The sequence below is a fragment of the Ipomoea nil genome, unplaced genomic scaffold (genome assembly GCF_001879475.1).
Source record: "Ipomoea nil cultivar Tokyo-kokei standard unplaced genomic scaffold, Asagao_1.1 scaffold0663, whole genome shotgun sequence".
NCBI lineage: Eukaryota > Viridiplantae > Streptophyta > Magnoliopsida > Solanales > Convolvulaceae > Ipomoea > Ipomoea nil.
In genome coordinates this window covers 708,052-837,500 of record NW_017617091.1, presented here as the reverse complement: position 1 = coordinate 837,500, position 129,449 = coordinate 708,052, and the positions used below count along the sequence as shown (strand labels likewise).

Genomic DNA, 129,449 nt, shown 5'->3' with positions numbered 1-129,449 from the left:
GGAGTGCACACATTTAAAACAACTGTTGGAAGATGTGCTTAACTTGGGAAAGCTAGACAAATGTGTGGGGAAAAGAGAAGAGAACAAAAGAGTGGGCGAGAGAAAAGATCAAAGGCGATCTCATCATCGCTCCGATCGCAGAGATCAAGATCGGCGGGATCCCGATCCTCCATCTAGTAGCCGACCGGCGTCCAAACCGACCATCCACGTCATATTCGGAGGTTTGGAAGATGCTTCCTGACCTCGGGAAAGCTGCCCGGTCGCGATCGTCGACTCTCGGGAAACCGGTAAGAGGCAAAAGAGGGAGCCCATCACCTTCACTCTTGAAGACCAGCCAGAAAGCGGTGATCATGGAATGGAAGCCCTAGTTGTCACGATTGACATTATGGGAACCGATGTTCAGAGAGTAATGGTGGACACCGGGAGCAATGTGAACGTCCTTTATTTGGACGTGTTTGAAAAGCTAAAATTGGACAAGCGGGAACTGATTCCGGTCGGTGTTCCGTTGTCAGGATTTACCGGGGCCACCATTCGCCCCGAAGGAAAGATCGTGCTCCCGGTTGAGATCGGCACCCCACCAAAGTTAGTGAAAACAGAGTTGGAGTTCGTTGTGGTCAACCTTCATTGTGTCCACAACGTCATCTTAGGTCGACCTGCCATTATGAGGGTCGGCGGAATCATATCGATGCCTCACTTGTGCATGAAGTTCCCCACCCTTGCTGGGGTCGGAGTTGTGCGAGGCGATGTCCAATCGGCTAGGAAATGCTATACTCGGGCTATCAATCGGCATGATGCCGGTTCTTCCCGAGTGAACACCATTATCAAGGAAGCCGTCGGAGATCGAAAGGAACAACCCGAGCCCTCCGAAGAGATTGAAGAGGTTCCTTTATCTGAGGAACGATCGGATAGGAAGATCAAGATTGGTTGGGCCCTCACCCCCGAGCTACGAGTGGAAGTACTAGCGATCCTCCGGGAATTCGCTGATATATTTGCATGGGGGCCTGAAGACATGCCCGGGATCGATCGCACTATAATTTGCCACAAGCTAGCTGTAGATCCTACGGCGAAACCAGTCGTTCAGAAGACTCGGCATCTATCATCCGATCGCCGCGAGTTTGTCCGAGAGGAGGTGAAAAAGATGGCGGCCATTGGACATATCCGCCCGGTCACCTATCCCGAATGGGTGGCCAATATTGTACTCGTGCCGAAGCCTCCATCCTGGAGAATGTGCATCGATTTCATCGACCTCAACAAAGCATGTCCGCTCGATCCATACCCGCTGCCGAGCATTCATCAGATGGTTGATGAGACGGCCGGGGCCGAGCTCATGAGTTTCATGGATGCATTCAAAGGCTATCATCAGATAATGATGCATCATGAAGATGAAAGCAAGACAGCCTTCGTCACACCAGACGGGTTGTATTGCTACCGAGTGATGCCGTTTGGCCTCCGCAATGCAGGGCAACTTATCAAAGGATGGTCAATATGCTCTTCGAGGACCTGTTAGGCCGAACGATGGAAGCTTACATTGACGACATGCTGGTAAAGAGTCGGGACCGAGCTGACCACACTCGGGATCTCCGACAATGTTTTCATATCATGAGGAAATACAAGCTGCGATTGAATCCCAACAAGTGCACGTTTGCGGTGCAAACGGGAAAGTTCCTCGGCTACATGATGACAAAAAGTGGAATTGAGCCCAACCCCGCCAAGGTTAAGGCTATTCTTGATATGCAACCACCCACGACCGTTCGAGAGGTGCAACAATTGACCGGCAGGTTAGCAGCCTTGAGCCGTTTCCTTTCAAAATTGGCCGAGCGCGCCTTACCATTCTTCAAGGTATTGCGCAAAGTGAAAGGGTTCGTGTGGGATGATGAGTGCCGAGTGGCTTTTGACGAGCTCAAAGAATATTTGATGTCACCAATCGTATTGTCAAAGCCCAAGCTCGGAGAAGAACTGGATGTCTATCTCGCCGTTTCCGATCGAGCTGTAAGTGCGGTTTTATGCCGAACAGATTCGGAGGGAGTGCAACGACCGGTTTACTATGTGAGCCATGCGCTGCATGGTCCTGAGCTCCGTTACTCCCGGATAGAGAAGATAGTCTATGCTTTGTACATAGCGGCAAAGAAGTTGGCCCCCTACTTTCAAGGTCGAGCCATTCATGTGTTAACCGATCAACCGATCGGGGCAGTTCTCCGCACCGCTTCTTCTTCTGGACGCCTAGTCAAGTGGGCGTTGATGCTGACTCAGTATGCAATTAAGTACCGACCGAGGCCAGCTATAAAGGGTCAAGCTTTGGCAGATTTCTTGGTCGAGTGCACCGCTCGGGAGACACGACCCCCAGTGGTCGAGAATCCTGAGGCGGCATGGTGGTCGATGGCCACCGATGGATCGAGCAGCAAGAAAGGAGCAAGTGGGGGGGTCGTGATTACAAGCCCGGAGGGTTTCAAAGTCTACTATGCATTGATGTATCAGTTCCACCCAACCAACAATGAAGCTGAATATGAGGCCTTTGTAAATGGCCTACAGTGCGCTCGAGACTTGGGGGCTGAATACATCCGGGCTCAAACTGACTCCTCAGTAGTGGTCGGACAGGTCTTGGGTGACTACGAAGTCAATGGAGAGCGGTTACAAGCTTACCGAGATCTCGCCATGGAGAAGTTAACCTTGTTTTGAGGGTACACCGTTCATCATGTTTCCCGACTGGACAATGCCGATGCTGACATCGTATCCAAGTGGGCACAAGATGCCCCTGAACACATGTCCAGGATAGCTCGGATCCTGATGATCCCGAGGCAAAGTATACACCGATTGCCGGTCGCACTTATCCAGCAGGCCGAGGAAACTTGGATTTCGGATTTAGTGGAATATCTCCAGCACAGTCGGTTACCAGACGACCCTCAGCGCGCCCAGAAGGCCAAGTTAAGAGCACCAAGGTTTCAAGTTCAGGAAGGCCGATTGTATAGGCAGTCGTACGGAGGTCCATTGATGCGTTGTTTAACTTCATTCGAAGCGGACCTTGTGATGACGGAATTGCACTTGGGCATTTGCTCGGCATATCAAGGAGGTCGGTCACTCGCTCGACGCATTATGGTGATCGGGTACTATTGGCCATCTATTCAGCTTGATTGCGAAAAGCTTGCGAGAGGGTGCGAGACATGCCAGTTATATGCTCGGATGCCTGGACGACCGGCCACGTTCTATCAGTCAGTCACGACCGCAATTCCTTTTGCTCGTTGGGGTGTAGACATTTTGGGACTTTTCCCACAGTTAGCCGGTCGGAGACGTTTCGTCATCGTGGCTATCGATTATTTCTCCAAGTGGATCGAGGCTGAACCCTTAGCCACGATCACATCACAGCAGTGCGCCAGGTTTCTATGGCGGAATGTTATCTCCTGGTTTGGTGTGCTTGTTCATCTGATCAGTGACAACGGCCGGCAGTTCGTAAACCAGTATTTCCAGAATTTCTTAGCAACGATCGGGACAACCTCAATCCAATCGTCAATGGCTTACCCGCAAGGCAATGGACAAGTCGAGAATGCCAACCGGACCATCTTGGAGGTCTTGAAGAAGAAATTGCATTCGACCGGTCGTAGCTGGGCTAATGAGCTCCCGTACGTGCTTTGGACATACCGCACGACCCCGAGAGAAGCAACGCTAGAGACACCGTTTGCTTTAGTTTATGGGGCTGAAGCACGGTTACCGATCGAAGCATGGATCCCGACCGCCAGGGAGCGATCTTACAACGCAGAAGAGAATGAACACTCCATGGTCGTGGACCTAGACGGTGTCGAAGAGAAGAGAGAGATTACAGCTCGGCGTATGGCCGAGTACCAGAAGAGAGTCAAAAGCACGAAGGACGTCCGAGTCAATCCCTGCTATTTTCAAGTTGGAGACTATGTGTTACGACATCGAGAGGCAAGCCAACCATTAGAAGGCGGCAAATTAGCCCAAAATTGGGAAGACCCTTATGTCGTTACGACCGTCGTTCGCCCGGGCACTTACTGGCTAGAGACAACGACAGCGAGAGTACTTGAGGGCACTTGGAACTCGGAAAATCTTGTGCTATTTAGACATTGATGTAATAATGCAGCTATAGATGGAGTGGGGGCTCAACCTGTGAGTGGGCACGTCCATCGCTTTTTGCGCCTTTTTGTAAGAGTTGTAAATATTTTACCGTCTGCGTACGCGAATAAATCATGTAATATCGCTCGGTGATTGCTCGACCATTTGTATATGGCGGCCCGATCGACTTGCGCTTCATTTAAATCTTAAATAGTTTAATAGACTCTACTTCGGAAGTTGGTCTCGCTCGTGCTTCGCCTGACCGGGACTCAGCATCAACAATCGAAGAGGGGCGTAAGCCCCACGACCACAATGTCGCTTAAACTTGTTCGAATATACCGGGGTCTAAGCTCAGTTATAACTGACAAAGGTGCACACCTCTCCCTCGGTCCCGATCGATAGGGGTATAAACCTAAATTGGCTTTGAAAAGTCACTTGCATATCAGCCGGACAATTGACAACGCTCGGCTTATTACGCTCATCTTCGGCAGACACTCGGGTCACGCCATCGCTCGGGGAAATCAGAGCTTCAAAATATATACCCAATCAGCTTTACTTCTTTCCACTGTCGCACTCACTCGTGCCTCGTGAGCACGGCAGTGTGGGGGCTAGGGTGAAGGGAGTAAAGGCCAAGCGATCGGGCAAATGCCTGAACAGAAAGGCCAACAGGGAAGAAGAAGGCCAGTAGGCCAACAGGTCGGGTAAATAGGTTGGCTAAACAAACGACCAAAACCGATCGAGTAGAGTCGCAAAAGGCGCACAAAGCAAAATCAAAGCAAAATTTGATGAAACTTAATATATTTAATAAAGGAAAGTGCTGGTACAAAGCGGGACCGGGCTCCCGACTGAGTGCGCTTCATGAAAACACAAAAATAAAGTTATTACACGGTCAGCAACTACACGACCTTATCTACGCTCTTCGTAGCACCGCTGGGCTCGGCCGTGTCCTTGGGGGCAGACGGGTCGGTGAAAGGCGCCGGGCCGGGATCAGCAACCTCGTCGGGAAGAGTCGAGAGAACGGACTTCAAGTCGTCACCCTCGAAGACCTCCTCCATGATGGATCGAGTCTCCTATCGCATGGTTCGTTGACCGGACTTAAAGGCCTAGTGCCCGAACTGCCAGATTAAGTCCTCCCCGATCTTGGTCTTCATTAGTTCTTTGAAGAACTTTTCACCCGACGCTTCATCGCGGCAAAGAAACTTCGCGAGGCCCTCAAGGTTCCCCAGTCGGGCTTTGAGGTCGGACGCCTCCTTCAGGAATGCCCCAGCAGCTTTCTCGGCAATGGCTATGGGGCACTCTCGGTCGTCTTTAGCTTATCCCGAAGCTCGGTGTTTTCTTTCCCCCGCCGATCAGCGATCTTCTTCAGAGCGTCGGCCTCATTGGCCAGCAGCGCCTGACACTGAAGATGTTGGATCGCTCGGGATAGCTGCAAAAGGAAAGCGCATTAGCCCGACTGACTATAGTTGTGAAATTAAAGAAGTGATGAAGTCATACCTCGACCAAGTCCTGGCCGCTTTTCTCAGCCACCTGCCCGGGCGTGAGCTTGCTGAGATCGTCCCTGACCGGTCTAAGATTGCCGATCCGGGCGAGGATAGAGTCGTTGCCCGTTATAGCTTCGCTCGTGGGGCTGTTTTGTTTCCGCCGGCGCTTGAGTGCCCCCCTCGTCCGTGTCTGCCACGGTCGCGTTTTCCTTCTCTTTATGGCTGACGGTTCGGGCGACCAAGACATCGGTCGTTGTATCCTCGACCACGGCCCCTTCAGCCGTGGTTATTGTGGAAGCGCCCACTGGGCGAGCGGTCGGGATAGGGTTGCCCTCGGTTTCTTTATTGCCGGACGATCCGGCATCGTTATTCTTCTTCCCGAGCGTTATTTTGGCTCAAGGGGCTCAGGGTGCGCTACCCAACTGGAAGCTGCGTGGAGGACCCATCTCTGCAAATAAAACCATACGGTTAAAATAGTAAATCAAAGTTTTAATCGGGAAAAATTCTGGTCGGGAAGGTTAGATTGGTGTTAGACCTTTCTTGGTCGGTTTAGCCCGAGAAGCCGCTACCGCTATCGATACTCCCGTTGGTCGGGGTTTATACTTCTCTTCTAGGTCGTATTGGGGTGGCGGCAGTCGGGCGGCGTCATAGCTCTCCCTCGACCGGAATATCTTGTATTCATGGATCTCACTGGAGATCCGAAAGACTGCATCACGGAGGGCTTGGGTCTCGACCGGCTGGACTTGCTTTGTAAAATGCGTTCCCCACGTCCAGTCAACCGGGAGAATCCAGGGGTCATATTTGACCGAGAATATGCGGTTCTTCCATCCGCGGTTGTTCCCGGGCAGGTTGTCAATCGTACATAGGTCAGCTCGGGACTGGATTACCAAGAAGCCGCCCCCATACTTCGCCGCCAAAGGCTTAACCTGGTAGATGAAGTTGAAGAGCTCCATCAAGTATGCGACATCGTGCCGAGCGCATATCTGGGGGAAGCATGCTAGGATTCGGTGTGCGTTCGGGCATATTTGGGCGGGAAGTACCCGGTAATAGCCCAAGAACGCGGTTAAGAGGGCGGAGAAAGGGAAACTGATCGGGGCCAGCAAGGAGTCATAGTGCATCCCGATCCACTTTCCTTGTTGGCGTTCCTTAACGTTTCCTAAAAACCGTCGGGTGTCGAACTGAACCCGACCACTTAGCCTTTCGGTAATCCTCGCCGCTTCGGCGCTCGTCAGCAAGCACTCTTGCTGCTCGACGCTTTCACTGTTAAGGAAGATGAGCCCTGGTCCGACGGTCGGTGCGGTCGGCTCTTCCTCCATCTGCTCTGGTGTGGCCTCCCGATCGTTGGCAGAAGTAGAAGCCCCAGGATCAGCTCCTTTCGTCCGGGTGGGCGTTTCCCGAGCGTCCTCGACCGGGGTTCTGCGGCCACTTGTCGAGGTACCGCTGCCGCTGCTCGAGCTGTCTGAACCGCTCGACCCCGAGGAGCTCGCCGAGCTAGAGGAGCTTTGGCGCTCGGGGTTCTTGGTCGGTCGTTGAACGACCTCGACGATTTCAGGCACGGATGTCTCGATCATTGCATCATCATAGTCTGCTCCAGAGATGTTTTGGCTGTTGGAGTCTGAAATGTCCCCTTCATAAATGAGACAGTCGTTTCAGCGTTTGGGGTCGTTTATTTCGGTCGGGGTTAGTAAGTTACGGAGGTCGGTTGTTGCAAGAAAAGTGAAAGATGAGTTAAAGAGAAACAAAAGGAGGGACAAGAGGAGCTTATCGATTGACTGATGTTGTTGAGCTCGATCGATGCACAGGTTAATTCGCTCGGGATGCTCCGATTGATTCTCGCAGAGTAGTAAAAGTTCAAATGAACTTCAGAAACGCCTATTTATAGGGAAATTTGGGCGGGAAAATGGCCCACTTGCGCGACCAGACTCCGAGGCGCGCAGAAGCCAACACGTGGCACGACAAGCGACAGTTGTCCGGTTGGGATCGCAGGACGAGTGATTTGACCTTTTCATCCCGTCCCGTTTTTTCCCGAGCGGTCTAAAAGGCCCGGGCTGGGCGGGCTTTTGGTAGGGTATATCCCGACCGACCTAGCTTGGTTTCTCTCGTTCTTTGTGCAGGTTTTACAGGTCAGATATTCGTAAACGAAGACAGTCGGACCCGACCGGGGTCTATTACCCGATTATCGGCTCTTATCTTACGACGAGTCAAGGATCCCGAGAAGAGGCACGTGGCAATGTTACACGTTGACAGAGAGGGCTAGTTGGGTGAAGACGCGTGGATGCTACGTGGGTTACATGCTGGCCGGCCGGAGGTGTGTCTCCGGCCAAGCGGTTATAAATACCCACGTCGGCTACAGTGTGAGGGACTTTTGGACGATCGATAGATTATCTACAGAGCTGCCCGACCGTAGTCAGTCGGCCCTCGAGATAATCATTTGGATTGTATTAGGTCCTTCTTGATCAATAAAAGACTTTATTTGCTTTGATTTGATCGTATTAAGTACCTTGACCGCTTAACATTTGGAATTAGTACTATCATGTGTGTATATATATATATATATATATATATCTACCTATATTGTATTTTAACGTGTTGGAGTGGGTTACCAACAGTATCCGCTAAACAGATATATTTGGCTTTCAGGCACAGAAGAGTAGCTCCGGAGCGCGTTAGAGGACCAAGGCTTAGTTAGCTAGTTTCCCTTTCGGCCTGCGTGTCATGATGATGTATTGACATTGTTTTGAGTATATTTAGATAGTCTAGCCTGTGCATCTGAGTTTTCCAGCTCAGATGTGGCATAGCACCCTAAACTCTTATGTTTAGTATGCTCTGTTTTGAGATTTAAATGATAGTATTACCTTTATTTCATAGGTATTCAAGGTTTTAAATTTTAGGGGTGTTACAGTAAAAAAGGGAGGAAAGTAGCACGGAGTTGTGAAATCCGAATTGTAGTTCTACCGGAGTGTAGAAAGTGGAGGAAAGTAACGCCGAAGTTTTGAAATCCTGTAGCAGTGTTGTAGGCACTGGGTTGGGCGTGATTAGTGCGGACTTGGTGACTAGGCGACAAGTTAAAAAATACATACATACATACATATATATATATATATATATATATATATATATATATATATATATATAACTTTAATAAGAGCCAATATTGTTAGACCCTTAGCGGGAATAAAAAAAATGTCAGTACAAAAATATGCTCTAAAATATTGTACTTTAGGCTCTTCTAATTGTACAACGCCAAATATAAAACCCAATATAACCTCATTAATATTAGTTTTACCAAACTTAGAGGGTTAAACTTAACAGATTCTGTCAGCTAGAATTCGTGGTGGAAAATTTGTAGTTTAAGTGAAGTTGAATGGCATATGGAGAAGCACAAATGTTCGGTTGTCTAAGGATAACAGAGCAAACAACTTAGGGCAGCAACCGTCCGCTTGTCGTAAGGATAATCAGAGCAAAGCAGCAACACAACACAGCAAAAGCATCGTAGGAGAATCACAGCTGAACGGAAATCGTGAAATTCCGAAATTCGAACGGAGGAAATTACAGAAAGGAAAGCGGTTTTGGTCTCTTTGCGTATGGTATGCAATTACGTACAATTATGTTTTCTGTTGAAAATTTCTGGGGGGGTTTGAGTGGTTTTCCTGATGATTTTCTAATTGATATGTGATTTGTTGTGCATATAAAAGCACTTGTTAGACATTTGAATTTCAAATTTTAATTTTTTTTTTGCTGTCTGTTGTAAATTTTTGCAGTCTTATACTGAGGTATAGTAATATTATTATACTTTTTTGCTGCGTTTCATCAATTTTAGCTAATGGGTATGCTGTTATTGTTTTTTTGTTTTGATTTTGATGATTATTGAGTGTTTTCTGTGGACAGTTGTGAACTTTGATCTGTAAGGAGTAAAGTATCTGGCAAAAAATGACTTCAATTCTGATCTTAGTTGTTGTTATCTTTTCCAAATTCAAAATCAAATTGGGATTTCCATTGTGACTTTGACAGTGGTAACTCTACAAACATGAATATTAGTTTTTGCTTATTAAGCTAATGAGATATCCTTACATCTTACCCAATATATACAAAGAATATTTACAAATTCTTCGGAAAGTAACTAGACCTCCACCTATGCAGTGCGAATGGTTAAGAGAGATGAATGAGAAATTTAGTAGTGTTGGAAAGAATGGTTTGCTATTTAAAAGTATTTTCAAACAGCCCCTAGGAATATTATGAACTATTTATTGATCTCCTAACAAGGGAAGGCAACACCAACCGGCATTGGTGGCTTACCCACAATACAGTTTGTGCTAATTACTGGAGGTTATTGCTTTATATGTATGTGTGTTGTGAAGGTTTCTAGATGAAGTCAGTCTATATTTTCTGCTGATATTATTATTATTATTATTATTATTAATTATTACATATGAAAGGTGGTATATTTAATGTCTCACTATATTTACAGTTTGATGCCTTGAAAGTTGTGTAAAAGGGCTCCGAAGTTGCAACTTGGGAAGCTGAAAGTTAGTGTGTATTATGCACACCTATAATTTAATATATAAATTGTTTTTCCGTTTTGGTGTCTTTGTTCATTGTTTTTATGTGAAATCTCTAGGGCTTACAGTCGTGTAGAACTCCTTATATTTATTTGTTAGATTAGTAGAAGTATTTCCATTAATTCATTTATTCTATTGTTTAAGTTTCCAACTTTAATTTTGATAACTTAGAAGGTTTTAGTGTAGCTATTAGAGAAATTTTATTATGAATTTCAGCTTTCTGCCCAGTTTTATTTATGGTGTTTCCCAGCTTTAATTTATTAGTTTGTGTGTGCAGTGGTTCATAGTTTTTGTTGGCCAAGTTACTATGTCCTTAATGTTATTTACTCATGGTTCCTTTTTGGAGATGATGAGTTCAGGTTATATTGTGATGAATTTCTTAACGTTTTTAAATTATGTTGTTCTTACTGCTTAGCTATCCGTTAAATAATACACAGATACTGGAATTCCCCTCTTAACTTAACAGCAAACTTTATGACACTGCTATATGTACTCCCCCCTCCCCCCCCCCCCCCCCCCCCCCCCCAAATGCACATCAGAAAAGAAAAAATAATCAAGGTATTTTTATCTAATAGTTGAACGCTTACAATTGCAGCTTCATCGACCAGTGAGCATTGAGGATCTGGAATCCGCACAAATTGATTGAGATGAGACCTTGAATAACAAGTTGATTGACAAATGCTAAAGGACTCGGTCTTATGTCTTGTATGCTTAATCCATTTTAATGAAGCAAAAAGTTTCATTTGGTATCATGATTCCCAATCATGAGTAGCTACACACACCCTATTTCAGGGATATGATTGTATATAATCCCATTGTAATTCTATGGTTTAAGCGGATTCATGTCTTTAGTTTTCCATTGTTCATTTTCTTTTTTTTTTTTAATTGAAGAAATTTATAAGAGAACATATCCTTTTTCTCAAAAGAATGGAGAAATTTTCCACATAATTTACATACCATTAAATTAGTTTTTTCTCTAACTATTATAATCTGGTATTTTTTTCTTCTCTTATGCTTGTAACTGGAAGTTAAATTTAATGTTTAATTATTTAGAAGTTGAAATTTAAATTTTGTTGTAATTTCCAAATGGAGAGCTCAAGTGCTAAACGTGAAAATTAGTAATTAATTTTGTTTGAAATGATAAAACAATTTAATTGTATGCATTGTGGTGAAATGAATGCAGTGGAAACACCAGTTAGTAACAATGTTTACATACATTTATGTTTTCATTTATTTATTAGGAGGTAAGTATCAATTTAATCATTACACAAACATAATACAATAATGTTAATCTAAAAACACATAATAGGTGTATACTAGACGTGGAAATTACTGATGGAAGTGAATGCCTTGTTGCATCCATGTTTGGAAAATGTGCTGAACAACTATTACTCTTAACCAGCAAACAAGTTATGCAATTGGAACAACAGGTACTGCTCCTCTTCCAACTACAACCACTCATGTTTTATACTAAATTATTAACCTATGACTAACAACACAAGCATCTTGTAGGGTCAACAGCTACGAATTTAACATATCAATAATCGCTTACAAGATGAAGAATATATCATACAATTGAGGTCTCAATCCTATACACAACAAGGCAAAAACATGGTATCATATACCATAACATCATCGCACATGAAGCAATACAGACACAACCAGCAAAAAGGAAACTCAACTTCACTAAAGATGGAAAAGATGATGAAGACATTTCCGAGCCTAAACAAACGCGCACTAAGAAAAATTAATTTACTATGCCGAAATTACTCTTTTCATGATAGATAGTTAGCTTTAGTTAGTGGTTTCTTTGTTTTTACTTTAGTTATAATTTAGTTATTTCGAATTTCTTTATGTTTTTATTCAAATATAAGCACAAAGACTATTTCTTTATCTTTTATTAATTTCATATTCATCTCTCCCATTATTATATGAATACTTTAACCAATTAAACAACACTAATTTATAAATACACATTGGGCATTGGTATAATCTCACAAAGCGCGTGTCGTAACTAGTATATATATATATATATATATATATATATATATATATATATATATATATATATATATATGTGTGTGTGTGTGTGTGTGTGTGTGTGTGTGTGTGTGTGTGTGTGTGTGTGTGTGTGTGTATATATATATATATATATATATATATATATATATATATATATATATATATATATATGTATGTATATGTATATATATGTATATATATGTATATGTATATATATGTATATAGAATCCAGATCAGGTGAGGACCTAATCTTAGGTGAGGACGTGAGGACTAATCTTGTGCGTTTGTTTTTTTTTTATTTGGATGGTCCAGATTTGAGTTCTTGAGATGACACGGATTGATCTTTTTTGTTAAAGTGGGATAATAGTGTCTTTTTCTATTTTTTTTAAGTGTGAACGCATGTATAATCCTTGGCCAAATTGGTTTTCTATTTTCTTGGATCATCACCGTTGCAATTTGGAGCCGCGATTTCTTCATCATTGATTGAGTGTTCACCCATGCAAACTAATCAGTATTTTTTATTTTTTTTCGCTTGTTCTTTTGAGTATAATATTGTCTATATTTGGATTGTCGTGTATATGTATAAATGCCTGGGTAGTACGATTGTGCATTCGTGTGTGTTGATTGTGCAACCTAGTGTTGTAAGTTGCGCACTATAGGCTAGGGAGTTGTGCATTATAGCACATAGTTCAATGCATCGTAGAACATTGGATGTTCACTGTATGATTTTTTGGCGGAGTTTGAATGCACAACAATGAAGTTATTGATGCACAACACTCAGTATATGAATGCACAACATTTTGTATAGGAATGCACATCTTTTAATAAGACTGATTTACCCTAAATTTATATATTTTAATATTTTAAAGGGATTTGTTTTCTTAATCCGTGTGATTTGTTTCTTTTAATCTCAATCATACATCATTCTGATTTAATGGTCTAGATTAGTCCTCACGTCCTCACCTAAGATTAGGTCCTCACTTGATCCGGACCCTATGTATATATATATATATATATGGTGCGAATCCCATGAGACCCCCATATTAAATGAGATCATGAGATCACATCCCATCCATTTATACATTTGTAATGGAAGGATGAGATTGAATGAGAAATATAGTGTAAATAATGCCATATTTTAATCAGAAGGGTTAAAAAGTAATTCTATTAATATGTTAATTTTGGTTATAAATAGATTGGAATCTTTGTCATGATGAAAGATCACAAAATTAATGGAAAGTAGTAGTAATCCATTCTTGTTAGTAGGAGGTGTACCACTCAAACCGTGAACACAATGTGTTGAACCGCAAGAACAATCTAGAGGTTGGTATGTGCTGCTGTTTTGAATTTTAAATTGATTTTGAACGTCGGTTTGTGCATTGTGGACCTACGGCGTGTGCGTACGAACATTTAATGCATTTGTTATTGTGTTTTGTTGATGTATTTTGGACAATTAATATGTAACCGGAACACGAAGCAATTGGGGGGGGGGGGGGGGGTTTGTTTATGTTTTTTATTAAAAAGATGAATGCAAAAGTAGTTGGGTAATGGGTAGACTATTGGTGTGTGCGTGTGTTTAAGTTGGCGTGTGCATGTTGTAGATTAAAGGGGGTTTGAATTTGTTTGTCCTTCATTTTGTATCCAAAATTATTATTATTATAAGAGGTGTGCGTGTAATGATATTGTTAGTTCATTTTGAATGAATTAGACGATATGGGTATTATTTGGTTGGTTTGCTATGAAACGTATTTTTATAGACGCTGATGTGTGCGTGTATGTTGATAGGTTTGTGCAACGTGTTGGGATAAGGCATGAGAAAGTTTATATTGGCCCCGACGGGTTGTCTTGTAGAAAATTATTATTAGACGTGTGCATAATGTATTGTGTTTTCCGTTTTCTTTTTTTTTTTTAAATGGAAAAGAAGGTAATATGGTGCACACACCAACATTCCACTGCGCACAAACCATTGTCAACCCATGCCTGATTAAAAATATTTGCATACTGCGAGTTATAAAAAGCAAAACAGTGGATCCCTGTGATAAAATGAATGTGGAAAACCAAAGCAACCTCGTCATACTATCGCACGACAGCTTCCACTTCTTCCCACCCTTGAGTGGGCTCTTGCTGGTTCAGATCAGGGGTGGACAAAGGAATATGTCTAACTACTTATTGCTGCTGGGCCGCCACCACACAGGCATCAACTGCATTCAAAACCTTCGGGTTGGTCCATATTTCATCATCACTTTGTGTCACGCCCACACCCGCATCCACAGAGGGCCCCTCACCTGAACATCCAGATTGCTCAGGCAACAGAATGACCTTCCGAGCCCCAGCTAACAAACGCACATGAAAAAACCACCCTCCAAAATCCCCAACCAAAAAAGTATGTAGTTACACAGTAAAATGCACACGCCACAAAGCGACCACTCACAGAGTATGCTGAAACGCGACTATACACCTCGGAAATCAGGAAATAAAAAGTTATACAGTAAAGTTCACAAGCGTACATACAACTACACACAAACTAGAGTAAAAAAACACACAGTCGAATATTTTGCATTCCAAAAACAAAGATTTCTAACCAAATACAAGGAAAAATACATTATAATACTATCGTCATGCCAATAACCCCGTTACAGCACTATGCACATACTGAGGGAGGTGTACGCACACACCACGATAACCACACATTTCAGCGACAAACAAACAAACAAAAAATGCACATGTACACTAACAACCTTATGCTCTACCAAAAAACAAGTGCAGAAACCACCCTCCAAAATCCCCAACCAAATAGTATATAGTTACACAGCAAAATGGACAAGCCATAGACCGACCACGCACAGAATATGGTGAAACGTGACTATACAACTCGAACCCTAAATAATCAAAAGTTCAGTAAAATGCACAAGCTAACATACAACTACGCACAAACCATAGTCAAAAAATCACACAGTCAAATATTTTGCATTCCAAAACAAAATGAATATAAATATTTGATCTCGCAACAAAATAAATATAGAAATACGTGAAAAATCCATACTCACTCTGAGAAACAAAGATTTCTAATCAAATACGAGAAAAAAATACATTATAATACCATCGTCAAGCCAATACCCCCCCCCCCCCCATTATAGAACTATGCACATACTGAGGAAAGTGTACGCACACACCATGGAAACCTCACAGCCTCCCACCATCCCAAGCCTGCAACAACCAAAACATGCAACGCACACACTACTAGCCATTGATGCACGCACATTAATAAAAAGTTTCTATGGCAAACTCATATAGAACTGTAGGTGAGCAATCATAAAAACAAAATCATGTAAAGTTCAATAATTTGAACGCACACACTTCCCAACATTGATGCACACACATTAATTAAACAGTAAAATAACCTTGACCGGTATACACTTTACACCATTTATGTCAGATTCCAAGGGGAAAAAACAGGCAAAAAACATGAGTATAATAAAACTTTGCAGATTGGAGCTGATTATATCTATATACAGTTTGATTAAATTTTTCATATTCGTAATAAAGTCTAGTGAAGAGCTCCCATTCAAAAGATCCCTTATCCTCCTGCAAATATCCAGTGCAGTAGACATTAGAATATTCTTAAAAAAAAAAAACAAAAAACAAAAAAAAAAAACAAACTTTGTAACACACATTAAAAAAAAAAGGTAAGGGTTTGAATAAAACTCACAAGTCAACCATCAAGATCAAATTTGAAAGTGTAGATGGAATTGGACCCTGAAATGAATTTCCTTCAAACCTCCTACAGAAATACAAAATTGATGCCAATCATAAACAATGGGAAGTAGAGAAGCAGCAATGAGCATAGATTAAAATGATTTTCCATTGAATCTAGAAATCAAGTGCAATGGACTGTTTGGAATGGATAATAATCCTATTAACAATCTGACAAGGTAGTAAGCTTTGACCACTTCCCAATGAAATCAGGCATCCTCCCTGTAAGCTCAGTGTTTGAAGCCCATCTGAAAGAAACAAAATTCACCACATTGAACGCGATTACAGAATTGACCTGATTTTTTCTTTAAAAAAAATAAATAAAAACCAAGGAACAATGCAAATAAATCCCAAGAACAATGATTTTTTGCACGTGTTGAATGCATAAATTAAGAGTAACAAGAAAAATTAAAAAAAAAATTAAAACAACAGCACAACCGGCTAGCCCACAAACTGCACCTCCATCCCCCCAAGCACCGCCACGCCCACCACCCTGCCGGAAACTCCACCGGCAACCGTCCGCCGTCTCCCACCACCACCCTCGAGGCATACACATTAAATAAAAAGTCAAAATTAACTTACAATACCCTAAAAAAAAAAAAAAAAAACGGCTGCAATGCTACCGGAACTCTAAGTCCAGAAAACCCACCGCCACACCAAAAACCCCCAAAGCTGTACAGTCTACGCCCGTCTACAATTCAATATATATATATATATATATATATATATATATATATATATATATATATATATATATATATATATATATATATATATATATATATATATCACACCACCATGCAGAACCCTAAAGTACCGACCCAAAAAATTCAAAAAACAAAAAAAAAAAAAAAAAACAAAACAAAAAATGAACAAAATCAAACAAATATCGCCGGAACCGCCCCAACAACCCACGCCGGAAAACTCACACATACTTAAAAAAAAAAACGAAGAAAAAGCAAACAAACATAAGGAACCCGGAATACCTTGATGGCCCGTGGAAGCATTCCTAATGGACGAGCCATCCATGGAGTCTCCACCCACGAGAATGCAAACCCGGCACCGGAAAAACAACGTCCAGAAAGGAGATGAGCGGACGGAGGAGATAAGCGGATGGAGGAGACGAGCGGACACAGGAGGTGAGGGGACAAATAGTGAGGAGAGTATTGGATACTAGAATCAAGCAAAGGAAAGAATCCCGATAAAAATTTTGAATATATTATGTAGGTAATTAATGGGTATGACAAAATACTAAAATGCCACCACCTCTTCACATTAAATTAGCGCAGAAGCGCTAGAAAATAAAACAAATCTCATCCGTTCAAAATTAAAAATAAACGAACATGATCTAATCTCACGATCTCACCAAGGGGTCTCATTGGATCCAATATCTATATATAATTATATAATTGTATAATTATATAATTATATAATTATATATATATATATATATATATATATATATATATATATATAACTGGCAGGTAATGAGCACTGCCTTTACCAGTTTGCCCACTGCCCTGCCCCCTCTGCTAATATAAACCAAAAAGAAACAAGTGGGTAAGTGGCTGGTAAACTCTAAAGCCTCAGCCGAAAAAAAAAAAAAAAAAAAAAAAAAAACTCTTAGCACCAAAGAAAGTGGAGAAGCAAGAAGACCGATGAAGATTCATGAGTCACGACGGTGAGAGGGTGACGGCGGTGGGAAGATGACGGCAGTGGGAGGGCAATGGGTTTCTTCTTCTCTGTGAGTCCGAGAGAATTCGACGGCTGGAACTGGATGCAAATCTGAAATGCTTTTCTTTCTTCTCTATTCTTATTAGGTTTTAGACATACCATTTATTTTAAAAAATAAAAAATAAAAATAGATCGGGTATTCCAGTTTTGACGCCAGGTCAGCATCCAAAGGCATCGCCTGGGATGCCTTGGCGATGCCGGAGCTCGCCTCACCATTTCCAAGCGTCCTGTCTCCACCGGCAGGACGCCAAGGCGTCGTCGTCTAGGCGACGCCGTGATAACTATGCCTACAAGAAGAAAAAAACCATGATGGCAACCCCCCATGACACCAATGTTTTTCAGTGGTATAAACTGTATAACTATCTGGGATATATAAGTGGAAAGCTAGAAGATACAACTCACGATGACTTTAAAACCCCTTTTCTTCTGTACCTTTTTAGATCACTGGGAACAATTGATATGGTATCTATACAAAGCCCACCTTTTGAATGTGTGCAATCAATCTGTTTCATTGAAAACCGAACCTCAGTTTAAGGATCTGATTGACCCACAATAAACTCTCCCACCTTATACTCTATCCAGTACCCACATTATACTGCACGCCATCTTCTAGAAACGACTCACTTGATGCATATTGTCCATCTGAAGTAGACATCTCGATTTTCACCAGTTTTATATCCCAACCATGAGTATGTTCAAAACTGCAAACACGTCGTCCCAACCTCTTGGTGAATCCTGAATAATAGGGTATAGATATCTGGAGGAAAAGGAAACTTCAGCACACCACTCACTTCAAACCACCAAATCTGCTGCAAATAGGCCACAACTTCATATTTGACCTAGCATACATGATGTTGACTATTGTATAAGTTCAACTACTACACGTAAGGGTATTTTAGTCATATACCAGTCATGAATCCATTTCTGTATATGCCAGAGGAAAAGAAATTAAAAACTCATTCCTCTTTACTTTTGAAATATACCAAACGTAAAACTGTAAATTAAAAGTCCTATTGTAACATAAAGAATCAATAACGCCTCTACTACTGGAGCTTGAACTTACAACCTTCCAAATGGAAGTCCAACCTGGGTACCATTAGACCACATTGTCTTGGTTAAATTAAAAGTTAATATTACTAATGTTGCTAACATTTTCAATCCTTCATATCAAATGCAATAAAGGGATAAAAATACAAGTCAGGATCTCCTTAGACAATATTAAATGAATTAAGGATAAGTGAAATAATAGGATAACTGCATTGAGTAACAAAAAACTTTATGATGGCTGGGGGCATATTTTACAATTTATGTCCACAAGTCTGACAAGTCTGCCATTTAGGATCTGGTTGTGGCCAAGTATAGAGTAATCTGGCCACTTAACATACAATCACCATGGATGTTGAAATAATGATAGACATAGACTGACTATATGGGCTATATGTTTTGAGAGAGAATTGGGATAATAAAAAAGGGATATCTGAACATTGGACACCCAAGTTTCATAAGGCTCCTAAATCCTAAAGAATTTCAGTCCTTGCCGAAAAGGAAAGAAAACAATTGATGACCAAATAGCTGGTCACGTGTCAAGGGAATATGGGGGTCTACAGTATTAGCATTGCAGTGACCAAACATATAATATCAATAAATTCTTCGGACCAGATAGTCTTCCACGAGCATGCAGGGTGGACTATGAGAAGGAAAGAAACATCTCAAAACTAACTTTTCTCATATGTTGCATAAATAGATAGCTGTTACACATATTACCACTAATGTAATAAGCCATCTACTGCCATACAGAATATCAAATGTAATTTACACAATCATTTTGTGGAAATATTAGAATTGATATCTGAAAATATTAGATTGATATGCATATATTTTTAGGATCTGTAATTAGTGATGTAAATTTGATTCTTTCCTAGTTTAGTGATCCTTTTATTTACTTTCCCTGATTATAGGATTCTCTTCCATATAATCAATCTTCTTCTTTGTATAAATTAGGGCTTGTATTTTTCAAATGAATTAGAAAAACTATTCAGGATTTCTTACATGGTATCAGAGCCTGACTCTAAACCCTAGGTTCTTCTCTATCATCCCTCACCAAATCTCTCCAGCAACTATGGCTTCAACCTCTAAAACATCACCCAATGAAGTCAGTCCTTCCTCACAAATTCAACTTGAGGAGAAGCTTTTTGGGCAGATATCTGTTGCACAACAGTCAATCCCACATTTTGCTAAAGCACATGTTAGTATTATGAGTCATAAAGGTACCACTTCTCACGCATTTGCTGCAAATTCCAATAACACATGTCCTTGGATTGTGGATTCCGGGGCATCCGACCATATGTCAGGTGATTTAAAGGTTTTCCATACATTCAAACCTTGTACCAATCCCACCACGATCAGAATTGCCGATGGATCCCTCTCTAACGTGATAGGAACAGGATCTGTCAAATTAACTGATGAACTCTTTCTTTGATCTGTTCTCTTTGTTCCTAAATTAAGTTGCAACCTTCTTTCCATCAGTAAACTCACTAGAGACATGAATTGTGTAACTAAATTTTATCCTAAGCTTTGTGAATTTCAGGTTGTGGGCTCGGAGAAGGTGATTGGCAGTGCTGAAGTTTGCGGTGGTCTCTATATTCTCAAAAACACTCCTAAAAATAAACAAGTCCCCAGGTCAAATTATGGTTTCAATTCTGTTTCTGTCTCCAATGAGAGTCTAGTCATGTTGTGGCATTTTCGCCTTGGACATCCAAATTTTGTTTATCTTTGATATGAATCTAGTCCAAGATTCAAATAAGATGAGTATTGTCCCAAGAATTGCTCTCAATGTAAAGATAGAGATGGATCAAAATACCTTAAACCTCACGAGAAACCCTTTGTCTCGAATCCTCAAAGACTTGGAAGAATCCCATGTAGCTTCAAGTACCTCGATGTTGCAATCTTCAATCAACTAGAGTCGGATCTAGTTTCCTTCGATTCAAGAACGAGTCCACGAACCTAAATCTAAGGTTGAAGAAAGTAAGATTGATTCGAGTCCACGAATCAATTTGCTAGTCGAGTCCACGACTAGCCACTAATTGAGTCCACAATTAGCCATAAGGTTTCTTACACAAGTGTAAAGAAAAACTTAAGAATTTTATTGAATTAAAGCCTGTCTAAAACTGATATGGATGTGCCCTATTTATAGGTATAGGGCAGCATTGTAATCTAAATACAATGGGAAAAAGAGTCCTAAACCTAATCTAGAAAACAAGTAAATAGAGTTTTATTTAGAATAGGATTTAAGGAATCCTTTCTAAATACAACTAGTGTTTTCTCTTTTATGCCAAACAATTTAAATTAATGATGACCAAAAATAATAGGGCTGATTTGGGCCTAATTTAATCACCAAAATTAGCACTTAAACAATTATAAAAAAGCCTTGAGTTATTCTTCATATTTTGCAAATGGGCTTGACTTGGATTTCCACCATCTTTGAACATCACCAATGAAGAGTTGCCTTAATTGTTTGGACTTGGGCCTTGTGATTGGCCCAATTAGTATTCTTAATGGATCTTCATATGTTGGGCCGCATCATCCTCCCCTTCTTGAAAATGATTCGACCTCGAATCTTGTAAGCATTGTCTTCGATCCATGATATCACTTGAAATTGGCCACTATAATATTTTCCTCTATCGAATGGACTTATTATTGGTCTTTGTTGTTTCTTCCACCAATGATGTTTTAAGGTCGTCGTTATGGGCCTTGTGATGAGCCCACTATTTACCCTTTCTGGATTCCATGTGTACTGGTTCCTATTATTCTCCCATTCTTGAAAAGGATTCGTCCTCGAATCCAAATCTTCAGTGAAAGACAAAGTAGCAAGCTCACTTTCTGTTTTATCACGCTCATGGAACTTTTTCTTGGGATGCTTGACATGAGTCGCTCCAATCATCATCCTACAATCAACAAGTAAGGCAATTAAGTCTAATGACACATCAGGGAATTTAAACATTCTGGATGGTAATAATTCAACAAAATGAGACATATTAAATTTATGCATCTTGTTTGAATTGCCAATAAGCACAAAATCTTTCCGCCTAGAGCTTAAGGCTAAACCAAACATAAAATCCATGAAAATATCAAGTAATGATTTAGATGCATTGTGGTGGTAAGTAGCACAATTATGAACATAAGATTCTACATCTTTTTTCTTCTTTGGCCAATGAAAATATCCATGCAAAACATCATCACTCTTTGGAAAATCAAATTGTCCCTTATGTGAATCAATAATTAAATCATTGCTCAAATCCAAGCAAAAAGTGTCAATCCCATTGACTTTGAACGAAAACCCCTTGAGCAAGTAGTATTTCACATAAGAAGTTTTCAAATGTGCCTTATAACTTCCCAGTGATTCCTTATCTCTATCAAATAAAGTTTTAGTAAAATCAAAATTAAGGAATCTCGGATGTATGGGCGCAAACAAATTTCTAACACATCTAGCAAGGAGCTCATTAATAGAAACATGACAAACAAATCTAGAGAATTTTAATGCATGCTTTTGAAATAAAAATGAGTAAATAGTTACTCCCCTTCTTTTCTCTTGCTTAATATCCTTTGTAGTTACCAAGAGAGGTTGCACTTTGACACCTTGGGCTGGTCCTTTCCACTGTATCACTGATTGTGGTCCCTTTGTTTGGCTACAAACCGAAATAGAATATTGGAGTGGTGATTGCAATTCCAAACATGGAGGTTCCAATTTTCTCTCTTTGATTTCTTCCTTTGATGCTGGTTTGAGAGCTTGCATCAATGTCAATTGAATTTCTTCTACTTGTTTAAGATACAAACGAGGCAAGACATATGTAACTCCATTCATGTGAAACACATAAGTGTTCCTCATTCCATCATAACTTATTTTTCTGTCAAATTGCGATGGTCTACCTAACAATATATGAGTAGCCTGCATTGGGATATTATCACACAAGATTTCATCAGAGTAACTGTTAATAGATAAAGGAATAAGATCTTGTTTGGTTACTCTAGCTTCTCCTGCATCAGTTAACCATTGCAAACAATAAGCATTTGGATGATTAAGCAAAGGTAACTGGAGAAATTTACCCATAACTGCACTAGCCATATTTGTGCAACTTCTAGAATCTATTACCAAAGCAAAAGCATTCTCTCTAATTGACCCTTTAGTACAAAATATATTTTCTCTTTGAGACTCATCTTCTTTTAAAGGGTGAACATTCAAAACCTCCTTAACAACAACAGTATGACTAGACTCACTAGCAACATATTTAGAATCAGAATCTAAAGGTATGAATGGTTCTCCCTCAACATGTTCATTGAGAGTTTCAAAATGGTCACATACCTCATCCTTAGACTTATATTCAAGACAAGAAGCAAAATTTTCAGATTGTTTTGTTATCTTAACTACCCTATTGTTAGGGCAATCACGAGCTATGTGGCCTCTCCCATTACATCTATAACAAATCAATTCTCTATCATGTTGAGGCGTCACTGCCTCACTTACCATTTCCTTACCGTTGTCTCGTGAATCATCTCGTGGAGGAGGATTTTCACCAAAATCAGCACTTAAACAATTACAAAAAGCCTTGAAATCTTCTTCATCTTTTGCAAATGGGCTTGACTTGGATTTCCACCATCTTTGAATATCACCAATGAAGAGTTGTCTTAATCGTTTGGACTTGAGCCTTGTGATTGGCCCAATTGGTACTCTTGATGGATCTTTATTATGTTGGGCCGCATCATCCTCACCTTCTTGAAAATCATTCGACCTCGAATCTTGTAAGCATTGTCTTCGATCCATGATATCACTTGAAATGGGCCACTATAATACTTTCCTCTATCGAATGGAATTATTATTGGACTTTCTTGTTTCTTCCACCAATGATTCTTTAAGGATGTAGTTATGGGCCTTGTGATGAGCCCACTATAGACCCTTATTGGATTCCATGTGTACTGGTTCTTATTATTCTCCCCTTCTTGAAAAGGATTCGTCCTCGAATCCAAATCTTCCATGAAAGACAAAGTAGGAAGCTCACTTTCTGTTTTATCACGCTCATGGAACTCATTGAACTTCTTCTTGGGATGCTTGACACGAGTTGCTCCAATCTTCATCCTACAATAAACAAGTAAGGCGATTAAGTCTAATGACACAGCATGGAATTTAAACGGTCTGAATGGTAATAGTTCAACAAAATTAGACATATTAAATTTAGCCATTTTGTTTGAATTATCAACAAGCACAACATCTTTCCTCCTAGAGCTTAAGGCTAAACCAAACACAAAATCCATGGAAATATCAAGTAATGATTTAGATGCATTGTGGTGGTAAGTAGCACAATTATGAACATAAGATTCTACATCTTTTTTCTTCTTTGGCCAATGAAAATATCCATGCAAAACATCATCATTCTTTGGAAAACCAAATTGTCCCTTATGTGAATCAATAATTAAACCATTGCTCAAATCCAAGCAAAAAGTGTCAATCCCATTGACTTTGAACCAAAACTCCTTGAGCAAGTAGTATTTGTCATAAGAAGTTTTCAAATGTGCCTTATAACTTTCCAGTGATTCCTTATCTCTATCAAATAAAGTTTTAGTAAAATCAAAGTTAAGGAATCTCGGATGTATGGATGCAAACAAATTTCTAACACATCTAGCAAGTAGATCATTAATAGAAACATGGCAAACAAATCTAGAGAATTTTAATGCATGCTTTTGAAATAAAAGTGAGTAAATAGTTACTCCCCTTCTTTTCTCTTGCTTAATATCCTTTGTAGTGACCAAGAGAGGTTGCACTTTGACACCTTGGGCTGGTCCTTTCCACTGTATCACTGATTGTGGTCCCTTTGTTTGGCTACAAACTGAGTTAGAGGATTGGAGTGGTGATTGCAATTCCAAACATGGAGGTTCCACTTTTCTCTCTTTGATTTCTTCCTTTGATGCTGGTTTGAGAGCTTGCATCAATGTCAATTGAATTTCTTCTACTTGTTTAAGATACAAACGAGGCAAGACATATGTAACTCCATTCATGTGAAACACATAAGTGTTCCTCATTCCATCATAACTTATTTTTCTGTCAAATTGTCATGGTCTACCTAACAAGATATGAGCATCCTGCATTGGGATATTATCACACAAGATTTCATCAGAATAACTGTTAATAGATAAAGGAATAAGAGCCTGTTTGGTTACTCTAGCTTCTCCTACATCAGTTAACCATTGCAAACAATAAGGATTTAGATGATTAAGCAAAGGTAACTGAAGAAATTTAACCATAGTTGCACTAGCCACATTTGTGCAACTTCTAGAATCTATTACCATAGCACACACATTCTCTCTAATTGACCCTTTAGCACAAAATATATTTTCTCTTTGAGACTGATCTTCTTTTAAAGGGTGAACATTCAAAACCTCCTTAACAACAACAATATGACTAGACTCACTATCAACATATTTAGAATCAGAATCTAAAGGTATGGATGGTTCTCTCTCAACATGTTCATTGGGGGTTTCAAAATGGTCACAAACCTCATCCTCAGATTTATATTCAAGACAAGAAGTAAAATTTTCAGATTGTGTTGTTATCTTAACTACCCTCTTGTTAGGGCAATCACGAGCTATGTGGCCTCTCCCATTACATCTATAACAAATCAATTCTCTATCATGTTGAGGCCTTACTGCCTCACTTACCTTTTCCTTACCTTTGTCTCGTGAATCATCTCTTGGAGGAGGATGTTCATCACGCCTTTGAGGGGTGGAACAAGTGTTGTTCCATCTTGATGCACCATTTTTGGACTTGTACATTTTCATCTCTTTGATTTTTGCCTCAGATTCACGTGCAGCATACAGGGCATCATAAAGGGTGTCATATCTCTGAATACTCATTCCACACCGAATTTCTAAGTTCAATCCATGTACGAAACGAGCAACAGTTTTTGTCTCTTCTTCATGTATGTCTCCCTGTTTAAGCAAAATACTTATAGTTTGGTAGTACTCATCAACTGACTTATTTCCTTGCACCGTTCCCTGCAATTTTCTTTCAAGATCATTGAAAAAAGATTTAGGACGAAAGGTTAGGCGCATATCTTCCCTCACTTGAACCCAAGATTCATAGGGAATAAAATTAGCAACTCTTTCTATATTTCTTTTTCGCCACCAAGATAATGCATACCCCTTAAAAGATGTAGCAACTATCCTAATTTTTGTAAGATCAGAAAATTGCTTTAAATAAAAAAGAGTTTCAACAGCATTCTCCCATTCTATGTATTCGGTAGGTCCTTTCTCACCGGTGAAGTTAGGAATTTCATGTTTAATGTTTCCTAACTCCGCATTACGCTGCTGGATCCTTTGACATATAGGATCCACTCTTCCTACTGGTGGCAGGTGTCGCTCATCATTGTGTGGTGGTTGCACTTGCTGTGAGCGTTGCTCCAAATTATTCATTCGTTTGAGTAACCTGTCTATCTTTTGTTCTAATGTCTGGGGAAAGTTTGGAACTTGATCAGCCATCTGTTTAGGAAAAAAAAAAGATGTGTGAGTAATCACGTTAGTGAAACCAAAAAGTTGGCTCGCTCCCTCACTATTCTCAGCTCGCAGGTAAGAGGTGGATTATATGGCTCTGGTGGTGTACTACACACTCTTACAAACACACACTCCACTCGTGTATCGCTCAAGGTGGCAGATACTCTCACAAACCTTTTTCCAAAAAGGAAAATTCTAGTCCGGTACTCAAGTTGATATGGATTCAACCTCAAAGTTCAAGAAAACGTACCTTGGAAGACTTCACAAGCCTTTGAGAGTAAGGGTGTATCGTGAGATAGATAATAAAATTGAGAGCAAGAAGCAAAGAAAAAGGACAATACGAGCAAAGAAACTAAATAAGATTTGAAAGAAAAAGGAAACTAAAGAAGGAAGTATGGCAGAAAGATATGCAAGACCAATATCAAAAGATAGAGACAAATAGAATATAAAATGGGTTCACGTGTACCACGACCAATTAGGAATCATTAAAAAACTCCTTCCAACCTTATACTTTTCCCCTTCCTTGTCCCTCCAAAATTCTCCTACCAGCCAAATTCTTTCCCCAACCTTATTCTTCTTCTTTATTGCTTTCTCTTTTTTGCTTTTTTTTTTCAACTTTCTTGATTTTTTTTTGATTTTTTTGATAAATAACCTCCAAATAATTACTTTAAATATCACCAAAAATTTCAGACCAAGTGGTTCCACACAAGCACTTCAAAACAGAATCAAGAATTTCAAGAATCAACCAGAAAAACAGAAACGCTGCCCTTACTTCGAAGATCAATATCTCAATGACCGTAAGGAATTAGAAAGTGTATAATATATCAATAGAACGCCCCAGAAGAGATCTACAACATATCCAAATTTCAGATAAAACTAACCAGTGGATCTCGAGATATAGGTAATTCTTTGAAACTGGTCACAGCTCGCGGAAATCTGGACAGGGTGTGATTGAGACGTGATTGCGCGTAAATGCGCTTTGGATATAGGTAAGGGTAAGATGGGGCTTTTTTCTTGACAGAATATGTGGTAATATGGTGCTTAGGAGGTGTGAGGTCTCTTTGATATTGGACGGTAAAAAGGGAAAACACTTTCGGGATTGTTTTTCAAGAAACTGGAGAACATGTATCAAGATTCAAGAACACAATCAAGAATGCAAAAGAAAATTTTTTTGGGGGTTTTTTTAATGAATAAGACACGAATAAATGTAGTATGTAAGATAAGAACGAGATAAACCTAGGGAACCAAAGAAACCAAATTTCCAATGATAACGAGACAAACCTAGGCTCTGAATACCAAATTGATATGAATCTAGTCCAAGATTCAAATAAGATGAGTATTGTCCCAAGAATTGCTCTCAATGTAAAGATAGAGATGGATCAAAATACCTTAAACCTCACGAGAAACCCTTTGTCTCGAATCCTCAAAGACTTGGAAGAATCCCATGTAGCTTCAAGTACCTCGATGTTGCAATCTTCAATCAACTAGAGTCGGATCTAGTTTCCTTCGATTCAAGAACGAGTCCACGAACCTAAATCTAAGGTTGAAGAAAGTAAGATTGATTCGAGTCCACGAATCAATTTGCTAGTCGAGTCCACGACTAGCCACTAATTGAGTCCACAATTAGCCATAAGGTTTCTTACACAAGTGTAAAGAAAAACTTAAGAATTTTATTGAATTAAAGCCTGTCTAAAACTGATATGGATGTGCCCTATTTATAGGTATAGGGCAGCATTGTAATCTAAATACAATGGGAAAAAGAGTCCTAAACCTAATCTAGAAAACAAGTAAATAGAGTTTTATTTAGAATAGGATTTAAGGAATCCTTTCTAAATACAACTAGTGTTTTCTCTTTTATGCCAAACAATTTAAATTAATGATGACCAAAAATAATAGGGCTGATTTGGGCCTAATTTAATCACCAAAATCAGCACTTAAACAATTATAAAAAAGCCTTGAGTTATTCTTCATATTTTGCAAATGGGCTTGACTTGGATTTCCACCATCTTTGAACATCACCAATGAAGAGTTGCCTTAATTGTTTGGACTTGGGCCTTGTGATTGGCCCAATTAGTATTCTTAATGGATCTTCATATGTTGGGCCGCATCATCTTGAAAAACTGTTTCCTGGTTTATTTATCAATAAAAAAACCCAAGTTTTTTCATTGCGAAGTGTGTCAACTTGCAAAACATACTCGAAGCATTTAATCAAGCAATCCTTGCAAACCTTTTCAACATTTTTCATTGATACATGGTGATATTTGGGGACCTTCAAGGGTGAAAAATGTTTATGGTTCTAGATGGTTCGTATCCTTCATTGATGACCACACTAGGACCACAAGGACTTTCCTCATGAAAGAAAAATCAGAAACTGCATCAATTTTTAAAGCTTTTCATTCCATGATTCAAAATCAGTTCAAACAAAAAGTTAAAGTTTTGAAAACTGATAATGAGACAAAATACTACAACTCAATTCTTGGCCCATACTTGTTAGATCAGGGAATTGTCCATATTAGTTCTTGTGTCAACACCCCTCAGCAAAATGGAGTGGCTGAGAGAAAAAATAAGCACCTCCTTGAAGTCTCTCGATCCATCATGTTTTCAAATCATGTGCCTAAACACTTTCGGGGGGAAGTTGTACTTACTGCCACTTATCTCATAAACCGTATGCCTGCTAGTAGTGTCTTAAAGTTCAAGGCACCACGATCTTTGTTACTATAAGCATTCCCTCATCTCTCAGTTTTTTCCTCAGAATTGCCACTCAAAATCTTTGGTTGTACTACTTTTGTCCATATCTATGATCACAAAAGAACAAAATTAACCCCAAATCACACAGATGCATTTTCATTGGGTATTCTAATAATCAAAAGGGGTACAAATGTTACTCTCCAGTCACAAAAAGAGTTTATCATACTTTGGATGTCACATTTTTTGAACACCAATCATTCTTTCCCAAATCTGGTATTCAGGGGGAGCATTTGAGAAAATATCAACTTTGGGAAACATTTCAGGATAATCAGGCTACATTTCCTTCACATAATGTCCTACCATACCAGCATCAACCTACTCCAACTCAACCTGATTTATCACCTACATCATCCAGTTATCTATTACCTCTTCCATCAAATGTGACTCCAAAAATCATGGACAATCACCCGTCATCCTCTCTTCCTACAATCAATCCATCTTCGCCTCCAATAAACAACCACCCATCCTCAAAAAACACTCCATCAAATTCACATCCTCAAGCACCACTTGAAGAAAGAAACAAAGAACTTCGTGTTTATAGAAGGAGAAAACTTCAAAATATAGAGGCTAACATGCAAAACCAGGACTATTCAAACACACATTCGAGCTTACTTGACCTTGAAAATCATGAAGGTAAGGACTCTATGGCCCATGAGTTGGTATCTACTACTATTGATAATCTTGATTTGCCTATTGCTCATCGAAAGGGTGTTAGAACATGCACTAGTCACCCAATAGAAAGGTATGTTGCTTATGGGAAATTAACCCTATGTATCGAGCCTTTGTTGCTTCTCTTGATCTTGTCCAGATTCCTACAAGTATCTACGAGGCACTAAGAGATCCCAAATGGAAGGTTGCTGTCAATGAGGAAATCAATGCTCTTGAGAAGAATGGTACATGGCGTCTTGTTGAGTTACATCAAGGAAAACATGCAGTTGGATGTAAGTGGATTTTCACTTTCAAGTATAATTCAGATGGGAGTATCAACATATTCAAGTTAATAGGCCATTTAAGGCCATTATGTTGTGGTTTGAAACGGAAGTAACGGTTTCCGTTACTTAACCTATAATGATGGCACGTAGGTTATATATATGTTTGGTCCTCCCACTGCTCCTGTGACGTTGTGACTACACCATCTAGTTGAATAGGAGATAAAGTGGTAGACAAAAAGCAGTTCTTTAGTGTTCTTCAAACAATGCAGTGAAGATATCAACTATGGCTGGAGGTATGCTTGATCCTATGCTTCCGCTATTGAGGTTAGATTATATGAAACATGTCAATTTCATTTGTATATTTCTAACATTTGGTATCAGAGCCTGTTTAATCTCTTCCTAGTTTGTCAAAATTGCATGAAATATATTTTATATAAAATATATATGTTATACGGATACTTGTTGATGGAATTGATGGACTTGGAATTGCTAACTTAGATATGTATATATATACATGAAAAATGCAACAATTCATTCCAAGTGTATACATTTTGTATATGTTTTTTTTTTTTTTTTTTTTGAAAAATTTGTTTCAAAAACTTTTGTAAATTTTTATTTTAATTAATGTTTTTCGAAACATTTTTTTGTAATGAATTTATACTTGCCAGAATTTTCTTTTGTGCATGGTCGAGGTTGCCGCCATTGCTGTCGGTGGAGCACCATTCCCGCTGCCGCCCATTCCGATGGGTGGATAATCTGACAGTGGTGATGCCTCAAGCCGTTGGAGTTATCGTCACCACTCCTGGGTCGTGTTCCAGTAGAGTGAGGCGGGAGGCAATGGCGATGGTGGTTCCATGGCGCTCCGGCGTGAGGGAGGCAGCGACAACGACAATCCTCGTTGTCGCCTTTTTGCTTCCACTATCAAGCGTTGTAGAGACGTTTTCTTCCTGTATAAGGAGCACCGCAGGGCAAAAACGTTTTAGAAGAATGTTTTTTGTTGAGCACCGGATCTGCTTTTGTCCATCATCTAAGCGCTGTTGGAGAAGTTGCGGGCGACGGGCTTCAGGCGGCGTCGCGGTGAGGATGGCGGCGGAAGATGGCGCTGCGAAGATGAGAAACTCCGACGACGAGGCTGGGTTCCCGGCGACGTCCGGCTTCCTCTCCTCTTTCAGGTAACGGATTCTTCGCTGCTTCTTCCCTGCTTCTCTGTCGGCGATGGAGTTGGTTTGCCGGTGAAGCTTTGGATGAAGATGGACGGCGTCCTGGATTGGTACGTTTCCTATTAAGTAAAGCAATTTACCTTTTATTTACCATAATATATATTTATTTGTCTTATTTTATAATCAATATTACTTAATTAATTTTGGTAAATGGTAATAATTTGGTTTAATATTACCATATTTATGTTACCTTAATTAATTTTGTATTTTTTTTTGGCAAATGGTAAATATATGGTAATTGCTTGCTTTGGAATATTGATGCCATTTAGTTTAATTTTGGCATTAAATTCATAATTAAATTATTATTCAATTTTGGGCAAACATTAAGTATTGAATTTGCTATGTGAATTATAATTTAATATTGAGGTTATATTAAATTGCCTGAAGTGTTTGCAATTTATTTAGTATTTATGAGTTAATATTGCAAAATCCAAGCATGCTTTGTATATTAATAATAAAATTATTTTGTTATAATTGTACATTTAGAAAAGCATATTAAGATTGGATATAGCATATTATTAACTCATAGTCTTTATATTCGATTTTATTCTTTTTGGATCCTTAGGCTAATTTTGGATATAATAGCCTATTAAGATAGCTTGTTTGGTTTCACATTTAATTTTGAGCATATTTTAATCCTATTTTCACTTGGGACTTTTAAACCTATTTTGAACAAGCTATTTGGGACCTATCTTGGATCAATAAAGTATGGATCTCATCATTATTGAGTGATATTTTAATGGTAATTAACTTAATGTGGATGGCTAAATGCCTATTGTTATCATATACTGGTATATTATTTGTGATAAAGATAAATTGCTATACTTTGTGACTAATTTCCGTGATTAGATGATATATTGAGATGTTTGGCGATTGTTGCAATCGTTTGCATTTACAGTCATTATTATGGTAATTAGTAAGGTCATAAAGTTTTAGTCAAGAACCACTTTGTATGCCTTTGTATCAGTTTATTAAAGTTGAAAATGTTGGATATTATATTTTTCAACATTAATGTTTTTGGGATTTTAATTTTATTAAGTTTTAAAATTTTCCCGGAAAATGTTTTAAAGGCTTGTGGTGTTAGCAATTGTTTTTTCATATTAAATCTCCTAATTGTTATAATATTATGTGATTATTATGGTTATTCATTGCAAATTCAGAATTTTTCAACTTAGCGATAATTCAATAATAATATTTTTAATTATGGAGTGTGATTTTGAATCACAATTTTGGAAAATGCATATGTTTGTGGCAATTGGATATTGTTTTCCTTTACAGTTTTGCCATGATGATTTCGATAATGATGTTAAGAATTATATTTTGAGATTCTTAATGAATTTGCTTATCCGAAACATTTATGGTAATAATGATGATATAATGTGACATTTAATAATTATTATTATTATTATTATTAAATGGCACTGCTGGAAATCTCGCTGTTTTCGTCCAACATTTCCGTCCAACCGTAAGTTGGTCTGCATTTTAATAAAAATTTTAACTTTCTGTCACTAATGAAGGGTGGACGGAAAGTTGGTCAGAATTTCCGTCCAACGTAAGAGTGTTGGACGGAATTTCCGTCCAACACTCACGCGTTGGACGAAAATTACGATCAACCTGTAGTGTTGGTTGGTAAACTCGAATTGATTGATGGGTAGAAATTAAAAATGTAGGCATTTTAATTTCCACGAAAATTAAAATAGTTTAGCTAAAATATAAAGGAATATTGGAATAGTGGACACTAAATAGAAAAGCGGGAAATATAGAACTTTGGGTGGGAAAAGGGAAGTTTGGCAATCAGCCTCTCTCTTGTAGACGAAGTTTTGCTATAGACCGTCTCTTTTTCAGACTTCCCGCTCCAGCTTCTCACTCTTCTCACTACTCTGCGAATCACTCTGCTCCACTCTGGTCAAATATTCTCGGCGCCATCGCGACAACCGTTCATGCTGCAAATCTCCTTCCCGTCGTCATGGAGACAGTCGCCTCTTCCCGTCAAAGTCGCTCACCGGCGTCTCCGTCTCTATTGAACTACAAGTTAGTTCATTACTCAAATCTTAAACCCTAATCTTTAAATTCTTAATTTCATTTATCCCTAAATCATATTTTGATTAAGCCCTAAATCTGTATGTTTCCTTATTTTATTATAATAAATTTCTGATTTTATTGTTGAATTTGATTAAGCCTTAATTAAATCCGTGTGGTTGCATCCCAAATTATATTGTTTTGAATGTTGTTTTAGACATAGTAGATTTATATAGATTTTGAAGTTGTTAGTTCAAGTTCTTATAATGGGTCATTCTTGGATTTTGAGTATTGGGTTGTTTGTTTTGACAGTGAAGGGAAAAAGAGAAGGAAGTGTGGAGTCAAGATTTAGGAGAAGAATTCATGGGAGAAAAATGAGGGAAAGACAACATTTACATTGGTTGCTTTAGATTTTCATTGAAAGCTTTGAATTTTGAACAATATATTCTTTTAAACATTCTCCTTTTGCGTAGCTTTCTTACTTTCAATATTGGGTGTTTCTTGACATGACAGTATAAGGGTGATGTAGTGGATGGATTTTGTTCCTACATGTAGTCACCATTTTGGTGTGGAGGTATTCATATAAAACTTAGTTACTATCTCGGATGAAGGAAAAGCCTCTGTTCAGGTATGTATCCAAAGACTTCTTCTTCATCTTTTCTTTAGGAAATGGTTTCTTTAGGAAATGGAGTAATAAAAAGGGACTTTTGTATAATAAGCACACACTTCATGTCCCCATAGGTGATACCAAACATAATAACACCAAATAACAAGAAACTATTAAGTATGGCATAATTAAAATGCATGAAGAATTAACAACACAATTGCATGTCTGAGATGAACTCACCGACACGCATAAGAGATGCTCTATTCTGCATAATAGAGACATTTTGAATTAAATTATACTATTTTTTAAAAGTTGCATTTCCTCTCCCTAATGGTTAGATTTGGTACCATTAAAAGTCCCTCTTACTGCTTGCTAGGGTAGTAGGTGCTTTTGAAGGTAAATACTTAGTGTCCTTAACATATTTTGAAAAGGATATTGTGAACCATCTTTGTTTACTTACAATGAAGCCAGTCATATATGTGGCTAATGTTGCAGAGTCAGATGTAGCTCAGCCTGAAAGCAACACTCATGTTAAAGAATTGATGAATACTGCTTACCTGATGAATATGGTATTGGCACCATGGTGTTGCAACTGAACCTGGGAGATTCTTGATGCAGGTTGAATCAGAGCTAGCTGAACTGGCTCTAGATGAAAGGATGGAATATTTAAAATCACTTGGTGTTAATGAAAGTGGCCTTGGAAATCTTATTAGGACAACATATGCCCTACTGGGTTTGAGAACATACTTCACTCCTGGCGAGAAGGTGATGTGAATAACTATGCATTACTATAAATTTTGTAAGTTCATCATATTAACATAATTGTCCTTGTATGTTACAGGAAACAATTTTGTTAGGGGGAGACAGTTTTGGTAAACTTGCATTTATCCTGCAGTGCAGATGGTTTACAATTTTGTTAAACATAAGTGTCTAATCATAATGTTTATGTAGGCATGACTGCACCTCAAGCTGCTGGAGTTATACAGTCTGAAAGGTGGTTGGTTTTGGTCAGAACATGAATATCCCTAACATGTATGGATGGTGGTGCATTTCAAGTATAATTGATGAAATGTTTTATCTCAGGTTGCTTATGATGATTTTGTTGCTGCTGGATCATTTGCAGCTGCAAGAGAGAAAGGACTTGTAAGTTTGTTTTTCCAAGTGCTGTGTATGTTTTTTGTATGATTTTTTGCTTTTTGAAATCTATCACGGTCCATTTTTGGTGAAGGTCTACACTTGATCAAAGTCATTGAAGAAGAAGGCTATGGATGGTGCATTGATCAAAGCCATTGAAGTAGTGCTGCATTTGAAGGCTTATTTGGGTGCAGCAAGCACACTTAAGTAGTATCAATTAAGTAGTATATATATTTTCATACTTAAGTAGTATATATTTTCTTGACTTTTTTTTTTATGAACATGATCATAATTTTTATTGTAAAATTTTAGTCAAGAACACCCGATTTTCATGCCATTTTAAAGCTTAAATACGTAAGATAAGGTAGCTAACATAAATTATAAAACGTAAGCACAGCGGAAGTCTATTATCAAAACAGGGAAAACCAAGGAGTGTTATGTCACATTCACCTCACGTGAATGCACAGGCAAGTCTAAAACCATCAAACTAATCTGTCCAACAACTGTGGCACACAGGCCAAAACGCTAACTACATTGTTCAAGGGAGCTAAACTACCAACGGCTACGCTCTCGCCATGTCTACTCAGGACCTGTAAAGCACATAAAGAAATGGGACGACGCCCGGTCAGCGAATATTGCTGGTAACCCATCAATACGCGTTCAATAGCATATATAGATAGTATAATCAAAATCAATTTTGAAACGGAATATGATATATATATATATATATATATATATATATATATATATATATATATATATATATATATATATATATATATATATATATATATATATATATATATATATATATATATATATATATATACTTGCGTTCAAATGAGGACAAGTATATTATAGAGGACTGTGAGGACAGATGTAGTGTGTGCCATTAGCCTGTATGTTGTGTGCATGGCCGAATGTAGTCGTGTGCCACAGTTTGTATGTCGCGTGCATACATTTGTTAATTAATAGAGCCTAGGTTCGAAACCTGATGCTTACATTTATTCTTGTGTGCCATTATGTATTAAATTGTGTGCCTGATAGTAATTTGTTGTGTGCCCATTATTTGTCCTCACAGTCCTCTATATATTGTTGTCCTCATTTGAACTCGACCCTATATATATATATATATATATATATATATATATATATATATATATCAGTTCAAAGTCAAAGAGAGAAGTCAACCGCAAAGACTCTATTTCACTCTCAAAAGAACAAGGGAAATCAACATCCCGAGACCGCATCAAGACAAGAACATCAACAGTACAACTCAACACAGCTCAAGATGTAATCTACTGATCACAAAGTAGAAAACATCAAGGCAAAGACAACAACAATAAACAAGTACAACTCGAGGCGTATTATATTGATCACAAAGTAGAATACCACCCGACATGCTCATCAGAAAAGGATAGACATACACACATTGGCACTACATGCCACCGTGACACTTCATGTCACATGTTCCAACCTTATGCCCTGTTCCAACCTTATGGCTACCCCCGGCCTTATTACAGTTCGAACCATTACCTCCGAGAACCCCTGTATTTCTGAGTCCAACCTTATGCCTCCAGGAACCGTCGTTCCCCCACCAACAACCACCAACATTTCCACCAACACATAGTACACGAGGGTACCGTTCATTTCAATCACACAACCACCAACAAGTGAGCCTGAAGCCCATGAGCTTGAAGCCCAGATTACAACTCCAATATCATTTCATGGCCACCACGAGGACCACATCTGTACCTTGGTGATTAATGTCTCATACCATTAACCGTGCAATCAAGGTACAGCCAATCCACACACTTTCGTCACAGGAATCAATCAATAGATCACAAAAAAGATATGAAACCATACTCAATAAGGAAGGATTACCATCCGACATCAACGATGATCAACACAAGTTGCCATCCACAATAGGAGAGAACAAACCACACACGCTAGCATTTCAACATCAAACTAGCATGCTTATCAAACGGGCAAACCAAACATAGTTCCGAAGGACATACAAGACTCATCATGGTTCAACGAATCACAAGGTTGAACACTTAGCACGATTCAAGACACCAAATCTTACATGGATTCCTAACATATCATTCTAGACATACGAAACATCAAGAAGACACTCAAATAGTCCAACAAAACAACATCGGGAAGTCAAAACATCAATTACCGAGTCAAAAGAATCACGGGGAACAAATTCCCGAACAACCCCAAAAGTGTACCTCATGGGTGGGGCCACGGGTGGACCTCCACCCGTGGTTCCACCTGCGGGAACCAAAGCCACAACCACTCGTACCCCGCGAGTGGGGCGGCGGGTGGTGCACTACCCGCCGTTCCGCCCGCTGGTACACTGCTGTACCAAAAATAATCCCTTCGGGAATTTTCAACACCAAGTCCAAATTCAAGTCCAAAACACCCAAAATCTCACAAAATACAACAATATGACTTGAATCCAAGAAATAGCCAAGCAATGGCATACAAGAACCCTAATACCAAGCTCTAGATATGCATTCTCACAAGACAATGCATCAAAACTCACATTTCATAGCAAAATCACATGTAGAAGTCAAGAAATCATCATATAGGTAAGAAAATAGATTTTGTAGAGCATGGGTTACCTCTTGTAGCCTAAACCTTCACTTTTCACACCCTTAAAACTTCTCCTAAAGCTCTCCTTCAACTTCAACTTTAAGAACACACCAAAAGACAACAAAGATTCTATCTTTTAGAAAAGACACCTAAAAAGGTATTAAAAACACTAAGGGACCATGGATCTTACCCTCCCTTATGCTCAAGGTTAAGAAAGTTTGAATCTTGGAGACCAACTTGAAGAATCTTGGATTGCCCAAACTTGGCTTAAAGAAGAAGCTAACAATTTTCTAGAGAGAAGGAGGAGCTTTGTGTTTAGGGTGTAAGGGAAATGAAATGAAGTATGACTCTAGGTTAGCTTGTGACACAAACATAAGGTGAAAAGTCTTCTTTACCCTTACTAAAATGAGAAGTGTAAAGATACAAGGGAACAATTCTTTAAGCCTAGAGTACAACTCTTTGACTTGGATTGACTAGTCAATTTCTAGTCCCCGACTAATGAATTTTCAGGATTTTACGAATAAATTATCAATTAAGCTAGGATTAATTATCTAATTAATCCTTAAATAGAATTTGGATTTACGGGGTGTCACATGTTCGGTTACAATTAAGAAAATTGATTGTTCCGTTATTACCGTTATGTAATAATTATAGTAATAACGATTATCAGTTTTGAACTGAGGAATCAATATATCGTAACATTGTTATCATTATTATTATTTTTGGATTGTGATGCCCACTTTGATTGAGTATGAATATTTGATTTTATATTCATATTTTGAGTTTGTTTTATGCATATAATTAAATTAAGTGCATAATATTATGGTTTAAATTATGCAATTTAGTTTTGTTAGAATTTAATTTGTAAATGTCAACATATCGTATGATTTTGATATGGTTAGAATTTACAATTTTAAGCTAGTTCTCATAAAGTTTACTATATGCATTGAATCATTTTTATATTGGGCCTACAAGTTAAAACTTTTCAATAATTGAAAAGTATATGGTTATAAATTATTATTCAAATTTCACAACCCTTCAAGTTTTGGATTTATGTTGTTATTTGAATAATAATTTTATAGCTTATTTAAAATTGCTATTATATGGTGTACAATTTATTTGGATATGAGCATATTGAATTTCACATTTAATCGTTCACTAGCATATAACATTATATTTTCTAGTTATGTGTATTTAATTATGCCTTTAGAATTGCATAAGATAGGAATTATAATAATTCCTTGTTAAGGTGAACTTTGTGTGTGGAATAATAAACGGTAGTGCATTATGTTTAAGCACCTTTAGACCGTTTAGAATGTTCACTTGAGATTAAAAGTCTTTCCATAGGTGAACTATTAAACATTTGGAAAGATTGCTCGTCAATTATGTCTTTAGTGTGAGAAAACATGAACCGGTGAAAAGTTTCTCGGGAAGGGATCAATGTGCCACTAGTTCCCTTGAAACATTGCTCTGTCTAAGGAGTTGGTTATTTTTAATGAGGCTCTGTCCCAACCAACTTTCCTAGGAGTACACTTGGAATTGTTTATCACATTGCTGCATAATTGTTTTTTAGGCTTTAAAGTTGATGCCTAAGATATTAAGAAAATAGTCTAGTGATCTTATAATTTTGATTAATTAACTAGTAGTCACGGTGTCTTTTGATTAATTGAAATTTTGTGAGATCACATACAGTCATAGATGTATTGATAGTGATTAATTATATGATATAATAAAATTTAGCCCACAGGCAATTTTGTTATGTTTATATAATTAATTAGGGTAAAAACACCAAACTATGATCATAATTTAGCCCACAGGCAATTATGCATCGGAATATAGTTTTGGTGAGTTTTATCATTACAGATAGGATGGTCAATTTATTTAACATATGGTTTTAATATAAATAAATTGGGGTCTTCTATCATAAAGTTATGATATATGTATGTATTCAAAAGTATTTTTATGTGTACATTTTGTGGTATTAGTCTAGTTTCTTTTATGTGTATTTATTATCTATGGAAGAAATTTGGATTAATAGCTTGGTACATTAATATTCTTTTGTGTACAAATATCAAGTGATCAATACAATTTCATAACTGAAATTATTAAGTTATTTTGATCACTTTGTGACTAATTACATAAAGTATAATAAAATCTACACACAGGAATTTTATTATATTAATGTAAATAGTCAAGATAAAATATTAAATCATATTTCTTAATTTACCCACAGGGATTAAGAAAAGGAACATAGTTTGATAGTTTTATCATAAAGTTGTAGATGGGTCTAATTGAATAAAACTTTAGCCCACATGCAAATTTTATGTCACTAGATTCTTCTATCCCCTTTGATAATAATTTTATCATAAAATTTTAGTTGAGTCTAATTGAACAAAACTTTAGCCCACAGGCAAGTTTTGTGTCACTAGATTCTTCTATTTGATTATCATAGAGTCTCAGTTGAGTCTAATTGAATAAATCTTTAACCTACAGGTAAATTTTATGTCACTGGATTCTCCTGTTTAAATTGATGATCAAGATAAAATTTTACCATACCAATTTTAGAATTTATAACTTTAAGGCCAGTTATAATTCTATATTATGTCACAGGGTTGCATTGGCAACACATGTATTTTGTTAACCTCCAAAACTTTAGTAACTTGAAATTGTTACTTTATGTGGCTTACTTGGTTTTTCAGCCCAACCACAGTAGAGATTTTGAATTTAGACATGATATACTTTTGGATCCTTATATTGGAATTGTACATATCTAGCCAAATTTCAACTAAAGCAATTTAATTTGTTTAAGTAGTTGGAAATTATGTCTGTTACATGTACATATTTAACATGTCCAACTATGGTGAGGAATTATAATCCTTGTTAAATGAGTTGGACTTGAGGATCATTAGTGTGTATATCATTTATGCTCAAGAATAACTTTATTAGTGGGAGTAATGGTTTGAACAGTGGGAGTGATCATTTGAAAAAGATCCAATAAAGATACCCCGTTTGATCAGTGGAGTGATCATTTGGAAAGATCATTAAAGATGTCCCACCTCAAGATTGCTCCACTTCAAGGATAAGACACCTTACCTTGTTATTATAAAATCAATAGTTCAAATTGTTGAACTACAAGTTGTGCAACATATTTCTGAAAATGTTGTAACAACATTAATAGTTTTTATTATAACAATGACATTAAGTTTATGGTGAACTATCACGAGTTAGATTCTTTAGCATATATTGGAGTCTTTCATCTCATCAAATTGATCCTGCGCCATTAAGATTTAAAAGGTTCAAGATTCAATGTTGAGAGACATAAAGCATGCAAAGACTCATGATGTTGGTTCATATAGATGAATCTTGAGGATTTTTTGTTTTTATGATGATACAATATTTTTGTTGTTTCATAAAGTTACATTAATAAATCCTCGTTATTGCTCTATAACATGAAAGTTGGGCTTCTTTCTTTTTTTTGGAGATCATTTATAAGGTGTATGTTTAAAGTTCCATTTGTGGGCTTAGACTCATGAATTTGTTATCTAAATCGTTGGAATATGGACTACTCAATTATTATCTTTGGCTAAGATTATTGAGAGTAGGAGTGACAGACGTGTCAACTCTGAAAACTTAGCTGTCAGCGATAATATTAAAGATAATGAGTTAGTCGTGCGATATATTAGCATTTTTGCTAATAGTTTCAAATCCCTACTTAAGGCATGCTTATAAGAATTTTAGGGATCATACAGGGTACATGGAACTTATTATGTGACTGATAGTACTAATTCCACGTGTTAAGCGGTCAAGGTACTTAAATTAGATCAATTAATAACAAATAAAAGTCTTTATTGATCAATGAAGGACCTAATACAATCTAAGTGATTATCCCGAGAGTCGACTGACTGCGGTCGGGCAGCTCTGTAGACAATCTATCGATCGTTCAAAAGTCCCTCACACTGTAGCCGCCGTGGGTACTTATAGCCGCTAGGCCGGAGACACAGCTCCGGCCGGCATGTAACCCACGTAGCATCCACGCGTCACCATCCCGCGAACCCTTTCTGTCAACGTGTAGTATCGCCATGTGCCTCTTCTCGAGATCCTTGATAAGGGTAACTAAACGGGTGACAAAGGCGATCGATCGGGAAGTCTACCAGTCGGGTCCGACCGTCTTCTTTAAGAATATCCGACCTGTAAAACTTGCACAAAGAACAAAAGAAACCGAGCTGTGTCGGTCGGGATATATCCTACCAGTGACTATATTGTACGTACATTTATGTTGTCACCTCTATGTAATTTGGATGGTTTCTCCTATGGTTATGTGCATATTTATTTGAGAAACATCCATAAGGTTGGACCAAGAGTAAACGTAAGGTTTATTCATAAAGGACCTGAGTTGGGAATCAAAATGCATGTGATGCATAGATGGTATTACCCACCCTTTAATTTAGAGGACATACCACTATGATCCATGTTTTTTGATCTTCAACAAAGGTTTTGTCAATACTTGCACCAAGTGGAAAATTGTAACATTTTCCATTAATATTGTACAAATGAAGTTATGCAAGTTATTAGGCCAAATTTAGCCATTGCGGCAATAATTAGTTTTTGATAACTAATTATAATCAAGAATGAACATAAAGGTTATTCATTAAGTTTTATACCACATAAGGTACTTAGAGAGGAAGTTACATTGTAATGATTAGTGGATACTACTCTAAATTAAGAGGAACTATCTCTATGGTTCATGTTTTTTGCTTCTTTGAGTTAATACTTCACCAAGTGGGAGAATGTAACATTTTCCATTATGTCACCATTAAGTGATTAGGCCACCGTTAATAGGCCATTTATGGCCATTATGTTGTGGTTTGAAACGGAAGTAACGGTTTCCGTTACTTAACCTATAATGATGGCACGTAGGTTATATATATGTTTGGTCCTCCCACTGCTCCTGTGACGTTGTGACTACACCATCTAGTTGAATAGGAGATAAAGTGGTAGACAAAAAGCAGTTCTTTAGTGTTCTTCACACAATGCAGTGAAGGTATCAACTATGGCTGGAGGTATGCTTGATCCTATGCTTCCGCTATTGAGGTTAGATTATATGAAACATGTCAATTTCATTTGTATATTTCTAACATGACTTCCCAGACGGCACCAGAGGATGCGGCGCCACGGAAGGCGCGGTTGAGGCGAGCCAAGTTACAGATTTCCGGGGGTGTCAGGTAGGTGAACACACACGCCACGCAGCTGTCCCCTAACCCCGGCCGGCCATTGTCGGAGCCGTTCTCCGTCAGGGTGGATGACGCCGCACCCATTCCCTTAACTCTTCTAAAACCGGATCAAATCATGGTGGTGGAGATGCCGTGGCGAGGTGGTGACTGGCGACTGAGTACGTCGGGAAGGTTGTACTTGGCGGTTTTTCTAAATTTCATCCTAAACGAATTTGGTGACATAATTTAGTTCAGTTTTTTTTTTTTTATCTTTTTTCAATTTAGTTATCTGTTTGTTGTTTTAGTAATCTCAATATTGACCTTCTTTTACTCTCAGTCTGTTAAATGCGAAATTCATCTTTTTTTTACGGATTACTCTCAGAATTACTTTTAGACCTGCGAATTAAATATTATATCCACAAGTTTTGGAGTAATTTGTAAAAGAAATAGAGATTTTACACTTCGCATGTCTAGGAGTAAAGAGATGTCGATATTGAAATTATTGAATAGTGCCTCTATTTAACACCAAATTGACGAAATAACAAATGGAAGACTAAATTGAGCAAAAACACAAAAGTTTGAGACCACAATAGGTCGCCAAAGTCGTCTATGATGAAATTGAGAAAAATCATCATAGTCGATGACCATTTTGAGTATTAGCTCAATTAAAATAGGACATATTGAGTAGTTTATTTTAAAAAAAAAAAAAAACATTTGTTATATGTAATATATAAATTATAAATATTTATAATAATTTATGTAAAAATTAATTACAATTAAATTTGATATATTTAATTTAGAATATTATTTAAATTAAATAAAATTATTAAATGAAAATAAAATAAAAGATGTTTGAAATGATAGGGTATTTTACACGGTTCTTTAGGTTGAGTTGTTTGGGAGGAAGAGAGAGAAGAAATGGGTGTGGTGCAAGAAGACTTGGGATTTTGCAGAAATTGTGGGTCCCACCAATTTTAAAAGCTTCTCCGCATGTGCAAGTCAAAGATGCGCCCAGTTGGGCGCGTTTCGCGTTCTTTTTTTTTTTTTTTTTTCTTTTTTCCTTTTGCTGGCATTTTTTTTTACCTCCTCTTCCATTTTCTCTTTTCCAATCACACTTACAAAAACTCCTCAAAAATCATACCAAAATTCCCACTATTGAGGATATCCTTAGTGCGTTAACAAATATTTAGTGAAAGAAAAATCATTGGGAAGAAAGGAAAATGATAAGTGTGTGAAAATAAAATTTCATTTTTTAACTATCAACTATGATAGCATACTTCATTGTAACAAAGTCAAGAATACTAAAAAAAAAACTATGATAGCATTGTTACATTAAGTCTTTTTTCATCTTTAATTTTTATTTACTTGTCACAACTATCTTTCATTTAAAATTTAATTTAACCATCCAACTTCTTGTACTAAGATGTAACTTTTCTTCCTCTCAACTCTTCTAATTAGAAAACGAAATTACATATTATATTATTTAACACTTGTAACAAATAAATAAAAGTCAAAAATAGATAAATAAATAAATAAATAAAAAGACTAACAGCGCGTTTGGTTGGAATGAAAAAATTATGAAAGAAATGAATTATAATTTGATAGGAAAAGAATAAAGTAGAAATTCAAATTACATTGTTTGGCAGAAAAGAATAGAATTATTTGAATTGAGAAAGAAATAAATGATATAAAGACTACAATACCTTTGTATAATAATAATTGTAATAATAACAAAGGGTAATAGTGTCATTTAATCAATTTTTTTCTTTTCCACAACCATTGAATTGTTAATTCATGAAAGTACCACATGAATTGCAATTCAACAAAAAGAGGGAATTACAATTCTACAATTCAACAAAAAAAAAAAAAAATGAATTACAATTTCACAAAATTACAATTCTAATTCCGTAAAATTGCAATTCCCTCCAAATAAATATTGTAATTAGAGTGTCCAAAGAATTATGGTGAAATTGCAATGCATATCATGTCTCTACCAAACAACTCATAAATGTGACAATATCATTATAGTCAATGACTAAAATTAAAATTTTCTTTAGAAAAAAAATAATAATATCTCTCATGTTAGGGCAAAAGTAAAAATAAAAAATAAAAATGAGTAAATCGAAAGCAGCTACTTCTTCCCAAAGTTCCCACTACAACTTTATTGAGCATTCATTCTGTTTTTACACAAAAAGATTGTATCCATATTCTCCATAAGATGCACATTTCGCATTCCATATTCAAAATTTAAAAAGAACAATATTAATACAAAACCCTGCCCAATGAAACATGGTCTAACGGATGCCATAAAATCGGGTTTTAATCAACAATTTTATCTAGTCCACAGTATGTAGTATAAACCAAAACCTAAATTAAATCCTCACAGTGAAGGCTTTGGTAGTCCACCTTTGCACTCAAAAATCTGTGGGATGTAACGCCCAGTGTGGCAGCCTTAGTCTTCGAGTTCAATAATCTTAACCACAGAAGCGTCTCCAACTTTTTGGCATACCACAACTCGGTCATGTGACTTTATAACCCCTGAAGCCTTGCCGTGATCGAGGGCAACTTTAAGCACAGACTCATTTGTGGCGTTTGTAGACTCGGCCTATAAAACAGAGCAAACATCAGATGTACTTTTCTGGTGTTCAACTCAAATGGCTATTTGATAACAAAGAAGATTGTGCGAAATACCAAAGTCTAAGCAACAAGATGTAGGAGTATGAAGTGTTCTCTGAGGAAAAGCAAGAATTTTTGAACAATATGTGGCATAAGCTTCAAGGTTTCTATTGTCCAATGAATGTTTACATGCAACAGAATTTTGAAGAAAAGAAATCCAGTGATAATATGAAGGGAAAACTCACAGGATGTCGAGGATCAGCAAGCATGGGGAAAAGACCACGAACAATCAGGGATTGCCTTGCCTGGGCAAGAAGTAATAATTAGATAATTAATTAATAGAAGTTCCAGAATCCAAATGGGGTGTGTGCGTGTGGGGGAAGGGGGGAGGGGAGTTGGGGCGTCTATAATCAAATGCAATTATGTAACATTGTGACACACACCTCAAATGCACCGCTAAAACTCCACTTTAGTTGATTTGTCTTGAGGCGAGGAATGACAACTGATATTACTGGCATTGTTGGGCGATATTTTGCTATTAATCTGCATTTTAATAAGCACAGATACAAAAAAAAATCATGTACAGAACAACAAAAACAGTTGAACACTCTACAAATTATGGAGATTACTAAGCACCTTGCTGCCCTTCCAGATGAAGTGAAGCAAATAATCACAGAAGCCTTCACCTTAATAGCAGCTCGTACCTACAGGGGATAAGGAAAATAAATTTATTTAGTCATTTTTTCCTTTTCCACTTTATTAGGAGCGGGGAAAAGAATCAATTTAAAAATAAAAATTACCGCAGAGGAAGCAATTGATTCCAAGTGTGTCATAGGCTCCCCGACAAATTTGACAGTCTTCTTGAAGTACATATCTTGATTAAAGACCTTCTCTGACTGCAGAGAAAGTAGGAGACTAGGAGTTGATCAACTAGGGCACATACGACTAGAACATAATAGAGGATGAACAAATAATTATTCCCAGTTATGCAGTCATAATCTTACCTCAGCACAAATTTTACCCACAATGGAAATACACTCAACAGGGTATAATCCACGCAAAGTCTCGGCACCAAGAAGGATGGCATCCGTGCCTACAAAATGTCATGATGGAAAATTGTAAGTATTGGCAAATTCAGAATGCTAAAAAAATATAATAATTGTAAGTTTTTTCCTTTTTAATAAAAATGAAATTTATTTCTAAGATTCTAGAATTACCATCCAAGACAGCATTTGCAACATCAGTTGCCTCAGCACGTGTAGGTCTAAGATTGTCAGTCATACTATCCACAACACGTGTTATAACTGCTGGTTTTCCAGCCATGTTACACTTATTCACAGCAGCCTTCTGAAACAGGAAGACCTGCAAATCCCACAACATATTTCTAATGAGCATTATAATCTACCAAGAAATAATGGGCCTTGATGTCATGGCGGCACAAGTTTGTTTCACCAGCGAAACTATAAACATTCTTTTCCATATTTAAAAAACTGGATTAAATGTATTAATTTCCAAAATGCTCAAGATAATTACAACACAAGTAATAATCCAAATGAACTATTGAGGTCCAAGAATGGTGAACAGCAATGTTTGCTAAATTGGGGTAATAATTATGAAAGTTCTTGACTTAACAGTTAGTTTCCTCTGAAATAAAGAATATGTGAAAGAAAAAAAAAAAAAAAGATAATCTAACCCTGCCTGCTTAAAATACTAGGAAATATTTGGAACTCATAACATTTAATGTTTCTTAAACTGCAGCGAGAGTGAATAAAAATTAAAATTGAAAACATACATCAGTATAAAGGAAACTCATTTCCCTGTTAATATAAATATAAGGTTCTATGGTACTTTCTTTAAATTAAAATAAATAAATAAATAAAAAGAAGAAGAAAGTTGTTGACCAACTTCATCATATATACATGAAGTAGCCAATAAAAGATGATGTCCAGTTTCAAAAGATGAGATAAACTAACCTTTTCAGGTGGGAGATCTATGCCAAGGTTTCCACGAGAAAGAATGATGCCATCAGCCTCTTGCAGGATCTCATCAAAATGAGTTAAACCCTGTGGACAATGGTATTAGGAAAAGTAAATTGTCAAGTTATTAAAATAGCAATAACATTTCTAGCAGGCAACTTACCTCTACATTTTCAATCTTAGCAAAGATATGAGTCTGACTAAGGTCGCCCAGCTTAGATAGAAATTCACGAGCCTGAATTTAAGTACAAACAGCCATGAAGACAATTGAAATTGAACACTGAACTGTCTAGAACGACTATAATTTTCTCAAAAAAAAAAATTTGACTATAATAGCCCAAAATACTTAATCATTAAGTCAAAAAACAAAAGTATCAAACAGTAAGCTCACCTCCCGAACATCCTCAGCATGCCTTGTATAAGATAGTGAAAGGAAATCAATTTTGTTTTTTACTCCCCACGTGCTTATAACCTAAAACAAAGTTAATGATGGCTCAAAAAGCGTTGGTACAGAAAAGAAGCACCAAAAAGGAGAAACAAAATAGTCAAATGTAGTTACTTGATTGCCAATTACAATAAGTAAGCTAATAATATTAGTTACCGACAACTCAGAAGGCATAAAAGTTATCAGAAAAGAAGAGAATGAAAAAATGAGTTGATGTCTATAGATACAATGTGGGCACATGAAACAGTTAAACAGAAATGCATCCACATTACATCACATACATGTAACATGTTAAATAACAGATTACAAGAAAACTTTGGCAAAACTACATTATGTTACTTGCACCTGATCAGTGAAAACTAGACAAAATTGTCTGTGGTGCTTAGAGGTTCTCGTAATTACCTCTTTATCTTTGTCGGATAGCGTAGGCAAGTCAATATGAATTTGGGAAGCATGCAGAGTGAACAATGATCCAGCCAAAGTTGCAGAGTTCTTAATCACACAGACCACATCCTGATCCTTCACTTCGTTTACCTGCACAACCCATTCAGAGACTTAAGTGTAAACTCTCAAATTAAAATTAACCAACCTTTTGCTATGGAAGATAAACCCATGGAAATCTTTGCTTCCCAATTAAATCAACTCCAAAAGAAATGGATAATTCCTAAAGAAGCAGTGCATCCACTTGACAACAGTCACAACTATGACAATCCCATCTCTTCACCAAACTAAATGCCATGTGCTGATGTGCAGAAGTAATTTTATCATACCTCTAGCCAAACAGAAGTAGTCTCACTTCCTGTGAAGAGGTATTGGCCAATAAAAATGGTGTCTCCCTTCTTCACAGACTGCAAAGCAAATAAAGTGTCAATTTTTAGAAGAAGCACAACTTTATAGAAGCTACGTGTAACAAAAATTACAGACAGTTGTGAATACATGGAAAAAGACAAGCATATATAACAACAAAGATGACATGTAGATAAGTTAACCTTAGACAACCCAGCGAAATTGATAGGCAACACTTCAGAAGATGCTTCTTGGCCTTGATCAGAGGTCAGAGTAACAATGCCATCTGCCTTTAGTGAAATAGCCTTCTCACTTTTGTTAACAACCTGCAACTCCGGACCCACTGTATCTAACATAACCTGAAAGGGTCAAATACAGCACACTTGATACTGTCTTCAATATATGAAATGGTACCTCAAAGCCTCAACTTGGCTAATGCAATCCACAAATGACACTAGTATTGATGCACCAAACCAAAAAAATAAATAAATAAATGGCTTTACGCCTTTACTTGAAGGGAAACACAAGAGGTCTTAGATGCCTAAATTTAAAACTAGCATGTAGAGACCTATCTACACCAACAGAGGTCTGAAGATCCCTACAACAAGCAGAATTTTTTTATTTTACTTTAAACCCAATGGGAGAAAACAACTTACCTGATGCTTACTTTTATATCGTGCTTAAATAGTTAACTATTAGTACTAAGCATGGTTCAAGCAAACCGAAGACTCTGGGTTTTGTTTGACGTCCCTCATAAGACCAGAAGAGAAAATATAATTTTAGTTGCATATTAGTCGGTAAAGAATTTTGACCATAGCCTCAATTCTTGATGTAGTGGTACTGACAAAGAAAATAAAATAAAATCTACCGGAAAAATAAGCATAGTTTTGTATACATACAGCACATAGTTTCTTAGAGCTCTTAATAGCAGTCCTCAAATTCTCCAAAGTCTCCTGGTGATAATCCGCATCTCCCAATGAAAAATCAAATCTTGCAACTGCAAGTCAATACCCAAAACACTAAACATAAAAACCCAACCCGCAAAAAACATAATATAAGCGAAATAAGTTGAAAGTACTATATTACCAGACATCCCAGCATTGAGACAGCCAGAAATAACCTCGACGGATCGAGACTTGGGACCCAGTGTCCCCACGATCTTAGTCATTGCCGGGAAGAAACTCTGGAACAAACACCAAATCAGAAGTTAAAGAAAACACACCCGAACAAAGAAAAAGATCACGGATCTGCAGCTAAACCCGCGATAAGAAAAAAAAAAAAAATCGGGTATTAGAGACTCACGGCTTTGGATGGCTCCAAGATGGAGGCCATCCTGATGGGCTCTTCGAGAAGCAAGTGATTGGAATGCATTCTTGAAGAGAACTAGGAGAGAAAAATTGCTAAGAATAAGGGAAGAATTGAAGAAGGGTATCGTAGCGTGAATCTGACTGCCGAAGGAACGGAGGCTGACGACAACGAATATGGTGTGTTTTGTGGACTGTCCACTTTGAACAGGCGCTCTAGTTGTATATATTTTGGGCGTTGTTAATTATTGTGTGATATTATATTTGTTTATTCTGTATATTTCTTTTTCCAAAAGAAATAGAATATTAGAATAATGTACTCATGCAGTCATGCTTCTCCGCCTTCTCGAATCTCGGCAGCGCTTTACTTTTTTCTCGAGGCAAATGAAAATGAATTTTCTTCCTTTTTTATATTACTAGTATTTTATATGCGCGATGCGCAAAAAATATATATCCAATATTAAACTTAAATATTAAAATCTAAGTTATATTAAGTTTTTAAAAATAATAGTGTGTGTATATAATCTATATCTATATCTATATCTATATATCTATATATATATATAAAAGTAAAATCCTCCTATTTTATTTTCCCGCTCAAACTTTTGTAGTAAAACTTATTTGGTAACTAAATGTAACATAGAAATTAATTAAAATCTATTAATTGATAATATTGTTTCCATATTCACGTATTAACCTAATTGGTAATCTATTAATTGGTAATATTTTTTCCTTATATTTATTTATTCATTCTTTTATATTGAGTAAGTATATATAGAGATATAGATATGTATACTAACATACAACTATTACGGTTCCAACGTTTATTCTTGCCCAGGATATTTCTCCATTGAAGACTTGCAGAGCTATTAGACTGCAATTGGTGCGCACCTATATGAAGTCACATAGAGAAAGGGGAGTGAATCCATAAAATCTAGAGAGTGCATGCTTCACGATCAAGAGGTATTTTTTTTTTTTCAATTTTGCTTTTTTTATACGACTCCAATGTTTATTCTTGCCTAGGATATTTATCCATTGAAGACTTTCAAAGCTATTAGATGGTGATTGGTGTGCATCTATATGAAGTTCCATAGAGAAAGGGGAGTGATTCCATAAAATCTAGAGAGTGCATATTTCCCGATCAAATAGTATTTTTTTTTATTATTTTGCTTTTTTTCTAGAACTCGTGTTGTATATGAAATTGGGAAAAAAATGCATTACAAAGCTGCTTCCTATACTGCAAAAATAAATTGCAAAATAACACTTTTCTTTTTTACTTCATTGTAGGAAACTTCATGCTCATATACCAAGGGAACATGTTGGTAAGTACTGTAAGTTTTTCAAACAATGAAAAATTTATGCCATTAAAAATTTTATAGTGATAAGTAATTTCTATATTTTCAAAAAATGGACTCATTATTTTATGTTGTAATTCCACTATGCTACTTTGGTTAAAGAATATAAAAAATGACAACTTTTCTAGACAAATTTATTTATTGAAATCATTTTCATCTTTGAAGTCTGTAGATGATAAACAATTCGTTGGTAAGTTTCATTTACAATTTTAATCTACATCTGAATTCTTTTTTTTTTTTATTAACATGTTTGACGTTATTGGTAGGGTCGTTGAGATATACTCCCCATTGGATAAGATCATTGCAGGGAAGCTTTCTTAACTTATTGATTTTCTAATTGTACGTGGATACAAAGTAAATTATCTAATTTTGTTATTTTTATTGTATTTTGTATATGTATTTTTTATTATGAACTCCGTAGTTTATTTGTTTATAGGGACAATCAATTGAAAGCTACAGTGTGGGATCAACATATACCAAGGCCAAGAGTTGAAACCTTTTTTTTTTTTTTTTTTTGAAATTCTGGCCTTGCAAATCCTATTGTTGTTCTTATGCAATTGTGTAGAGTTAAAAATGATACGAAGAGTTAATCTAAACACAAGTATTTTAATTTTTCTTTATATTTGAAAGTGTTTGAATAAGGACAAGTAATGAATGTTCTTTTTGATTAGCCAGTTATGTCAAGATATGTAACTTTTGATACACAGCTACTTTTCAATCAGGATTTCCAGAGTTTTGTGATTTTTTGGAAAGGTAAATTTATTATGTCTTAATCATTATCATGATATTTTTATCATTTATTTTTGTACATATTTTGTTTATGATTGTCATTTTTTTTTTCAGTTTATGTGTTGATTAGACCCCTCTAATAAAAATTATGGATATTTATGAGATGATTGAGGTAAACAATAGCAATAATTTTTTTTTAAATTGATGCAGTGGCATGAAATTAGAAAATCATTTTTTGCCACTTTTTAAAATGATTTATTAGTATAAATTGTCACACTTTAAAATGTATTTTTTTTAATGTTAATAAATAAATTAGCTTAAAATAATACATTAAAATCTAAAGGATAAGCAAAGTATAATTTAAAGTATAAAATAAAGCCAAAGTTGTACATGTTTGCAAAGTGATGGAGCATTGTAATAGTCTTAGTGCATCCAAATAAAGGCATCATTTAACTGATTATTTCTTTCTTATCTCACATTAAAGGTTCAATACTGCAGATATATATAAAGTATTAGTAATGACATTGGTACTGCTAAATGTGTATATAACTAATTATTTATTGATATAGGATCAAAGAGTGCGCTATATGATCTTAGAGCTCAAATTTTACTTCCAAGATATATTAGTTATATTCTATAATATAATAATATTTTTGGTAACATTATTGTTTGCAAATTCTCCATATTTTTTTACGTATTTATAATATCGTGTAGAAAAGACATTAATTAATTAGGTAATAACATAATAGCATAATTGTTAATATTATGTATGGTATTACCGTGTAGAATTTTTGGATGTTTATCACCAACTAATTTTATACAACTTATTTTGTAAGCAAATATAAAGTAGAAATCAACTAAAATCTTGGGAATATTGTTTTCATATTCAATGCTCTCACATAACATAATACCCTATATAACAAATTTAAACAATTTATAATATAACCAATTCATCATATATATATATATATATATATATATATATATATATATATATATATATATATATATATATATATATATATATATGTGTGTGTGTGTGTGTGTGTGTGTGTGTGTGTGTGTGTGTGTGTGTGTTTGTTACAACCTCACGGTCAAATCTATACTATAATTAAAAACAAAATCCTATTTATTTGATTTCCTGTCCAAACAATAGTAAATAGTAAAGGTAAATTAAAAAAAGAATGAAAAAAGGAACATAAATATTTCACAATAATATTCTACATCATCAATCAAAAATGGAATGGAAATTAGGTAAATTAGAAAAAGAAATGAATATTAATAATTTACTGAAAATTAAAAATGAAAAAAAAAGGAATTGAAGTTAGGTTAATTGGAGAAAATTAAAAATGAAAAAAAAAAAGAATTGAAGTTAGGTTAATTGGAAAATGAAATGAATATTAATAATTGACTAGAAATAAAAATGATCCATAATTGACTAAAATGAAAAAGGAAATGGTCAGATCATTGCATTTTAATTTTTCACAATAGTATAATACATCAAATCACAATTATGTCATAAATCTTTCACAATGTTAAACAATAAAATGGAAATTAAAAATAGAACGAAAATATTTTAATAATAATATTCTACATCATCAAGTAAAAGTAAATTAAAAATAAAAATGAAATATTTACATAATAATATTCTACATCATCAATAGTAAATGCATATTTTAAACAATAGTAAAGGTAAATTAAAAATGAAACAAAAATTAAAAATGAAACCGGAATATTTCAATAATAATATTCCACATCATCAATTAAAAATGGAACAAAAATTAGGTAAAAATATCACCGCATCTGATATTCTAATTGACTAATTGAATGAAAATAAAATAACATAAAATAAAAAGAATAATTGGCTGAAACTGAATATGGCATTACAAATTGACTGAAAATATAAAAAGAAATGAATACTAATAGTTGACTGCCTAAAAAATGATCCATAATTGATTAATATGAAAAAAAATAAATGGTTTGATCATTGCATTTTAATTAAAAATGGAACGGAAACTAAAATTTGACGAAAATATTTCAATAATATTTCTACATCATAAATAGTAAATGCATATTTTAAACAAAATGGAATGTAAATATTTCAATAATATATATATATATATATATATATATATATATATATATATATATATATATATATATATATATATATATATATATATTTGGTGTCATTTCAATAATAATATTATACATCATTAATTAAAAATTGAACGAAAATTAGGTAAAAATAACACTGCATATGATATTCTAATTGACTAATTGACTAAAAATATAAAAGAATAATTTGCTAAAAATGAATTTGATATTACTAATTGACTTAAAAATATAAAAGGATCGCTAATTGACTAATACTCTACCATTATATATTTTCACCCGAGTCACTTATCCTGATGGACTGCAGGTGTTAGCTCTATACGATGATGGACAGGATTGCGTTGCTACAACCAATGTCATCTACAAACAGATTTCAATAATGTGTAAATACAATCGTTGATATTATGTTTTTTTAAATGACAAAATTGCTATATATCTAGACAAATATATATATATATATATATATATATATATATATATATATATATATATATATATATATATATATATATATATATATATATATATATATATATATATATGTATATATATTTCATACAAATAAATTAAGATAGCAATTCATTCCTATAACTGAGTTCCTAGAGAACGAACATATTTGCCTAATTTATAAAAAAAATAATAAACAATGATAAATAAAATCTCCAAAGTTACAGCATCGCATGCGTACATCTACACATTAACTATTAATTTGAGCAATTATTTGCTCAAATTCAAACAATGATAACATCAAAACACATAAATAATTCAAAACACATCTTCAATTGCACTGTATAATATTTGATATTCTTATTTAAATAATTATATATCAATCCAAATATTTTTAATATATTATAACAAATCAATCCCGTGCATCGCACGGGCGAAAATACTAGTATATATAAAAATAAAATCCTCCTAACAAATTTTCCCCCCAAAACTTTTGTAGTAAAACTTATTTGGTAAGTAAATGTCAAATGGAAAATAAATAAATAATAATAATAATAATAATAATGGTATATACCTTAAATAAATAAATTATTATACTTTCCCTTAAATAAATAAATTATTATACTTTCCTTTTGAATTAGTATTTTCTACCTATAAATACAATGGCTTCTTCAATCAAAGAATCTCAGACTCATATCTCTGCTTTCTTTTTGTATAAATTTTCTACATTTTTCTAACTATATTCTCACGTACTTCAATATGTTTTGCAGTTTATATCATCTGGTATGAGTTTGAAGATACTTAAGGAGGCTCCGCTTCAACAAAAGGAAATTGAGGAGGAAGAGCATTTGTAACAGAACCCTATTGGTTTAGTTTTTATGGAAGATTGTAGAGATGCGATCGAGGATGATAAAGACGGTAATTTTGATAATTTTGAAAGATTTTCTGAAACTTAGAGTTAGTATGTTGACTTCGAGATTTGTACATGCCATTCAAGTTTCTATGTTTTTTTTACCAAGCAGAGTTCATTTTACAGCATTTTTATAATTAATATATATATATATATATATATATATATATATATATATATATATATATATATATATATATATATATATATATCACAACTTGAGTAGAGTGTTTGTTTAACCTATTAAAAATCTCGCTATATTTGATTTTTTCTAAATTTGTGTAAAACACAAAAATAATGATTATTTAAAAAGAAGAAATAAATAACAAATACAATTTCAGATTTTGTGTTACTCCATTCACATATTAGTATAAATAAATAAAAAAGTAATAAAATAAAATACAAAGGAAATATAAATTTTTAACCAAAAATTTAATTAGAGAAACCTCCCAAAAAAATCCACGTTGTACTGAACCCAAATAAAAAAATACTGGCAATGGCACAATCATAAGGATCAAAGGGAACAATGGAAGACCCAGAAATCCAGACATCATTGATGTACCGAACGGTGATGAGAGACTCAGAAATAGGAATATCATTATGAATGAAAACGGAGATTTTCTTGACACCCGAATTTAGTTTAAGGAGAAGTTTACTCTTGAGTACAAATGTCTCCTCAATGAATTTTGTATGGACATATAGAGTGTATTTATACACCATGGATGAGTTCAAAATAGCACAATATTGAAATTATAAAATGGTAAGAGATCTCAAAAAAGGTAAAACTTTCAAATTTTCAGTTAATACAAAAAATGTTATAATCGCCAAAAATATATATCTTTAACTTTAGACAAAAATTAAAAACGAAATCATAAACAATTTTAATAATTGACTATTTCATTTCTATGTTTCTTGAAAAATGATGGGCATGAACAGGCTGACTCATCGTGAAATATAGTAATTAATGAATTACCATTAAAATTAGTATAGTAATAAAAGAATTATCATTTGTATGTTGACATATTCTCCCGTTTATTACCATTCAAATGTTTGATACCAAAAATTATACTATATAAACACAAAATATGCATGTATGGTAAATATGCAATTTATATATATATGCCCCTAAGTTTTGGGGATAAACTTAGTTAGGAGGATTTTACTTTTAATTATATATAGATATAGATTATTCTCATAATTTTTCTTTCCTTCTTTTGTGTTATTATTATGGTAATTTTATGCTAATGTATTTAAATATTGGAAGAAAACAAATGTTATAATTAATGAAATTATTGTGGTAATTGCCACAATATTTTGTAATTTTAATTAATATAATTAATGAAATTGAGAAATATATGATTTCTTCCGTAGACATATTTGTGACAATTTCATTAAATTATAATTAATAAAATATAAAATATAATTAAAGAAATGAAATTATAAAATTAACAAAACATGAATATTTATAATTTTTTTAAATATACATACATATACTCTTTAAATTTCTAAATATAATTTAAATACGTATAAATCTATCAATATAAATTATAATTAATGAAATTATATTATAGGACTTTCCTATATACATATTAATAAATATTATATGTATATACAAAGTATTATACAATCATATAAGGATATGCGTCCGATTAAAATATTTATTTATTCATACAAAATTTAGAATTTACATTTTTTTTTATTGATTTCTAAGTACAATTCTCTTAGTTTTTATTATTCATATTTTTAAATTTCATATATATATATGAAATACAATTTGGAATAAATCAACTTAATTATATGAATTTTTTCTATAAATTTATCTAAATATGTACATGATTAGAGAATATATTAACCATACAAAATTTAAATTTTAATTTTGTATGTTATGAAGTAGATACTTGACTAAATATATAAAAGTCCAATTATATTATTATATTGTACATTTTAACATCTTTTTATTTTTTCTATTTTTATTTTAAATTCATAATAACAAAAATAAAATTCCGTGCAATGCATGGACAAAACACTATATTTAAAAAATACAATTTGATAAATATCATAAATTAATTAGTAAAATATCATTTATGTTTATAATAATTAAATAAAAAATAAATAATTCAACTATGTGAACCAATAATAATAATAATAATAATAATAATAATAATAATAATAATAATAATAATAATAATAATAATAATTGGTAATATTATTGTTCAATATAATATTAAAAAAAACTTATTTTAATTGGTAATGTATATTCTATATTAATCTATATTTATATTCTTAATTAATTAATAGACACAAATCATCCTTTATAAGCTCCCGCCTAAACAATTAATAATAATATGAAAAAGAATGGAAGGAAGCCGTACCCCCAAACAATTAATAATAGTATTGGAAAAAAAATTAATAATAATATGGAAGTATGGAAAATAATGGAAGAAAATATTATTCATGTGAATGTTTTCTACACTCTGAAAAATGAAAAAGAATCAATAAGCAGTATAAGGAAAATAATCATTAAGATATTTTACTATTAATCTTTTACGGAAGATTTTGCGTAAAAAATAGAAAATGAATTGGTTATTACTAATTTAGTCTTATTTTACTATTAATCTTTATGAAAAATTCTGCGTAAAAAAATGTAATAAAATCGTTTATTAATAATTTAGCTTAATTTTACTATATTAATCTTTAAGAAAAATTCTGCGTAAAAAATGTAATAGAATCGGTTATTAATAATTTAACTTTATTTTACTATTAATCTTTAAGGAAGATTTTGTTAAAAAAATAAAATAGAATTAATTATTAATAATTTAAATTAAAATTAAAGTACATATATTTTCCTATTCGTAATACAATTTTACTTACTGTTTTACAAAATCTTCAAATAATAATTGGTAATATTATTGTTCAATTATAATAAAAACTTTAATTTTAATTGGTAATCTATATTCTATATTAATTAATAAAAACAATATCCTCATTTACAAGTTCCCGCCTAAACAATTAATAATAATATGAAAAAATAGAAATGAATGGAAGGAAACCGTACGCCAAAACAATATAGAATAATATTGGGAAGGAAATTAATAATAATATGAAAAAATAGAAATGAATGGAAGAAAATGTTAGCCATGTGAATTTTTTCTACACTCTGAAAAATGGAAAAGAATCAATAAACAGTATAAGAAAAAGAATCATTAAGATACTATTAATCTTTAGAAAAGATTTTACATAAAAATTGAATAGAATTGGTTATTAATAATTTAGCCTTATTTTACTATTAATCTTTAAGAAAAATTCTGCGTAAAAAAGTGTAATAGAATCGGTTATTAATAAGTTAGCTTTATTTTACTATTAACATAGTGTTGTGAACATAGTGTAATAGAATCGGTTATAAACATAGTGTTGTGAACATTATTATAAACATATAGTTATGTAATTATGAATATAGAGATTTAATAATTGTGAATATGAAATTCAAAAATTATGAATACATATATCCAAAAAAAAATGATATACAAACATTTATAATAATAATAATAATAATAATAATAATAATAATAATAATCATCATCATCATCATCCAAACAAAACGATATACAAAATAAAATTAAAATTTAAAAAAAAAATAAGAAGAAGACAAAAAGGAGCCAGGCTCCCCTTTGTAAATGATGTTGCTATATATCTAGACAAAAAAATATATCTTCCATACAAATGAATATGGATAGCAATTCATTTCTATAACTGAGTTGTTAGAGAACGAGCACATTTACCTAATGTATGAAAATACTAAACAATGATAAAAAAAATCTTCAAAATTATAGGACCGCATCTGTACATCTAGACATTAGCTATTAATTTGAGCAATTATTTGCACAAATTCAAGCAATGATAACATCAAAATATATAAACGATTTAAATCATATCTTTAAGTGCACTATATAATATTTGATGTTCTAATTTAAATAATTATATATCGATTCATATATTCTTAATATATTACAACATATTCATTCCGTGCATCGCACGGATGCAAATACTAGTTCATATTAATATTATTGAGGTAAGAATTATAGAAATAGCAAATACCGATTTTAGTCCCACGAGTATTACCAAAATGACGATTTTAGTCCACATGTTTAATTCCTACTAATTTTCATCCACGACTATTGTTTTTGTACCAATTTTAATCCACGACTATTATTTTAGTACCAAAATTCATCACGTCGGTCACCCATCTATTTAAAACATCCCGAAATCTAAAAATTTTAAGGGCATTTTCGTCCTTTTCAACTTAATATTCCAATTTGAGCATAAATAAATGAATTTAAGCCCAAAGATTGATCTCAATTCGCAGTTCTCATCCTCATCCTATATTAATTTGAGGAGGAAAATTACGAATTGGGATAGATTTTAGGGTTTAAATCCCTTTATTCATGCTCAAATATGAATCCTAATTTGAAAAGCACGAAACTACTCTTAATAATTTCATATTCCGGCATGTCTTAAACGAAGGGGTGACCAACGTGATGAATTTTGGCACTAAAATAATAGTTGTGGATGAAAATTGGTACTAAAACAATAGTCGTGGATGAAAATTGATAAGAATTAAACATGTGGACCAAAACTGTCATTTTGTTAATATTTGTGTGACCAAAATTGGTATTTGCTCATTATAGAAATGATAATTTACTAAATATAACTATGGTAACATTTTAATTAAAACCTAAATGAATTCAAACTTACCATTGAAGGATGTAAGAAAAAATATTGTGTATGCATGTACATGGTAATAATAATGTGGAAAGATAACAGAAGTTATAACAGCAGGGATATTTTTGTCAAAAAAATTATGTAGTACAACTTTTGTAGCACAAGGTACAAAAAAATTAACGGAAAACATGGACATAAAGCAGGGGTATAACCTGGATTGAAGCTTATTATGTTTTTAGATATATAATTATAAATATAAATTATAATAATAATGCAAGTTTTCCTCAATTTGAAGCCTATGAGGAAATAAATCTAGCCAATCAATAGTTATATCATGAATTAGGATACATGTCCTCCCAAATGCTCTGTCGAGTCAGGGTGTGGGGCCCTTAGGGTTGGGGTTCAACCTTTTAGAAGAATGAATCAGGATACATGTTGTTATATACACTCAACACATTCTTATTTTTAAAATTTGTTCAACTTAAATTTATTTTTATCTTTATTTTTACAAATAAAATTAAGAGAAAATTACATTTGTATCTTTCAATTATATCCGACTATCCGTGACACATACTTAATCTCTAAATTATATGTGTGATCATTTTAACCCTTGAATTATACTTAAAGTGACGATTTAAATCCTTGAAGGACCAAATCAACCACTTTATTACGTCATGTATTTGTGGTAAAAAATAGTCCAAGATAAACTAAAAATCGCCACTTTGCAAATTTAGAGTTCAAAAAGATCACACATATAATTCAAAGACTAAGTTTATATTACGAGTATAATTGAAGTACCAAAAATGTAATTTTCCTTAAAATTAATGTATATACAATATATCATTAAAATTTTTAATTAAGATCTTTTAAATGACACACATATTATTATATTTTTAAAAGAGTTAATTCTAATGAAGTTACCTTATCTTTTGTGACAATTTCATATTTAGTCTCAAGCTATCATTTTTCGTTATTTAACATTCCAAATTATCATATGTTGAAAATTTTTTGTCCTTCCGATAACTTTTCTAGCGAAATTTCATTTTAAATAAGGGTATTTTAATTTCATCACTTTTTTCTAATTTTCTACAATGATTTTATTCATCTCCTTCAGTCACCAGTTTTCTCCATCTCCTTTTCCCCACCCTACCGATTGTTCAGTTTTCTCCATCTCCTTTCCCCCACCCTACCAATTGTTTAGTCACAAAATTTGCATGGATTGTGTAATACTTACTACATTCCATACCCTATTATCAGTTACCACTTTTATTATTTTTATTTCAATTTCAATTTCAAGCACAAATCTCATTTTCTCTTATTTACTTTTCCTATTCATTATTCTCCTTAAAATCATTAGTTATAACTCATTTTCAATCATATGATATCATATGAAAATTGTTTCTCACATGAGAACTGTGGACAAATCTGGGCTGTCTATTTTGGATGTAAATATATCTATGATTTTTTTTTTTATTTTTTCATATTTAGTTACCTTTTTATTTATATAGGGTGCTTTGGTAATTTTGGTTTGAGTTTTGAAGGCTATAGATGTTATGCTAGATTTTAGAAGTTGAATTATGGTAAGTTAGGATTTCCTTGCTGATTTACTCTCTTTCGTGTGGGTTCTTTCTCCATCTTGTTTTGAATTTTGTCCTTTTACATTTCATTTTTTCAGCTATGAACTCAAGTTGATTTTTGTGTTTTTAATTATCTATCATTTGAGTATAATATTGTCTATATTTGAACTATTGGTTCCTCGTGGTTGGATTTCCGTCGTATGTGTGCACCTTGACATGGCCTTGTGTGCACTTTGTTTTCATGTGATGTGTGTGTGTTGTAAACTTGGCATGTGTGCACTATAGTACATAGGCGTGTGCATTTGCTTGTGATGTAGGTTTCATCTAATAATGTGTTTGTGCACTAGTTAGGTATAAATCAATTGTGATTTTTTTTCTTTGTTTTCCTTGGTTGTGATGGTAGTGCATTTCAATGTGAACATATGGACAATGCAATTTTAGAGTGTACATAGTGTAATGTATGAATGTGGCATGTGCGCACTGGTTAAGTATGTGATCAACTGAGATTTTTATGCATTTGTTTGTGGTGTCGTTTACATCTAATTATCTGTGCTTGTGCACGAGTCAAATATGTGAATCAATTGAGATTTTTATCTTTATTTTCTTGGTGGTGGCGGTGATGGTGCATGATGTGTATGGCGTGTGTGCACTATAATACATATGTGTGTTCATTTGTTTGTGTTGTGGTTTGCATATAATAATGTGTTTGTGCACTAGTTTGGTATGTGAATCAACTGAAATTTTTTTATCCTTATTTTCCTTGCTCGTGGTAGTGGTGCATAATGTGTATTTGTGGATTTCAATGTGAATGTATGTGCAATGCAATATTAGAGTGTGCACATTGCAATGCATAAATGTGCATTGTGTAATATATAATTGTTCCCACAATTCCGGTAGCATTTAACAGTGCACATAATGTTGTGCATTAGTGTAACACCCCCAAATTCTAACACAATATCATAAGGGAGTCATCTAATTAAACAATATAAATGCTCCTAAGATTTCATCCAACTAAGATAATATTTAATATCCTTAAAACAAAGGGAGCATTACCGTCATACCTATCCACTCATGGATAGATGCAGGCTTCCACTAAAGGTAACAAAATCCAAAACACGGGTTCTACAAGACACAATTGTCAAATTCATCATACAAACTCCCAAGTACTAAGAGCTCAAAAAGGAAGTAACAAATGTCTACAATTATCAAGTCTACAACTATCTCAATCATAACATAATTGTCTCAACGGTCAAATCTAAGTAAGAGGAATCAATACGAGAGTTACAACCACTAATACGCGCTCTCGATGCATACATTACTCCTAACCTGAAAAGGGGTAAGTTCAAAACACATAAAAACAAACAATTAGCATAAACATGCTAAGTAAGAACGACTTTGCCCCATAAAATAATTACATTTTTATACTTTATAAAAATAAGGGGTTTACATTCCAAAATCATAGGTTTAATATTTAAATATTTAAGTACTCACGCATTCACCCAAAAGCTTAAATCATTAGCCACGATTGTAGGAAACATTTTAACAAGTCAAAACAGATACAATCACTTTAAAAGTCATGCCATATGAATGTATAAGTAGATATATCCATTTTCAAAACATCATTTCTTTCCATAATAAATATAGATAAGTTTAAGACATTATTCTCAAGTATTATACGTAAAATAGGTATTCAAAAGTGTATATATATGATATCGGTTATGCTTTGAGAATGTATTTAGAATTCTCAAAGTATAACCAATATCATATATATATATATGAGAAAATTACACTTTTGGTCCTATAATTATTGAAGTCTTGTTAATTTCAATACTTAACTTTAAAAACTAACAATTTAATCCCGTAACTATGTAATTTTTAACACATTTGGTCTTCCGACCAAATCACCGGCCAATATATCGTCGGAAAAACGCAAGTCTTTTTAAATCAATTATTCATGTAGGTAAAACGGTCAATTCAAGTCTTCTTCTTCCTTGCACCTACCCCGCGTCTTCTCCATTGCAGATCTTCAAACAATTAATTATGCAGATCTTACAAAACTAATTAATTGTCGGTTTTGTAAATTAATTTAGCGAAAAAATCAATGAGTTAAGTACAATGTTCAATTACTACTTTATGATTTATTAAACAAAAAACAAACAAACTGTCCTTAAAAAAAAAAAAGCAGTATAGAACTCCTTAACAAACATCATTAAACAAATGCCAGAGAAATATAACAGGGTAAAGATTTTCTTTATTTTTCAATCTTATGCCGCCTGTAGACATTTACAGACAGTAAATATGGTGCCTCCCGGACACCTCTAACCGGAGATACCACTTTCTCATCGGAGCTGATTTCGCCGATGGCTCTTCTCACCGGAGAACCTTCTCCGATTTCCAGCCACCCGCTCCCGATCATTTCTCCGATCACCAGCTCTCTCCCCGCGCCTTGGGTTGTTTTACAAATAATGTTACTAGAGCTGGTTCCGTTATGTTTCCTGCTGCCTCTAAACACAATAATGGCCTCAGACCCAGTACTGAAACTGCGGTCACGAGTAGCTATCAAGCTTCTTCGTTTTCAATAATGGCCGCCACTATCAATCACCGGCGATGAAATGAACGTTTTCAGGCGGAAGAAGAGAAAGTGGCATGAAATGACAATTTTGCCCCCATAAATAAATAATCTAAAATGGTTTACGGAGTACATTTTTTACGGCGACATTTGGCCGGGTGGATCAAATGCGTTAAGAATTGCATAGTTACGGGACTAAATTGTTAGTTTTTAAAGTTAAGTATTGAAATTAACAAGACATCAATAGTTATAGGACCAAAAGTGTAATTTTCTACACACACACACACACACACACACACACACACACACACACACACACACACATATATATATATATATATATATATATATATAGGGAAGGGATCTGGTGCGATAATGGCTTCCCATGCGATTGTGCGGTTAGACGCACATTAAGCATTAAACTGACGCACTTTAAGTACACAACATACGCACATTCAGCACATAAACAGAACACCTTAGGAACACAAATCATGCACCTTAAGAACACAAACCATGCACCTTAAGTACATAACAAAGCACCTTAAGAACACAAACCACGCACCTAAGGTTTTAAAAATGGTTCACTTTATGTTTTACACAACTAACTCACCTTAAGCAACTGACGCACCTTAAGCAAACAAATCATGCACCTTAATAGAGCTTGGGTTCAAAACCTGATGTTTACATGTATTCTTGTGTGCCATTTGTGTATTACGTTGTGTGCCTGATACTAATTTATCGTGTGCCCGTAATCAGTCCGCACAGTCCTTTATATATTGTGGTCCTCATGTGAACTCAACCATATACATACATACATACATATATATATATATATATATATATATATATATATATATATATATATATATATATTTTCTATGCGTAATGCGCAAAAAACATATGCCCAATATTTATATTTTAAAAAATAACTAAAAAAATTTTACTAGTTAAAAGTAATGAATATAGAATGTCTACAAATATTGTTATCATTAAACAATATAATAAAATATATGATGAATACATGTGCATGGTAAAAGTAATGGAAAAGATAACGTAAGTTATAACGGTAAGGGTACTTTTGTCCAAAAAATTGTATAGTACAACTCTGAAAGCACAATGTACAAAATGGTTAGCACTAAAAACATGGACATAAATGAGGGATATATATATATATATATATATATATATATATATATATATATATATATATATATATATATATATGGAGGAATCCAAATCACGCTAGTGGGGCAGGGACATCATCTCATTAAAGCCTTAGGTGAACATCAAACCTTTACTAAACACACCATAAAACCCCCCCACTTTACCCTAGGTGGAAACGTGACCACTACCTTAAGTGTGCACACTGGCTAATTGAGATTTCAAGCCCAACATGTGGTAAACAAACTCTAGTAACCCAAGATGTTTTTTACCAAGTTTCCCCTCAATCAATTATCTAGGATGTTTTCTACCGGATATAATCCCAAAATAAGCCCTTAGCCCACAAATCACAAAATCCTCCAAAATAATACATTTTTATACAAATATCCTCCCAAAATAATGATAATAATAATCTTTATAACATATTCCTCAAATATAATTTTCACAACCATAACCTTATCAAAATAATGTGCATATACTTCAATAATCTTTGCCCTTAGGCTATCAAAATGCCATTCATAAATGTAACATAATATCCCTACCATACTCATATAATTTTCTCAAAAATAAATTTCCAAAATATATACATAACCTATTCTCAAAATAATGGTTTCTCAAACATAGCATTTCCAACTCACATAATATCTATAACACAAGTGTCAAGAGGCATTGTAGACACTTAAATTTTGATAAATATTGATTATTTATCAATATTAGCATATTTGAATATATTTAAAATATTTTGGATAATATTGATATTTTCTAATTTGTTAATTAGATAATATCAAAAGAGTTTGAACCTATCAAAACTCTTCTATCCTACCGCTATAAATAGGACTTTTCATTTCTATGTAAACACACATCCTAGGAAAAATCATAGAAAGAAATCTAAAGCTTATTCAGAGATCACAATAAAAATGTGATCCTGAAAGTAAAAGCCTCTCCTCCTCCATATGTTGATGCATGTTGATCCAAACATCTATTGAAGATCAAGCCATTTGAACCCGGAGGCCCTTCAAGAAGAACAAGCTATATATACAAGCCCTTCTTTGAAGATCAAACCACTTGAAACCCGGAGGCCCTCCAATGGTGGAGTGTTCAAGACATCAATTGAAGAATCAGAGGATCCTCCAGAGACTTGTACCCACACTCCCTTGATATTTGACATGTAACCCAAAATTTTGAATATATTCAATTTTCTTTGTTCACAGGCATCTTCAAAACAATCAAAATATTTTCCAAAAATTATACACAAAAATAGCACACAATACACTGCCTTGAACTCACGAGTCCATAGGATGAGTTTGTGAAATCTATTCAATTCTGAAACGATAAGGAATTACAATATTAATACGTAAAGAACTCCTATCTAATAGGCTAGCCACAGGAGGCTTAACCAACTTAATACACAATTATTAAATATAATAATAATAACAATATAAACTAATAACATTACTAACACACCCCCTCAAGCACAAGGGTGTGAGACAATATTGAGCTTGTCGCGTAGCGCCGCAAATCTTGGCCCCGGTAGGGGTTTGGTGAAGACATCCGCCAGCTGATCTTTAGTAGACACAAAGTTCACCACGAAGTCACCCGAAGCAACTTTGTCCCGAACAAAGTGAAAATCAATCTCTACATACTTGGTCCTGGTGTGAAAAACTAGGTTGGCGCATAGATAAATGGCGCCGAGATTGTCACACCACAGAGTCGCTGGATCCCCAGAATGCAACCCAAGCTCGCGGAGTAAAGAGACAACCCACGTGACTTTTGCTGAGACATCTGCAAGTGTCTTATACTCGGCTTCAGTCGAAGTGCGGGCGATAGTGCACTGTTTCCTGGAGAGCCATGAGATTAGATTAGAGCCCAAAAAGACGGCGTACCCACTAGTACTCTTCCTGTGTACCGGACACCCAGCCCAGTCTGAATCAGAGAAGGCATGAACCGCAGTCGAGGGCGAAGCCGATAGACATAACCCGTAGTCGAGTGTCCCTTTAATGTACTGTAAAACTCCTTTCAGTAGTGCCCAATGATCATCAACCGGAGAGTGCATGAACTGACACAGACGATTAACTGCATAAGAAAGGTCCGGCCGTGTGATGGTTAAGTATTGTAAGGCCTCGACTAGACGCCTGTAGTGAGTGGGATTCTCATATGGTTGCGTGGACGGTGTGACGGCCTGAGTGACAGCAGCTGGAGTGGCCAGAGGTTTACAATCCGTCATACCAGCCCGGTTCAGGAGATCTTTCATGTAGCGACGTTGAGACAGCATGAGTCCACTGCCAATCTTCAGTGTTTCAATACCAAGAAAGAATCCCGGAGTGCCAGGGTCACGAATTTTGAAGGTAGTGGATAGCCGGTGCAGTAAGTTATCAATCAAGGCGGAGTCATTTCCCATCATAATGATGTCGTCCACATAGACCAGAAGGAACACCCGTGATAAACCAGCGGAGTAGTGAAAAAGGGAGACATCATGTAACACCCCCGATTTTCATGCCATTTTAAAACTTAAATACGTAAGGTAAGGTAACTAACAGATAACATAAAATGTAAGCACAACAGAAGTCTAATATAAAAACGGGGAAAACCAAGGAGTGTTATGCCACATTCACCTCAACGTGAATGCACATGCAAGTCTAAAACCATCAAACTATTTTGTTCAACAACGGTGGCACACAGGCCAAAACACTAACTACATTGTTCAAGGGAGCTAAACTACTAACGACTAACGCTCTCGCCATGTCTACTCAGGACCTGTAAAGCACATAAAGAAAGGGGACGACGCCCGGTCAGCGAATATTGCTAGTAACCCATCAGTACGCGTTCAATAACATATATAGATAGTATAATCAAAATAATTTTAGGAACGAAATACAGTATATATCAATTCAAAGACAAAGAGAGAGTCAACTGCAAAGACTCCATTTCACTCTCAAAAGAACAAGGGAAATCAACATCCGAAGACAACATCAAGACAAGACAACAAGAGCACAACTCAACACAGCTCAAGATGTAATCTACTGATCACAAAGTAGAAGACATCAAGGCAAAGACAACAACAATAAACGAGTACAACTCGAGGTGTATTCTACTGAACAAAAAGTAGAATACCACTCAACATGATTATCAGAAAAGAATAGACATTACTCATTGGCACTTCATGCCACAGTGACACTTCATGTCACAAGTTCCAACCTTATGCCTACCCCCGGCCTTATTACAGTTCCAACCTTTACCTCCGAGTGCCACCCTATACTTCCAAATCCAACCTTTTGCCTCCGGGAACCGTCGTTCCCCCTCCAACAACCGCCAAACAATACCGTCGAACGCTCAGTACACGAGTGTACATTGCAAGATCATATCACAAAACCGCCAAACATGTGAGCTAAACTCACGATAATAAACCACCAAACTCAATTCATGGCCACCACGAGGACCACATCTGTACCTTGGTGATTAATGTCCCATACCATTAACTATGCAATCAAGGTACAACCAATACACACATTTCTATCACAGGAATCAATCAATGGATCACAACAAAGATATGAAACCATACTCAATCAAGGAAAGACTACAATCCGACTCCAAGCAATGATCAACACAAGTTGTCATTCTCACAAGGGAAGAACAAACCGCACACACTAGCATTTCAACATCAAACTAGCATGCTTATCAAACGGGTAAACCAAACATAGTTCCGAAGAACATACAAGGCTCATCATGGTTCAACGAATCACAAGGTTGAACACTTAGCACGATTCAAGACACCAAATCCTAAATGGATTCCTAACATACCGTTCTAGACATACGAAACATCAAGAAGACACTCAAATAGCCCAACAAAACAACATCGGGAAGTCAAAACATCAATTACCGAGTCAAAAGAATCACGGGGAACAAATCCCCAAACAACCTCAAAAGTGTACCCCGCGGGTGGGGTCCACCCGTGGTTCCGCCCGCGGGAACTATACTCCAAAGCCAAGTGTACCCCGCGGGTGGGGCGGCGGGTGGTTCCCTGCCCGTCGTTCCGCCCGCGGGTACGTCCCTGTACCAAAAATAATCCCTTCAGGGATTTTCAACAAGTCCAAATTCAAGTGCAAAACACCCAAAATCTCACAAAAATACAACAATATGACTTGAATCTAAGAAATAGCCAAGCAATGACATACAAGAACCCTAATAACAAGCTCTATATATGCATTCTCACAAGACAATGCATCAAAACTCACATTTCATAGCAAAAATCACATGTAGAAGTCAAGAAATCATCATATAGGTAAGAAAATAGATTTTGTAAAGCATGGGTTACCTCTTGTAGCCTAAACCTTCACTTTTCACACCCTTAAAGCTTCTCTTAAAGCTCTCCTTCAATTTCAACTCCAAGAACACACCAAAAGACAACAAAGATTCTATCTTTTAGAAAAGACAACTAAAAAGGTACTAAAAACACTAAGGAATCAAGGATCTTACCCTCCCTTATGCTCAAGGTCAAGAAAGTTTGAATCTTGGAGGCCAACTTGAAGAATCTAGGATTGCCCAAAATTTGGCTTGAAGATGAAGCTAACAATTTTCTAGAGAGAAGGGGGAGCTTTTGTGTTTTGGGTGGTAGGGAAAGAAATGAAGGATGACTCTAGGTTAGCTTGGGACACAAACATAAGGTGAAAGGACTTCTTTGCCCTTACTAAAGTGGGAAGTGTAAGGAGACAAGGGAATAATTCATAAGGCATAGAGTACAACCCTTTAACTTGGATTGACTAGTCAATTTCTAGTCCTCCGACTATTGAATTTTCAGGATTTTAGGAATAAATTACCAATTAAGCTAGGATTAATTATCTAATTAATCCTTAAATAGAATTTGGATTTACGGGGTGTCACACATCAGTCTTCGATGGGGAGAAGCCGACAGAAACCAAATAATCGTGGAGCCTCTTAAACCAAGCTCGGGGTGCTTGTTTCAAGCCATATAAGTAGCGCTGAAGGTGACACACATAGTCAGGGTGTGTCGGGTCCTCATAGCCAGGCGGTTGCTTCATATACACGGTTTCTGCTAAGTGGCCATTGAGAAAGGCATTGTGGACATCTAACTGACGAAGAGTCCACCCTTTTAATAAGGCAATCGAAAAAAGCATGCGAACTGCCGTTGGTTTGACGACGGGGCTAAATGTGTCGAAAAAGTCTTCCCCAGCTACCTGATTAAACCCCTTAGCCACAAGCCGGGCTTTGTAGTGCTCTACAGAACCGTTTGCGGTGCGTTTTGTGCGGAACACCTATTTGCACCCAATGATGTTCATATTCGGTTCAGCCGGGATGAGGTCCATGTGTTGTTATGTAGTAACGCATTGAATTCTAGGTCCATGGCATCACGCCATTGTGGATGACCGACTGCTTGTGAATAACATGTTGGATCAGTGGTAGCATTCAATGCATGAAAGGGCTCGTCCGTGCCACGTGTCATGTGACGTAGCCGCATGATGTGGCCCCGTTCTTATGGAGCGGTACGGGTGGTACGGGTACGGGCCCGTTGTGTCGGCCCTTCAATTTCTAGCAGTGCGGTTTCCGGAGCCAGCGGTGCGAGCCCTTGTGCTACTGGTGCGGGATCTTGTGCCAAGGGCATGGGCTCGAGGACCAACGGTGGTGGTAGTGTAACAACCCCGATTTTCATGCCATTTTAAACTTAAGTATGCAAGACATTCTAACCACAAACATAAGCAAAACACAGCGAAATTCTATTTATATAAAGCCAGAAAACGGAGAGTGTTATGCCACGTCCACACTAAAGTGAACGCACAAGCAAGGTCAAAACAACATCACAATCTAATATGTCTAGCATAAGGGGCACACAGGCCCAAAACTCAACTACAACTGTCTGGGAGACTAAACTAGCCATCTCTATCGCGCTTGCCGACTACTCGGGACCTGAAAAGCACATAAATAAATGGGACGACGCCCGGTCAGCGAATAATGCTGGTAACCCATCAATACGCGTCAATAGCATATATAGATAGATAGTTTAATACAAAATCATTTCGAAACGGAATACTGTATATATAAGTTCAAAGCCAGAGATAGAAGTCAACTACAAAGACTCTATACCACTCACAACAAGGATAAGGGAACACATCCCAAGACACATCAAGAAGTGACAACAACAACAAAAGTAAGACTCAAGGCGTATTCTACCATCACACAATAAAATAACACCCGACATGCTCAACAAATGAGAATAAAGACACACACATCGGCAACACATGCCTTCGTGACATCACTCGTCACGGATAGAGAAACAAACATCGGCAACACATGCCTTCGTGACATCACACATCACGAATTCAATAATCCTTCCTTATGCCCAGTTCCAACCTTATGGCTACCCCCAACCTTATAGCTAGTTCCAACCATTACCTCCAAGACCCCTGTACATCCAAGTCCAACCTTATCCCTCCGAGGACCGTCGTCCCCATCCGCCAACAACCGCCAACAATTTCCACCAATTCATAGTACACGAGGGTACCGATCATAACACACGGCCGAAGCCCTCCCAAAACACGTGAACCCGACACACAGGTCACAAACTCCATAATCACGTCATGGCCACCACGAGGACCACTGCCGTACCTTGGTGACTAATGTCCCATACCATTAATCGTGCAATCTAGGTACAACCACACACACAACACCACCATAGGAATCAATCAATGGATCACAACAAAGATATGAAACCATACTCAATAAGGAAATGATCACAATCCGACAACAACGATGATCAACACAAGTTATCATCCACAATAGGAAAGAACAAACAACACACACTTGCATTTTAACACCGAACTAGCATGCTTATCAAACGGGTAAACCAAACGTAGTTCCGAAGAACACATAAGACTCATCATGGTTCAACGAATCACAAGGTTGAACACTTAGCACGATTCAAGACACCAAAACTTACATGGAATCCTACCATATAGTTCTAGACATACGAAACATCAAGAAGACACTCAAATAGTTCCACAAAAGAACATCGGGAAGTCAAAACATCATTTACCGAGCCAAAAGAATCACGGGAAACAAATCCCCAACAAGCCCACATTGTACCCCGCGGGAACCATGTTCCACCACATGTACCCCGCGGGTGGACCCCTACCCGCCATTCCGCCCGCGGGTACACAACCCTGTACCAAATAATCCCTTCGGGGATTTTCAACACCAAGCTCAAATTCAAGTCCAAAACATCCAAAATCTCACAAAATACAACAATATGACTTGAATCAAAGGAATAGCCAAGCAATGGCATACACGAACCCTAATAAGAAGCTCTAGATATGCATTCTCACAAGACAATGCATCAAAACCCACATTTCATAGCAAAATCACAAGTAGAATCCAAGAAATCATCATATAGGTAATGAAAATAGATTTTGTAAAGCATGGGTTACCTCTTGTAGCCTAAACCTTCACTTAATACACCTTTTCAAGCTCCTAACAAGGCTCTCCTTCAACCCCAACTTCAAGAACACACCAAAAGACCATAGAGATTTCATCTTTAGAAAAAGATACCTTAGAAAGCACTAAAAACACAAAAGGACCATAAATCTTACCTTCCTAGATGCTCAAGAGTAGTAAAGGTGGAATCTTGGAGACAAACTTGGAAGATCTTGGAAGGACATTATGGCTAGATGTAACTACTCTATCTAAAGCAAAACACGACGATTTCCTGAGTTGACATGCCGTGCACGACCCCAACACCCTGGAATTATTTGTTGTGACCATGCAATTTCTTAAGACTCGATTTAGGACTTGACCACGCGGATGACCCAACCTGCGATGCCACACCACAGGAGTGGCCCGGGAACTGATAAACGCAAAATATGACCGAGCCACTAGAAGTTTGTATAGGCCACCCGTGGCGGGTCCCTTAAGTAGTATCGCCCTCGTTACGGAATCCTTCACAAGAAAACAGTTCTTATGAAATTCAAAGAATACATCGTTTTCATTTGTAAATCGATGTACATATAATAAAGAAACTGATAGGTTTGGTACGTGAAAAATATTAGACAAAGATAAAGACTTGAAATTGGAAGGAATAGACGAATGACCAACTCGTGAAATAACCAAACATGCGCCATTACCGACTCAAAGAACGTCCGTTCTGGTGTAGTCATATGACTGAGACATCATGGATGCATCGGGATTCGCATGTGACGTTGCTCCGGTGTCGGGAAACCAGGACGAAGCTTGAGCCGCTGCTGCCTCATCACCACCGACGACGAGATTTTCTTGCGTCGGGCGGTTGTGTGGTGTACCTCTTGAAGCAGTAGACGGCGATGTGACTGTGGGAACGACATATTTGACACCTCGGTGCACCACCCCGGCCGCGACCTGAACCACCACGGCCTCGGCCCTACTTGCCCCGACCTTGGCCACCTCGCGACTGACCGCTGGAACCACCATCTACAGTTTGCTGACGCCCTGAACCCCAGCCAGCGTACATGGCCGTGGGGGCACCACCTCCGTCATTGCTTGCCGGAAAATCGTCGGGGAAAATAAACTCCTGGGCCTGCAAATAGTCTGACAGTTGGGCTATAGAGACAAGGGTACCTGTAACCGTGAGAGAAGCGGCAATCGCGCGGAATTCAGGATGAAGTCCTCTGAACACATACATGTTTTACTCGTCGAAGGATAATGGCCGGCCGACGAGTGCAAGGGCTTCCACTATCAGCTGGGCTCGCCCGAGATACTCCGCCGGAGTATTTTTTGCCTTGGCGGAGTGACTGGAATTGCCCCAGGAGATTCAAACACCGAGCTCGAGTGGAGGAGCTAAGTGCCGCTGTCACCGACTGCCAGACTTCCCGGGAGGTATTCCTGCCAACTGCTAGATACATTACCTCAACTGAAAGGGAGGAGATGAGAAGTGAGAAGATCGATTGATCCTGTTGTATCCACCCTACGTGTGCCGGATTGGGAGCAGAGACGGTTGTGGTGGCGCCAGAGGCGGAGTCGCCGGAAAGCGCAGTTTCGACAGTGGGTGGCGGGCATGGTGTTTCACCGTCAATAAAGCCAAGGAGTCCATGTCCTCTGAGAAATGGAACTAATTGGGTACGCCAAAATAAAAAATTCCGGGAGGTAAGCTTTATTGACACAAAATGGTGGGCGGAGGAAAAGGTGTTTTGGGTGGTGGTCGGAGGGGATACGGTGGCAGTAGTCATCGTTCTCTCGGAAGAATTCATTGACATGTTGATCGGAGATTGGGAGTGAAAGTAGGTTTGTTGGAAGGTAGGCTAACTGATACCAGATGAGTTTGTGACAGGACTACATAGTCCCGCAATCAGGCCCCGTGACTTCACAGGCCAGAATGGCAGAACTAGGAGTCTTGCCACTAAGGTTCGTGATAGTCGCGGGCTGGTGTGGTGGGGCTGGGAGGCCCGCCACACTTGGCACGTGGCTTTCTCGCGGGGCTGGCTAACGGGTCAGCCAGACCCGTGATAACAATAGTGGTCATCTTCTCCAGCGAAACCCACACCAAAACACAGCTCCAAACTCCATTTTCAAACACTAAAAGCTCATTTTCATCATTATACAACTCATTTACATGTTTATAAAAATATTTAACTCAAAATATAAATGCATTATCATCATCTGCCACTATTTTAAAAATAAAATCAGATAGCAGATCAAATGGAGCAAAATAAGCTTTGAACATCCATGGGTTCTTACCTCAAAGGCTACCCATAACAAGCACAAATCCCCCCTTCTATCCTCAAGCTTGATCTCCTCATTCACCACCACCTTAAACTAAAACCACCAAGCAACACAAAGCAACAAAACACATGTCTCATCAAGAAAGCAGAAGAAGAAAAAGGAAATGAAGAAGAAGAAGAAGAAGGAAGAAAGCTTACTGAAATGCTTGAATTCCTAAGACTAAGGTTGTGGTCTAACACTTCTTAAACAAGGAAGGAGCAACGAGAGGGATTGAGGAGAAAAGGGGAGCATTGTAGCTTATTTACTCATACGAAATCCAAGGTGAGGATGAAGAATGCGGCTGATTGGTCTCCAAGGGTCCAAGAATATTCTAGTATCTTATATTAGGTTGAAGATTTGGGCTGAAAGTGTGGGTTATGGGATTGGGTCTAGGGGTTTAAAAATCAAATTTGTTATTGTAAAATAGGGTAATTTGAGTTTGGCCTCATAGTAAATAAAGTAAGGGTCATACACTAGTCTCAAATAGTTTTTTGAGTTCAAATATTGGTATAATTGATTAACATTATTATTATTATTATTTTAAATAATCTTTTTATAGTTAATTTGCAATAGTTAATTAATTTTATACATTTTTATTTATTATTGCTATAAGGAGTTTTATTAATATTGTTAATTTTTTTAGGTTGTTTTTGTTATTAATTTAATTTTATTATTAAAATTTGTCAGCCTAATAATTTCTTAATCTCAATTTAATTAATAGAACATCACCTTCACTATAATAAGAGTCATCAACATGTACCACGTCCGTAGCTTCCTGCTTCTTCAACTCCTTCCAATCAGCCTCTTCCAGATTTGCTGGATTTTCCGCCATCAAGGTTTTCAGAAGGCCCTGATATGCCAACAAATCCTTTACCCTAGACCGCCATAACCCAAAATTCCTTATACCATCAAACTTTGATACCTTGAATTTTATACTTGAACGGACCATCTCAACAGTGCTCTGATACCAATTTGTTGAGATTAACAAGAACAAGAAAAATAATAATAATGGCAGTAAAGGGTAAAAGAAGACAAGATTTACGTGGTTCGGCAAAGTGCCTACATCCAAGGGAGTGAAACAATTCTTATATTCATAGTGATGGTGATAGTGGTGACACAACCCTTTAGGAATACAACCAATATATTTATAGGCATCCAATCCCTATACAATAGGTCTACCCGTTTCACTCTTACTCCTAGTATGAGACAAACACGTATTCCTAATCCATATATGAGACAAACTCAACAATCTCCACCTTGGCGAATATGTTCTTTAGGAGAAAAGATAACTCAACAACAACAACAACAATAATAATAATAATAATAATAATAATAATAATAATAATAATAATAATAAAGAGAAAACCTAGGCTATGTGATGGATATTTATATAGTCAATACGCACACCACTGTAGGAAGAAAAAAAAGGTAAACCTAATTGTTTTTCATCTCTTTCACTAGCCGACACCATAAACTCTTCTCCTCTATAAATTTTCTCAATTCGGCATAACACGTCACTTTTCAATTCTTCTCTTCAATTCATTGGAATCCAGGTAAGATTTATGTTCACTCAAAATTACTTTACCCCAAGATAAAAATATATTCGTAATTGCTTATGCGAAAGTCTTTTTCTGCAAAGATCTATTTTGTTATTTTGACAGTTGCTATGTGATTCATAATCTTGGTAGATATTATGTTCTATATGAAAATTGTGTCCGGTATGCAAACTGTTTGAATAGAAATTAGCTTGAAACCATAGCCTGTATGACTTCGGTACATGTTATCTGGATATGAGTTCTGTGTATGAGTTTTGTGAGTATTTTGCTTCGTGTTTGCTTTTATATATATATATATATATATATATATATATATATATATATATATATATATATATATATATATATTAACATGAAGATATGTGTATTCAGAAGTTAGATCTTGGTTGCTAAATAATTATGTTCATAATTAATTATAATCCTGCCATTGCATACTTGTATACATATGTTCGTATATATATGCTTTCATAATCATTGGAGGTGATTCTGTGTGTTTGGTATGTACATATATTTAAATATTAAGTAATATATTGTGTTCTTCTTCATAATTGAGCAGTGTAATACATATAGATATGATTAGTTCATTACTTATATAAAATACAACATTTATGAACATAAATCTATACCTCTGGAGGTATGTGCGAATTATGTTGGCTTAGTGTGATACGGACTGTGTATATTTGGATATGTGTGGGAGTATGATATTACATATATTTGAATCTAGTGGAGAGAACAAATTATTTGGTATAAAACTTACATTTAATTAACTTTGGTCATGGAGGATTTGTACTTGGATTTTTATTGTGAGGTTGGTCACTCACATTTGATTATGGAACCAGTGTGGGGTTGGTCTCTCACATTTGGTTATGGATCTTGTGGGGTTGGTCTCTCACATTTGATTCTGGAATATTATTATATACCTTGTGGGGTTGGTCTCTCACAATCGAGTTCGTTATACCCATTGGGGTTGGTCTCGCAATGGGGGTATGCATACTTAAGGGATTGATCTCGTGCCAACTGGGTTGGTCTCTGGTTGGTTGGTTTTGGTCACTGGGGCCGAAGTAATGGCTATTGCCTTGTATTTTTCCTCATTGACTTGGTGGTAAATAAAGGATTAAATCCTAATATTGAGAAAAGTGGTCAAACGTGGAGGTTATGGTATTTTATGTTAAATTAATTGATGTTATGGTATATTCTGAAATGTTATGTGAAATTATAAATTAGATTTATTATGTGGTTGAATTGATAATCGGTAATTAAATGTGAATAAGTGGTATGAAGGAATATTGCAAATATAATATGAGTAAGGGGTTGATGTGGAATTATGTGCTCCAAGGTGTTATATGTTATGTGTAAAATGTTTTACGGGGTGGAGTAAGTCTTACTAGCTGTTGTATGCTGAATTTGTTCCCCCTTTTAGTTATTTTGCAGGTAATGTGGCACGAGTATCTGGAGCATGAGAGCGATTCATCTTTTAGAACTTTGAAGTTTTATATTATTTTAGAAAAATCTAGAAGTGAATTCTTAGACAATCGTATTTAATGCGTTGTAATAAAATAAATTATGGGTTGTTTTTAGTTGTGTTGTTTTTAGCCTGTGCGTTTGGATATAGGTTGTTATCTAAACGTGGCGGTAGCATCCCTTTTTCCTTTTGTTTTGTTTAGCTTCCGCAACTAAAAATGGTTTTTAATAAAATAAATTCATTTTTTATAAGTTATTTTGGTTAATGGAAAATGGGGGTGTTACAGGGGTCCTGGAGGTAACGGTTGGAACTAGACATAAGGTTGGGGTAGCCATAAGGTTGGAACCGGGCATAAGGAAGGCATATCAACTCGTGATGGGTGATGTCATGAGGGCTTGTGTAGCCGTTGTTGTGAGTTCTCTTCTTGTGATGTGTGTAGTCACAAAGGCATGTGTTGCCGTTTGGTGTCCTTATTCCTTTTAGTTATGCATGTCGGGTATTAATCTATTGTGTGATGATAGATTATACCTTGAGACTTCTTGTGAGTCGTTGTTGTTCTTTGTAGTCTTGAGATGTGTTCCCGTGTTCTTGTTGAGAGTGTTTGAGTCTTGTGTTGACTATTACTCTTGGTTTTGGACTTATATGTATGTATTCCGTTTTGAAAATGGCTTTACAAACTTATATCTTATCTATGTATGATATTTCACATGTATTGGTGGGTTACCAGCATTATTCGCTGACCGGGCGTCGTCCCATGTTTTATATGCTTCTTTCAGGTGATGCTTAGACGAGTGCGCGGTTTAGTGCCGGCTAGCGTAGCTCCTCCCTTATGTTTTGTGGCCTGTGAGCCAATTTAGACTTAGTACTTTGTTATGTTGGTTTTAGATGTTGAACAATGCAGATGTAGCCTGTGCGTTCACCTTTGGATGAGCGTGGCATAGCACCTCGTTTCCTCCGTTTTATATTTATCCTCTTCCAGTCTTCCCGCTGTGTTTGATGTTTTGGTTTAGATATCTGCATGTTTTAAGGGTTTAAATAGCATGGTTTTTAGGGGGTGTTACAGCTGTGACAGTTTTTGTAAAAGCTTTTGACTTTGACTCAGCACTTGGACCAGTTTCGGATACTCCAGAAACTAGTACAACGCGGGAAAGGTTTGGTAATGTAAGGCGTGACAATCCAAAATTTAAATTCTATAATCCTATTTGTCATTATTGCAGGGTTCATGGCCATACCAGACCTGAGTGTTTTTACTTTTATAAAGATCAAAGGCGTGAGAAGTACACCCACAAACACATTGCACCGTTTGTAAAACAAGTGTGGGTTAGGAAAACAGATTTTATATCCCAGTTAACTCCAATCGCATCTCAAGAGAAACTAGCAGAAGACAGAGGAGTTGGATTAGAGAATATGCAAATACAAGATTGAAGGGTCATCATTAAAATAAAACCAGGTATTTTATAATTCAATAAGTTAAGTTTTTTTTAAATGTTTTTTTGCTCACTGTTTTAGATCCAGAAGAATTGCTGGCCTAGTCTAGAAAATATTAATCCTAATTCTTCGATTGTTGACTTGGAGAGTTCAAAAAATCTGAAATTGTGGTACCATTTTCTACTCTCTTCTCTACTAGTCGTGGTATTTCTTCAATACCAATTTCAATTCCTATCTTTTTGTCTTTCTCGTTGCCTTTTGCACTGCGTAGTTCTATTTTGCCTGGATTATCTTGTTTTGCCTTCTTTGACTGGTTCGATGTGTTCATTAAATGTCCATCTATGATTTGATTGATTTTGTGTGATTGTACCTTCTAATTTATTTGCTCCAGTTGTGATTGTTGCTAATCCTGTCCAGTATGGTTTTGTGTCATTTTTTGCTCCAGAATTCTCTGGTTCTACCTCTGCTTTTGTCTCTACTCCAGGAACCTCTGATCCAGTGTCTATATCTACATATTCCTCTGAATTGGTGTCTGAATTTGAAAATGCTAATTTTTTAATGTGATCTGTAATTGTTTCTGTGTGTTATGTGTTTAGTCCGGTCATGACCGTGTCTGATTCTGGTTGTGTGTTTTCTGTGTCTAAATATGATTTATATGATTTTGTGCTTGAATATGCTTTATATGATTTTGTGTCTGAATTTACTTTATATGAATCTGTTCTTGGATATGCTTTATATGAATATGTGCCTGAATCTGCTTTACATGAATGTGACTGCTGGTTTATTTGCTAATCTGTCTGTTTTGTTTGACCAAATTTGAAAATTCTTGATTTTTTGTTATGCTAAGTTATTTGCAAGTTGATGTGCCTTGTTCTGGGTCGCTTGTGTCTATTTAGCGTGTGTAGGTTCATATGGCAAATTCTCTCAGACAAAGCAAAAGAAATCTTTCTCTAAGCTATGGTGTTTCTTTTTGACGAACAATCACTATACTAATTGAGGGGGAGCATACTTATTTGGATTATCTCATCTGGATTATCTTATTATTTGGTTCATCCTATTATTTGGATTATTTCCTTAGATTATCTTGTTGATGGAATTGATTATTTTACCAACTTCATGGTGAGTTCTATTGTGAACACGGGTTGAATATATGATAAGTGATTCATGGATGAGATATGGATATTAATCATACTAATGGATGATGAATTGGAACTTGCCCCCTGCTTCAGATAAGTCGGGCACTCCGTCAGCTCATAGTCTTACCCACTGATGATCATCTTTGGCACTTAGTGTGACAAAAGGGGGGAGTACTTAGAAAGGGGGAGTTTTTTTATGGCTACTAGGTTTTCGGTTCTTCAACGACTTTCTATTCTTCAACGCTACTCCTGACTCTGATCCAAACTGTCTAGCTCTCCAAAACGTAAGCAAATATACTCAGGCTGTTTATCCATAAAGATTTATACGAATTACGTTCTAGCCTTCAAGTATATTTATAAGTGGTGTTTTGTCAACTAATTGCCAAAGGAGGAGATTGTAAGTGTAAAAAAATTACACATTGGACCCTACTATGTTGGCTTAAATTAGTTATCAAAATGAAGTAGTTAGTTGGCTAAAATTTAGTTGTTAAAATAATTTTTTTTTTTTTTAGCTCTGGATTAGCACCAGGAGGTAATACAGCAAAGGGGAAACTCAGTCAAAGTCTTTTAGTCAAGACTCTATCTACAAGGATCTTTAAATTTAAAGGAACAGCTTAAAATGAGGAGTTAGAAGATGCACAATTTTGGATCAAGGAAGCACTTCAATACTACTATAAAATGCTGCATTGTTTAGCATTTCTTTTAAGCTTTTTAAAAGAAGAATTTCTTTCATCCAAAATTTGATATATTATATTCTCGGATCTGGTTGGTTCTTACTGGTGAAGGAGGTTTCACAATGAGTTTGTGAAGCAACAAAGATAGCCCGCACGTCAAGTCCATGGTGATGCTGGAGTAGTGTGCTAGAGTAGTGTAGTTTATGCTTTAGTGTGTAATGTACTCCCCCTTGTACTCCTTGTTGATCATCTAGCGGATTTGGCTGACGTGAGTGGCCCCGCAGACGTAGGAGTGAGGCTCCGAACTGCGTGAACATTTCCTGGTATACTCCCCCTTGTACTCCTTGTTGATCATCTAGTTGATTTGGCTGACGTGAGTGGCCCCGCAGACGTAGGAGTGAGGCTCCGAACTGCGTGAACATTTCCTGGTGCACGGTTCCATTTATCGCTTTTATATTTAATTTCTTTATTCTGTCTAGAGTAGATCCTGGAGCTAGTCCAACTTTATAATTGAATTAAAATTTTGTAGGAACCTTTAGGTTATATCTTGCATTCAAGATCCAGGAGCATTTTTCAAGACTCTTGATGCCAAGCCCGCCCTCCTCTTTCAGTTTAGTAATCTTGTCCCAAGCAATAAGATGAATGCTGTTTCCCCACACGACTTTTTTGATTTTCTGCTCTATAGTCTCACAAATACCTGTAGGTAATAACATTGATTATATGTTATAGAAAGGGATAGCACTCAGCACACTTTGCGCAAAGACAATCCATCCGGAAAATGTGAGGTGCTCCCCCTTCCAACCCTCTAATCTCCCATCAATTTTGTCCAAGGGCGGGGTAAACAGATTTTTGGCGACTCTTCCATGTATAGATGGGACACCTAAGTACCTTCCAAGATCGACCATTTTGTCAATACCAGCCATACAGGTGATATTGTCAGCCAGCCTGGTATCAACATTTTTAGAAAAGAATATTTGAGATTTAGGGAGGCTTACTTTCTAACCTGATTCGTTCTCAAAATTTTCAAGGCACCCATTAATGACGTTCATCTGACTTTTAGAAGCTTCTGTGATTAAGACCATGTCGTCAGCAAAAAGAAGGTGGGTAAGTTCAGGACCATACCTAATTAATCGAACTCCTTTCCACCTTTTCATTCTGACTTCCTGCTTTATAAGTTGGCTCAGTCTATCCATAAAGAAAACAAAGAGGTACATGGATATCGGGTCTCCTTGCCGTAGTCCTCTGGTAGGTTTATTCCACTCAAATTGCGTGCCCTTCCAAAGAATTCCCAAGTGTGGTGTTTTCACGCATTCCATGATTATATTGGTCCAGTGCTCATTGATGCCTAGGCTGGTGATAGTATCCCGAATGAAGCTCCAAGATAGTCTATCATAGGTTTTTTCTAGGTCGATTTTCAGTACCATTGGTTTTAGTCCACCTCTTTTGGTTTTCATACATTGGAGAAGTTCTTGGTAGATGATAATATTATCCACAATTTGGCGCCAAGGCACAAAACTGCTTTGCTCCTCTCCCACTACAGCTTCCATAAGGTCCTTCAAACTGTTAGTAATAACTTTTGAAATAACTTTGTATTTCACGTTGCACAGGCTAATTAATAAGTCTGTACAAGACAGCTTTCTCTGAGTTTTTAACCTTTGGAATTAAAGTAATTAGCGTATCATTCCAACCTTCATGCATTGTGGCACTATCGAATTTCTTTTTTTACCATAACAAACAAATCCTTTCCTATATCACCCTAGGCTTCTTGATAGAAACCCGCATGGAATCTGTCCAGACCCGGAGCTTTATAAGGTGCTATATCATAAAGAGCTGCTTTCACTTCCTCAAGCGTCGCCTCCCTGTAAAACATAGAAAGATTATCAGTGTTTAATATAGTATCAACATTAAGATCATACCTGGTCGAGTCCTGCATATCAGCAGACACGAAGATGCTCCAGAAATGATCCATAATCATTTTTGCAGTATCCTCGTCCGAATATAACCAATCTCCTTCTTCATTTCGGAGGCCCAAATTCCAGTTCTTAGCTTGTCTCACTTTGGTGATAGCGTGATAATATTTGGTATTCCGGTCACCAAAAACAATCCACTCCTCTCTCGATCTTTGAAACCAAGTTAATTCTTCTAAATAAAGGACGTCGTCCAATTCTCGTCTAAGTCTTGTTTCAAGTTAAATGAGTCCATTATTTATGTAAGTTGACATAGCTCGCTAGACCCCTTCAAGTCTGGCCATGATCCTCCTTTTCCTTTTCTCAATATCACCTATAGCTTCTTTGCTCCAATTAATAAGAGCTGTTTTAGTCCTGTTCAAACAGTCATCAAAGCTACCAGTGCTGTTGTCATGCCAAACTTCATTCAGGACTTTGGGAAAATCCTTGTGGACCATCCAAGCCGCTTGGAATTGAAAGGATATGCCATTTCGTCTCCTATTTTGGTTCGACATATTTAGTAACAACGGGTTTTGATCAGACGTAGCATTAGGGAGGTGAGAAACAATCGCATGAAGAAAACTATCCATCCTGATATGAACCTAGTCCAAGATTCAAATAAGATGGAATACTGTCCCAAGAATGCTCTCAAAGTAAAGATAGAGATGGATCAAAATACCTTAGACCTCACGAGAAACCATTTATCTCGAATCCTCAAAGACTTAAAACAATCCCATTGTAGCTTCAAGTACCTCGATGATGCAATCTTCAATCAACTAGAGTCGGATTTAGTTTCCCTCGATTCAAGAACGAGTTCACGAACCTAAATCTAAGGTTGAAGAAAGGAAGATTGATTCGAGTCCACGAATCAATTTGCTAGCCGAGTCCACGACTAGTCACTAATTGAGTCCACAATTAGCCATAAGGTTTCTTACACAAGTGTAAAGAAAAACTTAAGTATTTTATTGAATTAAAGTCTCCTTAAAACTGATATGGATGTGCCCTATTTATAGGTTATAGGGCAGCATTGTAATCCTAAATACAATGGGAAAAAGAGTCCTAAACCTAATCTAGAAAGAAAGTAAATATAGTCCTATTTAGAAAGGGATTAAGAAATCCTTTCTAAATACAAACTAGTGTTTTTCTAGTTAATGCCAAACAATTTAAACATGGAGGTTCCACCTTTCTCTCTTTGATTTCTTCCTTCTTTGAGGCTGGTTTGAGAGCTTGCATCAACCTCAATTGAATTTCTTCTACTTGTTTAGGAGACAAACGAGGCAAGACATATGTAACTCCATTCATGTGAAACACATAAGTGTTCCTCATTCCATCAGAACTTATTCTTCTGTCAAATTGACATGGTCTACTTAACAAGATATGAGTAGCCTGCATTGAGATATTATCACACAAGATTTCATCAGAGTAACTGTGAATAAAGGAATAGGAGCCTGTTTGGTTACTCTAGCTTCTCCTGCATTAGTTAACCATTGAAAATGATAAGGAACCGGGTGATCAAACAAAGGTAGCTGAAGAAATTTAACCATAGCTACACTAGCCACATTTGTAGAACTTCTAGAATCTATTACCATAGCATAAACATTCCCTCTAATTGACTCTTTAGCAAAAAATATATTTTCTCTTTGAGACTCATCTTCTTTTAAAGGGTGAACATTCAAAACCTCCTTAACAACAATAGTATGACTAGATTCACTATCAGCATATTTAGAATCAAAATTTAAAGGTATGAATGGTTCTCCATCAACATGTTCACTGGGGGTTTCAAAATGGTCAAATAACTTATCCTTAGATTTATATTCAAGACAAGAAGTAAATTTTTCAGATTGTGTTGTTATCTTAACTACCCTCTTGTTAGGGCAATCACGAGCTATGTGGCCTCTCCCATTACATCTATAACAAATCAATTCTTATCATGTTGAGGCCTCACTGCCTCACTTACCTTTTCCTTACCTTTGTCTCGTGAATCATCTCTTGGAGGAGGATCTTCATCACGCCTTTGAGAGGTGGAACAAGTGTTGTTCCATCTTGATGGACCATTGTTGGACTTGTACATTTTCATCTCTTTGATTTTTGCCTAAGATTCACGTGCATTATACAAGGCATCATAAAGGGTGTCATATCTCTGAATACTCATTCCACATCGAATTTCTAAGTTCAATCCATGTACGAAACGAGCAACAATTTTTGTGTCTTCTTCATGTATATCTCCCTATTTAAGCAAAATATGTATAGTTTGGTAGTACTCATCAACTGACTTTTTCCTTGCACCGTTCCCTCCAATTTTCATTCAAGATCAAAGAAAAATGATTTAGGACGAAAGGTTAGGCGCATATCTTCCCTCACTTGAACCCAAGATTCATAGGGAATAAAATTAGCAACTCTCTCTATTTCTTTTTCGCCACCAAGATAAAGCATACCCTTTAAAAGATGTAGCAACTAGCCTAATTTTTGTAAGATCAGAATAGTGCTTTAAATAGAAAAGAGTTTCAATAGCATTCTCCCATTCTATGTATTCAGTAGGTCCTTTCTCACCGGTGAAGTTAGGAATTTCAATTTTAATGTTTCCTAACTCCGCATTACGCTGCTGGATCCTTTGGCATCTAGGATCCACTCTTCCTGCTGGTGGCAGGTGTCGCGCATCATTGTGTGGTGGTTGCACTTGCTGTGAGTTTTGCTCCAAATTAATCACTCGTTTGAGCAACTTGTCTATTTTTTGTTCTAATCTCTTACGTGTGTTTGGAACCTCTTCAGGCATCTGTAGATGAGAAACAAAATCTATAAACAAGAAGATATGTGAGTATTCATGTTAGTGAAACCAAAAAGTTGGCTCGCTCCCTCACTATTCTCAGCTCACGGGTAAGAGGTGGATTATATGGCCCTGGGGGTACACTACACACTCTTACAAACACACACTCCACTTGTGTATCACTCTAGGTGGCAGATACTCTCACAAGCCTTTTTCCAAAAAGGAAAGTTTCTAGTCCGAAACTCAGGTTGATATTGATTCAACCTCAAAGTTCAAGAAAACGTACCTTGGAAGACTTCGCAAGCCTTTGAGAGTAAGAGTGTATCGTGAGGTAGGTAATAAAATTGAGAGCAAGAAGCAAAGAAAAAGGACAATACAAGCAAAGAAACTAACCAAGATTTGAAAGAAAAAGGAAATCAACGAAGGAAGTATAACAAAAAGATATGCAAGACCAATATCAGAAGATAGACACAAATAGAATGTAAAAAGGGGTTCAAGTGTACCACAACCAAATAGGAACATATCAATAACTCCTTCCAACCTTATACTTTTCCCCTTCCTTTTCCCTACAAACCAGATTCTTTCCCCAGCCTTATTCTTCTTCTTTATTGTTTTTTTTTTTTTTTTTTTTTTTTTTTTTTTTTTTTTTTTTGATAAGTAACCTCCAAATAACTACTGTAAATATCAACAAAAATTTCTAACCAATAAGATCCACACAACCCCTTCAAAACATAATCGAGAATTTCAAGAATCACCTAGAAAAACAGAAACGCTTCCCTTAGTTCGAAGATCAATATCTCAATGACCGTAAGGAATTAGCAAGTTTATAATATATCAAAAGAACGCCCCAGACGAGATCTACAACATATCAATATTTCAGATAAAACTAAGCAGTGGATCTCTAGATATAGGTCATTCTTTGAAAATGGTCACAGAACGCGGAAATCTGGACATGGTATGATTGCGACGTGATTGCGCGTAAATGAGCTTTGGATATAGGTAAGGGTATGATGGGATTGTTTTTTTGACAGAACTTTTGGTAATATGGTGCTTAGGAGGTGTGAGGTCTGGTTGATATTAGACGGGAAAAAGGGAAAACTCTTTCGGGATTGTTTTTCAAGAAACTGGAGAACATGTATCATGATTTAAGAACACAATCAAGAATGCAAAGAAATTTTTTTTAGGGTTTTTTAATGAATAAGACACGAAAAAAAGTAGTATGTAAGATAAGAATGAGATAAACCTAGACTCTGAATACCAAATTGATATGAACCTAGTCCAAGATTCAAATAAGATGGAATACTGTCCCAAGAATGTTCTCAAAGTAAAGATAGAGATGGATCAAAATACCTTAGACCTCACGAGAAACCCTTTGTCTCGAATCCTCAAAGACTTAGAAGAATCCCATTGTAGCTTCAAGTACCTTGATGATGCAATCTTCAATCAACTAGAGTCGGATCTAGTTTCCTTCGATTCAAGAATGAGTCGACGAACCTAAATCTATGGTTGAAGAAAGGAAGATTGATTCGAGTCCACGAATCAATTTGCTAGTCGTGTCCACGACTAGCCACTAATTGAGTCCACAATTAGCCATAAGGTTTCTTACACAAGTGTAAAGAAAAACTTAAGAATTTTATTGAATTAAATCTTCCTTAAAACTGATATGGATGTGCCCTATTTATAGGTTATAGGGCAGCATTGTAATCCTAAATACAATGGGAAAAAGAGTCCTAAACCTAATCTATAAAGCACGTAAATATAGTCCTATTTAGAAAGGGATTTAAGAAATCCTTTCTAAATAAAAACTAGTGTTTTTCTAATTAATGCCAAACAATTTAAAATAATTATGACACAAAATAATAAGGTGATTTGGGTCTAATTTAATCTCCAAAATCAGCACTTAAAAAAATTACAAAAAAACATTGAGTTCTTCTTCATTTTTTGCAAATGGGCTTGACTTGGATTTCCGCAATCTTTGTACATCACCAATAAAGAGTTGCCTTAATTGTTTGGACTTGGGCCTTGTGATTGGCCCAATTGGTGCTCTTGATGGATCTTCATTATGTTGGGCCACATCACATCTACTCCTCTGAGCATAATTGTTCCTCTTCCCCAAGTAAAAGTAGGGCCACTAAATCCAAGATCAGTAAGACCTTCTCGGTTCACCCATTCTACAAAATCATTTCTTCTTTGCTCATTGAAGGTAGTAGCATTGCTTACTTCTTCATTGTTCAAGACCGTATTAAAATCACCCATAGCTAGCCAGGGGTAGGAAATATTGGACATTTCCTTCCCCAACTCCATCCAGAGGCTGCGTCTGAGGGTTTTGGTCAGGCAGGCATACACTATTGCCAAGTTCCACTTCATATTGTTATGGTTTTCCACTTCCATGAGGACGTATTGGGGATGAGTCTTAATGAAAGTGGGTTTAAAGGAGTCATTCCACTATTGCCAAGTTCCACTTTATGGTTTTCCACTTCCATATTGACTGCCTCAACTCTCAGCCAGTTATCAAACCCCAAATTTAATCAAGTCTCGTTTACTCCAACCCCCGTGGATTTGGGTTCGAGCACACAAAAACAAACCGGCTTGTGCTTCCGTATCATGGACCGTGCGGCTTTAATAAACTTCTTTGAGGCCGCCCCTTACGCATTCTAAACAATAATCATGGACACAAACCTAGAGGAAAGAAACAAAACCCAAACCACAACGGCAAGGAACACACTGACGGGAAACTTAAATGGCATCCCCTTCTGGGGAGCCATCCTTCCCATCATCATTCGCGCACTCATTCCAAGGGTCCTCTTCCATTAACTCCTCTCTTGTATTCGGAGGATCATTATGGTGTTCAAATAAAACATTATTATAGCATTCCTTTACCGGTAGCCCCGACTCATCATTCATCACAATTTCACTGGTTGGGTTTTTGTTGTTTTTTGAGCCACTCACCACAGTATGTGTGGTTTTAGCAGCAGCTCGGTTAGGTGCAGAATGAGGACGAGAGGTACTAGCTTGAGTGTGTAGTGGCTTGCCGACTTAGTCTGAGGGTTACCTTTTGAGGTTTTGGACGCCGCCCGAGTATCGTTTAGCACTTGTTTTTCCTAAATTTCCTTTAATATTGGACGCCGCCCGAGTACTGTGATGTTCGGAAATCGCACCCACACAAGAACGCGTTCGGTGTTGTCAGTCCTTGGATCGATGTTTGGTCTCCAATCTTGAACGATCAAATAATGATCCATCACAGTCCATGGGCCACCTAGTTTTGCAAACTCGTAATCTTCGGCCGACCAGAACCTCACCAAGGTGTAGTCATCATTGAGCGTGATTGATCCATTTTTGCTTTTGGATGACATATAGCATGGAGTCTCTTGGTCAAGTATGTGTAGTCGACCCTTTGCCCGAGAACCTTGACGATTACTGATTATCTCCATCGCTTCCTCATACGGATCTTGTCATCTCTTGTTAATTTGACTGTTGTAATAATAATATTAATTATTATTATTATTCTATGGTTCATTATAATTTATTGTGGCTCATAATTAACTATCTTTATAATTTAATAATGAGATAATCCTGTGATTGGTCAGTTAAGGATAATGGCACTTTCAACTGCTCATCAGATAATATCCTCTCAGGTTGATGGAACCAGGAGATGATGGTTAACTATTTTCTGATTCTCTGGTCCTCTCCCAACCTTTTGAAAAACAAAAACAAAAGTCTCTCTCCATCAAAGTTCTTAGAGAAAGGAATGCTGAAGGTCTGGAGGGAGAAACCAAGTTTCTAGTTCAAGTGAGAAATTCATGGAGCCAGGTATGTTCACAGAACACCAACTAAACATTGTATGTGAAAATAATGTGTTCTAAAGGTCTTGCATTCATAAAATTAACTTACATGTGTTATCATGAGCTTGGTTGTAGAACATATGTTTTTTCCATATATTATGATGAAAGGTTATAGGTACGTATGTATGTACTGTTGAGTTCATTCGCATGTATATGCACTCATTGCATTATTTGCATATATGTATGTACTGTTTAGTTCATCTGCATATGTATGCAGTGGTTTCGTAATCATTGTGTTTTAATTCGTATGCAATGAATTTGATGAGAATGATTTGCAATGATTTGCCGCTGTTGAGTTAGTTATTATGAATTCATAGTATGTCATGAATTTGATGGAGAGAGTTTAGTTTCTTTGAAGGATGCATGGATGATGAATTCTTATTAATATTATTATATTTTACTGTGTACTGGCATTCAAGAAAACTTACTGCGTATGTATGTACTGTTAATGTTTTCATTCATGGTGCAGCTGTTGGGCTCCTTAATCATCATCTTCATAGTCGACACACTCTTATTCTTTTCATTCCCAGTTTCGGCTTCGACACAAAGAACTCCTAGGCGTCAATTTTTCTTCCATCTAGTGTCATCTATTCGTAAGTTTAATTATTTGTTTTGTGGTAAAATTTGTATGATTATATGCTTATATGTGATTTTCTATGTTTATATGAACATTCAATTTGGTTAGAAGGAGAGTTTGCAGAGGAGCAAACTTAAGACTCGGGTCATGTGTGTGATTTGTTTTACATATTCAGGTAAGTGTTTATGTCTATCAAAATTTATTTTTACTCTATAAAAATGTGTATATTTCCTTGGTTGCATAGACATATGTGATATAGTGATTTTGTGGTGGTTAAAAAATGAAATTTTTACTCAATTTGATTATTGCCCGTTAAAATTCTGACTGGCGCAGCTGGGAGGGAAAATTCGTGAAAAATGCTTCCTAAACTTATTTTTTCTTGAACGCTTTTCTGGAGAATCTAGACTCGATATACTTGATGTTTGTAAAAATTTTTAATTAAAAATATGTTTATGTTTTTCCAGAATATTTCGTGAAGTTGAGGCAGCCAGTTTAAATTCTGTCTGGCGCAGTGTTGGGAAACACAATTTCAAAAAAATACTTTTAGACCTTGGATTGTCTTGAAACTTTTTGTGTATAATCTAGACTCACTTTACCTCTTATCTGAAAAATTTCATGTGAAAATGTGTTACCGATTTTTCTCAGTAAATTCTGCAATCCAGGTCATAGTTTTTGAAAATTTCTATCAGTTTCTTATTTTAGATATTGGGAAGTTGCTTTCTTGAGAAATATCATTGTTGTTATCATTTTTATAAAGACGGAGGATAAAAAGGCTTTGATGACTTGTGTAGTATCCTGTTATGAATTCTGGATACTTGGGCTGTGACGCAGTTTGTTGAGGAGTGAACGACCCAGTTTGTTGAGGAGTGAATGGTGTTTGTTGAGGATTGAACGGTTGAAATATACTAATTCACTAGGGAGCCTAAAAACTCTATGTTATTTTGAGGAGTGAGCAGTAGAAACATATCTTGTCTCACTAGGACTTTTAGTGTGACAACCCGTATTTTCCTAAAATAAACTATCGTCCCGATATTAAATATTTTATTAAAAATTAAAAACATTTATATAGCTATTTAATTTAAAAATGGGCTCAGGTCTACCTATTATTATGAACCGGTGTTTTTGTATCCAAATATTCCAAGCCCAAAGTGGTTTTAATTACCTAAAGCCTATATAGTATTATAAGCTCATATGTTGTATGAATAAGTATTTGTTATTATTTGGTGAGCCCAAAATGTTCCCATTATGAACCCTACTATCCATAGTGTGTATGTATGCATTATAGCAATCCCCTTCTGATATAGAAACCAAACACCTCCTCTCTCCCGTCTTCCTCTCTCGGCTAAGCTTCAATGGAGGCATGCAGTTCTTGGTTTTCTTTCCCTTCTTGCGATGACATCCGATAGCCAACCCCATCCTCTCCATTTTTCCCTTTTTGGTTAGGCAAGCAGAAGCAACAACCGACAACCCTGTCTCCCCTCCCTTTTGGTCGTCAGCGACAAGGCAAACAGCAGGAGCTTCGGCGGACAACGTGAACAGAAACGACGGATCTAGACTCTTCTTTTCGGCGACCTTTAGCTTCCTTCGTCGAGGAGAACCGGCCGGTGGAGTTTGGGCAGTAGCGACCTGAGGCAGTGGTGGGAGATACCGGAAGTTACGGCGGCGACGACGGAAGGTGTTCGTGAAAGGGGAGCAGCACGGGCATCAGCGGAGTAATGGTGGTTCTTCCTTTTGGGCGTCCTCTGGCTGCGGTGGCGTCCCCTCCCTCCCCGGCGGTGGTTTCGTCTCCGGTGAAGCAGAGCAAGCCGCGGGTGGAGGTGCTATCGTGGTTCCACCCGCGGCTTTGGCTGCATGAAGAAGAAGATGGTGAGCTTCTGTTGATTTGTTATTGTTGTTTAGTTTGGTGTTTGTTAGATTTATTGCCGATTAAGTTATTAAGTTGTTAGTTAGTGTAGTGGTAAGGAGTGTCTTTGGTTGGTATATGGTTAGGGTTCAAATCCCTTGTAGCTTGGTTTAGTTTTATTTGTTAGTTTTGATTGATTAGTGTTAATTAGTTTTTTGTTATTTAAGAATCAATAAGTGATGCTTAGCTTAGTTGGTTACTGGGGTAGTTAATGTTAATTAAAAGCCAAGGTTTGAATCCCTATGATTAGTATAGTTTTAATTAGTACCTTTGTTGTTAAAGTGAAGGCCCGGTTTATTTCATAGGTTCCCGGTAGATTGGCTTTATGAGTTGAGCCTATGTTGGCGTTGTTTTTGGACGGTTAAGCGAATGAGGTAACACATGCTATACAAAACCTATTTTATGCTTGCTATTGATGTTTCTTGGCTTCTATTGATGTTCTTGATGTGATTTGTGAGATTTGATGCATGATCTTGTGATGATGCATGTTTAGAGCTTGTATTTAGATTTGTTGAATGCCATTGCTTGGTTTATTCTTGGGTTCAAGTCATATCTTTGTTGTGTGTGAGATTTTGTGTGTTTTGGACTTGAACTTGGCTCTGTTGATGATTTTCCCCGAAGGGAAATTGTGGAGTACAGGTGCACCCCGCGGGCCGAACGGCGGGCAGTGGCCTACCCGCCGCCCCACCCGCGGGGAACGTGGTGCCTTTGGGAGTGTACCCCACGGGGAACATATATGCGGGTTGCGGGGATTTGTTCCCCGTGATCCTTTTCTTCTTAGTATTTGATGTTTTGACCTCCCGTTGTTGAATTATTGAGCTCTTTGTGAGTCTTCTTGATGTTTCGTATGTCTAGAACGATGTGTTAGGAATCCATGTTAGGATTTGGTGTCTTGAATCATGCTAAGGGTCCAACTTTGTGATTCGTTGGGCTAATATGAGTCTTGAAGGTTCGTTGGAACCATTTTGGTTTATCGGTTTGATGAGCATGCTATGTTGTTACGCTAGTATGTACAGTTTGTTCCTTCTTGTTGAGGATTGGCAACTCGTGTTTCCAATCATTTTGATGTTGGATTGTAGTCCTTGTTGTTGAGTATTGTCTCATGAATTTATTGAAATCCCATGATTGAATCTTATGATGTTATCTTGTATAAATCGTTGTACCCTTTGTTGATACTTGATTGGGGCTATTGATGAACCTTAGTCTTCTTGATGATGATGACTATGTGTGAATATGAATGAGATTGGTGGTTTTGCTACTTGAGCTTTGCTCACATGATTGGTGGTATGTTACTATGATTTGAACGGTACCCTCGTGTACTATGAGTTCGGCGGTATTGTTTGGCGGAAGTTTGGCGGGGGACTACGGTCCCAAACCGGGAAAAGGTTGGACTCAGAAAAAGTATAGGGTGGTACTTGGAGGTACAGATTGGAATTGTGATAAGGCCTGGGGTAGCCATAAGGGTGGTACTAAGGGATAAGGTTGGAACATAAATTTGTCATTATGTGATTGATGCATTTCCTTGCTTATGAGCATGTCTATGATGAACTCTACCTTGTGAATGGTAGGTTGCATCTAGAGTTGTGTTGTCCTTTGTTGTTTGTGGTTTTGTTGTCTTGTTGAGGTTGATGATCCTCGGTCTTGTTGAGAGTGTGACGAGTCTTTAGTGTTGATCTTCTTCTGGTTTTAAAATGACTATATATTGTATTCCTCAGTCTCAAATGCTTTGATTATATCTATCTATATACTATGCTATTTAATGTGTATTGATGGGTTACCAACTTTATTCGTTGACCGGGTGTTATCCCCTATCTTTTTCAGGTTTTGCTTAGTTGTGGAGCATGCTAGTTGAAGTTGGTAGCTAGTGTAGTTTCCCCTTTTTCCTAGCTTATGGTTTGGCCTGTGAGCCTTAGATGTTGAACTCTAACTTAGACTTTGTGTAACCTGTGTGCACCTATGTTGTTTAGGTGTGGCATAATATCCCCGTTTTAGACTTGCTTCCGCTTATGGTTTAATGAATGTTTAGTTTGCTTATCTTATCTTTTAACCTTTAAAAATGTTGGTAAAATCGGGGGGTGTTACATTTAGTCCTGTTGTATTTTGAGGAGTGGTTAGCGGAGTCTACCACTAGGGTATTTACCCTGTTGAGTAGTAGTCAGTAGAAACGTATCCTGGCTACTGGACTAGTTACTACCCGTTGGGCTTGGAAACCCATTGGGGGTGTGCACACTTAAAGGTATTAGTTCTGTTCCACTTAAATGGGATTTTTGTGTAGTGTTCAGTAGAGTGAGTACTGTTCACTAGGGCTTATTGAATAAGACCCTGCCCATTATTTGGTTGGTTTAAATGGGATTTTTGCGTAGTGTTCAGTAGAGTGATTATTGTTCACTAGGGCTTAAGTAATTAAGACCCTGCCCATTATTTGATTTAATATTCCTCCATATTTCCTAAAAATGATTTCTTTTTAAAACGTGTTATTTTGAAAAGGATTGTCTTGAAATCTTAAGTTGAGAAAATCTCTATGTGGATTGTGATGTGGAGTAAGTGTTATGTTGAAGTTGAGAACTGTTAAGCGTTGTGGCTAATTGTTTTGGAATGTGAATATATACTGTATTAAACTCATTTTACAGGGTGGAGTAAACCATACTTAGCAATGTTTTGTTAATTTTATTATTTTGTGTTTCTCTTATTTGTGATTTGTGCAGGTGAATGAATAAGTTGTTGGCTGAGAGCGCGCGATAGAACTTAGTAGTTGTTCCATTTATGATGTTTTAGAGTGGTTGATTCAGATTGTATTTCTTTCTTTAATTTTTGCATTATGTTGGTGATTGAATGTTATGGTTTATAGCCTTACATCTAGTCAGTGTTAGATTATATGTGGCGGTTTCCCCCTCATTTATTATTAAGGAATTAAATTTATTTTGTAAGTTGAATTGTTACTTAGTTTCTAAATTGAGGTATGAACTCTTCGGGGATTCTATTTTTAGTAGTTTCTATTTTTAGTAAGTTTGTTTATAGTTTGTTTTGAGAATTAAATTTGATGGTGTTACATGAAATTAATATGCAATTTTAAAGGAATCGTTGTTCTCAAAGTTTATAATACTTATGAAACTAACCCTACGTTTTTTCCCTTAATTTTCAACAATTGATCAACACAGATTGATGAATAAGATTAATCCGCATTTTTTACAATCGACATTGTTTTTCACTGGAATATGATTATTAGCATAAAATGGCATATAAGTGGTTATTTTGTGGTACAAATATATGTAGGGTCTACTTCCGATTTGGTTCGGGTCAAAGTGGATTCACAGTCTTCTTAGAGATACGAAGAAATTGATATATTATACGCTCAAAACAGATAATGGGTGAATGAGAAGTTGATACTCAAAGTATACCTATTTGAGTGGAAAAATGAAGGTGGAAAGGCTTTGTAAAAGAACTTGTCCCACATTGGTTTGGGAAATGAATTTGCACCACTATATATATACAAGAGCCTTTTAAAGGAGGTTGAATTTTATAGCATAGAGGCTCTCTTTCACGCCTAAGGTGTGCAAATCAAATCAATAGATAAGGATAAACATGCCACAGTGACACTTCATGTCACAAGTTCCAACCTTATGCCTACCCCGGCCTTATTACAGTTCCAACCATTACCTCCGTGAACCCCTATACTTTTGAGTCCAACCTTATGCCTCCGGGAACCGTCGTTTTCCACCTACAACCACCAAATCATCAACCACCGATTTCATATTACACGAGGATACCGTTCATTTCAATCACACAACCACCAATCACATGAGCCTGAAGCCCAGATCACATGAGCCTGTAACCCAGTTTACAACTCCATTATCATTTCATGGCCACCACGAGGACCACATCTATACCTTGGTGATTAATGTCACATACCATTAATCATGCAATCCAGGTACAACCAACACACACATCATCATAGGAACCAATCAATGGATCGCAACAAAGATATGAAACCATACTCAACAAGGAAGGAATACAATTCGACTCCAATGATGATCAACACGAGTTATCATCCACAAGAGGAAAGAAAAAACCACACACGCTAGCATTTCAACATCAAACTAGTATGCTTATCAAACGGGTAAACCAAACATAGTTCCGAAGAATATACAAGACTCATCAGGGTTCAACGAATCACAAGGTTGAACACTTAGCACGATTCAAGATACCAAATCCTACATGGATTCCTAACATATCCTTCTAGACATACGGAACATAAAGAAGACACTCCAATAGCCCAACAAAAGAACATCGGAAAGTCAAAGCATCGATTACCGAGTCAAAAGAATCACGGGGAACAAATCCCCAAACATCACCATAGGTGTTCTCCGCGGGTGGGGCCACGGGTGGACCTCCACCCGTGGTTCCGCCCGCGGGAACCACTCTCCCAAGGGCGTGCACCCCGCGGGTGGGGCGGCGGGTGGAGCTCTGCCCGCTATTCCGCCCGCGGGTACAACCTGTACCAAAAATAATCCTTTCGGGGATTTTCAACACCAAGTTCAAACTCAAGTCCAAAACACTCAAAATCTCACAAAATACAACAATATGACTTGAATCCAAGAAATAGTCAAGCAATGGCATACAAGAACCCAAATAACAAGCTCTAGATATGCATTCCCACAAGACAATGCATCAAATCTCACATTTCATAGCAAAATCACAAGTAGAAGTCAAGAAATCATCATATAGGTAAGAAAATAGATTTGTAAAGCATGGGTTACCTCTTGTAGCCTAAACCGTCACTTTTCACACCCTTACAAGCTTCTAACAAGGCTCTCCTTCAACTCCAACTTCAAGAACACACCAAAAGACAACAAAGATTCTATCTTTAGAAAAAGACACATTAAAAGGTACTAAAAACACTAAAGGACCAAAGATCTTACCCTCCTATATGCTCAAGGTTAAGAAATGTTGAATCTTGGAGACCAACTTGAAGAATCTTGGAATGCCCAAACTTGGCTTGAAGAAGAAGCTAGCTATTTTCTAGAGAGAAGGATGAGCTTTTCTTTTTAGGGTGTTAGGGAAAAGAATGAAAGATGACTCTAGGTTAGCTTGGGATACAATCATAAGGTGAAAAGTCTTCTTTACCCTTACTAAAGTGAAAAAGTGTTAGGAGACAAGGGAACAATTCACAAAGCATAGAGTACAACCCATTGACTTAAATTGACTAGTCAATTTCTAGTCCCCGACTAATGAATTTTTAGGATTTTAGAAATAAACTATCAATTAAGCTAGAATTAATTACTTAATTAATCCTTAAATAGAATTTGGATTTACGGGGTGTCATAGTGGCTGTGACATTCCCACTAGTTATCTTATTCAGTTGTTTATCCACTGCTTAGTTTATATTAGTTGTGTTTAGAATTGTAATTAAGGATTAGAAAAGTGGGGTGTTACACCCACCCTCCTCTGTTTTTCTTCAAACAACGCCAACAACAGACCAAATGAACAACAAAGCATTCCAATCTCACAAATATCATAAACCCATAATAAAAACACTATCATAGCATATAACACTTACATCACCCACAAACACATTATTTACCAACATCATCACACAAACATACAATATCAACACTTAGGATAAAAATAATAGTTTGGGTTTCCATGGGTTATATCTCAAACTTTTCAACCTCAAGAATCCTTCCATCTCTATCCTCAAGCTAAGTCTCCCTCATCAACATTTTTTTAGAGCTCCAAACCAAACAACACAAACATACACACATATATAAACATACTCATAGCTTAGGGAAATGAAGGAATGGAAGGGAAGGAGAAAAGAGAAGGAAAATGGAAGGAAGCTTACTGATAGGGTCTCTATCTAGCTTGAAGTTTGGACACTTGAAGGAGGAAATGGAAGAAGATCAGTTAGGCTTTGCTTCTATGTTCCCAGAAGAAATGATATGAGAGGGATGGAGGAAATGTAGTGAATACTGTAGTTGTTTTAGTGAGGGTGCAAAACCCTAGGAGAGCACATGACTAAGAGAGGGCAAAAATGGGAATTTTGGTTTAAAACTTTGGGTTATAATTTCGGATCAAAAGTTGGGTCAAGTTCGGATAGAAATTATAACATAATAAATATGGAAATAGGTTAGGTTTATTTTGAAATCATTTTTGGGTTAAAAATATTTCTATCAAATTCTCAGGTTCCTCTCAGATTGACTTTTGAGTCAAAGTTTTGAGGCTTTTAAAACCATAAATGAATATATAAATAGTTTGCATAAAATTATTTTGGAATAAAGAGTTTAAAATATTTTATTCTAACACCCCTTTGGAAGAATATCGTAGGAATAAAAATAATTTTATTTTGAAATTTGATAAAATAGGAGTTTTGGAAGAAAAATATTTTGGGGTCTCAAACAGGGTATATTCCGTATCAGGTTTAGTATAAAAAAGGTGACAAGTGTGTCTACGTAAGGCATACGATAGATAGTTGTATCACTATTTGTTTATACATGATAAACACATCCTAGGTAGTAATGATCATATGATAAAATCTACTAAGAACATGTTAAATTCGAGATTTGACATGAAGTACATGCGTTTGGTGGATTTAATGTTCGAGATTAAAATCGTGAAAAGACCAAATGGTCTCGTGTTAAGCTAATCTCATTATATTGATTAAATCCTTGCAAAATTAACGAGGATGATAATCAAGTGACTTGGTCATCGTTAGATACTAACATACATCTATCAAAAAATGACGGAGATTGTATTTCTCAAGTAGAATACAATCAGATCATTGGTAGTTTAATTATATCTAATGAGTTGTACTGGACCAGATATTGTCTTTGCGGTTAAAAAAAAAAAATCCGTAGACATACGAGTAACCCCAATTATACGCACTGGAAGGCAATAGTGAGACTTATGGGATACTTAAGGTATAGTATACTAGTGACATTGGACTGGACTACGTGAGATATCCATCTGTACGTGAAGAGTATAGCAACATTAACCGGATATCAAACTTCAAGGACGCTAAGTCCACGGGTTGCTACGTGTTCATGTAAGCCAATGCATTTGTTTATGTGGAAATTCTTGAAACAATTTGTGATAGCTAGATCCATGATGGGATCTAAGCTGATAGCTTTAGACAAGTGTCACGAAGAGGTTGAATAGCTACGCCATTTTCTCTAGGATATTCCTACTTGAGGAAAAACTTGTACCTCTAAATGTGTTTGCATTGTGATAGTCAAACCAAAATTGGTTCAATATAAAGTTACACGTACAATGGTAAGTCTAGACTTATATGTCGTAGACATAATACCATTTAAATCAACTTCTCATAACTGGTGTTATCTCTATTGACTACATGAGGTCAAAGGATAATATAGCGGCCGCTAAGATGAGGTTAAGCAAAGAGTTGTTAGAGAAGTTGAAACGAGGAATGTGACTAAAGCCCTTGGAATAAGAGTTCTATAGTGGAAACCCAACCTAGCTGGCACCTAGGTTCAATGGGACAACTAAATTATGGAACGAAGTGCGTCACTGTGGGGGGTCTCAGACTCCTAACCACTCTTTGATCTAATAGTGATTCCCGTATGAGGTTAGCACGCTGATGCTTTAATGATTCAAATATCGGTTAACAAGTGTGGGTATGCGGGATACTCGGAAAGGAATCACCTATGTGAGTGAAAAGTGGGACCGCTTCAAAGGAAAATATGTGGGCTTAATTCTTTAGTGAGATGAAGAAATTGATATATTGTATGCTCAAAATAGATAATGGGTGAATGAGAATTTGGATATCAAAGTAAACCCATTTGAGTGGGAAAGTGAAGGTGAAAAAGCTTTGTAAAAACACTTGTCCCACATTGGTTTGGGAGGTGGATTTGCACCACTATATATATACACACAAGAATCTTTTAGAAGAATGTTGAGTTGTAGAGCATAGAGGCTCTCTTTTACGCATGGTGCTGGGGGGGGGGGGTGGGGTGGAAATCAAATCCCAAAATGAGCCTAAAATGGCTTGACTTGAGTACGCTGACACCTATGGGCACAAATGTCGTTCAAAAAATTGATTGGGATTGCGGGCTTATTTATGCCAATATATCATATAATTTTTCCAACTCAGAACTCAGAGCCACTGTCCGAGTAGTAAATCCGAAGATTAAACTATGATTACCATTCGGATTTTTATTGACTACTCGAGTAGGTTGACTATTTGGTTTGACCGAATAGTCGACTATTAGTTTGTAACCTTCAGGCAACTATTCGTGGGTACTGCTTAAACTACAATTTGTGTACTACTCAAAGTATTCTTGGAGTACCGTTTTAGATAGTCTTAATTCTAATTCATAAGATTTGATTTAGAATCAATTCCAATTTATATTGTAAGAATTAACAGTCGTAACAGCTGTGTCAAACTCCATATTAGAGTTACTGTTATGGGGGTTACATATCTGAATTAATTTCAGATATTAGTGTCATTGTTAAATTCTATTAAATCATTCTTCTTCTATAAAATCCTTGGTGTTCGGTAGATAATCTCCTGCTGGTTTTAACCTTAAAAAAAAATCATTTTTTTCTCTTCTTCTCTCAACCTTTTTCTTTACGTAAAATCTACAAATACTTTTGAAAATAATCGAAGTGCTCGCCTAACTTTATGTTTGAGTGCTCAAACACTAAAGTCGTAATCTGTTTTATCTTGGGAGATTGACGCTACAACGCTCTAAGCACCTTTGGGAGGTAGCGAATCGCACTGCAAGAAAAATCGCAAATCGCGATGAAATGTAATCCGTTGTCGATTCGTGACGGTTTTGTGATGGGATGTGTTCCGTCGTAATTTTGCGATGGAAATAGAGGCAGAATTCAATTCCTTACGATTTTTGGCGAAAGTGAAAAAAATCCTGGAAATTTTGGCGCCTACATTTTGGTGACGACATTTGCGACGGAATTGGCGATGTGAATGAATTCAATTGCGATATTTTGCGCAAAGTAATATTCCCACGTAATCTTTGCACTAATGAATTGACGATGGCAGGTGATGATGGAAATTTTGAAGGTTATTTTTTTCCGTCGCGAAAATATTTGCGGAGTAATTTTTTTGCAAAGTTTATTTCCATTACAAAATGAGACAATGGAATCAATTCCGTCACCAATATGTTGACACATTAGCGATAGAAAATGTGACGCCCTACATGTTCGTTGCACTATGGCGATGGAATTGGCAACGAAAATTATTTTTACTGCGATGTTTGGCGCAAAGATTGATTTGACATTTGAAGTTGGCGACAGAATATGTGACGATCGTTCTTTTTATCACGAGAATATTTAATTTTTAAAGTAAAGTTTATTTTCGCTACGGAATGAGATGACAGAATCAATTCCGTCGTCAATATGTTGACACTTTGGTGACAGAAAATGCGACGCCCTCATGTCTGTTGCCATATTGCATTGAAATTGGCAACGGAAATTAATTTTGTTATGATGTTTGGCGCAAAGAGAGATTTGACATTCGAAGTTGGCGACAAAACTTGCGACGATCATTCTTTCCATCATGAGAATATTTAATTTTTTAAGTAAAGTTTATTTTCGCTACATAATGAAAACACCCTACCATTGATAATGGTAAAAGTGATGATAAGAAGCATGTTAGGGATGGAACTCCCACCTCCACCTCATCAACTTGAAAAAGTACATACCATATACTCCCATGTCACTCCTCATACTGTACACTACCAAAATGACCACCTTGATGACGAATTCGAACACCTTGAGATGAGACTCCAAAATTTCGTCCATGAAGCTAAAGGGGACATGACTAGTCTCAAGGCCGAAATAAAAAAGAAAGTGGAAGAAGAGTTAGCCGCCTTCAAGAATGACACCTTGCAACCATTGAAAAGGTTGAAGGAAACTCTTAGCCTCATGATGAAGGAGCTCAGGCCCAAGCAATCACTTTAGGGAGTTGTGAAACACTCCCGGAACCAAAGATGGTCGAGGATGATCCCTTGCTAGATGACACCCACGTGCTTGAAGAGATTCTAATTCATGAATTGAAAAAATCAAAAAGGGGTGGATGAGGCTACTGAGAGTGATGATGACATTAAGGTAGTGTGGGAAGATGAGAAGTCAAATGGTGACACCATTGATTCTACATGTGGTAACATTCTTAAACTTATTTGTGTCACTACATTTGATAATACATGTGTTAGATCTTGTCATGATCATACTTGTGCTTCTTGTAAAGATGACTCCCTTGATTCTTGTAATGATTCTCTTAATGCTTATGATAGTGCTTCTCTTGATTCTTGGGAGGATGATTCGATTGGTGATTGTGATAATATTTCTTTACATTCTTATGATGAATTCTATGATTGTGAGGATTTTGAATGGGAGGATGAGGAGAGTGTTAATTGTGATAAGGAGGAGTGTGTTAATGATGGTGAGGAGTGGTTATCTTTTTTTGTAGCATGTGTAGTCACCGTGAGTGGTGACTGTGGCAGTAGCACCCTTAGTTGTTGAATTGAATGGTTTTAGTTATCTAAACCTTGTTTATTTACCTTGTTTAAGTTAATTTTTTTGGGATTTAGATTTTAGAAAAAGGGGGTGTTACACGGTCAGTACCCAGTCTACAATGGAATAGTGGATTGTTGAAGTCGGAGAGCCATGCAACTAGATGTCCAAGGAACCCCTTCAATGGAGAGCTAATCTGTTGCAGTCCGTTTCAAAGACACCTCCCACACTGTTCCCATTGCTGAGTGATCTTCTCGTCCACTATTTAAGCACAAGAGTTTCTTCTCAAGTTCATCTTCACAAATCATCAGAACTTTTGTCTTGAGAAGAGATAGAATCAGAGATGAATCTTCTTAGATTTGTGGAGAGCTTGTTACTGATTCAATATATGGTGTATTAACTTGTATATCTCTTCTTGAATCACCTCCCAAATATATATCTCTGATCCAGATTGTGAAGACACGTAATCATAAACTTGAATTGCATATCACCAAGATTACGGTCATACCCTTGAGGTGTTTAACAGATTGAGGGGCTTTCTTGTAAACATACCTCTTGAAGTAACTGCCTCTGCCAGCACATACACGCTCTCATTAAATTTTCTCCAAACGCTAATTTAGTTCTGAGACGCTTCTGTCGCAGTACCTCATCAGTCAGGCCTTCAGTCTTCAAACGCTGATTGAATCTAAACTACAGCCTATCTAATTTGCCATAATAATATTACCAACTACATTTTTGGGGTTTTAAGACTCAAAACACAAACAGATTTAGAAAAGAGGGGAGAAGTGGAGTTAAAAATAAAAGTGTGGAAAAGAGTGAGAGTTATGAAGAAAAGAGGGGGAAGGGAAAAAGAGAGTGTGAAGAAGAAAATGGAAATAATTTGGTGGTGTTTGTTGATATGAGTGCTTGTATGGAGAAAAATAATGAGGGTGGAAGAGAAGAAAAGATGAAAGAGAGAGGGCAAAACTGTAACACCTCCTTTTTCTTAAATCTAAAACCCGATTAACAAGCTTAAATAAAGTAAATAAGCAAGACTTAGATAACTAAATAATCATCCAAACGATCAACTAAAGGGTGTCACCGCCACAGCCACCACTCACGGTGACTGCACAGGCTACAAAAACAGCTAACTAAACTAGAGTGAAAAGCTCTACAAAACATCATAATCATGGGGAACAAACCCCGGTATCTACGCACCATCAAAAGATAGTTTAAACAACATCTGTCATCAGTACGACTAAGGGTAGAAAACTAAGCTAGCAACTACCACCTCAAATCTACGCACTAACTATCACGTGCGCTCTCAAGAACTAAAAGGGGTTATAAAACAAGTAGGGAAATAAACTCGTTAGCAAATTAATGCTAAAGTATAAAACCACTCAACCCTGTAAAGTACTATAGATATATGTTGGAAAACATTTCACATTCAGACGCAGTCTCAAGTATGAATATAATCAGTTACAACACTTAGTCAACAAGTCTCAATAGATATACGTATACACTTTTATATGCTTGCAACCTATACTTCATATAAACATGCATTAACTTAATAATTCATACTTTAACGCATTCACATGCTATAAACAGATATCTTCAACTATAGTCCAACATGCACTTCTCATACTCATAGATAAAGAGATAACTGAAACTCAACAAGTAAGATCATGTTATCATGCTAACTCTTAAACAACAATAAGAATGTACTTCTCAAATGCTCCAAAAGAAACTCTTGCTAAGTCATGCAACAAGATATGATATGATGCTTTATATATAGATATACTCTCGCTCTTTATATAAAATGGAACATTTTCTGTGGAGGATCTCTGTTGAGTCTCTTTGACTCACTTTTCTCTTCTTTCTTCTTTCTTACTTCCTTTCTGAAACTCGTGGGAGAGGTAGGAACTTCATGAATCATGAACGAACCTATCCGGGCCCGTCATCTAGCCGGCCTAATACTCATCTCGCCCACAGAACCGTTACTCTTGGTTCGTATATAAACTCTGTTGAATCAGGTATCGTACTTGTCATTGTGCACACCCCCTAACCAGGATTCCAAGGCTGATGGGTAGTATCCGACTTAGCAACTCGGGAATATCGACCAAGTTACTTCATAAATATCTGTTAGTCCTTTGTGACCGTTTCTTTCCTTTCTCAAACTTCTTTCTTTCTCTTTTCTTCCGAAAGAACCTAGTCCTAACGGGGCCTCCAAAACAAAGTTTTCCTCACCATATATATATATATATATATATATATATATATATATATATATATATATATATATATATATATATATATATATTGCAATTTCTTTTCTCATGCAATTTCTCTTCTCATGCAATTAATCTCAATAATATGCAAGCTTTGCAATGCACATAAATCTCAAACAATATCTCTTTGTCATATTTTGGAAATCAACTTATCATGCAAACCAAAATAGATATAGGTTTTGAAAATAGCTTAAGGCTGTCTTTACTGTACTTAATCTTTAAAAGTGGCAAAATGCCATTTTCGAATGCAAGTTTGTAAAACAGTGACTTATGCAAGAAATCTCAATAATCTCAACAATTCTACTATTCATGAGCTAAGCAATGCAATTAGCACATTTAATCAAATAATTCTTGTAAACAAATGCCAATTAGATATTTCATAACGTTGTACTCAAAACTTAAACAAATACTCAAGGACCAAATTCATACTTTGTCTGCTAACATGCTTCTACTCAAAAACCATACGAATACAACTCATATTGGAGTGTCGTAACGAGCCTGAGTGTCCGAGCCTCAAAGGCCCACGAATCCCGGTCCGAAACAACACATGGCTGAGCCCTAGAGGGCCCAACCTTCTCCTCAAAACCAACAACACATGGTTGAGCCTCAGAGGGCCCGACCTCTCCTCAAAAACCACAACACATCATAAACACATTATCATGCATTCTCAAACATCTCTAAACATCAAATATCAAGAAATCTCCCACTCAAAGGGTTAAAATAATAGATTTGAGAATCCATGGTTTATACCTTTAACCGAGCTCCAAAGCTAAATATTCGATTCTTGAGCTCACTCCTGAGCTAGCCACTTTAACGAGGAACCTGTAGATCAACCTATCCTCTTTTGTTACCCATACTACTATTATTAACAATAATAGTATTAAACTATATCTTATTAACATTAATCTAATATTTCTTTCCTTGTCATTAATAATCCATAACTCCTTCACTACTTCACTTAATCCCGACTCAATCCTCATTCCATTACTGCCCAAACATTTTAATAGTCAATACCTTGTCATAATATAAACTCATTATTTAATAACACATTTATACTTCATTTATCCTTCCAAAATCATAATATATATTGGAACTAAAATGTTAAAAAGAAGATTTGAACCGTAGCAACCTCATACCACATCAATACTCTAACCATTACAGCACTCAACCCACTTAATCTTTAATCAGTTTTAACAATACTTAAGCCTTAATCACCCACTCTCAATAAAATAAATACAAAACACTGTCATCATACCCACAGTGTGAATTCCATTTTTGGTCTTACTATTATAGGGGCGTTTCCAATTTTAGTCCACCTTAATTTTTTTTGCCACTTTATAACCACTATTATTGAATGTGTTCCACTTTTAGTCCCACTGTTAGTATTTCCATCAAGAGGCCGTGTAATCTAGGGGTATTTTGACCTTTCTTCTCATCCAAGACTATGTTAGACTAAAGAAATGAGAACATTAAACCTAAAACCTAAGAAACCTTGCCGGCCCATGTTGGAACGAACGAAACGATGTAGCTTTGGTTTCCCATTCTCGTTGTTCGAAGAGCCATATTCGAATATCGGAGGAGGAGGACGAAGCGCCTAGATTAAAAGAGAAGAGACAAACATAAAAAGACTAAAATACCCTTTGATTATACGGCTTCCTGACGGAAATATTAACGGTGGACTAAAAGTGGAACACATTTAATAACAGTGGCTGTAAAGTGGCAAAAAAATTAAAGTGGACTGAAATTGGAAACGCCCCTATATCAGTAGGACCAAAAATGGAATTCACTCTATATATTGGAACTAAAATGTTAAAAAGAAGATTTGAACCGTAGCAACCTCATACCACATCAATACTCTAACCATTACACCACTCAACCCACTTAATCTTTAATCTGTTTTAACAATACTTAAGCCTTAATCACCCACTCTCAATAAAATAAATACAAAACACTGTCGGTATCATACCCAAGCTTCATTGCCGCCGTCCAAACTGCAACGCCGGAAGAGTTCCACTGCCGGAGAAGACCCACACGCCACGGACACTGCTCAGCCGCCGGAACTGCTCCGTTCACCGTCCAAGCTCACGCCGGGAAGGGAGGGAGTTCGCCATCCACCAACCTCTGCCGGAGGAACCCTCCACCGCCCCGTCGAAGTTTGCCGTTACCAGGAGGACGCCGGATCTACTCTGTTCGCGAAGGAAGAACAGAGGACGCTGGAGGAATCCGGTGAATTCGCCGATCTGCTGCGCTCGCCAGATTTGTCCTTCTCGCCAGGAAATAACGAGACTGCCGGGACTGCCACCATTCAAGCCGGAAGGGTTTGCCGGCCTACACTACTTTCCCGGGACAGTGGAGCCAATGCCAAGAGGAGCTGAGGTCGCCGCCGCTCACCACTACCCACCGCTGTTTCGTCGGAGCTCCCTTCCGCCTGATGTCGAACTCCTTTGTTGCTGCTGCCGACGGGAAGGGGAGAGAGGACCAAGGTTCATGGCTGCTGTTCTTTCTTCTGGTTTGAGGGAGAGACAAAATGGCTGGGAGAGGAGACCGAAGAGAGAGAGAGACGGAACAAGAAAGATGGGGATGGTGGCTGGTGAAAGGAGGCTGCCGGTTCTATTGTTGTTGTCTGAGTGCTTAAACCGTAAGGAGAGGCAAAAGAGCTACTAGTTGGAGTTAAGGGAAGAAAATAATATACTACACACATATACACTATAGATAGTAGGTTAATATTACTAGTTTGGGCTTAACTAAATGTAAAAGATTGGATCACATGTAAGAATCGTTATATCATAGACCGCGGTGCACTATTATAGACCGTGGTGCATGTGCACCGCGGTAAAAAACGGCGCCGTTTCTTTAAGTAAAGAAACGGCCCGCCGTTATAGTTAACGGAGTCCGCTTGTTTGGTGTATTAAACACCAACTGACACTACAGTATATCTAAATCGACAATGCAATTATATCAAAATGATACTGTAGTTATAGTGAAATGAAACTGCAGTATATATAAAATGAAACTGAATAACATTTCACATATTTGAGTGTATATTGTACAATGAAGCTGTAATTATATCAAAATGATCATGTAGTTGTGTTTTAATGAAACTATAGTGTATATAAAATAAAATTAAATAACATTTTCACATATTTGAGTCTATAAATATCGAATGAAACTATAGTTATATCGAAATGAAACTGTAGTTGTGTTGAACTGAAACTGCAGTGTATACAAATTACAAAATGACACTGAATAACAAGGTTATATTTTGCGAAAAGGTGCGAAACGGCGGAAAACAAACACCGTTTATTTTCATTTAATAAAAGGACACGCGGTGCATGATTGATCATGCACCGTGGTGCATGATATAATTTGCCCACATGTAATAATTGGGCTAGACTATGAATGATAGTTGGGTCAAAATATTGGGCTAGACACTTCAGATTCAAGAAATATTTGTTGGGTTTAATATTTTGGACAAGAATAAATTAAACCCAACAAATATTTCTTGAATCTAAAGTGTCTAGCCCAATATTAAGCCCAACAAATATTACACCGTTTATCTTAAATTACACTTGGGCTCAAACAAAACTATTTAGGTTAGGAAAACTGATATGAATAAATACGGGTTCGTCTCAGATAGACTTTTCGGTCAAGGTTTTAGGAAATAAATCATCGTGGGAATAAAATACTTTTAGTTTGAAACCTTATAAAATTGGAAATTGGGAAAAATATTTCGGGTTGTCACAACAACATTCTTGAGGGAGAGAGCTTTATTCTTTATGTAATCCCTCGCGTAATTTTGAGTCAAATTGTGCACTCAGTTCTTGGTTTTGAATTTGAGAATGCCCGACACCTTGGGGCATATCTTAGGGTTAAAGTGAATGGGACGCTTGGTATGGTCCCAACCCTTGTGTGTTTCGATGTGTGAGGACACGATGCGTCTAGCAAGGATGTTAAACGTGTCACTCTTGGGAGGCACCCCAAGGATTATTGAAAAACCAAAAAAAAAAAAGAAAAAAAAGGGAGTAGTCTCGCTACTCCATTGCACTTCTTCATTTTTACTTGCACATATGCCACTAACCTTGTTGTTGTGTAACTTTAAATTGTTGGGGCAAAGACTTTTGGATGCTACATTGCTTGCATAAGGGATATGATCTACAAATGGGTTTATTTTCTCTTTCCCTTACTCTTTACTTATGCCCCGGTTTTTTATCCTAAAGTGTGGAAAAGGGGTTTGCACACATTCACTAGCGCACATATTTCATTCACAAAGGTCTTTTTGTGTCATAACCCAAGTCCCGGAAACACTTCTAAAGTGTGGAAAGGGACTTTCGCATTGTTTTGACCCATGCTCCTTTGTCCACCTAGTCCTCAAAGTAACATCGAGGACAATGTTTGTTTTAAAGTGTGGAAAGGACGCACTGTGTGCTTTAATGTTTGAAATTTCAATCAATTAAATGGTGCTTGATTGATGATTGTGTGTCATGATGGAGAGTGCGTCATTGTTCATGTTATCTTGGAAGTATGTAAGTGATGTGCCAAAAATGTTTAATTTGGTGAATATCCCTCGGAAGTTACCTCTTTACACCAAGTGAGGAATTGCTTAGAAAACCGATTAGGTTTATATCTTTGTGTGCTTGCATGTTATTCACGTCTTATTTTACTTGGACCTTAGTCAAGGATCTCTTGAAGTGGGAGTGTGTACCCTTCAACTTTAGGAAGATAATTGAAAGTGAAGCCCGAAATTGAACAAATCTTGGTAAGGCATGGGGCAAAAGGTGAGCTTGAGTGTGAACCCCGTCTTCTTAGTAAAAGACATGAGGGGTAGTCATGGAGAATTAAAGAAAAAGGCAAAGACCAAAAAGAATGGCCACCCAATGAGAGGTAAGATCCGAGGAGAGCCGTCTCGCAAGGATTTGGGGCAAAGCCATTGCACTGTCTTCGAAAAAGCGTAGAGCTCTACGTGAAGTCGGTTGTCCCAACGACGTTATCCTAAGAGACGAGAAAAGAAGAGACGAGGTGAGCCACCCCGCTAGGATTCGGGCACCCATTGCACCGTCTTCAAAAAAGCATGGAGCTCCATGTGAAGTCGGGTCACCCGATGACGTTATTCTAGGGGTTGAGAAGAAAAGAGAGGCCGCCTAAGCCATTGGTAGGGAGAGGCCCATGCCACACCTTCACTTTACTTTTATGCATTGGCCTTTGGCGTTATGGATGGATGCTTGGTTTTGGTGTGCACATCATTCCCACTAGTGGGCTCGGCTTGAAGGTCATTGGAAAATAGGAGGTGAATCCAAATTGATTGCATGCTTGGCATAATGATGTGGAGAGTGTGTTCCATTGAGCTTAATTATAACCAATCGATAGGGTTTTTGTTTCCTTTGATTATTCCTTGAGTTGCAAAGTATGGCACATGATTAACACACTTGCTTGATGGTATGAGGAATTTCACCCACTCCGTTGTCTCACACATTCTTCTTGATTGACCATTTGATTGATTGAGTTTGCATAGAGTATCTTTGTTAGTTATCATTCTTAGATTGAATTGATAGCTTGCTTGAGGACAAGCAAGAATAAAGTGTGGAAACTTGTGATAAGTACCAAAGATACCACTTTTTATGGGTCATTAAGTGGTTGTGTTGTCCTTAGTTGAAATCCTTTGTGGATGACTTATGGTGCAAAGTCTATAAAATGTGTTAATGTGTTGCAAATGCCCATGAACATGTACACTTTAGTGTTTTGAAGGGTCTTGAGCTTAAAGGAAGGCAAATGGCTTGAACCGGAGCAAACCGAGGAAGAATGCAATGGAGAAAAGCGTCGAACACCCATCCACGAGTGGGCCACGTTCGTGGACCATTCGTGGATCGGAAACAGAAGGTGCCACGGCGTAGATCCACGAGCCATGGCGAGAAAATATAGAACCTGGAGAGCGTACGCAGCACTGTACGCGTACACGCTACATAATTCAAGATTATTAAAAGGCCTTTGGCGGTATTTTAGGGGGGATGAATAATCTATCACTTATCACTTTACATTCTCTCAAATTTACAGAGCATTCTTAGATTATATTTTCTCTCTCTAGAGGAGAGATAGACTCTCTAGTCACTTGTAGATATTCAATTGTTCAAGGATTGATCTCACTTTATGATTCAAGGTTGGTAACATTTCATATTTAGCTTTAATTCCATAATCTACATTGCTATCTTGATTCAATTGCTTTGTGATTTCAATCAATGATAATGAGTGACTAGTCTTCTAGGAATTGGATTGGGTTGACTTGTGATTATGCATTCATGATTTGTATTGATTAATTGATGAGATAATGTGTAATGCTTGACTTAGAATACTTTTTTTGTAGATGAGTTGTGTATATATTCCCTCTTCATTGTAGGATCCCAATAGGAGAAGAGTATGAGAGAATGAAAGTAGCAAGAGATTGTGCTTTCATGTAGTCTTACTCGTTTGCAATCCACATCCTTCAATCTGAGAGGGCAAGGCCCGAGAGGAGAAGGTAGACCACCAAGTGTTTGATAGAATGTCTTCGCTGACTTAGGATGTAAGAGTCTAAGTCCTACGCGACTTAGTGATGATGCCATATTTCTTCCTTGAGTTAGTCTTGCGTTGCACTACCTCTTGTCTACCTTAGGCCATTGAGTGCATAAGATCAAGTGTTTTCCATCCAATTCCCCGTTTTACATATTGCTTGTTGTATTTATGTTATTGTTATATACATTTGCACACGTGCTTCCATGCACATTGCTTGCACCTAGTCAACTCTTGTGGATACACTGTCTATGACTGTCTTGCACTTTTCTTACTCCGATTTGTCATCCTTGAGATACGACACTCGGAGATTCCACATCTCCGTTTATACTTTTCCATCAGACTATTCAAACACCTTGTCAGTATACATGATAGAAAAAAAAAAACATGGAAGTCAATAATTTTGAAGGAAAAAGTAATGAAATCAATATTGTGATTGCTTCTTATATTTTCGTCAATTACTTAATTATATACGCAATTTATAATTAATTAATTATATTAATAAATACTAATATTTAATATGTGCCAAACACCTTGTGCTCATATGGCATGTAGTGACTTCTCCCATGTGGGAGGTCATGAGATGGAGGCGTTGTTGACTCTGTGTGCAAGTATGTTTGAACAGATACTACAGTGTAATAGAGTTAGTAGCATTCAAAAAAAATATTTAATATGTAATAATTTTTGTATATTCATGGTAAGAATATTTCCTCGAAAATAAATAATATTATATTTAATATGTAATAATTTTAGTATATTCATGGTAAGAATATTTCCTCGAAAATAAATAATATTATATTACCATTTTTCCAAAAATACTAATTAATAGTATACCATTTAAGTCAATACATAATAAATGAAATCCTTTTTGAAGTACATATTTAGTATAAGGTCACATTTGTGTTATACCTTATAATATTATAAAGTATAATTGATTTTGTACTAATAATATTATGGCCCTGTTTGGTAAAATGGCTGTTAGCTAATAGCTGTTAGTTGTTAGCTGATTGTGTTAATTAGAGGGTATAAATAGTTGATAACATTAGCTGATTGTAGAAAAGTGTTTGGTAAATTAGCTGTTAGCTGATAGCTGTTTGGTATAATTTCATTTATCAAAAAGCTAATTGAAAATGTTGCTTGGAGTAGCTTTTTGAATTTTAGCCTTTTGGAGTTGCAAAAAACTAATTAACCAAACATTTATATTGATATTTTAACTAAATCAAACAATTAATAGGTGATCAAATAAGCCAAATTGGCCTATAGGCCAATTTTTTACCAAACACGGCCTATATATATTAGTACAAAATAAATTATAAATTATAAATTCCTTAATAATTAATCTAGAACACATCTAGGGTTTTCCTCTCTAGAACATATCTAGGGTTTTCGCATTCATACTAGGGTTTCTAGGTTTTCGCAAAATCGCCGGTGGATCCGTTCGGTCGAATGGCCGGAGAAACGCAGGGTTTGATCGATGATGAGGGTCGGGGTATGCAGCGACAGAATGACGTCCCCATGCGGCCTCCTACGGCGGCAGAGGCGACGGACGTTGAGGCTGGTGTGGCGGTGATCACCGGACGCTGGGCGGATTGGGCTTTGGAGGAGGAGGCCGCTACTTTCGTGCCGGCAGTGGGCGGGGAGGACGACGGTGTGGTGGGTGAAGAAGAGGAGACATGGAAGGTGGTCGGCTGTTTCCTCATGCAGAAGATGATAAAGCTTTATTTTATGAGACAGGTTCTTGCATCGGTGTGGCAGCCGGTCAGAGGAGTGCAGGTAACGGAGATCCAAAAAGGTTTATTCCTGTTCGTTTTCTTTCATAAAACATATATGGAATATGTTTTGAATGGTGGCCCCTGGGTGTTTGAGAATAATGCGCTGGTTTGTCGGGAGGTCCGGGATGGTGTGTTGCCAGGGGATATCCAGTTGAATATGATTGATATGTAGATACAGCTACATGATATGCCCAAGGGATATACGACACAGGCTATTTTGGAACAGGCGGGGAATTTTATGGGCACTTTTATTAAGCATGATGACCGTTATGAGGGGGCTCCGTGGCTAACTTTTCATGGGATACGGGTATCCATACCGGTTGATCGCCCTTTACGAATGGGGATGAAGTTGATGAAGCGGGATAAGACTACTGCATGGGTCACTTTCCGGTACGAACGGTTGCATAAGTTCTGCTATTTTTGCGGGTTCATGGGACACCTACACACGTTCTGCATTCATGCAAGGGAAGCAGGAATACCACTGGAACGGTACCCGTATGGTCCGGATATGCGCGCTGGTGGATCCCGGAGCGCTCCTAGAGCGGTTGAGGATAGTTGGCTCGTACCGGTAGGGGGGCATCCGCGTCCGGTGGTGTCTCGGGAACCGGTGGGTGTCACGGCAGTGGTGGATTTGGAGAATGGGGGTGGGGCGGGGAAAGTGGTGGAGGAGTGTGTGGTTGCATCGGCCAAGCGCCGACGACAGGTGCAGGCGGACAGGGTGGAGGATTTGGGTGGTAGGGGTGATGTCACAATGCAAGATGGCCCAAAAAACTTGTCCATGGCGGGAGCTGGTACCCAGCCCCGCCCGTCATCATGAGTACTTTAAGCTGGAACTGTCGTGGCTTGGGCAATCCACGCACAGTTCGACAGATTGTGGGCCTAGCGTCCAGTAAGAAGCCTGATTTTGTGTTTTTGATGGAGACCAAGGTGTCGCGGATACATGCAGAACGGATCCGTGTTACGCTTGGGTATGAGGGTTTGTTTTATGTTGATAACGATGGGTTGAGTGGTGGAATGGCGCTTTTGTGGAAAAAGAATAATATGGTCAGTCTATTGAGCTACTCGAAGAGTCATATAGATGTGGAAGTTAGTTTATTTAATAAAATATGGCGCATGACATATATATATGGTATCCCGGAGCGGAGTAGGCGGGATGAGACTTGGGATTTGCTTGGCACTCTGAAGAATAGATCTTTATTACCCTGGGTGGTGATAGGGGACTTTAATAATCTTCTATATCAGCATGAGAAGAAAGGAGGAAATTCGTACCCTAATAGCCTGTTACGGGGTTTTGGAGATGCGGTGGATGGCTGTGGTTTGTTGCAAATGCCGATGAGAGGCCACCAGTATACATGGGACAAAGGAAAGGGGACGTCGAATTGGATAGAGGAAAGGTTGGACAAGGCCCTAATAACGAATGATTGGGGTGTAATGAATGGGAATGCATGGTTGGAGAACATACAGACCCGGGCCTTGGATCACTCGATTCTTTTCCTCAGTATTAATGCAATGTGCATGCCAAGGGGAAGGGGGCCGCGGAGGTTCAGGTTTGAGATGGCTTGGTTATTAGATGAAGGGTGTAAAGAAGTGGTAGAAACGGCCTGGCAGGAGGGGAGAACGGAGGGATTGCTGTATTGTCAACAGTTGTGTGGAGAGAAGTTAATGCGGTGGGGGGGGGGGGGGGGGGGGGATCAGTTCCATAAATTCGGTAAACGAATTAAGCAGCTACAACAAAGGCAGGATACTATTCGGAATAGGCGAGATTTGGTGGCCCTAGCTGAGTACCAACAAATTGAGAATTCCCTGAAACAGATTGAGATCCAGGAGGATGTGTTCTGGAGACAGCGAGCCAAGCAGCACTGGCTTCGCGGAGCGGACGCAAACACAAAATTCTATCACAGGTATGCCTCTGCTCGTAAGAAAAAGAATTTTATTTCTAGTATTAAATGTGATGCTGGTGATTGGGTGGAGGGGGAGGATATGTATTCAACTATTCTGAAATACTTTGAGAATATTTTTGCCTCTAATGGATTGGACTGTGATGATCGGTTATTTGGTGTCCTAACCCCACGAGTGACGACGGCGCAGAATATGATGCTAGACCGCCCTTTTGAAACTGTCGAAGTAAAAGCGGCCCTTTTTTCAATGTATCCAGATAAGGCACCAGGCCCGGATGGATTAAACCCGGGTTTCTACCAGCAATTTTGGGAGGTAGTGGGGGGGGGGGGGGGATGTATGTTTTATAACGAATGCCTTGAATTCTTGTGTATTCCCCGAGGGTTTGAATGATACTAACATTGTTTTGATTCCTAAGAAAGAGATTCTTGAGACGGTTGCAGATTTAAGGCCGATTGCTTTGAGTAATGTCATTTATAGAGTTATGGCCAAGATGATAGCAAATAGGATGAAAACGCTCATGGGAGGACTGATCTCAGAATCCCAGAGTGCTTTTATTCCGGGAAGGCTTATCACTGATAACAACTTGGTGGCGGCTGAGGTGGGGCATTATCTAAATAGAAAACAATGTGGTGTAGTGGGTTGGAGTGCATTGAAACTGGATATGTCAAAGGCCTATGACAGAATGGAGTGGACTTTTCTGGAAAGGATGCTGACCGTTATGGGATTTAGTGAGAAGTGGATAAAACTTATTATGCTGTGTGTAACGACTGTTAATTACACTATAATGGTCAATGGTATGGCAGGAGGGAGCGTGAAACCAACCAGGGGTCTCAGGCAGGGAGATCCTCTCTCTACGTATTTATTTATTATTTGTGCAGAGGCTCTCTCGATGATATTGCAGTATGAGCAATTAGCAGGCTCTATACATGGGTGCAGAGTAGCTAGGGGGCACCACCTGTATCACATCTATTTTTTGCGGATGATAGTCTCCTATTTTTTAAAGCGAATATCCAGGAGGTTGGAGTTATAAGGCAATGCCTGGCAAGGTATGAGAAATTGTCAGGCCAGGTGGTGAATTATAATAAATCTAATATATGCTTTAGCAGGAATACCCAGGAGGGTGACAGGGCGCAGATAGCGGATTATCTTGGGGTGGTGCAAGCACCCAATTTTGGGAAATATTTGGGCCTGCCTTCCTTTGTGGAAAGGAATAAGAGAGCTGTTTTTTCTTATGTGGAGGAGAAGATCAGACAGCGGATTGGTTCGTGGAGTAAAAAGTTGTTTTCTCAGGCTGGTAAGGAAGTATTATTGAAAAGTGTAGCGCAATCTATGCTTACCTTCTCAATGAGTGTTTTTTGTTACCTGAGACAGTTTGTCAGTCAATTGAGCGAACTATGAATAAGTACTGGTGGGGGAATGGAAGAGAAAGGGGAATACATTGGAAGGCTTGGGACAGGTTGTGCGTCCCGAAAAAGTATGGTGGTATGGGTTTTAAAGTGCTTAGGGCTTTTAATCTTGCTATGCTGGGAAAACAGGCATGGCGGTTTCTAACAGACCCAGGAACACTCGCAGCAAAAATTTATAAAGCAAGGTATTATCCCACAACCAGTTTTACTGATGCTACTATTGGTAATTGCCCAATTTATTGTTAGAGAAGTATAATGGCAGCACATGCAATGGTGGTCTCGGGGGTGCGAAGGAGAATTGGGAATGGACAGACAACTTTAATATGGGGACATCCGTGGCTGCGAGATGATCCTAGCCCATTGATCCAAACAGAAATGCCAGAGCAGTTGAGAGAGGCACGGGGTGCAAGATTGATTGATTTTCAGACACATACATGGGACCACATATTTTACCTGACTTGTTTATTCCTGAGGATGTGGAACGAATAAATATGATCCCTATTAGTCCTGATTACGAGGACTCATGGTATTGGATGGGTGACCCAAAGGGGACATATACTGTGAAAAATGCCTATAGGCGTATTGTGGGCGACTATGAGAATAACCCCGTGATGTTTGATAAATGGATTTCAATGTGGAAGTTAAAAGTCCCCCCAAGTGGAAGACTTTCTTGTGGAGAGCCATATGTGATATTTTGCCACAACCATTAACTTGATTATTAAAAGGGTGGAGGTGGACCCAATATGCCCAATGTGTGGTTTAGATCATGAAGATGTGTTACATGTTTTAGTGCTCTGTGAATATTCTACACTTGTTTGGAATGTAACACAATTGCCTATCACTAATATTATTGCAGACTCTTTTATATCATGGCTAAAAGGGGCTTTGGCGGTCTTGACGGAGGAGCAAACCCGATTGATGGTAGCGGTGTTATACTATATTTGGAGAACCCGAAACTCAGCTGTTTGGAAGGGATCTATGACGCGGCCTACCCAAGTTCGCAGGGCAGCAGCCGCAGCACTTCAGGCATACGGTGCTGCCCAGGATTACCGCACCCAACCGGATGCGGCGTCAGCGACATCAACCGAACCGGGAGGTGGCGGCCTGCGGTGTTACGTGGATGCAGGCTTCCGTCACGGCACGGGCGAGGCTACGTACGGCATATTACTAGTAGCACCAGATGGCTCTTTTGTGGCAGCAAAAAATGGCAAGTTACCGGTTTGCTTCTCACCACTTACGGCGGAGGCGCAGGCGTACAAGGAAGCACTGTCTTGGCTACTTGAACGGAACAACACATCAGTAAGTTTACTCACGGATTGCATGGAGTTGACTACAATTATCCAGCACCATCACACGCCGATTCGTTCATACGTTGGGGTCACGGTTGACCAATGCAGAACTCTTATGTCTTTATTTGATCGTATTACTTTAAATTATGTCTCTAGATAGGTTAATTTACACGCGCATACTTTAGCTTCGTTAGCATTTACACAGGATCAAGCTATGTACTGGGATTCTATCCCACCTGACGCTATTTCGGCTTTGATTCATTAATACAATCGCAAGATTGACCTTCAAAAAAAAAATAATTAATAATTATTAATAATATTATTGCCTAATAATTATTTGTGGTAATTATTATAGTAATTCTCATCTGTTGGTCCCAAAGGGGTGTGGAAAAATTCTAGAGCGGGGGGGGGGGGGGGGGGGGGGGTGAATAGACTTTTAAACTTTTCGCGAATGCAACAATTGCTAAGGCAGCAGAGATATCAAAACTCTTAACTAGATTGTTAGATTCTTGTACGCAGCGGAATAATTAAATACAGGTTGTGTGATTGTGTCAAGTGTATCCTCGTGATAGCAGTAAGTAAATAAAGCAGTAAATGACACAAGGCAATTTATAGTGGTTCGCGAGGTGATGTAATCCTCCTACTCCACTTGCTCTTATCATCCAAGAGCAATTCACTATATCCACCACTTCTTGGTTCCTAGATACAATGAATTTCCGTGATCTAGTGCTTTGATCACTAAGCCCACACTAATCACGCCCAGTGCCTCCGACACTGCTGCTTCGGATTTCACAGCTCCGTGCTACTTTCCAGGATTTCACAGCTCTGTGCTACTTTCCCCCCGTCTTCCACGATCCGGTCGACGTATCTCGTGATCTGGTGCTTTGATCACCAAGCCCACACCAATCACGCCCAGTGTTCTCCAACACTGCTGTTTCGGATCTCACAGCTCCGTGTGACAATCCAGGATTTCACAACTCCGTGCTACTTTCCCCTCGTCTTCGACGTCCCGTGAACTAGTGCTTTGATCACAAAGCCCGCACTAATCACGTCCAGTCTTCTCCAACACTGTTGATTCACTTGTTTGTAGAAAAACAAGTGTCATTGACTTTCCAACTTTGAGACTTCTTGAATGGATCTTCAATGTGCAGCAAGTCTCTCAATGATGAAGAATTTAACACTCTTGAATATTTTCTCTTTGAGCTCTCTGAGTATTTTTCTCACTTTGAATATATTCTCACTTGTAAGCTTTTTCAAGCAGATTTGGATTCGTATGATCTCTTTCTTTTCGAGTATTGGAAGTGCTATCATCTGCTTCATTCTTCATCTTTTTATAGCTGGTTTTGAGAAGTTGTCCGTTGGAAAAAAAACAATCTCAAATTTGAATTGTAGATCTCAAATTTGAATTCCAAATCTCAGATTTGAATTCTTGTAGCCTTTTGCAGAAGATCTGTAGCTTTTTCAGAGGATCATATTAAGAATAATATCTCTCTGTCATTTCGGCCGTTGCTCTGTATGTGGTCCATGTGAAGAGACTTAAAATATTTCTGATGTAGATCTGTCTTTACGTGAAGGCTCTTAAAATAATTCTGATGTAGATCTTGCCTTCTTGGACTTTCATCTTCTGTGTATTTTATTCTTTCTATATGGCTACTTATGAAGTGTTTCGTCTAATGAGATCTCTTTGATTTGGGTCTCATTTAGATGATGAGAATTCAATCCTTGATTGAAACTTCTTCTCCAACTTCAGCTCTTACTATATATAGCTTTGGAACTTCATCTCCAACTTCAGCTCTTACTTCAGCTCGTCCAATGAGATCTCTTTGATTTGGGTCTCATTTAGATGATGAGAATTCAATCCTTGATTGAAACTTCTTCTCCAACTTCAGCTCTTACTATATATAGCTTTGGAACTTCATCTCCAACTTCAGCTCTTACTATATATAGCCTTTGAAACTTCAGCTCTAACTTCAGCTCATACTGCATCTCTAATCTTCATATTGACTTGACTTATGAAGACAATCTTCATATTGACTTGACTTATGAAGACTTTGACTTTGCAAAACGCATCTCTATCTCTATTATTTAATGCTTCAACTTAGTCTCTTAATATATATAACTTCATCTCATACTGCATCTCTAATCAATATGATTATTTAATGCTTCAACTTAGTCTCTTAATATATATAACTTCATCTCATACTGCATCTCTAATCAATCTTCATATTGACTAACTTCATCTCATACTGCATCTCTAATCAATCTTCATATTGACTTGACTTGGCTCTAACTTCATCTCATACGACTTAATTGATTTATTTCGAAACTGATCTTGGAACCTATGCTTCAACTTAGTCTCGAAACCTCACCTCCTACTTCATCTCTTGGAACTGATTTAAGGCTTCTTTATAAAATTGTAGGGAGTGAGTTTCAAACCTAAGACCTTGTGGTTTACACATCAAGCTTTCATCCATCTCGGCTGTACAAATTATTAGTAAATATAGCATTTCTCTTGATGTACTTCTTTCTTTCCATAGGTGCTTGATCTTCAAGATAACTTCATGAATTTTGGTTTGCTTCTCGTTTCTTCGTATGAGATTCATCAGTATGGCTTCTTCTTTGAGTTGGGCGTGTGGGCTTATTTTGTATACATATCATACGCATACATCTTCTTCTTCGTATTTTTCCCTTTCTTCATATTTGTTAATTTTCCTTTCATGATCTATGACACGCCTAGACATAACAAATAAAATTGGGGATTCTAAAATACAATTTGGCATATCAAAATCTATTACAATATATTCCTAACAATTTCCCCCCTTTTGATAATGCCAAAATCCTATACTCAGTCATTGGCTTTAAGTCTTTTCGAAAAATATTTTTTTTTTGCTCAATTTTATTTGACAAAGCCATGATGAGTTTAACAAATATGTTCTAGGAAAAATAAATTGACTCGTGAATTAATTTTAGACAAGTTCCTAATACGCATATTGCATTTTTAGTTCTAGTCATTTTTATCTTTTGTTATGCGTTTTACATGCTTGTCTTTTAATTCACATACTAATTACAAGTTAAGATATCAAAAACAGATATAGACCACTTTAGGAAATTAACATAACTTGTACGATCATAATAAGGGAAAATACTTGATAATTTCGAAACAGTAGTTTTACAAAAAGTTTCGTAAAAAAATAAGATCAGATTACCTCTTTTGCCTCTTATCACTTCTTCCGTTCTTCAGAACATCTTTGATGTGTTCCCTCATCTTGTACACATCATTCTTGATACGCTCACAGAAGAATCCTTTGTTGACTTGTCCGGCAAGGTAATTTTCATATGCTTCTTTCAAAGTTTTTCCCGGTAGAACTCCAACCTCGATCCATTCAATGCATTCATTGAAGCTTCTACCGTGGCCAAGAGAATTTCCTGTGGTTCCAGTGAGTTTTTTCAAATCAAACCACATTTCCATCTTCTTTCTCTTTCTCTGTTCTTCCTTATTCTTTTCATTCACCCAGTGAGCTACTTCACCTGGGGATTGCTTCTTGATCATGGCAGGTGCATTTTCTTTGGTCCATACGATAGATGGTATATCGGCTTTGGAGCAATTGAACCAATCATCAGCTTTTCCTTTTGATGAACCTGCACCTAAACCATAGTTAGAAAATTGAGCAAAACCCAAACCACCTGGAGATGTTTGTTGTCCACGGCCTCGGCCTCGGCCACTTGGTGGTGTAGCTTGTGGTTGCCCAAAAAAGTATTCTTGGTTGGCTTTCACAATCTTGATTCCTTCACTGGTTGCGTCAGAAGTATTCTGCAAGTTTTCCAACTTCTGAGTCATAGAGGATAGCTCAATTTCAAGTTGATTTAATCTTCGTTCTTGATCTTGTATGGCCTTCAGTTGCCTTATATGACGTTCATAATTGATCTTCTCGGTTCCTTCCTTTTCTTTCTTCAAATTTTTGATCACTTCAACCAAACTGGCAGTGATGTCAGCCTTCAAACGGCTTTCTGTTCTGTCGATCTTGGACTCCAAAGATATGTGTTTTTCAAAGATTTGCGTGAAATTTGACCTTGTATTGTCAAATTCTTGCATCGCCATATGTTCTTGATCCTTTAAAGTAGTTCCGATTTTGTGGCAGATTGTATCTCCAGATTCGGATACTTTGGCAAACAAAGTTGTCAGAATATCATCTTCATCTTCTTCAGGCTGGTGTAGTGTTGTCCAGTTTAGATTATGTTAGGATCTGAGAAACTTCCTTCTTGAATCTGCTAGAACTGGAGCTTCCACAAGTTGTAAGCTTCTTCCTTCAGATGATTCGGCCATGGTGGTATTTTCTTGACAACTGGCTTCTTTTCCAAGATTTTCTCCTTCTGTATTGACTTCCTCTTCTCCTTGATAATTGTCAATATCTTGAGAGAAACAAGGATTTGAGAGAATAGGTTGCTCAGACAAGGGTCTGTCTTCTAGTGGGGATTAGAAGTTTGTAGTAGTCTTGACAGAGACATTTTGTACTGCTACTTCAATTAATTGTCCCCCCCCCGCCCCCCCCCCCAATTATTTCTCTATTCTCATTCACAACTTCTTCTCTCACTGGTTCTCCAATCTCTTCTCTAATCTCATCTCCAGCATCTTCTTTTATTTCTTCTCTGACCACGTCAACATCATCCCTGGCAGAGTGTTTGAATTCTTGTTGAACACGTTTTTGAAGATTGTCCAAGTTATATAGTTGAGAGATAGAGAGAGATAAAACGAGATTTTTTATTTAGGACTCCTTCTTAGGGAGTTTCACAAGAACTACATATTTTTCCATAACAACATTTTTCCTTAGTTCTTGTTAGAGGAGAAGGCCGTCCCTAAGCTTGCATCAGAGTCACTTCGTGGAGGAGATGGACAGTAGCCGGGTCCAGAGCCATCACTGAATTGGCACTCACAAAGATGCTTTCCATCTTCATAGTTTGAGCTTGCCGAGGAGTAGGTTGCGGCAAAGAACCTTGTGTAGTCCACTGGAGGTCTGATGTTGGGATTCACTGGTGCCGGTGGTGGAGGCGGTGGGAGAACTTGTTCCGGGAGAGGCGGCAAAGTAGTTTGTTCTTGCTTGTTCATTGCTTCATCCACCAGATTGTTTAGATAAAACATATAGTCAGGATCCGGCATGTTCAACAACTGATCATAGACATCTCCTTGGACCACTGGCACAAAATTTTGGAAAGGTGCCTCATCTTCATACACAAAACCCGGTTCCCTTGGCGGTGAGATGGGAACTGGATTTTCCAACATCTTGAATGGGTCAAAGGTGTTCTTCTTGTCATGCTTCATTGTTGGTCTTCCAAACTCTTCATCTTCTGAGAGCAGCACGAGAGGATCATCCACGGTGTCTCCGATCAAATGTCCTCCATGAGCATTCCGAATTGCTCTAAGCTTTTGTTGTCTCACACATTCCCACACACGTTTGGATGTCCTTCTTGGCACGTTTTCTCCATCCTTGTTCTTGGACCTCATTGTTTCACATGCAAAATAAACACACGAAAGACTTCTTCTTCGCAGGTTTGGCTCTTCAACTTTCTTTCTAATTTATAGTGAGAAGAAGGTGCTAGATGAACTTAGTGGGCTCTAGGGTTTATTGTAACCGATGAGCCCTACTTATGGCTTTCGGCTAGAGACACAGCTTCTCATTGGATGAAGAGGACGGTGGATGGGAAAGGATTCGACGTGTAACGCTTCTCAAGAGGTAATTATGCGGCTAAAATAAATAGGAGAAGGTTTGGGAATTAATTTTGAGTAGACAGGTGGAGATTTGAATTTCAGAGTGGAGGATTTTGAATTGATTTGAAGAGAGTTTGGAGATTTGAGAGGAGATTAGGTTGGAGAGACGGTTTAGGAGATGGATTCTCGAACAGATAGGTTAGTTCTCTCACAAAATAAATAATATCAGATAAAATATCTCCATCTTTCAGAAATTGAATTTTCTTTAAATAAACTAACAACCACACGATTAATAATAAATTTAAACACTTTGGTGGTATCAAAAGTCTTTTGGGATTTAGTTACCAAAAACAATTAGGAAACAATCACATTTATATATTTATACATACACGCACGAATGGTAATACATATATAAACCACATAAATTTTGGTAAATAAATAAATTTGTAACTTTTTCCCAAAAACAAAATTTAGAAACCAAAAATAACTTGATACCAATTTTGAAAAAAGGTTTTCGTATGGCAATTTCCAAAACAATACAAATAATTAAACACATATAGCACATGCAATTTATTTAACAAATATTTATCATGCCACAAATAATTTAAATCAGTTTAAGTGCAATTAGGCATGTAAATAAATCATTCAAGAAGATTAATACACATGTACGAGAATTTACTTGCATTTCAAGTAACAAATTAAACTAACATGCGATTAACCTCAAAAATTCCGAAAATTGCATATTTATCAAACAATTTTGCATGGCACATAAACACACGTAAAATAACACATGCAAATTTACAAACAAATAGATAACACATATTGCAAAATTATTCACGTAATTTTCAAACAAAAATATGAACAAACAATACTAAATAAATTAAATTGAGCATACGTATCAATTAAAATACGAAAAATTAAGTCCAGTGATACTTAGCTCAATTCGATCATTCCCAATTCATGCCTTAACGTAGCATATCTCGTTTCACATAAAGGCTTTGTGAGAATGTCTGCAACTTCGTTCTCCGTAGGGATATTTCGATTTTTAGATCTTTCTTTTCAACATGATCCCTTATGAAGTGATGTCGAATGTCGATGTGTTTGGTTCTTGAGTGAAGCACCGGATTGTGAGTAATTGCAATTGCACTAGTATTATCACAATAAATACTAACGTCATCATAATTTACTCCGTAATCTTTCAATTGTTGCTTCATCCACAATATTTGAGCACAACAACTCCCTGCAGCAACGTATTCGGCCTCGGCGGTACTAGTTGCGATGGAATTTTGCTTTTTGCTAAACCACGAAACAAGCCTTCCCCCAAAGAACTGACATGTCTCGGAAGTGTTTTTTTTGTCTATTTTACAACCTGCAAAATCCGCATCTGAAAAACCCGTTGGAGTAAAATCTGTACCTTTAGGATACCATAATCCTACGTTGATCGTTCCTTTTAGATATCTTATGATCTTCTTTGTTGCGGTGAGGTGGCTTTCTTTTGGATTTGCTTGGAATCTCGCACACACTCCCACAGCATAAGATATGTCCGGCCGGCTTGCAGTGAGGTATAGTAGTGAACCAATCATTCCTCTATACTTCGTTTGATCGACATCTTTTCCATCTTTGTCTTTGTCTAGCCTTAATGATGTACTCATAGGAATTTTGATTGATGATTTTCCATCAAGGCCAAACTTCTTGATCAAGTCGCGGGTGTACTTGGCTTGATTGATGAAAATTCCTTCTTTCATTTGTTTAACTTGTAAGCCCAAGAAGTAATTAAGTTCACCCATCATGCTCATTTCAAATCTTTTCTGCATAAGCTTTGAAAATTTCTCACACAAAGAATTGTTAGTTCTTCCAAATATAATATCATCAACATATATTTGCACTAATAAAATATGTTCACCATCTTGAATTCTAAATAGAGTTTTGTCAACTTGGCCTTTGGTGAATCCACAACTTATCAAGAACATTGACAAGGTATCATACCAAGCTCTTGGTGCTTGTTTTAACCCATACAATGCATTTTTAAGTTTGTAGACTTTGTCACCTTCACCTTTTACCTCAAAACCTGGGGGTTGTTCGACATAAACTTCTTCTTCAAGTAATCCGTTCAAGAATGCGCTCTTGACGTCCATTTGGTAGACGGTGAAATCTTTGTGTGCGGCATAAGCTAAGAAAATTCTTATTGCTTCAAGTCTTGCTACGGGTGCAAAGGTTTCATCAAAATCTATTCCTTCTTCTTGCGAATATCCCTTTGCAACGAGCCTTGCTTTATTCCTAACAATTACGCCGTCTTCGTTGGCTTTGTTCCGGAAGACCTATTTTGTTCCTACAACATTATGATCACATGGTCTTGGAACAAGTTCCGTAACGTCATTCCTTTTGAATTGATCAAGCTCCTCTTGCATGGCGTGAATCCAACTCGGATCGCTTAAAGCTTCGTCCACTTCCTTTGGTTCAATTTGAGATAAATAACACGTGAACAATGCTTCTATGGTTGAGGATCTTGTCTTCACGCCATCGCGTACATTTCCAATGACTAAATCTGGAGGGTGATTTTTGAGCCATCTCAAATCTGGTTCAAAAGGGTGCATGATACTGGATGAGTTCGCTGGTTGAGAATTGGAGGGATCTGTTCGAATTTCAGCATTAATTCCTTGGTCTCCAACTAGATCTTCAACCTCATCTCTAATTGGCTCTCCAACTGGATCTCCAACCTCTTCTATAATTGGATCTCCAACCTCATCTCTATTAATATTATTATTAATTGTGCCACATGCACTTTCTGGATGAGAGATGGGATTTTCTAGAGAATTGGTTTCCAGCTCATCTAAACCCTGCAAAACATCTTCACATGTATCATTAATATCACCAAAATCAATTTGACACCTGTTACCATTTTGCATGTCATCCACGTCCAGTGTCACATTTTTGACGTGTGATTTTTCATCAAACACGTGTATGGACTCTTAAACCACCATTGTTCTTTTGTTTAAAATTCTGAATGCTTTGCTGGTAGTCGAATATCCTAGAAAAATTCCTTCATCTGCACGCTCATCAAAAGCTTTTAGATGCAATTTATCATTAATATGAATAAAACATTTGCATCCGAAAATATGAAAATAATTAATATTTGGTTTTCTCCCTTTGTATAATTCATATGGCGTCTTCTTGTACTGCTTGTGAATCATGCTTCTATTTTGTGTGTAGCAAGCAGTGTTGATAACTTCTGCCCAATATCTTTTCGGGAGACCGGATGCACTGATCATCACTCGTGCGGCTTCTTTGAGCGTCCGGTTTCTTCTTTCGGCTACGCCATTTTGTTGCGGCGTTCTTGCGGCAAATAATTGATGAGAAATTCCTTGTACATCGCAAAATGATTGAATCATGCTATTCACGAACTCGGTTCCACGATCGGTTCGGATTTTTGATATTTTCATATCCTTCTCATTTTGTAGTTGCTTCAACAGCTTTGGTAGCACTTGCTCAACTTCACTATTCTTCTTGATAAACACGGTCCAAGTGTACCTGGAAAAATCATCAACAACAACAAGAGTATATTTCTTACCACTTACACTTATTGGATCGACCGGTCCAAACAAGTCCATGTGTAGTAAGCTTAGCGGTCTCGACGTTGACTCTTGTGTCTTTGATTTGAACGACGATTTAATTTGTTTTCCACGTTGACATGCGTCGCACACTTGGTCCTTCTTGAAGACAATATTTGGTAAACCTTCAACAAGATTTTTCTTTGCAAGTTGATTGATTGTCTTGAAGTTTAGATGGTTGAGCTTCCTATGCCATTCCCAATTAGCTTTATTCGAATTTCTGGCCATTAAGCATACAGACTCTTTGCTTGTGCTCTAATCAACAACGTACATATTTTTCTTCCTTGCTCCAGTGAGTACTACTTCCTTTGTTGTTTCATATTTGATTAGGCACTTATCTTTGGAAAATTCCACAAGATAGCCTTTATCACAAAATTGACTAGTACTCAGCAAGTTGAACTTCAATCCTTCTACGTACGATACATCTTCAATTTTTATTCCATTTCTTTCAATCGTACCAACTCCTTTGGTAATTCCATAATTTTGATTTCCTCCAAAAATCACTTTTGTCCATCGATTTTCTTCAAATTCACTAGATATGATTTATTTCTCGTCATGTGGCGGGAGCAGCCACTATCGATGTACCAAGTATCCTACAAAAAAGATTAATTATTTTTAGGTACCCATTCTTGTTTGGGTCCTTTGTTGTTAGTGATTTTTGGTAGCCAAACCCACTTAGATCTTATTGAATTAAGATAAGGTGGTTTGTAACCATTTGAGACTTGATAATCATAATTGATTCTAGAAAATATTTTTGGTGCCCGGTTTTGAAAATCATTTTTATACTTTGGCACCTGGGAAGTAGATTGTTGTTTTAGCCTATGAAAAGCATTAAACCTGGACTTGGTCCATGGTTTATAATCACACAACCAATCTTGCTCAGTGGGATATAATCTTCCAGCCCCAATCTTTGGAAAACTTCCCTCTTTCCTATGAGGTCTTTTTGCACTTAACTCATTGGCATATCTTTTGTGTTTAATGAATTTTGAATGCTTAGCCGTGAAATTAACGTGGTTCGGCCTAGCAGTATTCAATTTCACATTTTGTTGATAGCCAAGTCCTCGTTTCATTGTGCTATCCTGACTTTTCACAAATTTTACTACTTGCACTTTATTATTTAAAGTAGCAGTAAAATTAGTCAGTTTTGGAGGGGTTTGAGAACATGTGGAGTCATAACCAATTCCGGTCTTATCTCCCGATGACTTTTGCATGTTTACCATTTTATCCATTATTTTGGACGAATTAGTAAACGTAGCAATGGTAGCTCTTAGATTATGTTCTCTAACCTCTATAGCTTTACACTCTTCTTGAAGGCAAATATTTTTACTCTTCAAGTTACTCACTTCAAGTAAAGCATCTTGCAATTTTTTATTCATCTCTTCTTTTTCAAGAATTAGAATATTATTGCGCTCCTTGAGTTGAGAATGAGTGGCCAAAATCTCTTGCCAATCTCGCATTAGATTGCCAATAGATTCACGAGAAAAGGAAGAACTAACAGAAGTAAAAGAATTAGATGTTACCTCTTCTTCCTCTGCTCCAAGAGCCATAAGACAATCTTCACTCAACTCATTTGATTTACATACTAGCGCCGTATCATTATCCGAGCTTGAGCTTTCGTCGCTTGATGATTCATCGGATTCATCATCTTCATTCGGCTCATTGCTAAGTAGCGCTTTTCTTTTGTCACGTTTGAATCTTCGATCTTTGTTGTCGAATTTATTCAGTGTAGATTCAACGTTTTTGCCTTGATATTTGCTAACGATCGGATGCGGACAATTTATTTTAAAATGTCCGGGTTTGCGGCAGTTGTAGCATAGATCGTTCATTTCATCAACTTTTTCTTCATTCGGCTTCCATGTGGCATTTTGATTTCCACGAGAGAAATTTTGATTTCTTTGTGATGAATATTTGTTGTCTCCTTTTCTCATGAATTTCCTGAACTTTTTAACAAAGAAAGCAAACTGTTCATCAGTCATAAAATCAATATTATCTACTGACCTGGAGGTTGACGGTTGTTCGGCCATTAGAGCTGGATTTCGAACTTCATAATCTTCATCATTTTTGGCCTTCATTTCGAACTCATATGCTTTAAGATCACTAAACAATTTGTCAGTTGAC

General features: G+C 37.0%; 3 protein-coding genes and 4 long non-coding RNA genes across 8 annotated transcripts in view; 5 read left to right on the top strand and 2 right to left on the bottom strand.

Moving 5' to 3' along the window:
• LOC109174782 overlaps positions 1–241 on the top strand; it is a 723-nt gene extending 482 nt beyond the window's left edge. The window contains exon 1 of the mRNA XM_019324024.1: positions 1–241. This exon is cut by the window's left edge and continues 482 nt beyond it. Within this exon, the coding sequence (XP_019179569.1) occupies positions 1–241 (241 nt within the window).
• Positions 242–8,869: 8,628 nt separating this feature from the next.
• On the top strand, positions 8,870–10,966 carry LOC109174788. Its single transcript, XR_002053176.1, has 2 exons — positions 8,870–9,133; positions 10,701–10,966. It is a non-coding gene; the product is annotated as an uncharacterized LOC109174788 (long non-coding RNA).
• An 8,935-nt stretch (positions 10,967–19,901) lies between these two features.
• On the top strand, positions 19,902–20,388 carry LOC109174797. Its single transcript, XR_002053180.1, has 2 exons — positions 19,902–19,965; positions 20,202–20,388. It is a non-coding gene; the product is annotated as an uncharacterized LOC109174797 (long non-coding RNA).
• Positions 20,389–26,315: 5,927 nt separating this feature from the next.
• On the bottom strand, positions 26,316–49,972 carry LOC109174794 (pyruvate kinase 1, cytosolic). Of its 2 annotated transcripts, none has more exons than XM_019324034.1 (16): positions 49,749–49,972; positions 49,533–49,629; positions 49,346–49,443; positions 48,650–48,805; positions 48,431–48,508; positions 48,063–48,194; positions 47,607–47,687; positions 47,379–47,450; positions 47,213–47,302; positions 46,457–46,601; positions 46,244–46,332; positions 46,040–46,135; positions 45,876–45,943; positions 45,643–45,782; positions 28,985–28,991; positions 26,316–26,326 (listed from the first exon to the last, which is right to left on the bottom strand). In XM_019324034.1, exons 1-14 carry the CDS (start codon positions 49,815–49,817, stop codon positions 45,650–45,652), a joined length of 1,404 nt encoding a protein of 467 aa, XP_019179579.1. In that variant the 5' UTR covers positions 49,818–49,972; the 3' UTR covers positions 26,316–26,326; positions 28,985–28,991; positions 45,643–45,649. The 2 variants fall into 2 exon arrangements, with proteins under 2 accessions (XP_019179579.1, XP_019179578.1); XM_019324033.1 differs by lacking the exons at positions 26,316–26,326; positions 28,985–28,991 and adding exons at positions 44,759–45,228; positions 45,485–45,544 and having other exon boundaries at positions 45,683–45,782; positions 49,749–49,970.
• LOC109174796 lies at positions 32,861–34,090 on the top strand. The gene is made up of 3 exons (XR_002053179.1): positions 32,861–33,083; positions 33,384–33,699; positions 34,055–34,090. It is a non-coding gene; the product is annotated as an uncharacterized LOC109174796 (long non-coding RNA).
• LOC109174795 lies at positions 34,286–34,976 on the top strand. The gene is made up of 4 exons (XR_002053178.1): positions 34,286–34,443; positions 34,630–34,672; positions 34,762–34,821; positions 34,907–34,976. It is a non-coding gene; the product is annotated as an uncharacterized LOC109174795 (long non-coding RNA).
• A 16,828-nt stretch (positions 49,973–66,800) lies between the features above and the next one.
• Positions 66,801–67,730, bottom strand: LOC109174781 (uncharacterized mitochondrial protein AtMg00810-like). Its single transcript, XM_019324023.1, has one exon. The coding sequence runs from the start codon at positions 67,728–67,730 to the stop codon at positions 66,801–66,803; it is 930 nt and encodes a 309-aa protein (XP_019179568.1).
• Between the last annotated feature and the right edge of the window lie 61,719 nt (positions 67,731–129,449).

Bases quoted from the DNA above. Each gene is read 5' to 3' on its own strand.
- LOC109174794 (XM_019324033.1), bottom strand. From the start codon at position 49,817: ATGCATTCCAATCACTTGCTTCTCGAAGAGCCCATCAGGATGGCCTCC. The intron at 49,630-49,748 runs GTGAGTCTCTAA...TGTTTGTTCCAG, and splicing joins TCTTGGAGCCATCCAAAGCC to AGTTTCTTCCCGGCAATGAC. The intron at 49,444-49,532 runs GTAATATAGTAC...ATTGACTTGCAG, and splicing joins TCTCAATGCTGGGATGTCTG to TTGCAAGATTTGATTTTTCA.
- LOC109174781 (XM_019324023.1), bottom strand. From the start codon at position 67,730: ATGGGAAATGACTCCGCCTTGATTGATAACTTACTGCACCGGCTATCC.